The sequence below is a fragment of the Pteronotus mesoamericanus genome, unplaced genomic scaffold (genome assembly GCF_021234165.1).
Source record: "Pteronotus mesoamericanus isolate MK-2021 breed Mesoamerican mustached bat unplaced genomic scaffold, CSHL_Meso_final contig_90, whole genome shotgun sequence".
Lineage (NCBI taxonomy): Eukaryota > Metazoa > Chordata > Mammalia > Chiroptera > Mormoopidae > Pteronotus > Pteronotus mesoamericanus.
The window spans coordinates 1,844,869-1,989,047 of NW_026555277.1; the positions used below are offsets into that span (position 1 = coordinate 1,844,869).

At 39.6% G+C, this 144,179-nt stretch overlaps 1 protein-coding gene across 3 annotated transcripts; it reads left to right on the forward strand.

Moving 5' to 3' along the window:
- The first annotated feature begins 1,546 nt into the window (after nucleotides 1–1,546).
- Nucleotides 1,547–116,406, forward strand: SPHKAP (SPHK1 interactor, AKAP domain containing). 3 transcript variants are annotated; one of them, XM_054585579.1, is made up of 13 exons: nucleotides 1,547–1,685; nucleotides 17,358–17,436; nucleotides 29,910–30,012; nucleotides 44,315–44,428; nucleotides 81,215–81,274; nucleotides 82,826–82,960; nucleotides 86,467–86,722; nucleotides 88,540–92,308; nucleotides 101,414–101,599; nucleotides 103,393–103,479; nucleotides 105,537–105,589; nucleotides 105,680–105,864; nucleotides 114,534–116,406. In XM_054585579.1, the coding sequence occupies exons 1-13, from the start codon at nucleotides 1,658–1,660 to the stop codon at nucleotides 114,675–114,677; spliced, it is 5,199 nt and encodes a 1,732-aa protein (XP_054441554.1). In that variant the 5' UTR covers nucleotides 1,547–1,657; the 3' UTR covers nucleotides 114,678–116,406. The 3 variants fall into 3 exon arrangements, with proteins under 3 accessions (XP_054441554.1, XP_054441555.1, XP_054441556.1); XM_054585580.1 differs by lacking the exons at nucleotides 103,393–103,479; nucleotides 105,537–105,589 and having other exon boundaries at nucleotides 105,648–105,864; XM_054585581.1 differs by lacking the exons at nucleotides 103,393–103,479; nucleotides 105,537–105,589; nucleotides 105,680–105,864 and having other exon boundaries at nucleotides 114,534–114,616.
- Nucleotides 116,407–144,179: the final 27,773 nt, after the last annotated feature.

The following is a 144,179-nucleotide window of genomic DNA, read 5'->3' on the forward strand; positions in this document are numbered from 1 at the left end:
TGTATAGCAAAATATCACTGTGGTTTTAAGTTGCATTTTTCTAGTAGGTTGAACATCTTTTCATGTGCTTATTTGTCATCTGTAAATCTTCTTGAGTGACGTTTCAGTTTGCCCATGTTTTCAGTTAAATTGTTTCTTTGCCCATGTTTTAGTTAAATTTTTTTTTACAGTTGAATTTTGAGAGGCTTTAAAAGTATATCCTAGATGCTAGTCTTTTGTCAGATATCTGACTGGCAAATATTTTCTTCCAGTGTGTAGCTTGTCTTTGAACCCTCTTAACAGGGCCTTTCTCATAGCACAAGTTTTTATTCAATAAATTCAATGAAGTTTGATTTATCCAATTTTTATTTTCTTGAGTGTGCTTTTGCTGTTAAGTCCAAGAAGTTTTGCCTAGCCCTAAATCCCAAAGATTTGCTTCTAAGTTTTGCAGTAAAAGTGTTGCAGTTTTATATTTCACATTTCAGTGTAAGACTTCTGCAAGCTTCTTTTAAAAAAAGTTTCTTAATGAAAAAACTGTTTTCTGGGTTTTTAAAAAAGATTTTATTTATTTTTAAAGAGAGGGAAAGGGAAAGAAATATTAATGGGTGGTTGCCTCTTGTGCGCCCCCTACTGGGGACCTGGCCTGCAACCCAGGCATGTAACCTCACTGGGAATCAACTGGCGACCCTTTGCTTTGCAGTTCTGCGCTCTCTCCACTGAGCCACACCAGCCAGGGCTGAAAAAACTGTTCATAGGGTCAAAGTCAACAGCACAATCATCTTAACAGTCGTTGCTACTACCGATGTCTTTCTTCCTAAACTGTCTTTTTTTTTTTTTTTTTTTTTTTTTTTTTTTGCTTAGGGAGATGCTAAAGCAGGCACTGTGGAGATTTCTGCGACCGCCCTTCTTTCCAGGCCTGGGTGCTGGCCTCTAAAGAATGACCCCTGTCATTGGTTTTGAGGTCTCTGTGTGCACACAGGCTTCTGTAATAACAAGCGAAAGATGAGGGAGTCACAATTAAGCAAAGAGTTAGGTGAAGAATTGTGAGGATCAAAACCAGTAAAGTCTAAGTAAAGGGGAAGAAGTTGGGGGATCAAAGAGCATAGTTACCTGGTAGAAGACAAACAAAAATCAAATGCAGGAGAGGTGGCCAAAGGAAAGGTGAGAGCCCAGTGGAACATGGGCGTTGCCAGGAGAAGAGTGTGAATCTCGGAAAATGCCGGTGAACAACTTTAGGGCTCAGACTGCTGAACCCCAGAGATAAAGAGAGGAGAGGGGACAGGAAGGCAGGGCGGGGAGAGAGAAATTTTGTTGGAGTCACTTCTGCTGGGCACCTGGAGTGACAGGAAAAGCTCAGAAGGAATCAGTGATGACTGAGACTGGGGCTGCCCTGCAGGAAAGCGGGAGCTGGGCAGAAAGGTTGGCGCTTTGGCCAAGCCCTCTTGCCGGTTAATAAGGGGCGACGGGGAGGGACCTTCCAGCGGTAGCAGCGCGCAGTGCGCAGCGCTCGCGGCGGCCGGGGAGGAGCGTGTCTCAGCCCAGCGGCTGTCCCAGCCTCCACGCTTCTGTCCTCGAGCGGGTCTGTCCCTGACTCTGGGAGCCGGATCCTCGCACAGCAGATTTCCGGTCCTTTACCCGCACTTCGCGCTTTTCTTCGCTGCGCGCCCATCGACAATGGATGGCAACTCCCTGCTCTCGGTACCAAGGTAAGACCCGTTTTCCTCCTTGTCCAACCTAGTGCCCCGCAAACTCCTTTTTCTGCCCCTGGTGGCTCACGAACTTGCCCGGGGAGCGCCTGGGTTTGCGCGGGGCTCCCGCTGAGCAGACAGAGGACTCTGCACTTGCAGTTAAGACTCCCTGGCTGGGCGAGGAGTGCTTGGGAGATAGTGGTCCCTGTCGACTGCCCTGCGGAGCCTCGGGCTGGGTGCGGCCTGCGCGCGAGAGCGGCGCGGGTTGGGGACAGCCGACCGTCCTCTAAGGCCGGGGAACTGGACTCTGCTCTGCCTCGGAAGCAGGAGCCGGACTGTCCATAGATACAGCCTGGAGAGGCTTCGCGCTTTGTAAGGAGGCGGGTTCCCAGGTATGGATGAAAACAGGAGGGAACAGGACTAGGACAAACTACCCCCCTTCCAGTCCGTCTAGACCGGGGTGAGTGTCAGAGGTTGCTGGGTAGGGACAGGGTGAGGACCTCAGGAGTGGGGTGGGATGGAGAGATTGCCCCTAACCCCCGATTGAGGCTTGGGTCAGAAAAGACCTCGATCTGCCCCAGTTCCACCTGCCTCAGCGGCCCCCACACCCCCTGCCAGGCTGCGAGTCCTCCTGAACAGCTCCCGCCACGCGTATTCCCTGACTCCACCCAGTCCTGGGGTCCCCACACTCGGTGGGTCAAGGACGCCACCTTAGCCCCCGCCAGGTGGGAGCAAGATGATCCCCCTGGTTTGCGTCTGCCCCTTCTGTCTCCTCTCCCTTTGCCCGTGTCCTGCTCCTTCCGACACGTCCTTTGAGAATTTGAGAAACTGAGATTTTTCTTTTTTTTACCCTCATAAACCTCAGGGGTAAATTGAGGTTGCAGCCCCGCTGGTATTCCGCCAGCGGGGCAGGAGGTTTTTGCACTGTTTCTGCTCGGAGCGGAGCGGAGCGTCCGCACAGAGAGCAGGGGGCCACCGCTGGCAGGGCGGCAGCGGCCCCGTGTCCCCCGCAGCCCCACCTCTCGGAGGCCAGGGGCTTAGCGTTAATCGTCTCGGCATCCCTTACTCCCCGCTTTCCCCAAGCAAACATTTAGGCAGCTCCCGGCCAAGAACATCAGGCACGGGGATGAACGTTTTAAACTTGTGTTCTTGGAGAGCAGCACACCCCAGCATCCATGAGCGAGAGCGCACAGGTAGCTGATGCCCTGCTGCGGAGGAGCCGCGGTCGGGGTACAGGGGAAAAGGGCGGTAGAGGAGGACGGAGGCTGCTTTTCAATCTCGTCGAAGGCTGCCATCTAGAGACTCGTTCTGTTCATATTCTGTAATGAAATAGCGCTTTCCCAGATGAACAGGCATTTCTTCTTTAAGCATCCCCTGCTGTCTGGGTAGCAACGGGCTCCGAAAAGGCGCGCTGTGGTTTCTCTGCTAAGCCCAAAGCAGCTCTCCAGGGAAAAATCTCTAACAGGGGACCAAACAAGGTCACACTACCACTGAGTCTTTCCATTCTGCTCTAATGCATGAGAAGGACAGTAAAAGCCACAGCAAGACTCTTTTAAACTTAAAAAAAAAAAAAAAAGTGTGTATATATACTGCCGCCGATTTTTAGGTGATGATGTGAGTCACTTTCAAAGTCAAGGGAACTGGGGGCTCACTTTCTAAGCCGTGTATTCTACTGCCTGAGGTCATTAGATTTGAAGTGTTGAACGGCGTGGTTCCAACATTCTATAGAGACACTTTTGATAGGAGTTTGCTGATTTTAAACCTAGTTTTGCAGATCAATAGTACCGTGCCTGATTCAGGATTAAGTTCCTGTTCGAAAGCTTGGAGAGCTCCTAAAATATTAGAAACGCATCATGCCAATGACTCTTCAATATTGTTTCTGTCGTGGTCCTGCAAAATGACACTTTAAAGAGCAAACCAAAGGAAATCACTCTGCATTTTATAGTAGCCCATTAAAATGGTAAAGAGGTTTCCCAGCAGCTGAAGCCAATGAAACTTTTTGAGTATTACTATTTATTCACCGAGACACATTATATATTTCCACAAATCAATGTAGTGATTCAGCTATTTTATAAGCATCCTTATTCATGCAGAAAATTCAGTTAACTCCACTAGATGAGTTAATCTAAGCCTCTATTTCATTGAATAGAAGAAATAATTTCCTTTCTAGAATATGTAAATGGAAGTGAGAGGTATTGATATGTAAAAAATGATACAGAATTTTAAAATGTTGTGTAGAAATATTACATTAGTTATTCCACCTGTTCACACAACTTTGAAATTTAAAGAACTGATGACTGAGTATACAAGCTTTTTCAAGAAAATGGCAATGATCAGGAAAAATCAAGTTGTTATCAATTGGGATTTGTGTTGTCTAAATCTGACCTTTTATTTAAAGCAACTTCAGACATTCTATTTAACAATTGGACCAAAAATAAAACAAAATGAATTAGTAATATATCAGGTTAATTACTGAATATGGTTTTTGTTCTGCCTTTTAGATCTTATATTTTTCAATGAATCAAAGATATAAATAACTGAAAATTTATTTAAAATTTTTCTCACTTATCACAGTGCATTTTATTTTTTCAGTGACTGAAATTTTAATTGTGCAATATTCTGCAAAGATTAATCTCAAAATTTTACGTGATTTATAAACATCGAAACTTTGAAGCATGGATTTTTTTTTTAAAGAATTGTTTATGGTTCTTTGAGCTACTATACTATAATACCTTACCTCTGTGAGAGCTCCAATTAGTTTTTACTTTGAATATTTACATTTTTAAATGTACAATAAGTTATATGGATTACACTACAGATTCTTAAAGTAACTGCTTATCAAAGCTAGGTGGTGTTTGCAATGTGGAGGCTGAGCTGGGGAGAGATGAAATGTCCCATGTACATTGCACTGTAGACCTAGAGCCCAAGTGTTTTCTGAGCAGTTGTCCAGTTCAAAGGGGAAAAAAAAGAAGATTTCTTTTTTAGTCTCAAAGTTTAAAGAAGTTTATTTGATTTGCTAAGGTTACACAACTAGGAAGTATGAAATTAAACAGGAACCCAAGGACTCTTGTCTAGTTTGTGCTATTGTTCCAGCACTTTGTAGCGCTATACAGTTTACTTCTCACAGGAGAGTGGGTCTCACTCGTATTGGTGACCAGGGTGTATATAAGATTTACATTTTATCAAGTGTCATCCCATATATTGAAGTATTTGATCATCACACCTCTGTGAGTTAATTATGATGGCTATAATCATCTCCACTTCCTAGCTAAAAAAAAATTGAAGCCAAAGGAAATGAAATGAAAAAAATAATTAGATTTAAAAATCTATACAATAGTACATAGCAGAGCTAGATCAGCCACAAAGTTCTTCTGGCTTCATGATGAGTTTTCTTTCTCGTAGTGATTGAAATGCATATATTATTTCAAATTAGGGAATAAGAGATTCTGGTGCACAGTTTGAACCAATACTGCTATCATTAGAATGCATGGGGACAGCCTAAAAGCAAGATCCTTTTTTTAACACCAACAAGTGCTGAAAATACCATTTTTTGCAAACAAATAATTTGTCAGCTGGACCATATCTAAGCTTGATTTTGAAGTTTAAGAAAGATTATTTCTCTTATTTCCTAAATCTTTTGCATCTTTATACTGTATTATTTTACTATATTATATGTGTTGTTTTATTTGGCTTACTGGATTTTATTTCAGTAATAAGGGTTTTTTTATGGCATTTTGAATTAGAAAATTATCAAAGGTGAACTTTTGAAAAAATACGGTATTTTTTCATTTAGATTTCCTGATAGTTTATTTTAAGCAAACCTTAGTTTACCTAGCAACATTTCACCAAAGCCCACTAGAATCTCAAGGTTTTATCTTTATAAGTATTAATTCTTGGGAAAACCAACTTGGTTTTGTTTAATGGAGTAAACAACCTAATCCTGTAAACTAGACTATCGTCTTCCATTAACAGATTTTTATTGAAAAGTTATCTGTTTTCAAATTCAAAGAAAAGGAGCAACTCAAGAACACATTTACATTTCTGTGACCTATCTATCAAAACTCCCAGATTAATCTAAAACTTCTAATAAATTGAGGATCAGGGCCAGATATCAGATGCTGTCAGGAGTGTAAACTTAAACTCATTCTCTATCCTGGAAAGCTTGCTCTTCTCAAAACCAGGGCTGATGTGGGCACATCCCCTACTTGGTAATTCTCAGTGAAACACTGCCCAAGAGGTGCTATTTCCTATAGAAAAGGAAACTGGGAGTTAGTAAATTCCAGTGCCTAGGATGCTGAGATTCCACAGTGCTGCAGGGTGATGGGTACCTGGATAAGAGATGGAAACTCTGAAAGCAATTCCCATAGAAACAACATGACTGAAAGTCTTGAAGCCCATCCTTGATGCTGTGTTTAACATATTGATACTTTTAAGGACTCTTGATCTCCATCCACATGGTTCCTTTAGTAAAATATGTGTCTGATACCAAGCAGTCAATTTGTAAATGAACTATTAAAGCTTATCTCATTCATTCAGGAGGGGCTGCCTTTGTACTATTCATTTTAATGGAGCTAGAGCTACAAAGGTTTTATAAAGAGGGGAAGAGGAAAGAATGAAGTATTTGATATTGGGAGACATGGAGTTTAATTTTGTTCTGAAATTAATGTCTGTGATTGATTGGGCAAGTTGCTTGATTCATGCTCTTCTGTCCCCTCCTGGACATAATGACATACACCTTGCATATACTGATCTTCTAGGTCCTTTTACCTCCAACCTTCTATAGTGCCACAGCCTTTGTTGTAGCATTGACTCTCAGCTGGACACAAAGAGATGACCATCTCATTCTCTTGAAAGAGACAGGTGAAATCAAAGCACTTAATCAAGGCCCCCATCCCTCCAAATAAAAAAAAAAACCCAGTTTAGAAAATGAGTTCATCCATTTTTAACATCCCCCTATAGAGTACATAATGCCTTCAGAAGGTGTAATAAAAGCTCGTTCTTTTGTAAAGAACACAGCACAGTGTTTAAGGCCCCAGTTCTACCACTTAGTGATTAGATAATCATATCTTTACAAAGTGCACCCCCTGATATTTCAAGTACCTACCTGGCATCATACACAGTTATTCAAATATTATTGCCTATATTCCCTATGCTGTCCTTTAAATCCCCATGACTATTTTGCAATTACTAATCTGTACATTTTTTAAAAATTTTTCACTGATCTTACTGAGGTGACATTGGTTAGTACAATTATATAGGTTTCAGGTATACAACTCTCTAATACATCACCTGTATATTGTATTGTCTGCTTACCACCTCAAGTCAAGTCCCCTTCCATCATCATTTATCCCCTTGTTACCATTTTCTACCTACCCCCACCTCCCTTTCCCTCTGGTAATCACCATATTGTTGTCTATGAGGGGTTTTTTTTTCTTTGCTTAATCTCATCACCTATTTCACAGAGCCCGTAACCACACCTCACCTTCTTCTTTTTTAAATAAAGGGGAAGAATAATAAGGCTATTTGTTCCTCCGCTGCAATATGTGACTCATTCAGTATAGCTGAGCTGAAACATTCATCTAGTTCCTGAAGCTTATTTAAAAACATAAGGCTAGATCAGTGTAGACATGGAGACCCTACAGAATTTACTTCTTGGGACATCTGTCTGTTGCAATGGTCGTTTGTGCTAATTAGCATGTATTTGCTGTCGTGCTCCTAAACATAGGTGGCATTGTACTTGCTAGTCTCTGTGGTAGAAGGTATGGCCATGTGACTTGCTTTGAGCCAATGCAAAGCGTGCAGAAGAGACACATGTCCATTCCAAGTAGAAATTTAAAAGAGGCTCTCTATGTGATTTGCTTCATATCTACTGCTTTCTGCTATGGCAAATAACAGATTTCACACAGTGGCTGCTTCAACAACCTGAGTTTCAGCATGAACAGAACTTGAAGCAGAGCCTTCAGCCAATCTATGATGGACATGTGGTGTGAGCAAGAAATGGACCTTTGTGTTTTAATCCTCTGGGATTTCGGAGTTACGTGATGCTGCAGCATAACCTAGCTCCTTGCCACGAACAGATATTCCTGGGTGTTGTGATATGAGGGTGGAGCTGCAGAGAAGGAGGAATGGCATTCATTCTGATCAATGGTTCAAGCAGTCAGGAAGCAGGCCTTGCGGACTGGCTCCAGCAGGAACAATACAGAGTACAGCCTATGAGGCTCTCCTCCTAGGCACGTGGACTATTAACTCAGAATCACACTCTTCCTGACGTCAGTTCACACATTTCCCATTTCTTAGCCTCACGCAGCCGCTGCTATGTGGGGACATAATGGGGAACCATACACATATTTAGCTCATGCAAATTCAATACTGCGTGTTTGTTTTCCTTTTTTCTTTTTATTTTATCTGTCTCTTATTAGTAAAATATAGTACACTTATATTTAATGTATATATTCTTTTACGTATTATACATTTCTATATCGTACACACACACAAATAACTGTAGGACTTTTTTACAAACTCCAAAATGCAATAATTTATAAGCCTGTTAAGGGATTTTCACTTTGACTTCACACCATTTTCAAGATAGACAATGATATTAGACCCAAAACTCCTTGCTAGAAGTTTCTAATACTGCACAGAGATCGACAAAAACAGATTTTGGTAGGATGTCAACATGAGAAGAAAAGGATTGAATAATCAATCATCAGACAACAAATATTAAGCAGACACTCTCTCCTGACACTTTGAAGATTCTGGAATAGATGAAGACAGAGTTCCTGACTTCTTTGTTTAGCACCTTGGGGACAATGGAATTTTGGATGGAAAGAGATGGGCTAGGAAGTGGATACTCAGCACACACTAACTTTAGTTTCTTTTTTTCATTCCCCGAGTGACCACTTGAGAGAGGACTCTTGAGAGAGAGCCTGAGACCACACCAGATCAATCTTATTTGGTTCCCTGCAGCATTTGGCATAATTGACAGATGGTCCCTAATTCCCCAAAACAATTTCTCCCCGAGAAATTTACCTGTAAAATATGCCTTTTGAAATACCAAGTGCTTTTTTCTCTGTGCTGGAGAAATGGGAACCCACTGAACATGGGATATTAGAACTACAAAGGACAGTAAAAGTCACCTTGCCCAACCCTCCTCCTTCTTTATAGATAAAGAATCTGAAGTCAAGAAAAGTTAAATGAACTGCTCAGTCTTACAAAAATTTAGAGACAGATCCAAGAATAAAGTCCTGAGTTCCTGATTCCTATACTTACCACTGCACTAGATTTGTTTAAAATAATAATAATGAACTCTAAAACACAGATAGAAGCCCTTAGAATTTTCTGGTACAGCAGAGCTTGTCTGTCACCTATGTTTTCTTTATAGTGACCTTCTTTATTTTCCTTAAGAAATATACTATCTGTATAACTGTTCATGTCTCCACTTCACATCAGCGTCTAGAAGTCTCAAAAGCAAGTTTAAAGTTCAATGATAACAACCATGTAAGAGTTCATTATCTGAACACCTGTGCTGTTTTTAACCATGACGCTGACCTCTCGTTAAAATATCTGTGTTCCTTAGCACTGAGTTTTAACTTGTATTTTATTATTTCATTTCATAAACTTTTCCTCTTCACTGTCACAAATTCTTAGTAGAACAAGATGGAATATCCATCATTAAATCAATCGTGCAATCAGTCATTTTCTTTATTAACAATGCAAAAGAATAATTTTTGCACATTAGAGGAAATAATCTGTGGCAAATTGAAATTCATATAAAATAATGGTCTGTTCATATTTAGACTTTCTTTAATGATAGACTATATCTGAAAATTTATAAGTGGTTCCTTTGAAGTGATTATTATGATTAAATTAAAACCAAATGCTTTAGAATAGACATATAATAAAATAGAATGTTAAAATTTTGAGATGTGTTTTTCAATTATTTATTAAACATGATTACACATACATTTTAAATATAGGTGCATTTGTGATGATATCAGTTTGGATCAAGACTGTTAATGCCTAAAGGTGCCTTTTTTAGTTTGTACATTTTATATTTTAGTGTATTTTACTCAGGTATCAAAGTGCATTAAATAAAATGATAGAACTTTTAAAATATTTAATTTTGCTTCCAAAGAAACAAGGAAAATTTGTAATTTTCTCTTTTTAGTCTTCAGCATTAACAAAAGTTAAACAACATTGTTAATTGTTTTTGCCCTAAAAATTTATAATTTTGATCATAAGATTATAATAATGCAATAGTGGCTTTTGATAGATTTTGTCTATGAATAGGCTTATCCATTCACTCACAGTTTGAGTAGCCAGTTTAAATTAAAGAATTTATCTGGGTAATTCAAATCAAAAATAAAATTCAGATAAAAATAAATGAAGGACCAAGTGAAGTCATTTTTTACTGTATAAAATCTTGGCCCTACATAATGTGCTCATTGCTGACTCATGCAGTCAGTATAACCTGAAGATTTTTAATTTTCACTTTTTTTCTGAATAAATCAACTACTTCAAAATAGCAATTAAAAAGGTGCATACACTTCACTTGTGTAATTTTCAGCACGTCAGGGATGTGAGCTGGCGTTCTGTAGACTGTTGAACTGTTGGTCTTCCTCTCTCACAATGGTGGAAACAATGTGGTGACTACATTGACATCATGTCATTTAGAAAATGAGCTGCAGTTGTATTACCTGTATCACTCACTATAAAGGAAGTGTCTAAAGAAAAGATTCAATATCCAGAGGACATGTTATCCAGAGAAGCTGTCATCCTCACCTTAATCATACTCAGCCATTGTAGATCATAGACATTATTCATGAAGGAGAAAGGATATTGATAAAATATTAATAATAATGACATTTTCCTAAGTACTTCTACTGGGTCTCAGATCTTGTCCATAGGATGGAGAAGAGCATACATAAAGAAGGGAGCAGAAAAGGTGAAGATCTAGTCCAAGGTTTAACTTTGAAGTTTCTATGGGACCAATATGGATGTTTGGGAGTGGGGAAAAAATATGGAGTAGGGCTTCCTTCTTACGTGAAAGGGAAGTGTGAAACCTTGAATGCCATCTTCATCATGTGAGGATAGTTAGAACCTGGAAAAGGGTACAGAAATTCACTAAGACTAAATGTCATTAATAAAAAAAAATGAATAGGTTTGGGACTTTATCCTTAAAAATTATAAAGTATATAAGATTCATTTTATCAGTATTTTAAAAACAAATAGTGAAGATGAATTAGATAGTAAAGAAATAATGACAAGTATTGATTGGATTGGAAGATCATAATTATTGCTTCAAAATTGTATGTTAACATGACACTTTTAGATCATACACATTGTCAATATATATTCATTGTAAATATATTCAGTCGCTTCATTTACTCTGCCAGCTCTCCCATGACTCCTTTGATTTTTCAAATACTCTTGTGGAGAACCTGTCATGTTATCATCCTCATCCATCTTTTCTTCTGATACGAACTGATCACACTCTGCTGGACTTTAACAACAGTGAGACAGATGATAAGACTTCTCTACATCATTTTCTTGTTCTTTCTGAATACCTGCATCATCTGCTAGAATTGTCATTTTCATTAATTAGCATTTTATTTAAATAACAGTCACAAAGCAGGTGTTGAATAGTGGGCAGAAATAAACACTCAGTTTAGCTGGGGAGGGAATCTTCCCTGGAGACCAATTGTTCATGATCAGTCCATTTGCTTTCTCACCCAATCTTGAAACTACAGGGACTGGCTAACAAATAACAAAGACACCTGATTTTTATGGGGACAATTTTCAGTGATTTGAAGTTTATCAGATTTTCTCCAGGGAATGACACTGCTGAAAATCTCTTCCATTTTCACAACCATTATCTGTAGATGAGCGAATTATCTAATGAAGCAATGCAGGTGCAATTGAATATTACACAAACTCAAACAAGCTTCTGGGAAATTCTCTTCTATAGTTAAGATTACAGAGGTCTTTCTAGTTCCAAAATACCTCACAATTATCAGTCTATTTTTAATGCACAGGTATTAATTTGAACTGAATGTATGAAAAACACCAAATAGTGTTCCAGGAACAGCAGAGTCCCTCCATAAATGGCAGTCCCCTTCCCTTCCCTTTCCTTTTTATAAGACCACAGTTTTGCTCAAAATCTAAAAGGCAGCAAGCAGATCAGTTGGAATAAAACTGTGTGAGGGGTCTTCTGACAGTATCTATGGTGACCCGGACCTTGGTAAGATAGATCCAGTCTAATCCCTAGTCACTGAATCGCTGATCCCTGTAAGGGTCCCCATGTTTCTGAGGTGGGCAAAAACATAAAAGGCTGTGATGGAAAATAGCTCCTGTATGAAGCCCTGGGGTCAAATATAAGATATATATAAGCCTTTGAAAAATAAAATTCATTCGTTTGTTAATTCAGAACAGGAATTGACCCCTTACTATACACCAGCTAACATCAGCTGGGTATGCAATAATGAACAGAAATAAAGCCAGCTCCGTTGTCATGAAACTTCAATACCAGTGGGACAGAAAGATATTAATCAAATAACATCAACAGATATATTGCAATTTGACATGAGTGCTCCAACGGAAAAAGAACATCGTTTTCGAGAACATATACCAATAAATGAGAAGTAAGAGAGGACTCGTGAGGAAAAGGGCTTCTGGCAGTCAGAGGGCAACGGGAAAGGTGCTGGGCAAGAAAGCAGCAAGCGTTTGGGCTGCTCCGGGTGTGCACCTGGGGGGCAGGAAATGAGGAAGATCGGAGTGCCAGCGGACACCTGAAATTAGATAGGGGCCGGAATATGCTGAGCCTTGGGGCCAACTGGGTCTTCATCCTAAAAACAGTGGGATGTCACTGTTTTTCAAGCTAAAGGATGACTGGAAGTGCTAACTGAAATAATGCATATGAAGGAAATAGCCCAGTGCCTGGCGTATTTTAAATGTTCTATAAATAGGAGCTGCTATTGTTGCAAATTAATTATAATTTCAGTATCACAATGCTTGGAGACAGAGATAGGAAGAACGATAGGGAGCTAAGATCACAGGATCACCAGAAGAGGGCTATTCAACAGTGGTGACTGTCATTATAGGGACACTTTAAAAGTATTTCTTGAGCTTCAAACTACATAAGGGCATCATGAAACAGATATCCAACAGGTTGGCCGTATGTTGTGTAGGTAGGAAAGGGAACCCAGAGGATCCCCAAGGGCTCCTTTGTGGTATTTATGGAGATACCACTCTGCCCTCAACCCCACACACAAGGAAGGGGTCACACTGCCCATGCTTCACTCCTTATTCTAATCCTCCTGAATTTTTATACTTCTGATATTTTGTTACTTTTCTGGTAGGCACCATGATCACTCTGGATAATTGGCAATAGAATTCAGTCTCTTGGACTTTGACCTTTCATACTCCCTACGACATACCTCAAGCTTGCTTTCAGTTCTTTCCGCTCCTGACCATTTTACCCTCCCCCTCCCACCCCCAGCCCAGACTGGAGCTGGGGGTGATTGGCCTCTTGGTCCTAACATAAGGGGTAAAATAATACAAGCTATGCTGAAAAAGAAAGACCTAAAGTACAACCACAATCATCTTGCATATTTTATTTTCACAAAGCCCTCTCAGGTCTGAACAAGAGAAAAGTAGGTGAAGAATGCAGTTTACTGGACAATTTGGACAACAAGTAGGAAATTGTTTAAGTGGATGATCAATACTGAACATGGGCACTGATTAAACTCACTAGATAATTGCTGGACTCTCCCTGTCACCTTGCTTTTAGTGCACAGTCATGGAAGAAACGAATCAGTGAGTGTGGTATCCAATCTGATGCATAATTCCTGACCTTTTGCAAGACTATCAGTCATAATTAGCTTCACTAAACTGAGTGAGCTGTTGTGCCCCTGGCATTTCTACATCAGTCTTGTCCATTTTGAAACGGGCTAATAACTCTGGTTTAATAAGAAGCAACACTATTTAAAACTTGGTTTCTGTTTTTCTCGGTAACTTTCCTCTCCTTTTAAGAGTCATAGTTATGCAACGTAGACAAAACAACTGCTGTTTTTGTGTGGCCATCTAAATCATCTATGAAAATATTTCATCTTAAGTGTTTATTTCCAAGGCTCTCCAATGAAGGCTTCCCTAGCAATTGGGAAAGAGTCTGACTCACCAAAATTCCAGTGGTCTCGGTAGGTCCACCCTGCCCTTAGGTACATATACTGCTCCCTAGCTTTCCTCTACTGCCTTCTCCCCGAAATAATACCTCCTTTACCCCCATATTAATCAGCCAAAGTAATAGAAGCACCTGCAGTGAGACAAATAGACTCAGAATTCCTCTGAAAGCAATTTCTATTAAAAACAAATAGAAAAAGAGAAAGACAGGTGTTCCATTGTTGATTACCCAGCTGTTTCATTCTATTCTCATCGGCTTTGGTTCTTTTTGAGACTATGAGTAGAGGCCCCTGAAGTGTTCACATATATATTCAATCTTTCAGATCATTTGGAAATTTTCTCCCCGTGATATTCAAAACACGACTTATGAGAACATTTAATTTACTTCAGGTGTTCTGTTGACAGTCTTTTGTAGTGAAAAAAAACCCCAAGGTATGGCATTGGAAGACTCAGGTTTAAGATCACATTCTTTGATGTACTGTGTGACTTTGGCAAAATTATTTAACTTACTTGTATACCTGATCTTCGTTATTTGTGTGCAGAAAAAAATTCTAGGCAACCTATGTGAAAATTTTTACTTTACCAGAGTAACACTCATGTTATTTTCCTTAATCTCTCACATATTTTACTTTGTATATGTTGCTTCTTTAATTTCCTGTAAAACTCCATGAGCTCCATGAAGGCATAGGTTTTATTTGCTTTTTCCACTGCAGTATCTTGAGCACTTCACACACTACTTGGTGCTCAGCAGCTACTTTATAGAAAGAATGAAAAAAGAAATGTACACATAGATTCTTACCTAGTTCACGATTGCTTAGAAAAGATTATGTCCTTTCTGCTTTTTCTGCTTATAAAGGGGCCGATGAAATTGCTAACACATTGTTAGAAAGAAACCCCATTATGACTGAGCATTTCAGGAGAAATGAAACGCCTATGTGTTTGTAGAAGATCTTGCCTTAGAAACTGAGAAGCTCAGAGGTGAATCTGAATCAGAGACCAGAAGGTCTGGCCTATATAAATACGATGATTTATTGATGCCCTTGCACATGTAATTTTAATTGGAGGGATGAGTTTCATCCTCCCTGCAGTGGAGAAGAATTGGGGCATTCAAGCCATCATCCAGTTCCCATCAGGAATAATGACATGAATAAAGCTTCTTCAGGTTTCTCTCTGTGGTTCTCTCACAATCAGGAGATGCAATAGCCATATCCAAGATGCACATGTCAGCTTCTTTGGAAAATCATAACGTAGACACTCTGAAAGTTTGTATAAAATACAGTAATCATCTCAAAGTAGGTCTTGAGGTGGGTAAAGAATCTTGTTCTCTTAATTGGTGCATTTTAACTTCAGTCTGTCACAAGGGAAGACATTACTAACTGTGACGATCTTCCATATAGGACACACTCAGTTCCACGCTGCCCATAAACAGGCTGTTAAAGTGATTCCTGCTGAGTCCTTCCTCTGAGCTACAGCAAATGGCTCCTAAACTTCGAGGCTTTGCTTCCCTCTCTTCGCCTGTTCCACACAGAAGTTCTATCGCCTGTTTGCAACTTTAACTTGTAATAAATATTACATTTACAGGATTTCTCTCAGAAATGTTTACAGCCCTCTTGAACACTTTAGAAATAAGAGAATAACTGTTGGCAGCACTAAGCACCCTGGAGGTCCCTTTACATAATCTCTCTTGATGGATTTGCTCACTGTAGGCTGTCAGTTCGCTTTTCTTAGTGGCCTCTAAGAAGGCAACAGCATAAACCTGCTGTGCCAAAGGCTATGTTATCCTGATAATGACAAACCCGTTCATCGGCTCGGCCTCAATGAAGTTCCATGCTCCGCTCCCCCCAGAAAGGGTGAAATGTGATTTCCAAGAACCAGTCAAGGTCTCTTGAATCTTGGCTATTTGGGAATCAATGGAATTAACAAACCATATATAGAGAGATATAGGATTTGATATATAGATATATGATTTGTTTGTATATATAATATTTATTTATATTTCTCGTATGGGATTTTTAGTTAGCAATCTTTTGGTTGCTATAATTCATATGTGGCATAATAATTGCATCCTCAGTAATAGTAATTGCACAGAGATTATAGGTTTTTAATAATTTATCGTCTACCTTTAGAAAGCGAAGGATTCTTACTCTATCAAATTTTAATTCAGAAATAGCTCCTGCTGAATGAGTGAAAAGGGTGTCCATCCTTAACCTTCCTACAGAGATCCTGGGCCCTGTCCTAGGCCTTGGTTTCATCTTCTAATATCGAACAGATGGAAACCTCAATCATTGACATTAATTTGGATCATAAATACAGCTGAATATTTTGATAATGCCTAATAGTAACCCTGGAAAGGAACTTGTGGTTAAGAATGTAACATGCACAAAAAGAAGAAATGCTGCTATATCATTTTGAAAAAAAATTTTTTTCAGGTGGGCTAAAAATGACCTTTGTAAAGGGATAATTGACTTAAAAATAATTTATCTGTAAATTATGTAGAGATATAATTTAGCCAATAATATCAGTTATTCCAATTTCTGAAATGCTGCCCAAATTAAAACTATTACTTTCCTTAAAATTTCTGCCTCAATATAAAATCTTAGAGGAACACTACAAAATCTCCCTAATATGCTTTGCACAATGTTTTACATATTGATTTGGCTCACGTACATTTTTTTCTAAAAGTAGAAAAGTGCGGATATTTTTTTCTTTTGCAAATCAATGTCTTTAAGTATTGTAATTAGGATTTAATATGATGATCTGAATTTTGTCTTTAATTCATTTATTTACTTATTTTTTTTCAGTTGATGAGAAGTAGATGTTTGATTCTTTGCTCCATTTTTGCATCTTATTCTAAAACCTGACTCCTTACTTACTTTGTAGTAGAGATATTGTTTATAGATATTGTTTATTTTTCATAGTTATAGTGACTTTGAAGCCTTTGAAATTGATTTGAGGTAGTATACCATTGACTTGTATTGAAAAAAGGACTAGAGCAAGTCTAAGGTAAACATTGTATACAAACTGAACTATGCATCAGAGAAACTGAAAAAAAATGCCCATAAATATCTGTTGCCCTAATCTACTCCTGATATTACTTTTAATATTAACAATATTAAACTCGTGAAACACAAAGTGTGCTTTTTATCTGTCGATACACGTAAACCAGATTGGAAGTCTCTAAAATTCTTACCTACAAGATGTAAATTACCTTTTTATGCATCAAAGATGTGAAGTTTAACCTAAGAAAAAAATGCAGCATATTACCCACGAGAGATGCTCTCAGAAAACAGGCATGTAATCTCTGAACCCTTCTCTGACTGTTTTTGTTACGACCTCATCATCTAGCTTTTATTTATTGTTCTCTTTAAAGACAACCTGTTGTGAATGTGCCTTTCTCTTTGAATGATACTAAGACTTCTGTTTCTTTCCCCCACTCCCCTCCTCCTCTCCTGCACCTTCTCCACATCTACTGGTGTTGATAACTCCTCTGCTGTGGGTGTGGCCCTCCATCAGCCATGTGGGTCACTGAACCAGACTCACCTACCTGCCTCTCTGCTGCCTTGCCCACCAGGAACCACTCCCAGGAATCCAGGTTCGTTGTGGGGTATGGAGACCAGGGGCTTAGCACAGCCAAGCTGTGACCTGGGCCCTCTTTCTCATTCCAGCGTCCTATGAGCCCCCTGGGTAGCCCGCCCTCACATTTTGACCCTAATTTTGAAGGCCTCCTGGTTTACAGAATCACTTCCACCAAAATGCAAACTCTGCTGTGTACCTTATTTATTTCTATAGTCAAATTTTACCCCATCCCTTCAGGGTCCTGCTGGCCTCCTCTCGTTTAAATGATTCTAACCATTCATAGGGAATTTGGTATCAAGGATAGGCAGAAATTTTTGGTTAGGCAAGGAGGAGAGACACATAATAAATAACAAACATAGTAAGTAAATACATCCCGTAGAGCATTAGAAGATGCTAAGAAAAATAGAGCAGGGCAGGAGATATTGGAAAGCCAGAGAAAGGGAGGTCAGGGTGGCAACTCCACAGGGTGGTCAGGAGAAGTCATATTAGGAAGAGGCATTTGAGAAAGACCTAGCAGAGGTGGTGAATGAGGGATGCAGGTCTTCAGGCAAAAAGCATTCCAAGTACAGCGGGCAGCTAGAGAAAGTGCTAAGACAGTAGTGTGCCTGCCGTGTTTTAGGAATAGCCAGGAAGCCAGTGTGGATGAAGTGGAGGGAGGAAGTGCGGAGGACACAAGTTCCAGAGGTGACTTGGAGTCCAAACATATAGGGCCTTGTAGCCCATGACAACAAATTACACAGTTTTACTTCCGATGAAATCCAGAGCTACTGTGAGGTTTTAAGCACAGAAATGACCTGATCAATCTTACGTTTTAAAGGGATGTCACCTGTGTCAGTTGTTACAGCATTCTGTATTCGGCCATGTTCACTTACCATGAGAGCATCTTCCCATGGGGACACCATGGGAAGGGGACACCAGCGTAACGTCTGCATTCTAACTTCATCAAGTGTAACTATTGGTGAATATACCGGGGGTGTTTTCTCAGTTTTTTCTATTAATAATATTACGTTGAGTATCTCAGTACATAAGTCTTTGTTTGGGTGTCTGCCCTCTAGAGTAGATTCCTACAAAGAGCATTACTAGATAGCATACATGCATGAATAAGAGCCTTGAAAAGCATGTTCAGGTTGTTTTTCCTAAAAGTCATACAAATTTCTACCCACAGAAGCAACATGTAAAATGTCACACATTATTTTGATAACAGAACCATACATATGTTTTCCTAATTTAAGAGACCAACAAAATCCATTCACTCATTTATCAACAAAGAATTCTTAAAATCGACATTCCACATAACAAACTCTAGACACATCAGAAAGACACGTGTCCATATTCTTCACACACTTATATTTCTTATCTTTCCTTTTACTCCCCTTCGCTTTGTTATACCATTTTCATATAACTGACTTTCAGTGTAAATGACCACCATGCATGATCCAAGCCAGGGTCCCATTCTTTTTCTCCCTTCCCATAACATTCTTTTAATTCCGTTACATGATGTGATATTTGGGATAATTGAATCAGCCCCCGCAGAAACCAAACTCTCTGTATACCTGGAAAAAAAGGTTTACCAAGCCAATAAATTAAGGAGGCAAACAGAAAGACAGAGGAAAAAAATGCATAAAATACCTGAAAAAATCAATCTTATGTATATATTAAAGTTTTCCAATTAAGTACTATTTTAGCAGTACAACTCCTTTCCTTTTGAAACACTGTCAGTTCAGGTTTTCATACATGCCGGACTGGTCTTCCCTAAGTCTCAAGGCTTTGCCTCAATTGTCATGGTGGGAGATATGACGCTGTGTGACTGAACAGGCCACATCTTTACACAGTTTCAGACTGAATGAATTCTGCATTCTCCCGGATTTAAAAATGCCTCAGCTATTCTTTGTTTTATAAATGCATGAAAATAACCAAGTCAACATAAGTACAGAAATTTTTACTGTATTTAGTTTAGAAACCCACGTCTGAGAACAGATCACAGAAATGTTACTATAACAAGCATTTATTCAAAAGGTTTGCATTATAATGTTAAATTTAACACCAAAATGTGCTGAAAATCTAATAAGAAAACTCTTAAGAGTAAATAAATATATAAGACTTGACACGCTATCATTTCTTAACATTGAGCGCTTTTCCTAAGCCAGCACTATGCTACTGCCTTACAAGAATAACCCCACTTTACCACCAGAAGAATTCCATGAAGAAGCTACTATTACAATCTGCATTTTACAAATGAGGAAACTAAGGATTAGAGAAGTGTAAGTCATGTGTTCACTTTTATCCAGCTAGCAAGTCAGAGTGGGAACCTGAACCTATGTTTTTCAAATGCCAAAGTATTGGGGTTTGTCTGCATTAGGACTCACTTAGATGTTACAGTCTTAAAAGAAAAGGACAAGAAGAAATACTAGAGGCTACAATGGAAAATAACATGGTACAGCATTAAGAGAAGTAGATCTAATCTCAGGTCTGTTGTCTGATGGTGCTGTAACCCTGGATTCTGTACTAACATCTAATCCTTGACTTCTCACCTATAAAAAGGGTAGTTAAGTGACTGCAAAGAACACTTTATGGAGTGCTAGACACATGCTATGCATTAAATGGCGCTCATTTTTGTTAGAAGTAATAAAAAGATTATATAACAGAGCAAAATACTTGCCTAGGTGTTTTAGTGAAAGAACAAAAATAATCGGAAGCTGAGGTAGTTACTGTAACATATTCTGAACTAAAGTCTAGATGCAGCAGAATGCAGTGATGTAATGAGTTTTGACCATCCAAACAAATATACACTTAAAACTTATAAAAAAAATAAGTAAAGCACCTTAGGGACAAATTATTCAATAGTAAGCATCAAATGATCTTCATGTATAAATACACATTCATGAACACTAAATTAGCAACAGTAATGTGTACACTTTTCCATTACATTAAAATAATATCTTTGTACTTACACCATTTGTAGGACATAAGTCTTAAATATTTCCCCATAGTCCTCATTAAGAAAAGGGGGAGAAAAGGTAAGCTATCGTGTTCTCTTGCTTGGTCCTCTATTCTGAACAAGGAGTTCCAGTTTCAAAATTATTTGGGGGGATCCTGGTGAAGGCTGAGGTTGTGAAACACGTTTTAAAGGTCCAAAGATAATAAACCCTATAGTAGTGATCAAATACATGAGAGCATTATTTGCCATCATCTCGTTATTCAGAGATACATAGATTTGCAAAACATAACATCTGTCACACAGAAGGCTGTTCAATAAAATTTATATTGTATATTATATATTTATTTTATATATTATTTTGTATATTATATATATAATTACCACTAACACTGTTTTGTAGTGCAACCCTTTTCTTATATTAAAAAGTTGACTTCTTGACTGTTTTTTTCTATTATGATCTACTTATTTTGCATGCTATCTTCTTGTGAAGAGATTTATATTTCACTGGACATATCTGATAGATTTGGTAGTTGCCTGAATGAAAAAGTCCCCACTGAACAGTATTCAATATAATTTTTCTGCTTAAAAGATTTAAGTACATCTAGTGCTGAAAATAGGGAACTTACCCATCATTGGTATTTACTAATTATGTCCCAAATGAAGTAACAATGCTATAATCATGTCACTTTTTTTAACAATCAAGATTGAATTAAAGTACAGTTAATTTGAGGCCATTCTTTCTGCTAAGAATGAGCTAACCTATGATTAATAATGAGTGACCTCTTTATACTTTCTTTATTGTTATTTAATAATGCCTCACAAAAAATATACAAACTTAGATCTTCAACAACTTTTTCACTGACCTGGGGACAAAAATGATAGTGAAGTTTATCAACAATCTTTCCTTAAAAAGAAATGCCCTTCAGTTTTAGATAATACATCTTAGTTTTTGGTACATTGTTACAATGTCCTTTCTTTGAAGGATAATGGTGAGAACAGAGGTAGCAAGGGATTTTATTTTATATGTCCTTATTTGAGAAAATGAATGGCCACTTCATAATGTTATTGCTGTTGTTCTTGTTATTTTATTGGTACAGGAGATTAAAAAATCTGAAAATTGGCATTCTACAATTATTCAGCCACCTTTAAGTAGTGAAAGAATGCACATAACAATGGTTTATAAATATTTTCAGGGATTAAATAGTTGTTTCTTGTAAAAAGTTTACTAAAATCCTACAGAATTAATGAGGACAGATCTCTCAGCCACTGCTGAGCTGGTAACATATTTAATTTGCGTGGATGACGTGATGAGAAAATCATGATCTGATGTCTTCAGCCTAGAAAAGAAAAATATGAGGATAGAAGTAAAAAAGAGAGAGAGAGAGAAATCTTCTTCTTACCTAGTCGATAAAACTAGAAAAGGAACAGAAGAATACACAGTGTACTCTTCTTTTAAACTTTTAAAAAAAGTTCAAAAAAGAAAACTTTTGCACCAAGCACTTGTTAAAAATGCTAGACAGATTTTATTTGAGCTATTGCAGCAGGGGAGAGAGATGTCAGTGTATGAAGAGCTGAGCTCTGCTCCAAATACAACAGGGAGTGATGAGGATGCATAGCCAATGGGCAGAGTGAAGGAGAGAGGGGATGGAAATTTCTGAGAGGAAGTAGCGAGGGTAGAGGAGTCCTTGCTAAAATGGCCTCCCAGGATTCTGGCAAAGTCTGACCCAGGACTTAAGATAGCAAGGTTAAGGGATGAAGAAGTTGATTGGGTATCAAGGGTGGGTGGATTCTTGCTAAAATAACTTAGCAGGTCAAAATTCTAGTTAAAAGAAAGCTCAGGAAAGCCTAACTAAAATTTGGTCAAGGAGGGAGTCTTTGTCAATAGATTGGTCAGAATATGAACGTAAAAGAGGGTAACACCTCATGTGATTTTTTTTAAACAAATAATTTTTTGAAAGACTGACCCAAATCTGTGAGCTTCATGTAACAATTTCATCTTTTGGGAAGAGGGTAAAATGAGAACATTTGCCTTAACAAACTTTTATTTTGAACCATGAGGAGCTATATTTTAAAACCCTCTAAATTCATTAAATTAATTTTAGCAGAACAACTCAATTTCTTGCTCAAGATCTCTTCTGATAGATGTGAATCATTTTGTTTTTTCCAGTGTTAAGAATAAAGGATTTAAAAGAAAGTTCAAGAATAAAACCTTAACAAATTCCTTAATAGAACCAAAACAATAAAACCAATGGTAATTACTACATTTTCCTCAAAGCATTCTTTAAGTAGGGAAGAAGATAAGAGCAAATCTTATCTTTAAAAATCTGTTAAAATTGTTACACTTCCCACTATATTTACTTGACATTTTAGTAACAAACAATAACAGCAGGACCCCTTTTCATTAGAACTATCCAGGGAAATTCTTTAAATTATCTCTTTAGATGTGGCTTATCCCACCATCTGTCACCAGGGCAGAAAATTTAGCATTGAATTCAAACACCCTTTTGTGTGTGATCTTTTGAGGTCAACCAGGATGCTCAGAAAGATAAGGAGAACACCACTAATAAGTACTAATTGAGTGCCCATCACTACCTAGCGCTAGGTCCTGGAGGCCCCCCTTCTTTCAGCTCTTACAGCCTAAAGGGACAAATAAATATTACAAAATTATATGTCATTTTGACAAGTGCTGCAACAGGACATGGTGTAGGTGCTGTTGGAACATACCAGAAAAATGTCTATCTCACTTCTCCGGTTGGAATGCTAGTGGAAATGAAGGGGTGGAGGAGAGGTGAGGGTATGGGTGTATCTGTGTGTATGTAGGACATTGGAAAAAGGTTGGAGAAGAGTGGCCTCCTTGACAGAGGGAAAGAAAAAGGGAGATACAAGAGGTGATACAAGTGGGTAGAGCAGGGATTATCCAGGAGGGAAGAGGGGGATCAGGAAGGGTGTTCCTAAAAGAAGGAACAGCATGTGCTTTGGGCAAAAAGCCCAAAGGCAAAAGAGAATGTCAGATAAGTGCTTCTTAAGCTTTAATGGGTATATGTGTTACCTGAGTTTAATGTCAACATGCAGATTCTGATTCAGTAGTACTGGGGAGGGTGGCTAACATCTGGGTGGCTAACAAGCTCCCAGGCAATATCAATGCTCATAGTTCACAGACCAAACTCTGAGTAACACACATAGAGAACTCAATTTCCAGGCACTGGACATTTCTTTCTGGGGAAATAGCCAAATATTCCCTAAGCCATTGTCACTATTGGTGGTGGCCTACTTATTCACCATGCATGGATCATCAATAATTACAGCACAGTAACAACTCAGCACCTTACTCAGAAATGACATTGTCTGTAATGGAGCCTGCTTCTCTTCCCATCATATTTCTAAAGTCACTGCTTCAAATTCTGCTTCTGTGTCTTTTTTTCCACCTTGATCTCCTTCCTCATTGCAACCTCATTTAGCATTTTCAGCATGAAACCGATTTGAAAGGATGTGCTTAATAAATACTGTCAACACTCGTCAAAATCAAAGGAAAATATCCCAGGGAAGAACTTGCAGCCTTACCCATAAGGAGCAAGTTATGAGGCTGTATGGTGTCTTGACAGCAGTTGTTTTAATGTCAATTTGAACTCATTTTAAAGAATGTGCAAGTTTCATTTTGTTGCCATCTCTGCCTCATCCTGCAGCAGCCAATGTTCTGCTTCCCTAGAGACCAAGGACAGCATCTTTGCAAATACTCTGAAAATTCCATCTCCATCCCAAAGGCATGGAAACAGATTGGACTGTGTTGTAAAGTCACTTACTGGAAATTCACACCCATGTCACGTGGTCAAAAATGAGCCTCTCTACAGATTGTTTGGGGTATAGGCATCACTGAATTGATTTCTCATGTGTGTCTGGAGATTAGACAATGTTTTTGCTTTGAATATTGGTGCAGTGCAGTTAAACCGTACTTTTAATCAAATAATGCATTGACTTAGTCTCACTCTGTGACTCTCCTGCCTCATTTAATTCTCACAATAAACAAATAGATATTTTAAAAATTATTTTATGAATATTATACAGACTTAGCATTAGAAAAATTGGAGTAAGCCCTGAAAAGCAAGCAAGACTTTGAAATTCCCTTCCTCACCTTCATTTCTAACCAGGACCTTAAAATTATCTTAGAGGCAGATGGGCTTTCATACAAACATATATGTGGGTAGACTTGCCCTTTCTTCCTAGCACTGAACTAGCTCAGCAGTTCTTAAACTTTTTTGTATGTAACAATTCCTACAGTACCTTGTCTACTTTGAGTCATACAGATGTGCATTGTGGGAAAAGAAGAAATTCACATGGATGATCTTTTCCTTTTCTATATGTTCCCATTACACACTGATTTGAGTCAATCCAACTCCACCCTAGTTAAAAATGCAATTCCCCTCTAGAGTGATCAGGGATTGTTAAAGCTCCGTTTCTACTCCGTTTTATACAATATCAGGTCTGTCTTGACCTTACTTCTCATCCTACCTAATTTCCACTCCCAGGACACATGGGAGGTATTCTAACAATAGACCTAAGTCCTGGGATGGGAGTTCTTCATTAGATCATCAGAGCTGCCTAGGCAACAGAGCTGGCTAGTAACAAAAACTGATGAATAGGAACAAAACACATATGGTATGGACTCTTCAGCTTGTCTCCCTGACCTCCTGCACACAGGGGCTGAGCTGACACCTGGAAGAAATAATATATGATTTCCTTAACTCATAGGCTAAGTTATTACAGACCAATGTTAACTTGGTCTATGGTCTTATCTTTTTTGTGTATATGATTTGGAACATGTTTGGTGTTTGGGTAAAAGCCAAGCTGTCTTATGGCCAAAAAACATTCAGAAGGTCATCCACAGTTACACTTAAGTTACAGACACACTTAAATGGCAGCTTAAAATGCTATCAGTCCCATTTTGTGAGAAATCTGTAAAACCACAGCGGAAAACTCAGGCCCTCCATGATATTTTGCAAGTGATTTCTTGAGCTAGAAAGCACCACATACTTTACTCCAAGTATTTCATTTATAAATGAAGAGACAGACCCAGAAAAGCTAGCAGTCTTCCTTCCTCACTTGCTCCCTCTCTCTTTTCTCAGCTAAGCAAAGGTAACAACATAAGTAATACCCTTTAATTTAAATTAGGCTTATTTTAGTTCTCAATGTGGCAGTTCCTCAGAAAATAATATGTAAAAATTTAAAACACAACAGATTTTTCTTGAATTCTTCTGTCCAATTTTTACCTGAGTTGATGATCTGTTACATAGCACCATTAGCAGTCACTGTTAAAAAGTTATTCATAGTAATTAATAATGGAAATACTAAGAGATTACATTCATGCACTATTTGACTTATGGCTAATTAATTACAAAGTAATAAAAATTGACTAATTGAGATCTTAAATCATGACAATTATATATAATAAATACATTGCTTGTTTAACCAATGTTTTTGGTGCTTATTTTAAGAAAAAATTCTATATGTTGGGTTGATAATTATATAAGGATTCATTAGATCATATTTCAAAAATGATGGGAGAGAAGCAAGATGGCAGAGGAATGAGTGGAAGTCACACTGACCTCCTCCCAGAATCAATCTGGAATTACAACTAAATTGGGGAGAAATCACCTGGAACAACAGCTGAACAATAGTGAAAGAGGAGCCTTATAACCTCAGACAGACAGAAGAATCAGCTTTAGCACAACCTAACTGGTAAGGAGTGCAGTAGAGACTCGAGAAGGTGGGAGAGGCACCCACGGGCAGCAGTACCAGAAGGATATTGAAACGGCCAGTTGGATTCCCCTGAGAAGAGCGAGGCCTAAACCATAAGTGGGGATCCCCAGCCTATAGCACCAGAGCCCAAAAAGTACAGAAATACCAGCCAGCTGCGAAAAGTGACAGGGTTGCCCTCTGCCAGAGATGGGCTCCTGGAGATGCAAAGAGCCATTTAGAGGGCCAATGCATAAGTTTTTATTTGTAGCCACTTACCCTGGTATCTGGCAAAGGCGGGGGCAGAGTGGGCTGGAGACTCCTGAGGAGAGACTGCGAAAGGAGGCTTTGGGGAGAGAACTGAGAGAGTAGCCGGCAGGATCCAGTGCTGACTCATCCACTGGCGGCAGCAGCCATCTTGCTCAGGGAGACCACTCCCTTGAGCGTCTTCAGCATGAGAGGACCCAATAACCCTGCCTGCAGGAGGGACTCTGCCCTGCCCTGTGGTGCCTAAACCTAATTGCTGAGTGCAGAGTAACTAGATTAACCGCTGAAGGAGACAGCCACAGGCAGTAGATTCCTGGAAGTCTCCAACAGACTGCCTAAGGTCAGACAGGATCAACAGCTGACATCAGATCCAGAAAGAAAACAATAGCGGTCCCCTACCATAGAAGTTCACAAAGTCAGGAAGTCAAGGTAGATCAATTTAAGAAGCAGAAGCAAAAAAAAAAAAGAGTCTCACAAAAAATGGGAGGACAAACAAATACCCCCCAATCAAAGGGAAAGGAAGAATCCCCAGAGAGAGAACTAAATGAAATAGAAGCAAGTAAACCATCAGATATTGAGTTCAAAACAATAGTTTTAAGGAAGCTCAATGAACTCAGTGAGCTCAGAGAAAATTACAAAACACTACAGGGAAACTATGAGGAACTTACTGAAAACTATATCAGCATGAAAAAGGAATAGAAACTATCAATAAGAGAGAAGAGGAAATGAAGAATATAATTTCTGGATTGAAGAACACAGTAGAAGAAATCAAAAACAGGCTAGATGAAGCAGGGGATCGAATCAGTGAGCTGGAGGATAAGCTAGAAAAAAGCTCCCGGAAAGAGCAAGAAAATGATTAAAAAAAAGACTCAAAAAGAATGAAGAGGCATTTAGGGGAATGCAGGACAACATGAAATGTAATAATATCCATATAACAGGGATATCAGAAGGAGAAGAAGAGAAGGAAGGGATAGAGGACCTGTTTGAAAAAGTAATGATGGAAAATTTCCCTAATTGGAGGAGAGAAAAAGTCACACAAGTCCAGGAAGCACAAAGGGTCCAGTTCAAGAGGAACCCAATGAGACCCACTCCAAGACACACTGTAATTAAAATGGCAAATATCAAAGACAAACAGAATCCTAAAGGAAGCAAGGGAGAAAGAGGTAGTAACACATAAGGGAGCCCAAGTATGCCTAGCAGATGACTTCTCAACAGAAACACTGCAAGCCTGAAGGGAGTGGCAAGCAATAGTCCAAGTCATGAAAAGCAAAGGCCTGCAACTAAGACTGCTGTACCCAGCAAGGCTCTCAATTCAAATGGAAGGTGAAATAAGGAGTTTCCCAGACAAAGGAAGGCTAAAAGAATACACCTCCACCAAACCAGCATTGCAAGATATGCAAAAGGAACTGCTTTAAGAAGATGAAGAAAAAGAGTATGAATACCCAGTTCCTTTCACAGTCACCAATACTTGATATTACCAATATTTTTAGTACTTATTAATCAGATTGTGACAATGATGTGTTGTTACTTTACTATTTGTTGAAACTAAACCTGTTTTTGTATATTTCTTGCCTATTTCTATTATTTTTAAAAAGCTTTAAATGACTTTTTGGTATTCTTTATCCATTTTTTGATTAAATGTTTGTAGAACTTTTTCCCTAAAAAAAAAAAATCTATTAACCCTGTTTTAGATGTGTTGCAAATACTTTCCTACACTATTACTTGTCCTTTAACTTTTTTATATGTATATTACTGTATAGTCTTAAATGTTTAATATAGTCATATTGTCAATATTTTACTTTATAGCTTCTGGGTTTGAATATTTTACTTCAGGGTAAGAAAAACAGTAGTTTGTATTTCCTCCTAAAACTCCTTAGATTTTACATATTGATTTTTAACTCACCTGATTGTTTTTTGTATAATATGTGAAATAGGGCTCTGTATTTGTTTTTTTGTTTTTCAAGTGATAGTGGTCCATGCACCTTATTTGTTGAATAAGCCTTATGTTCCCCATTGATTTGAAATATCAATTTAATCATATATTACATTTGTTAGACAGCTATATACATTTGTTTCTAGAAAGCTCATTTTATTTTGTTGATCTGCTTGATTATTTCTGTGCTGGTATCATATTGTTTCAATTGCTGAGGCTTTATAATGGATTTACATTTTTTAATATTTTATAATGGATTTTGAGACTTAAAAAGATAAATAGAATCATCTACATTTAAAAAGAAAAGAAGGAAATCCTAAAAAAAATGTATGTTAATGAATTGTACATGTTCCATGTGGTGAATGTCAAAAAAATAAAATATGTAGACTTGATATATCAGTACTTTTTTTATTCCAAATTTTATTTTTAGGAGAGAAATATTTAGAATTCCTGAAGATTCAGAGGGATTTTTGTATTTAAATTGTACTCACTTAAAATCTCCAGTCAAATCATGAGAAGCAGGATTGGTAACAATTTGAATTTTTATCACATCTTGAGTGTGCAGAAATAATTTTAAACCTTTCAAAGTACTGATACAGACCTGTATGTAGTCAAACCCACCCAGATTGGACAGAGATAAGGAAAAGAGATATAAAGTCTAAAATTTTGGAGGCAGAGAACCTAAGATACTGCCCTGCCTCCAGCCACAAGTCGATAGAGAGGGGACCTGATTACATAATGATCATCTCTTTTTAGTGGTTGGTATAATTAACATGCCATACACCTTAAATTTACACAATGTTACACGTCAAATATATTTCAATTTAAAAAAAGAGAGATTATCTCTTTTTTTATGTGTTTTTGAAAGTTCATGCTATTTTCATGGCACCACCCTGCCTTCTCATGAAAATTACATTTTTCCCTCATTTAAAATATAAATAAAATGAATAAAGATGGAAAGACATTATTTGAGTTTTAAAACCTCTTGCTTAAAAAAAGGTGTTAACAAAACTAGAAACAGACTCATAGATACAGCAAACAGACCGGCGGTTGCCAGAAGCGCGGGGAGTTGGGATGGGTGAAAAGGGCAAAGGCATTAAGAAGTACAAATTGGTTATTACAAAACAGTCTTGGGATGTAAAGTACAGCATAGGAAATGTAGTCAATAACATTGCAATAACTTTATGTAGAGTCAGATGGGTACTGGAAATATCAGGGGGAATACTTTATAAAATATTATAGATGATTGTCTAACGGCTATTCTGCATACCTGAAACTAACACAAAATAACACAATTCAATGTCGACTGTAATTGGAAGATAAAATTTAAAATAATAAAAATTTGAAAAAAGAAAAGATGTTACCAGAACCAGAAGTCAGACCGATGCATTGCATCCACCTAAGCCCTGGGTTGCAGTGCAAAGTTCACAGTGGAATAGTTCACAGTGATCCCCCAATTACAAACATGTCGCCAACACAGAAAAGTCAGCAGGAGGATTTGCAGTGGTCAGCCAATCTGAAAAGATGATTCTGGATAAGCCCCATCGTGTTTCTCCCTGTCTGACTACAGAGGTGGCTCACTGGAATAATGTGTTCTCTTTTGTATTTTGGGCACAAACAGCAACTTGGAGTCACCACTGATGTGTGAGGCTCCGGCAGCCCAGCAGGGCGGCGCCAGCAGCTCGGGGAGCAGCCTGGGGAGCTCCGTCACGGCCTGTAAGAAGGTAACCTTGCCCAACGCCACCTTCCTCTCCCCGCTTGAACTTGAACACTAGTTTAGCTTGACTTTGCAAGCATTTCTCCCAAAGCAGAAATGACAAACAACAGAATAGCCCATAATTTATTTGCAAAAGCCCCTAATGACATTTAAAAATCAATTCATCGAAATGATCAGAAAACTCAAGAAACTCAGGAAGATGTGACTTGGAAATGGTAAGCCTCCAAGGCCACAACATCTCAATTCCAACCTCCTCTCAGTTCCCCTTCCCACACTCAGCCACGGGGAACAGCTTCTTGGATCTCCATTCAGAAAAGTCTCCACAGGCTCTGAATGGCTCACCTTATAATATTTGACTTCTAAGTCTGTATCTAAGAAAAATCCATGGCTATTCTCCTTTTGATGTTTCCTTAAAGAGAAGGGTGTACTGGGCTTATTTATTAGGAGAAACAAATTTACACCTCCTAGCCCTGCTTGGTATGGCTCAGTTGGTTGGAGCATCATCCAAAAGGTAGCAGGTTCGATTCCCAATCAGGGTGCACACCTAGGCTGTGGATTTGATCCCCAGACAGTTGACAGTTGAGTTGCATGTGAGAGGCAACCAACTGAAGTTTCCCTCACTTTATCCCATCCTCCCTCACTCCCTCCCTCCCCCTCTCTCTGAAATCAATGAGCATGTCCTCAGGTGATTGAAAAAAATTGCACCTCTTAGGCTATAAATTTTTGCAACAGTGGGTAGACCTGGAGAGTATTATGCTAAGTGATGTCAGTCAGTCAGAGGAAGACAATTATCATGAGATTTTACCTATGTGCAATCTAATGAATAAATGGAACTAACAAGAAAAATAGAAACAGACTTATAGATACAGAGAACACAGAGAACAGACTGACAGCTGTCAGAGGGGAGGGAAAGTGGGGGGATGGAAGAAAAGGTGACAGGAGTAAGAAAAAAACAAGCAAACAACAGTGTGGTGATTACCAGAGGGAAAGCAGGTAGGAGAGGCAGAAGACGGTAAAGGGAGATAAACAGTGATAGAAGGGATCTCGGCTTTGGGTGGTGAGCACACAATACAAAATACAGATGATGTATTATAGAATTGTACACTTAAAACCTATATAATTTCATTAAGCAATTCCACCCTAGTAAGTTTAATAATTTTTTTAAAAAACTGATAAACAAATCCTGCTGTGAACATTTGCAGAAAGTTGTCATTTGAACAACATAAAATTATATAATTTAATGACTTCATTTTTTTAGCCAATCAACTTAAGGCCCAGAAACTTAAAACAAAATGACCAATTCTCCAGCCAATGATGTACGCACTAACTTGATGCTGAAATCCAGAGGAAAACATGTTTCTTCTCATCTATAGTTAGAGGAAACCACACAAAAATTAAATTATAAAAAATACTTTGTGTGAATGAAGACAAATTTGGTTACTAAACATATTGTCTATATGTACATGATGTATATTATGTATATATATTTTAATTTGGACTTTGGAGTATGATTAACATTTCAATGAGTAACAAGAATATCCAATCAAATTTAGAAAGGTCTACCACAAAATCAACACCTTTGTGTACTGGTAATGTCTTGTTTTAATTTCATAGTGCATTCCTTTCATTTTAAATAGTCTCTTAGGCTTACATAATAATTGCATTTAAAGACAGTTTAGTAGGCATATGTGCAATTCATCATGTACCATCTGGGTTTTAATAGTTTTTCTTCCCTTCAGAACAGTAGCTCAACAATGTTTTCTTCTCTGTATCTAGAACATAGACCCTCAATAAAAAGGCACTGACTATTGAATGATTTAATGCCCTTATTTTATTAGTGTAAGCTGATTTAAATGATCATGGATCAATTGTTTTTAAAATCTTGTTAATCGCAGATAATGGGACTGGGGAAATGAGGATCTATGTGTTCATAAATGCACATACAATGTATGTTCTGTACAAAGAGGCCAAAGGAACAGGACAGCTATGTTTTAGAAATAGCAAGCTTGCCCAGCGGAATCACCACTCTTCACAGTCGATCACTTTCAGTAAGAGTAACATGAATAATTGAAATCCATTGGTAATTCCCCAAACTCATTTCATGTAATAGCTTCATTTTCTTCCCCATCAAATCTTCTTATCAATACTGACATTTTATTCAATTAATGGTGGAAGAAATAAAACAGGGTCCAGAAGATAATGCATTAGTTGGATAATCAGCCGCTGAAGAAATTGCAAACTGACTTTATTTCTTTCATGTGTCTCATAGTGAATCTCTAAGGCTTTCAGGGATCCTACCCAGGTGCAATTGCTTTAGTTTCTCTTCGCTGTTGGAGAAATATGATCACTGGAACTCATAGCTATGCAAAAGCCATAGCCTCAGGAAGGAGTCGATGATGGACTTATTTGAAAGAGGAACTCCTTAATAGATATATTTGTCAGTGAGGGACCATCTTTCCCCAGAGCCAAGATGACCACACCACCCTGTCACAATTATATATTGTCATGGAATTTTGTTAATAGACCCCTTTTTGCTCTCAAAAGTGCTTTGGTATATACAATAACATATAGTTAGCCAAGCACTAGCTCCAGAATTATCTCTCTCTCCCGTCTCTCCTTTTCTAATATTAAGAAAGTTATCAGACAAATTCACACTGAGGTGTTAGTGAGTGCATAGCTTAGTATAGCTATGATAAGTAAAATCTGTTTTTACTTAACTGCTACTACTGTTGAACTAGCACTACTGCCCCCTCCCTTAACTGATATTGATCACTGAGCCTATGGAACCTAGAAGTGACTCCAGAATTCCACCCATCACGAAGCTCCAAGCAGACACAGTCAATCCATCCAAGTGGGAACATAAGCTGACCTCTATGTCACTGTAATTGAGTGAGCACCAAACCTGGGGAAAGTGTTAACGTTAGCAACATGATTCTCCGAAGCAATACATTTAAAATGATGGGATTTCAAAATATTATAGGGAAACGACTTGGGAGAGAAAGAGTTGCTGGCGGAGAGGAGACATTAGAGCCTCCTGTGGAATCCCTTGAACTGTCTCTCACACAGACATTGCCCGATGTTCCTTCTTCTCATAGGACCAGTCTCTCTTCTGAGACAATACAGCTGCCATTGTCAAAGTGAATCACAGGGATTTTGCATTAAACAAGCTAAGTCATTATAAATGTTATCCTTTTATATGTGTTCAACACTAAGTGAAAGGTCTTTGTAGCTCTTTAAAATAAATCAAAATCTGTTATCTCTAGAGTAGCAGTTGAATGTTGTGTAACAAACCTGAACTTGGAATTTAAAGACCTCAGTGAGATGTCAGGTTTCTCTTCCTACTGCATGATATTAGCCCAATGATGTGACTTCTCTGATTTGAATGCCTTAGGGTTGGTGTGATGTTGAAGGTTTGGGTATAAGCCACTGGCACACATAACTGATGCTGAAATATTCCAGTAGCTTCCAAATAAATGATCTTTGCCTGGGGTGAACTTTATTTAAATAGAATTTTAAAACTAATCTGAACACAACACCCAATGTCCCCTCACTGTTGAATATCTGTTAGATTTTCCTCTACTTTGGAAGCATTTTAGTAAATGTCATATCCTCAGAGTAGCTGGACATTTTCAACCCATGCTTTACTTCATGGTCTGAAGATTTGCTATTTCTCTGAATAGGATTTGTGCAAGGAAAGAATCGTTGAAGAAAAATCAGCACCCCCAAATACCTTCTTTTTATGTCGTGTTAATGACATCCACCTTAAACCTGGACTTATCAAAGGCAGCAGACTGAAAACACTTCAGGTTCCCAGAAGCAGAGTTTGATCTTAATATGTTTTCTAAACAGCTCTTTGAAGTTTCGAGAGCATTCTTTGCTATGATGGGCCTCCTTTAAACTGACTTCAATTTGCTTTCGACAGTGGCACAGATACATCTAAAGAATGACAGAACGGATGTCCCTCAATGCTTCATCTTATTCTGCGAAATACACTTTCCTCTAAGCCCATATCTTTTTGATGACATGTAACTAACTAAAGCAATTCAATTAGTTTGTGCCGGCACAAGCTTACAAATTGGGAGGCTCTTGCACAGCTGATCCATATCTGTCAAGACATTTTTATTAGTCAGCATTGTATGGCTCTTGGCCGAAAGCCTCAAATTTCAGGAAGCACGGGATGAAAAATAGCTATAATATCCTGTATTTGTAGGAGCTATTTCCTTAAAGGAAGGAAGAACTTTTAAAAATAAAATAAAATGGAACAAATAAAATTAAAGACAAACTCAGCACAACTGAGCATATTTACCTTTTTATAGCAGGAAGGCTTCAGGCTTCTCCCCCTGGGGTATAAAACACTGGGGGCTTTGTAAACACTCTCTTCCTATCCAGCAACCTGCCAACGGCCTTCACGCCCGGCTTATAAAACCGGAGGACGCCCTGTCCAAATGTTGTCTGTCACATGGCTGGGTGTCCCACGCGATCGCTCTCCTGTGGGAATAATCAGAGGCACGGAAGACACAGCGAGATTTTTAAGAAAAAGAGAATTGTTTTAGTAAAAGTGGTATCTCAAGAAAGCAAACCCCGGAGCTCAAAAGATGATTCCTTCGTGCAAAGAAAAACTGGAATCCAGGACGTCAGAAAGGGCGACCCTGGCGTGGATGAGGCAGTGGGGAAAGGAGAGGCGAGGCCTGTACGCAAAGGCAGAGAGAGAAAAACCGATGAGAGCCTGCGGAAGTCGATCGGTAGGACCCTGCGGCAGGGAGAGTCAAAGAGCAGAAGGAATTCTGAGCACTCAGGCCAAGATACCCATGAGTGATGGTACCATTGAGGCCACTGGGAGGAGGGCCTGGGAGGGAAGCTACAGAAAGAAGTCCGTGGTTCTGGTTCAGCCCAGTTGCATCTAAATAAAGAGCCAGCCACAAAATTTCCCTGACTGCTTACGCCCCTCCCGCAGGCCCTGAGATGCGCAGGCATCTAGGAGTCACACGCAGGTAGCGAGGGCTCCGGAGGGGGCTAACCTCCTGGCCTTCAGCGAAAACAGGCTGACAGGCGGCGCATCCTCGCCTGCCTCCAGGTCAGCTTGGGCCACGCTGGAACAGCGAGGTGGCGCTGCACCCGCGAGCTCATTCTTTGGCAAATGTCAATGCAGTAGTCCGATGTGGGAACCTCTGTTTAAAACTATCAATCATGGCTTGTTGGGTAGTTTGACCATGATTCCGTTTCTTGTTCCAAGAGTTAGTACATTCAAGGGCTTCTATTCAGGGACGCCGCTCCACCTCCCTTCGCCGCCAACGTTTGCTATACAGAGTTTGAGATTCCAACATGCTGTCGTATTCTGTTCTCTATGGCTCAGCTCCTTGAGCGTCCTTTTCGCTGTGTATAAAGAACTCCTGGAAGGATCTTGCCATGTCTGTTCTTTTCTTTCTTTTCTTTCTAATCAAAAAGTAGGACTCTGAGAGCCCAAAATAGCTTAGAACATTCTGTGGAATTGAGGGTGGTGGTGCACTGTTGGAATTGGGCAAGTAATCTTTTTTTCCTGAATTCTTATCGTTACTCCAGGTCTTTATGTTTGGTACTGAATAGCTACCACACTGAATAGGTACCGGAAATGGACAGAGTCTAACATTTTTTAAAATGTCGATGTTAGCATTCAAAATTCTCCTTTCTAGCTCTGGATATTTAAAGAAAGACTTGCCATCCTTGATTCCTAACAATAGCCTGAAGGCGCTCTCTCTTCCCTCTCAGACCCCATCTAAGAAACTCTCTCTGCTTTGCCGTCTGCAGTAGAAACGACGTTCCCCCGGTGCTAATAGCAACCTGTGTCCCACCGAGCTTGCCCTTCTCGTTCAAGTGCCCAGTGTCCTGTTCTGCCAGTTTCAGAGTGAGGAGAAAGGGCATGGCCCAGATAAATCTGAACGGTCCCCTGAAGGGGCTCTCTAGCTCATGAGTCCCTGAGAACGAGCCCCTCATTTGTGAGCCCACATTTACCAGGTTCACCTCTGGGTTTTGAGACTGGCAGCCCTGAAAGACCTCTACAGGGCTCATACTCTCCAGGGCAGAGAGCATCTAAGAAGCTAAGGTGTGTCCCTTTCATAGCAAATTCTGTGTCTATTTGCACACAGCTTAAAAGGTAGTTGTTTCTAGTGGCTTCTTCCAAAGAAGAGAAAAGAGTCCGAGACATGAGAATTGCCGCTTTCTTATCATTGCCCAAGGCCAGAGGCATCCATGGACACTCAGGTGACATGCAACCATTGAATCTGCTGTCCTTTTGTCCAGTGGTAAAGTCTGCACTTCCTACACTTTGCATACCTACACTAAAGCATCCCAAATCAATGGCAGGCCTGGATGCACACCATGTATCTTCCTACATGCATAATTTTTCTTACAGTTTGCTTTTCATAGCAGTAAAAATCTCATTCTCCTCATGTATCAACATTTCATCATTATGCTAATTCTAAAACAGCAATTAATCAACTGTTTTGCTTATATGTCTAATTCGATTCTGTTTAAATGCTTGCTGACCACTCATAAATTATACTGTATTTGCATTCCCTGGGTATATCTCTTTTTCTAACTCTTGCATTTTGTGCTCAAGACTCAAACTCCGTTATCGCTTTTAGGTGGAAGAAGCTCTGATCCACTTTCAAAGCATTCTTAGCCAGCCAGCACCTGTGGGATAGGGCAAAAATAAACAAGTGTGGTTGGAAACTTCTAAGTTGTCCTGGGTGCTCTTATACCATTCTTGAAAGTTCATGGAAATAAAAGGTTGTTTTCAGGTTACAAATAATTGTGTTGCACAAGAAAGCAGGCAGCTGTCTGAAACTGTCAGGAAAGTTGCCTGGCTTATTTCTTGCCATATTAGAGTGCACTCTGGCCCAGGTAAACATTCAAAGTCTCTAAACTACATCCATGGGGACATTAATTTAAAAGAAGAGAGGTGAGCTCTTTAGTGAACTGGCAGATTGCAGCAGAGGGTATGAGTAGGGAAATCATTGGAGATAAAGCCTGGAAAATACATAAACTGGGCATAGCACAATATCCTAAACATTGGCTCTTAAGGAATATTTATGAAATGGTTAACGGGAGGGAGCTGGATTAGAATCTGTCTCGAATGCTAGGCCGTACTTCAGCAATCACCCCATAAACTTGTGGGCTTGCCGACAGCAAATACTGTCTTTCTTCCTCGTTTCCCAAGGCTGAGCCTAGTGTCTAATAGGACGAGAAGGTAAAATCCTCATGCTTATTGGGTCAATTAATCAATTAAGTTTAAATTCCTGGGAAAAAATTACATAACATCAGTAGCCATAGTCATAATAATAATAACCACTATTTGTTAACTCCTGAAATAATCAGATCCTTTGTGCACTTACTATTTCTAATGTCTACTAAAAATCTGTCATTGTAAGGAGTAATACCACCCTCATTTTGTCAGTGGGGAAACTGAGTCTCAGAGAGGTTGTCTTGCCTGAGGCTGCACAGTTACTTAAGGAAAAAAAAATTAGAACTTGAAACTAAGTTTGTCTTCAAAATGTAGGTACCTGGCCCTTATCATGGTCTCAGCGAGCTAGGTGCATCTGAGGGACAAGGGGTGAGAGAAAAGAGAAGAGAGACGGTTACAATGTGCTTTGTTTGGTCCCTGTGGGTGTCCAGCTTTCCCCAGCCACCCTTTCCGAATATCATCCTCATCCATTTTATTCTGTCTCTGAACCATGTTGAATTTCCTCACATTACCAACCACAATCTGTAGTCAAATGTGGGTTTCAACGTTCCTTTATTTTCTGTTTGGCTCCCCTCAGATTTTAAGTTTTGTAAACATGGTGATCAGTTCTATTGTGGTAACACAATCTGTTGTGTTACGCAGAGACTGCTCCACAATATGCACTCAAATATTAAGTGAATTAAAGAAAATATTAAACCATGGAGGGCAGAAGACTGGAAACAGGCAAAGATGGCATGAGAAAATATTAAACTATTGAGGGCAGAATATAAGAACAGAAATAGATCCAGATGGCATGAGAGTAACTAGGAGAATTCTGCAGTTCTCCGGGAATAGGGAAGCTGGGGAGTCAGGTTTCATTTAGGGACTGGAACGGGGGAATGAAGGGTTGAGTTTTGAGTTTAGACACAAAGAGTCCAAGGTGACAGCGAGAGATCCAAGGAGTCACAACCAACAGTGAGAAAAGTGAAAAGCTGAGCTCTAGAGGAAGCTCAAGGCTGAAACTAGTGAGTCATCCCTCCAGATGGTAATTCGTGTCCTGAGAACTAGTGTGCTCTCCGAGGGAACTGACTGAGGGGCGCGGACAAAGTGACACACTGAGACTCTTGTGGCATCAGAGGAGGAACAGCTAGTTGGAAAGAGGGACAGGTCCTCCCCACCTTCCCCAGCCCCCCAGACATTAAGATGTATCTTTCAACACTCCAGTCAAGTGCACGGTCTGTTGTTACCCCTCCACAGGTGCACCTGACTGTCCACCCTGGGTGATATCTGATCTGGGCTGCCGTCATCAAAGCGCCTGCTTTAGGTGTCACAGTCCTGCGAGTTCTTGTTCTCCCTGCCACAGATTAATTTCTAAAAGGACAGCCATGGTTTTGGTTCATATTAATATTCTCAGTGTCAAACATCAAAGAGCTCAGCAAACCTTTGTTAACAGGATATTGACTTGAGGAGATTAGAAAAGCAAGTGGAGAAACACAAGGAAAAAAAATCACAAATAATAAATAAGGAGAATTTGTCAACGGTTGTGCAAAGCTCAAGAAAAGGCTAAGATGGAAAACGTATTGTCTAAATTTTACTGCGTTCTCATAATAATCGCTAGCATGTATCGATTGCCCACACTTTTGGAGGTTAGCCCTTTGCAAACATTTTCTTATCTGAGCCTTGAAACAACTTCATGGAGTGACTTTAATTGTCCTCCTGTGATACAGAAACTAAGTCTTCCTGAAGTTAAAAGACTTGCCCAAGGCTGCTCAGAAAGTGGTAAGATGGGATAGAATTTCAGTTCTGCCTCTTAACCTCTGTGACTAACCATAAGTTACTGTCTTCTCCAATCTAAAATACTTTTTTTTTTATTTTTAAGGCATTGCTCAGCAATGTTTAGGGTGGTGTCCAGGTTAGTAAGAGTCTATTTCGCCTACCCTTTTCCATATTAATACTAAATTCTTGTGGCTTGGTTCTCTCAATAAAAAAGGAAAGTGTAAAATAGAACAGAAGGGTTTTTTTTTTTCATTATCATTTAGGACACTCATGAGATTTTAAGAGAAAATGTGCCATTACTATTTCAAACTTGTGAATGCACAGCACGTTCATTATTAGCTCTTCAATAAGTGAACCTGCAACTAAAAATAGCAGATAAATAAATGAGCCATTAAGAGCCTAGTGAGTTTTATTCTTCCCCCCTCAGAAAGTGACTCTGTCAGTGGGGAGATGATATTCATATGGCTTCAAAATCATTAAATGCTCAAGCACATCTTCTTCCTTCAAGCATTCTTCATTTTCAAATGGTTTGTCTCAACCATTAAACAAAAGCTTTTCACAGTTTATAGTTGCTTTACACATGATGCTATGTGCTTTATTTAAGCCTGCATTTTTATTCTCTTGGCTTATGTGGCCTTTTTTGAGAAACGGGGGGACAGGGGAATAAACGGAGAGGACAGGGGTGAATCACTGGATGTTTGGTATACCAGGGACCTTCAGGTGACTTGATTTCATTGTTCACAGAGTCTGAGCGTTAGAGGGCCACTTGACCACACAGACAGTTGGATCAGGACTAGACCTTAGCCCCCCCAACCACCCAGACCAGGGCCCTGAGGGAGAGATGGATAGATGCATAGGCTGGGATTTGGTCAAGGCCAAGAATGAGAAATTACATGATTTTACCAACTTGCTGTGGAGCACTGCCTAATGGCGGCTTCAGGGTCACAGCGCCTGGCTTAAATCCTAGTTATCCACTAACTAGACAAAGTATTGACCCCTCTAAGCCTGGGCACAGGGAATAATCATTTCTGTGTTAGCCAAGGTATAGTGAGCCCTTGCTGTGTGCCAAGCACTGTTGTTAAGCACATTAGATATATTAGCCCTTAAATTGTACTTTATAAGTCCAGGGGTTAAATCCGCATTATGTGAATTAACCCAGAGAGTTCTCAATAAATGTAGTATTATTTGCTCAATAATTAAAGAATATAATATTTAAATAATTAATCATCTCTAAGTCTTTGTAAAATATATGGGAAAAACTTATTTTAAATATTAATGTAATATGATGCACTGTTTTTCAAGTTATGATGAATAACATTTAAATTTTAAGGTCACATAGTGAATGAATACTCTCATGAAAAAACGTAGCTCTCTTTAAGACATCTCTTAAGCATTGGAAGATTTAGGTTCCAATTCCACTTCTTTACTTTGCCATTCAGTACTGGGGACATGGAACCTCAAGAGCAAAGTCTTTCTAGCATTTTCCACTGAGTAATCAGGTTTATAGGCGGTTGACTTTTACTCCTAGCATAGGATGGGACAAGCCTTTTTGTAGTTTTAGTTATTATTAATTTTAAAGATAGGAACCAAAAAGCCTCCTTAAAGGAGAAGACTCAACAGATTACTCTTTCTGTGCTCATTCCCCAGAAGGAATCCAACAGATAGCTGTCAATTCCCTCGGCCACATCATGAGATAGTCTCTTTCCCAGCTTCAGGAACTGGTAGTGTGGAGTGTCAGGCCATGCTTTCTGGCACCTTCATCTCTGCCTCTCTGTGTTTAAAAAAACAAAAACAAAAACAAACAAACAAACAAACAAAAGCATGTCAAACCAGCCCACCATTTTCTGAAAGACCCGAGTGCATTGTGTCTGAACTCTGTTCTCCACCTAAGGATGATCCAGGGCAGGAATAATTCATTTGTTCTGGTAAGTGACAGTTGCTTTCTTCTGTTGACATATTTGGTTGCAACCATGATACTATGGTGCCTTGAATATATTTGAACATAGAAGAAATTGAGCTTCTGGCCAGGTAGCTCTGTGGGTTAGAGCATCATCCCAATACACCAAGGCTGAAGGATCAGTCCCCAGTCAGGACACATACAAAAAGCAACCCATGAATGGGTAGATAAGTGGGACAATAAATTGATGTTTCCCTCTCTCTCTCTCTCTCTCTCTCTCTGTCTCTCTCTCTCTCCCGCTCCTTCCTCTCTCTCTCGAAAATCAACAATTTTTTTAAAAATAGAAATCCAGTGCTTAATTTTGAGAAGTGAGCTAGAAGTGATTCCAGTTAGAGGCCTTACTAAAGCATTGTAAAACACTATTATTAACTGTTAGGTTCATTTGATTTTTAATCAGTAATCCATCCATTTTAAATCACCAATGTTCTCATGATTCTGTGAGCAGGGGCTCTGTTTTATTGTTGGGTGTTAAATTCTAAAGCTCAAGAAAAAAAAGGCTAAGAGTGGAAGCAAAATGACATAGGTCTGGTTTAAGGTAACTCAGGCAGGTGTAAAGGCGTGCTTTCCTTTGGGAAATTAAAATACTGATAATACTTGCCAGGTGGAGTAATACAATTATAATTTATATCACAGAATGCTTCTTCTTCTTAAGGAAAAATATTACCTCAGCATTACATTAATGAAAACTTTCAAATGGAAGTCCATAAGTACATGTAGTTATATTTACAAATATTAGCTGCACGTAACTCTTCAGAAACATATCCAAATTAGACCCATTTGTATGGGTTATAGAAGGCAACATGGTTAAATGGCTTCACTCATAAGCCTTGGTGTCGGGCTCTGAGCAGGTTGGGCAGAAACTCCAATGTCTCTGAGCCTCGAGGTCATTTTCAAAATGACAATTTCTGTGAAGAATCTAACCTTTACAATAATTCCTACCTTGTAGCATTACAATGAGGATTAAATAAATATGTGAACACTTTAGTTCATTTCCCAGCACATTCTAAGCATCCAAAAAAGTGTCTGTAAACTATTAACACTACAAAATGCAGAACTCAAGTTACACCTTAGATGAGAATAGTGCTAAAAAAAAAATTTATCTTCAAACATCTGAAATGCATTCAATCCACTAATTTCAGGTGAAGGCATCTAACTTTCTGTTTTCCTTTGTCGTTTGTCCCAAATCGTAACAATGAAAACCATGCATTAAGAGGATAGCCTGCTGTCTGCATGACTTATCAACTGACGGAATACCCCAATGATCCCACCGCGGGGGATTATTATCACTGTTCCCAGATATGGAAACTGAATCAGAATTTACATCAGTTGCCCAAGTTCGCCCTGCTACCAATGACCGTGTCAAGTTTTCAGCCTCGTTAGGCCACCAATGACTGTGCTCTTAAACTCTACTCTACGCCGGAAATAAAAGTGAATGGTGGCAGGGAGGTGGACTGAGGAGCTGTTTCTTACTTTAAATAAAATTAATCTAGGTCAGTGGTTCTCAATTTTTTTGAAATCAAAATGTCTTTGCCCTCTAAAAAAATATTGGTGAACCTCACAAACCTTTTATTTATAGAGGGGGTCTATCAAGTGATATTTCCATATTATATATGATAGATTAAAGGTTGAAAACACATCTGTTGATGTGTAATTATTTATTTAATTTTAAATACCAATTAAAATGCCAATTTATTGATTTACAAATAATGTAAAAGGAACAATAAATAAGCACATTACCTCTGAACACACATATTTTTATGTAAAATATCCATTTTCGGAAACAAAACATGTCTGTGAGAAGAGGGAAGGAGAGGTTCGTCCGCACCCCGCTCCGCGGTGCTGTGCCCGCTGGCGCCTGGAGAACCCCAGGCGCTCGCCGGGGAGGAGAGGGAAAAGGGCAGCAACGTCTTACTGTTACTATAAAAATCGCCTGCCCATTGGACCCCCTGAAAGACCCCCGGGACCCTCTGGAGCGCCAGCTCACACTTTAAGAACCACACACAGCTGAGGGAAAATCTGTAAATGGGCTGAGGGGTTCTATGGCCAGCGCTAATCTGCAGAAATAACCCAAGTTCATCCCTCAACTACCGGCTCACCCACAAAGCGTCTCTTTATACTAATCTGGAAAAGAATGATGAAAATCTGTCATCTCTAGGTAATAATAAACATTGAGTTGGAAAAGACGTAAAAGTAATAATATCACTTGGCTTAAACAACAGAAAAAAAATGTTGTAGAAAAAGGTGTTAGAAGTATATTTGGTTAACTCACTCTTCAGAGACAAAAATTAATGTATTTTTTATCTTTACAGAATGGCAGGCCTTTGCTGCACAAATGAAATGTAATTGAAATGTCATTCTATTTTTCTGGCATTAACCAAACTGATTAAATCTGTTATATTGCCTCAGTGAAGGTACTAATCAAATATTAGCCGACATGTACCCTATAAAAGTAAAGGGTACCGGGAGAACATTAGAAATCTTATGTAAGGTGAGAAACATTTTAAATATTTAAGTAGTGTTTAGACGTGGAAGAAATTGAATCATTTGGTTATGTGTGAGATTGCATCTTCAAATGCTTTGGCTAAGAAATATGATTTTTCTTCCTTGCTTTAATCCAAGCCCAGAAGCAAGGTATTTGGAAATCATATTTGGTTTTGTTAAATCATGTATTCAAGTGTGGGTTGCATTACCATACTTTTTCTAAATGAAAATATGATCGTTGTAATGCACTCAACTCATTGCTAATCATTTTTAAACTTAGAAGAACTGTGACCTTTTTCACAGGTATGTTAGCAAAGCTGAAGAACTGAAGAATGATCATTTCAGTAGCAACATTGCACCGAAAGGAAAACCACTTCATTTTTAAAGATTATTTATTTATTTACTTTCTGACAGAGGGGAAGAGAGAGAGAAAGAGATAAAGAGGAACAGCACTGTGTGGTTGCCTCTTGCACACCCCCTGCTGGGGGCCTGGCTAGCAACCCAGGCATGTGCCCTGGCTGGGAATCAAACCAGTGTCCTTTTTAAAAACTGAAAATATTTAGTCAAAGAGAACTTACACTAAAATGAAGTTTGATCTCCATTGCCAATTAAACCATTCCCCAAAACAAACATTGGACTGCAAATTATGCAAAAGTCACGCAGGCATTAACATGTCCAGATGCTGAATTCAATGAGACAGGGGACATCAGTATTAACATCAGTGTGTCCCTCGAACACCGATTCCTGGTTAAACATTTTACACAGTCTAGATGTTCTCTTATCCTGCAAGCGTTTTCTCACATCCAGAGTCTCCAAGGAAAAGAAAGCATCTAGTTTCCTCAGAAAAGAAAACCTTGCTGAATAGCTCTGAGGAGGTTTTTTTCTGGGTTTCCTCAGGTGCTTCGCAGCAATAGCCTGCTCGAGTCTACAGACTACTGGTTGCAGAACCAGAGGACACCCTGCCAGATTGGTTTTGTGGAAGACAAGTCTGAAAACTCCGCTTGCGCCTCCGTAAGTAAACACAGCCCGGGATGTGGTCTGAGAAAACAAGGAATTGAGTGCATGTCCTCAGGCTTAGGACAGAAGTTCCCTAATTCGGTAAATGCGAGGTCACAGAAGCCTCCTTTGGAAAATAAATAACTGGTTAATATGGACTGTGAACCAGAAAACAAGCAAACAAACAAACAAAACCCACGGACCTCATGTTCCTACTCCCATTTTGTTCATTTCAACAGGTTAGTTAATCTGATCAATTATCTGAAAAAGAAAACCATGATATTTTCAAAACGGACTGACAAAAAGATTCAGAATCAGAATTGTAGAATAAGAAATGAAAGACCACGAAGGAGCTCTCTGGGATTCTTTTCAATATATCGTACAGCTTCTGCTAGTAGGTATTCCCCACCATGAAGTTTTAGAACATTTCTCCACCATTTTTTAAAGTTATAGTCATTGTTTGAAAACCTTTTCAACCTAAGAAATACACAGGCATGCATTTTCACATGCTGGAGTCAAGCTTTACACACAAAACCTTCCTTGTCAAAAGAAGGGATGTTGTTATAGATAAATCTAGTTCTTACCGTTTAGAATGTGAGTACCTATGGTTGATGTGAAATATGCTCCTTCCTATATGTTCTACAAGGTTGTTTGTTTCATTTGGATTGAAATCACCCAGCTCTTACAGGGTCATGGTTAGAGACTGGGGGAGATCATTTTCAGAAAGGAGAGAAATGTAATTCTCATGACTAAATTGAGAGCACTAGCTCTGAGCTATTCCTGGAGGGAAGTTGCATGCCAGCACTTCTGGGGTTTTTTTTTTTCTTAAAAAAAAAAGAAGCTGAAAATGGGATGGAGAAGCTTTTTCTATATAATGAACAGAGCCTGAAGAGCTGGCAGACAGAGGATGAAAAACATTTCACACTGCAGAGCCTCGCAGCACAGAGAAAGCTGAGTCTGTTCAACAGACTTATTTCAATCTCTTGGTTTAAACAAATGCTTTTGAATCTGCTACTTTTTGATCCCTTGTCCAGAATACTAGTTAATGGCTAAAAATCTTTGGGGGAAAACAAAAAGAATTAGGCAGAAAGTAATTTAATAGTGATACCTTCTCTGCAAATTGAGTTCTGAGATGAGTTGGAAAATTCAGGCATTAGCTGATACCCATCTCTAATTACACAGCTTTAAATGGTAAAAGGAGGGAAATGGAGAGTGAATGCTGTCAGCAGCTGCCCTGTGGTCAAAGTTGTCTTCTAAACAGCTCCTATATTAAGGAGACTTCCATTTGAAGGAGGCACATATTTGGGGCACTAAAAACTGTCTAGTGAAGGACAAAGAGGTCTCTAAACTTTTTATTTTTGGAATCTGGCTTGCTGATCTACAATTAGAAATACTAAATTTATAGCCAAACTTAAGATTACCATTGAATCTTCCGAGGTGTAAGAAAGCTCTCCGCCCATTCCCCACCAATCTCAATGGACTCAAATTTGGACTTAAAACTGACTTCTTTTCTTAATTCTTTATACCTTTATAATGTCAAATGATATCAGTGAGGTTGAGCTGATTCATCCTGTCTTTGTGGCTCTTCCTATATTTTTCAAAAGGGGAAAAATCAAAACAAATAAAAGGCATACTGGAAGATTTGTTTTCCCACAGTTGTTCACAAAAACTGAAACTGACACCAACATTGAAAAATTGTTCAGGATTCGAAACCTAATTTTCAGGATGCCTTTGAAAAACTAGCTCTAATCTCTCAAAATGTATTCTGTAGTCACTTTCTTAAGTTGCAAGTCCTTTCTCTTTTCTGATTTGGCACAGATTTCTAGGATGGGGAAAAGAAAGAGTCCACAGTTGGACATTGCTGATGGAAAGTTATTATCTAGGGGAGAAATGGAGGTGAACCAACAAGATCTCTGAGCAGGACAGGGAACTCTTGATCCAAATAGCCACTCAGGAACAGCCGAAATAGTCAAGGGAAAAGTACTTAATTCCTTTTCAAAAAAATTGTCCAAAAAACTGTATTTTTACAATAGCATCATCATTATTAAAATTTAATTTTTTAAAATTTAGTTTCATAAAATCATCCCAAATCTAAACCTATTTAAAATGATTTCAACAGAATCGAAGGAGCCTGTAGCAATATTTCTGTTCACGACTCTGGGGTACTCTATTCTATGTGAACTATTTTTTTTAACTCATTTCTTCCTCATCAAACTTAGTAACTTTTTCATATTTATTTTTGGTTGGCTTGGTTCCCATTCTATTGAACTATAAGTATAGTTTATAAAATTGCTGTGTCTTAGAAATACCTCAGTGGACCAAGTTTTCTGAAGTCAAAGTGTCCACTTAAAAATTTTATCAAAGAACAATCTCAGGCTTAGAAACCCTTTGGGTGGTGCGTGCGGGGGTCAATACAGCTGTTTGTTCTCAAGCATCCAACAGTGAATTGTAGGCACTATGTCAGTAGCTCACTGCATTCATTTCACAGCTAGAAGGAGAAGGCATAGGAAGGGCAATCTGAAGCAGTCAGAAATATGACAGGCACCCCAAACAGGAACTACTGGCCAGGAGGGCAGAGCCCCCTGAAAGTCACATTTAAAAGTTTTTCAAAAGGTATCAAATACGAAAACTATGCTTATATTTTTCTCTTGTCAAGCTGTATAATTTTAGTTTTCTTTCTGGTTTTCCATTCAAAAAAAAATTGTATACTAGGCTTCAGGGTGTTTTTTTTAGACCTGATTATTTACTTTGAAGGGTGGGAGCACATGTGGGGGAGAATCATGGACTAGGAAACAAAACTTCCAACCAAGATCTGAGACATTCTGTTGACAGAGGTCCCCAACATGAGTGGTAGCGATTGGACTTTTCAGGACTCTTGACTTTTTTTAAAATTAGAAATGAATTTAGTTCCTTCTTACTCCACTGTTGCTTTTTGCTCTTTACTAGAATTTGATTTTTTATTTTCCAGGAACCATTTTGTTTTAATGCTTTATTAAAATGATCTCAACAATTCACATTATTTTTATCCATAGTTTCTGTCAGACATTTTTTTTTTTTACTGATCAGTTCAAAACTCTTGGCTATCACCCTGCAATAAATTATACCTTCTAGCATGCATTTTAATTGATGAATCACAGTATTTGAAATGTGTTACATTGACCCTGTTTTTATAAACACATAGGTCAAGTTCTCAAGCAGCTTTCAACATTCCACACATGATATTTCAAAACTAAGAAGACATTTGACAGCTGTTCAGTGGGTTTCTGATGCAAATGTGACCCAGTGTAACAGCGACAATATGATATCTCAAGGACTGCTTTTTTTAATATTATTTCTCTAAATGTGTGTGTGTGTGTGTGTGTGTGTATGTGTTTGGAAAATTTTTTAAAAAGTAAGAAAGAGAAGAACACCCAACTTGATAAGTTGGTCTAAGCAAGAATCTAGACTCACCTGACCAGGGAACTATGTCTGTCAGTTATAGACATATATTATAAAACTGTACAGAAACATTTTATATTATCTAGTCCAGCTATTTATCAAGTTTTCAAGCAATTTTTAATGGATTTTTTCTTCAAAAATCAAGTTAGTAAATAATTTTTTTAATTCCTCAAATTTAGACTTAACAGAAAAATTGCAAGAAGAATGCAAAGAATTCTGATTTCCCAAATGCTTATTTTTATATTTGCTTTATCCTTTTGTCTACATATGAATAGGCATCTGTGTGTAAATACACAGTTACAATTTCTTTAAAAAAAGCTTTCGAGAATGAGTTACAGACATGAGGCTTCCCCACATACGTCTGTGTGGAATATAAATATTTAGAACAAGGACTGAACTCAGAGCTGCAGGTACCCTTGTTTCAGGCTACTAATTTGGTACCTATTGCATAATGACATTTAATATGGATTCAGCAATTTTCAAGCAGAAACTGAAACTGCATAAAAGTATAAAACTCCAATGCTCATGGCAAAAGTCAGCCAGACTGAGCAGCCCAAAAGCCCAGTATTTTAGGGGCCTTAGTCACTCTTCAGGAGGCAGTTGATGCAGGGCCAGGTGCACCTTGAGCACATAGCCTCCTGGGCAGGTTAGGGTGAGAAGGCGCTCTCAGCTGCCACCCCTGGTAGATTATTCCTGCCAACTTTACCCACTTTTGCTCTTCAAGAGAGGCGTTCTGGTAAGTTCCATGTCTTCTATCTCAATATATTTCTAGGAGCTTCAGCACCTCCTACCTTAGATCCATCCAGATGGGAACGATTTTGGTAGCTTTGCTTCTTAACCCAGTTTTAGATAAATCAGGTGAAGCAGGAGGGTCTGAGTGCACCAGAGCAGCTCGCCCACTCCCTGCTCCATGCGGCCTCACCTCGCCTGGGCAGGAGCTCCCGAAGCACTTTGGGAAATCCAAGAGTCCTGGAGCATTAGTCAACACTCTTGGACTATTAGTCAACCTTACTAAACTAGACACCAATAAATTAGAATGCTTTACTGGGAAGCACCACGCAGAGGTGAGCGGGGGGGAAGAGTTGCTCATCAGAGGAAGTAGGTGACCCACATCCATGAAGGTCATACGTACGACTTAAAAACAAAGAAAAACAATAAATAAAACTGAGAAGGAGCTTTTTGATAAATAATTTGAGGGACAAAGAATACAATGGTAATTTGGGTATAGCCATAGACTTGGTCCATACACTTGTCAATGTTTTGGACCCTGGAACTATTAAAAAGAAACTTTTTACCAGTGTATGTGGATTGAAAACTGAGTTCAAATTCTGTCTTGTATGTTGTAGGTAAAATGCTACGTAATAAAAATTAAGATCACTGACTTTTTTTTACTGGCTTAAGGAATTACAGTGTATATCTAAGCATTAGGTAAGTGAAATGAGACTTCCAATATTCAGAATATGGAAAGGAATTAAAAGGGAAGTATAGAGGATTGGTTATATGACCATTTAAGCTTGATGCAGCTGCAGAAACCAATTTAAAAATTTTTGCACTTCAGTAAATGGCAGAAAAAAAATGAAAAGCCACAAACAAACTTGGGGTAGTAATCTCAATATGTAAAGAGTTACTATGATTCAGTATGAAAAAATTCTAATAGCAAAGTTGGCAAAAGCCAAATATAAGACAGTCCTTAAAAAAAGACATTCAATTGTTAATATATACATTTAAAAAATCAACCTCTGATAATCAAAAAGAAGCAACTATAATTATTACACAATGTGTTTCTAATAAACTGCTCAAGACTTGCAAAAATTATTACACCCAATGTTGACATAAGCACAATTAAGAGGACACTCTCAGCCCTGGCTGGTAGCTCAGTTGGTACATCTGGGCTGGTACATCGACCCAGTACACCAAGGTTGCAGGTTCCATCCCCAGTCAGGGCAGGATTCAACCAATTAATGTATAAATAAGTGGAACAAGAAATCAATGTACTTACCTATCTTTCTTTGTTTCTATCTATCTATCTCTCTATCTATCCTCTTCCTATTCCTCTCTCTCTCTCTCTCTAAAATAATAAATACAAAGTAAACAAAAAATGTAAAAATAAAAGATTTAAAGAGGACACTCTCAATGGGTGACAGTGGGGGTATAAATTTATAAAATTAGTGCAGTCTCGCTGGAGGAAAACTCTGTGATAGGTACTATGTAAAACGTTTTCAGTGTTCGTGCTCGTAGATCCACGTTTGGAAAGATACTCTAACGAGGTGACAGTCGCATGCAGACTGGTGTGAAATGTGGTTGATGTGCAGAGATGTACCCAAGGCAACTCAGCAGATTCAGAACACGGGTTCTGGCATCAAGCTGCCTTGGTTTGACTCCAAGCTCCTCTTTCTAGCTGTGAAATACTGAGCAAGCTCTTTCATCTCTAAGTACCTCAGCTTCCTCATTTGCAAAAGTAGAGGTAATAATAGTATTTATATCATGGATTGCATTTATATCATAGAAATGCATTAACATTTCTAAAGGGCTAGCACAGCGCCTGCACATGGTAAGCACTATATAAGTATTCAATAAAAGTAAGAGCATGTGATGGCAAAAATTAAGAAGACCTTGCATGTCTCACAGTACAGGAACGGTTAAATAAATGCTGGATATCCACACCGTGAAGACTTACCTGTTCTTTACAAACCAGGTTTGAAAACAACTTTTGCTCATAAGATCTTACAATATAATCATCTATAAAAATAGGTTATACAATTGTACATAATATATATTAAAACAGGACATATTAATGAATTGGATGAAGGAAAGAGAGAAATCGAAAATAACTCCTACGATTTTGGCTGAAGCTCCTAGGTGGGCGGAAGTTTCATTCACTGCGCTGGGGAAGACTGAGGGAGGGGGCGACTGGTTGGAGGTGGGGGAGGGGGACGAGGCTGGACAGTCTTCAAGTGGAAATGTCAGGTTGGTAGTTGGATGCAAAAAATGGAGTTGTTGGTCCGATCAGGGTGCGGGACAAGAGATTTGAGGGTCTTTAGGGCCACCCTAAAACTCAGTCAAATCATGGAGAGTTGCAGATAGAGAAGGGGTTTGACACGGGGTGCTGGGGTATTCTGATACGTGTCCATTCAGTGATCTCCATGTCCCAGGCCCCCGCCCCCAAAGCAAGAGATCATAGTTTAAGCATGTAAACCCGAGTTTCAAATGCATAATGAAGTATTTATGGATCCCGAGGCTTTTGCCACTCAAAATGCAGCCAGCTGAATAGATCTGAGTGTACTTTTAAACCCAGGTGTTCAAACCATTTCTCAACTGTTTTAAAATATATTTTGACAGAAGAATCCATTATTCAAATAGCTCAGAATAGCTTTGGGTTTCAAATTTCATACACTTTCTCCTATTACTACAATTTCCCTCTGAGTAAAAAGCCTTCAAGAGAAGCGAACAGAAGTCAATGTTTCTCATTAAAATAACTTGAAGCTATAAGGATTTGGTTTTCATAATTTTGATTTCTTTCTAGTAGAATTATTTGTTTGCATTAATGTGCCTTTCTTAATCAGTTCTTCCAAAATTCCAAGAAAACTAGTTATAAGTAATAGCATTATTATTATTATTATTATTATTACTTGAAACATAGAGTGTCAGGTTTTGAAACAAATAAGTAAACAAACAAACAAACAAACAAACAAACTTTTTAAGTGGGCCTGGCAAATAACCACCATGGAAAGTTTGTTTTTTAACTACAAGTATTCTTTCTTTCTTTTCTAACAATGAGACAAACTCACCCCAGAGCTTTCTCAGGAAACAAGAGTGCTAAAGGCAGAATTTCTGCCCTTCCATGCTTGGACATTACACTCTTTTTAAGACCAGAGACAACACTCACTTACTATTCCAGGCAGTACTCAGCACATCAGCTGGTCCATAGCATCTGTAATGGTGGAATTAACTTAATTACAGTATCTGGAGACATTTAATACATGTGCCAGAAGCTCCTGAGTGGCTGAAAGGGGCTCAGGAAGTTTGCCTCTTGCTAAGTTATGCCTTAGGTTTGTTTTAATATAATCATTAAGCAGGCAGCCTAAGGCAGCAATGACTTGTGGTTTTACTAGATGCCGGGGATGAATATTTCTATGCAGGGTCTCTCGACTTTGGGCATTATGTTGTATTAGGCCAGGTGATTCTTTGTGGCAAGGGCTGTCCTGTGCATTGTAGGATATTTGGCAGCATCCCTGGCCTCCACCTATTAGATGCCAGCAGCACCCACGCTCCATTTGTCACGCCTAAAAATGTCTCCAGACACTGCCGATGTCCCCGGGCCAGGGTTGGTGGGCAGGGAGCAGAATCACAGTCGGTGGCAACAGCTGCTCTAATGTTTCTCAAACTTTAACTTCAATCCTCACTGAGGCATTTCCTACCGGTATGTGCCACCCTGAGCTGCCCCTCACCCCAGTATAGACATGGAAGGAAAACACAGCCTCCACCTCTCCCAAATGGTCTCGGTCCACCTGCAGCTCTCACCCAAGGTCATATGCACTAGGAGGAAGGTCAGAACACGAAAGGTTCATGAGACAGTCAAACCAGCTCAGGACACCTGCCTGCAGGTCATGATCAATTAATGGATAGCTGCTGCTTCTCCCATCAATTAAAACCCAGTACCACCGGCACATCCCAGCCAACCAATTTCTAGATTAAGATATATTACATGTATTTGTAACTTATTTTCTTTCTTCTATCAAATATAATGTAATTCCATTACAGATATGTTAAGAGTGATTAAAAAGAAAAACACCTTGTTCCCACTGCCTAATGGATGGATTCTTTGTACCCACAGTATTTCCTTCCACATTTTTTCCACAAGCTAGAAAGAGCAGGCATGTCAACACACTTAGGTTTTATTTTCTTTTTAATTTAATTTTATTTTGTTATTGTTCCAATACATTTGTCTCCATTTTCCCGCCACCACTTTCCCCTGCCCCTCTCCTCTGCTCCCTCCCTCACACTTCAGTTTTAAACGGGAACATGGGCCCTGGGTTGAAGATCTTCTGATTGTTCAAAAGTAGTCAGAAATCTAATTTTCTCCCTGAAACCTGATTTATAAATGTTGGCCAGGAATAAAATTTCTTTTCAGCATTGTGTAAGCAAAGCAGAGCTCACCTGCGGCGGGGCGGGCACCAGCAGGGTGGGGGGCGGGGGGGGGCGGGGGGGGGGACGCCAGCCTCTGACCTCTGTCATTGCAGCTGGTGCTCACCTGGCCTCATTCCAGGTTGTCTGCGAGCTTCTATTTGCATTTGAATTCAAGACAATCTCTCAAATGCTTTCCAGCTTGAAAACAGGAGGAGCCCAAGAGCGAGTATGTTCCCACGCTGCCCTGTCTCGTTACCTGAATTAGCTGGTCCACATTTTCACCCCCCTCCACAAACAGCCGATGCCGCCCTCTGTGTCCTTCCTCTCTGGGCATGATTTGGAAAATAAAGGGCAGTGGACAGGAATTACACTAATTTATTTTCTTGATTCATATGTGTGTATATATGCATACATGTACATATAATACATAATATATATTTTATAACACGTATTTGAGATATATATCAAATACAAATATATATTCACTTCATGAAGACAAACAATAAAGTATGGTCCAAAAGATAAAAATTAACACCACCAGGTATATTTGCGCTCAAGGAGCCTATTCAGTATCCTCCGTCTCTGCCCTGCCTGAATTGGCCTCGCGATCAGCCCTCCCTCCCCTCTGCCGTTCCCCAGGTTCGTTAGAGCACTTGCCATTCTTCAGACGCCTGTGTTCCTGGCCCACGCTGCCCGCTTACTCTCGGCTACCCGGGAACCAGCCGGCTGCCTCAAAATTCTCACAGACTCTTTCAGTCCACCTACATTCACACGCAACAGCCTTAGGAACTCTTAAGTATTACATATTCAGGACCATTTGGGGAAATTTTTCAGATTAATTCCTGGAAAACTTACTGTGATGTCCTGTATTCCTTCCCTGATTTGGTACTGGCAGCTACTTTTTCAGTTACTTCAATATTGCCTCAAAACTGCAGTATCTTAAAAGAGATCAAATGATCATTGTTCTTAATGAAAGTACTATTCCCCACTGCATTCTAATGTATTTGTACATACTTCTCCTCCAGCCTTATAAATGCGTATGTTTCTCCAAATGTTCTCAAGAAAACAAACCACAAAACACACAGGAAATACCTCCCTGACTCCACCTCCTTGAGAAACCATTCATCGCGCGGGCCTTCTTCTCTTGACCGCCACACTTAAAAGCCACCAAAAAGACCAGCTCTGCTCTCTGGCCACCACCTGGCTATCTCATCGCTCTGCTGAAATTGCTCCAAGGGTTGCAAAATCCGCTGATGTGCTTTCACTGCTCCTATTGCTTAGTTTTTAACATCATGAACTGAACTCACACCCCCAGCCTCCTTCCAAAAATGAGCTATTTTCTCCATGGCCTCAAGAAAGTTATTCTCTCTTCGAATTATCATCTGGCCTCTGGGATCATGACTTCCTTGTTTCAGTGCCACTCTCCTACCTGGCATTTAAATGTGACATTTCCCAAAGGTCTGTGCAAAAGCCTTGCCCTTTCTGTCACTGGGTCAATTCAAATACACTGCATGGCTTCAGCCACATCGACAGACCAGAGACCATCATCTCTGGACTACAGACTTATTTCTAAGTCCCTCTTAGATACACCCACTTTGAGCATTTCAAAAACAACCCCAATTCAGCGTAACCTAATATAAATATCCCTAAGTATTTCGGCTTCTTAAAGTTTCAATTTATTCGGACGGTTTTGTAATCTACACCCATGTCCCCAGCTGCCACCCTCAGAATCCCATTCATTTTTCTCTCCCACTCTTCATCTTTAATTGGTTAGCAGAAGCTGTTTTGATTTTTTCAGTCTGGCTATGCCTTTTCAGACCTCTGTCACTATTTTATTGCATTAGCCCCACATATTTCTTCTAAATGTTGAATGCACAAAAATCAAAAGCAACCACAGAAAGAAAGAAAAAGTCAAAGAAGAGCTTAGCAATCTTGAAAGTCCACTGGTATCTTTTCCTCCTAGAACCCTTTGCACAACCCAATTCCTAGATTTATTTTAAGACTCCAATGGCATAAATAATTACATTTCCAGTGCCTCCACCTCCGCCCTCAGCATCACATAATTCTTCCAGGGGCTGCTGAGTCAGTTTAGCATCTAAATCAGGACCATGACTCTAGTTTTAATTCAACTAAATATAAATTCCAAAGGGACTGATTCACCACTGTAATTTTAGGTTTTAAATGTTACGCTAAATGACAAGACAATGAGGAAACACTTTGACATTGGTACACATTGACATCAAAAACACTCTCCCAGGAATCACTTGCCAGAACCTAGCAGTAGCACCGAGATACAGTGTCACTTGGGGAGTGTATTTATGCCATGTGCTAAATAAACAGAATGCACTAGGGCTTCCTTTCCTGCCAAACCAAGTGACTAGCCTACCATTCGTGAAACTGCAGAAGCCAAGGGTTGGAATGAACCTGAGAAGATATATTGCCCATTCCACTCACTTTTCAGGTGAGGAAACAAAATAGCAATGAAGGAAAGGATTGCTCCAGGCTACAGGAGAAATTAGTAGCAAGGCCAGGTCTAGAGCCCAAATTCATCAGCTTCTAGTGCAATGAGCACAGCACTTTTTCTATATCCCAGTAGACTTTCTCCCCAATATACCCAATATAATAACTTTATTTAAATATAATGCAAGATACAATGTCTATAGTGTAGGATTATCTTTATTTGAGGCATAAAAGATTTGTATTAATCCATCCTGAAGACCCTGAATTAGTATTACTGAAAAGTTCCAATAGCTTTTTGGTTGTTTTGAGTAAATTTAAGATGGTCACGTGTGTGTATTTAAATTACTGTCAGGTTGTTTTTTATAAATATCTAGTCATAATGTCAGTAGGTACAAATGTTTTTAAGATATGACATGCCTGTACCATCAAGCCAAATAACACAGCCCTGATCACCTCCAGCGGCAGCTCCTACATTACTCATCCTGCTGGCATTCACTGGGTCTCACCACGTGCAGACTACTCTTCCAAAACCTCTGAGGGGTATTAAAAAATATTCCGTGTATCTTAGAAGCTCAGAGAGCTAGACATTTTAGATAATATAGCAACTCTGGAGACTTATTCCCCCACCCCCTTCTCCTAGGCTTATTTTGTAGTTTGACTTTTTAATTTTTTTTTATTTGGCTAACTTATTTTTATAAATATGCTTACTGATTTTAGAGAGAGAAAGAGAATAAAGAGAGAAACATCAGTGTGAGGGAGAAACACCAATTGGTTGCCTCCCGTAGGCACCCTGGATGGAGATTGAACCCACAACCTAGATACATGCCCTGACTGGGAATTGAACACCCACATTTTTGGTGTACGGCATGATGCTCCAACCACCTAAGGCACATGGGCCAGGGCTGGCTAGCTTGTAAAGTCTATCTTCCCCTCACAGCGTTAAGCCTCTCTTGTCACTCCTCAGAGATGTACAGCTTTGGGCCTGGGCGCAGTCACCTAGGAAGACACTGGTCCTAGCGAGGCTCTCTTTGTGCCCTCCCCTGATCTTTCTTTTAAGCCGCCTGCTTCATTTAGTATGAAGCCCCTGCCTACTTGACTCCTCCTGTTCCCAGCTGATTGTTCTGTTGCATTTAACAAAGCTCTGGAATATAGGTTACTCACCAGGCTGCTCCAGTTACATTTAGGCAAGCATAGTTTTTGAGACCAGGTTTGAATTTTGTTCTGATTCATTGAGGGTTCTTCTTAGCTATGTCTTCTTGTTCTCTCTGGTAAACTAGCTGCTCTGCGTTTTAGTTTATTGCTCTTAATGAAGAGGAGCTATTGTTTCTTCAAGTGCCCTTAGACTTGAACTTCCCCAGACTCTGTTTCAAATAACCTGAGTCTGTCGGGGAAAGCTTCAGAGCTCTCTTTTCTGAGGGCACCCCTCCTGCTGGGCAAACTCTCTGAGCCCTTCGCACTGAGTAAGGAAGCAGCCTTTGGTTTTCTCAGCTCTCCCTCCTAGTGTGGAATGCCTGTCCCATAAGCTAACTGTAATGAGTGGGCGTGGCCCTAGGATTCTCAGTCTGTCACACCTGGGGTAGCATCTGAGTAGGGCTTCCATGGGGGAAAGAGGCCCTGGACTTCTTGGCTTCCCTCTCCAGGAATTCAGCTTCTTCAGTTTGGGGTTTGGGGAATGAGAAATGCTGGCTGTCTCTGACTCTCAGTGAGATAGAGTAACCCTCTATCAGACTGAAATGGGAGCTTGGGCGGGGAGGGGGCGCGTCCCAAGGGAGTTTCTCCCAAGTTGAACTGCGGGGGAGGAGAGTCAGGGGAAACTAGGAAGCAAAATATGGTTTAAATGCCACACATTCTCTGTTGAGTTATAGCAGATTTTCTTGAAAAGTGTTTCTTCATATTCCGTAGGCTTTAGGGCAACTTCTAAAGAATTTAAATATCTGCATTCATGATTTTTGCTTGTTTCACTGGAGAGTCGGTGCACGGGGCTCCTCACTGTCACCCGAGCCTGGAACTCCGTACAGTTTCTTATCTTAGTCCATTTCACTCGGTGACCTCCTTGACCCTTGGAAGCACTTGAGTTTGTGGCACAAGCTGCGTTTGAACAAGAGTCTGGGGGTTATGTCCCCCATTAAAGGCAGCTTAATATCCTTTAGCGCTCAGCCTTGTAGAGGGTCAGCTTAACAGCCTGTCATGAAAACTGAAGCATCGAATGCCCCTAAGGAAGAGCATCTCAGTTTTGTATGAAGTTGACAAGTGAATATTTGTGGAGAGAGCCAATAATTTCCTCAGGGGAAAACCATGGAGTTCCTTGTAATGCATGGAGTCCAGCTTCCCAAGGTGCCTTGTTAATTTTATTCTAAAACATTTAACAGGTGTCACTTAATGTCCGGGGTGGATATGAAAAACTTGTTAAGAGCACTGATGTTTTTTAACTTTAGGGAATATAACTTGAAAATAATCCCTCAAAATAATTTATTTGTAAAATATTTCCTTTCATTAAGTGAGTTGAACTACGATATAGTTGTTAATGGGAAGCTACTGCAGCATTATAGGAGGTCCCAGAAAGATGGTAAGTGTGAAAGAGCTAAAAGTGAGTCATTCCCTGAGGCACTGATTGCATAGCAGACCCAGTGGTCTATTTATGTCACTCATTTGTTCCCACATAATCGTGTTATCAACCTACAAGAGAATTTAGTCATGTATCCTGGAAACCACTATAATTTTCATGTATTTTCAACTATAAATTCATGGATAGATTTGTCTACACAAAAGAATATTCTTGGGTCACTGCAACTTTTGTCTAAAGGTACAGGCAAAAACGACAGATATTATTAAAATGCAGGGTCATCATTTATCATGACATATTCCCAAGTGACTTGGTCTCTGTGACCTCAAAACTTCCTTCCAATTTTAAAACTCTTTTCAAATGTTTATATATTCTTCTTGACAGTGCAGTATTGGAAGAAAGTGATTTTTTTTTTTTTTTTTTGCCTAATTAGTGAGAGCAGCAGAAGTTTCCTGCCTTTATTATTTTTTATACTGACATTCAAGATGGTGTTCTCTTAACTCAGCAGATTGCAATTGTTCTGATGTTTGGTCTGTGAAAACACGTTCTGTCTGAATTACTAAAAAAGTAAAAGAACTAGGGGTATATTTTTGGTTTACCTTAGTAACTGCAAAGGCAATTCATCAATCAATGCCACAAGCTTTGAGCTATTCTTATGACAACTCAATTTTATTGACTATTTTTCTTCCCTCAGTAATTTTTTCTGCAAAGATGCCTTTTTTCCTCTGTCATAATCCTTTTTTTCACTCTGCATCTAGGTAGAGAAATTCCTCAGAGAAGTTCTTTGAAAGAGTAAAGCAAAAAAAAAAATTGGACTCGAGCCCTGTTCACGTGCCTAGATACTGAGAGGAGAATTAATGTGCTTAGAAAAAGTGCACTTAGGTTTTTAGTGAATGAAAGCACTTTCCGTTAATGGTGAACATTTTAGAGATTGCCTAAAACAAATCTCCGCGAGACGTTTAAGGTGTTACAGAAATAATGGATTCCTATGGTGCATGAAAATTTTCATCACATCATTTGTTTGAAAGCAAAACCCCCAAAACTTGATCAATTTATAATAACCCCTATTCATGTATGAATGCATGAGAATGTGACATGAACAGAGTTATGTTTTCTTCATGTGTTCACAATCACGGGAAACATTCTTGCAGGCTTTCAGCTCTCTTGAAAGCAGTTCTTCAGACATTTGTTGATTTCCCATTTGTAGGCCTACTCTGTTATTACTATCAACTCTTATTTAGAATTTTTAAAATTGTGATATGAATGATCAATGCTAGGAAACGATGAATAAACATGCTGCCCTTGCAGGGGAAGTGGGCTTGGATTTACCAGTCAGCCCTTGGAGAGGCAGGTGAAGTCAAATCTCTTAGCCCATGGTGCATTCTAGAAGCTGCCGCCAGTGGGCGCCATTTATAAAAGTGACAAGACACTGTCAGTTCCTTTACTTGGGCTTAGAAATGTCTAAGATGAATGAAAGGGAACTCTACAGCCCAAATACAGCTTTACATTTTTCTGCAAAGAAATAGCTTTTCTGTGTTAATGATAGAACTATTGAACTCATTACCTATGCAAAGTTCGATGCAAAGCAATGATCTTTTTAATAAAGAGAAGCGCTCCTGTGGTGATGCGGTAAACCCAGAGCCACAGCGTGGCACAGCGGAGTCACACATCGGGTCAAAGTCCTCTGCAGGCTCTTCCATTCCAAAATTACAGGGCTCCGTGAAATAGTAAATAAAATGAACATATGTTTATGGAACACTTCTGGGCCGCTAAGAATCTCTGCTGAGAACATTAAGTGAATTCATTAGTTTAGACAACGTCTCTACACAGTTGAGAGTATTATTTCCTCCAGATGAGACTGACTCGGATGGTGTACCAAAGTCACACCGCTAGTAAACAGTGGAGCCAGGAATAAGATCCAGGCAATTTCACTAAAGGTCCAGTCTCCCGCCCGCACTGTCTCCATATTGTTTGTGGCCATTTGCAGACCTCTGACTTCAGGGCAACTGAAAGGTCTGCTTGTTCCTCTTTACCCAGAGATTGAGGGCTCCTTAATTACAAAGGCGTTTAGTGATTCTGTCGATTTTACTGCTACCATTTTAGATGCCTATCTGATCATTGCTCAGCTCAATTATAACCTGTTCATAAAGAGATCTTCATAATGCTTTAATTTATAAACTATTTCCACTAACAATATTATTTCACTGAGGTTTTACAGAAAAACCCTATGAAGTCACCAGAATAAGTATTAAAAGTGAAGAGATTTACATAAGCATTGAAAGGTTTAATGCTTGTCCAGGATCACAAAGTGATGGAGTTGGTGCCTAAAACCGGCTCTTCCCATTGCATTTGCCAAGCAACCTCTTCATGGTCGTGTCACTTGGCAATTAAAAGATTAATTGAGAGAGGAAAGTCTTAGGATTTCATATCTTTGATTTTCTAAAGCAGCAGTTGCCAAAATAGAGTCCTTGGGCAAATCTGGCTCGCTGCTTGCTTTTATAAATACTTTTTTGGAGACACAGCCATGCCCATTTATGTACACACTGTCTGTGGCTGCTTCCAGCCACCATAGAGGAATTGAGTGAATACAATGAAGACTTGATGGTCTACACACTGACAATATTTACTGTGTGGCCATTTACAGAATATGTTTGCCAACTTCCAGTCTGAAGCAAGTAGCTAACACTTTGAAAGATAAATATTGCTTCTCTGCATTATTGGTTTGATATGGGTAAAAACAAGACTATTTGTGTTCTATCTGAGGAATCTCTCAGATTGTTTTTACATCAAGTGTTTGAAGGACTTTACTCTCCACCATGAAGACTTTAATCTCTGCTTCCCATTACAGAAAGTCGTGATATGTTTTGAAATTTTTATCAAAATTCCCTTCCCACAATTTCCCACAAACTCTCTTATTCTTGTTTCAGCCATTTTCTGCTTTACTTCTTAGTGTCTTCCAAATGTTCTAAGAAATTGCATGTTTCATAGCATTTTCCCCTGCCTTACATCTGAGAATTAGACAGATACATTGTCTTTTCTTTTTCTCCTAAAGATCTGGCATCTTTTACAACAATATTGCTTCCTGCATAAATCTAGCTTTTGTTTTTTCTCAAAGCTGTAATTACTAACAGTATTTTTAGATCTGTAAACCCTAATTTTCCATCCCATATTCTGTAGCCTGTTAATCACAACCTACCAGAAATTACAAAAGCCATGGTCATAGTGATTGAGAAATATTTGATGTGTGGTTTGCAATTCAGAAAGAGAATCAAACGCCTGTCAGCTCTTTAAAAAGAAAAACAAGTCCTTGATAATTCAAAGAGGATATGATTAGAGGATACATCCCCCTATTTCCAGGCCTCTGATTTCAGGAAGTACATTAACCTGGGCATGTATGCTGGTACCTGAGTCTCAAGTTATGAATACTTTGAAAAAAAAATGCATAAACCAAAAGGCCATGCGCTGAATGTCACTACATTTGTGGCACAAAAGCAAAAAAAATATAGGTATTATAAAAGCCCTTTCATCATTGAGATCTGATTTTGTGGTGATATTCTGTAATTTGAATTTACTTCCATAATTATGTTCTTTTTTACCTTAATAATCATTGTGCTACAGTGGTGACTGAGATAGACACATTCTCTGCCCTCTTACAGCCAAATTTTTCTTGGCTTTGGAATGGAATGACCTAATTTTTCTTTAATAATATTTGTTATTTCATGCTGAACAGAAACTTGATTGGCAGGAATATATGTTGAGAGAGAAGAGGAGAGGGAGAAAGGGAGGGGAAGAAGAAAGAAAAGGAGAGAAGAAAGAAAGGACGAAAAGAAAGAAGATGGGCAGGCTCAAAATAAAGAGGAAGTCATGTACTCTCGGGGGGTATTTCTGAAAGACTTCAAATAATTCAAGATTAATTTTCTCAGGGGCATTAATGTAAAACACAGATAATGTAGCTGAGATTATATCAGATAACCCACATTATAGAATATTTTTGCCTTTAAGAAAACTGAACATGTATTATGATCCCATTTATTGAAAACTACAGTGTGTACATCTGAAATTAGGAAAAATATATTTAGTAAGATAGATGCAGGGTCTGGCACAAATAACGCCCCTTCTTATCACAAAATCTTTTATTACAAAACCATAGCATGTAATTCTGTAACATAACAACATTACACTTAAGCACACCATATGATATTTTAGGTAAAATGTTCAAATTAAAATTATAAATTATTACACTCATACTCTTATACTACCAACCACACTCAAACAGGCCTTACTTCTGCAGGACCCTTCTGCATAGATGTCTATGTAGAAAAGCATGTTGTAATATACATACTAATGATCTGTTACTGCCAAACAAAATCCTTATATTTTTCTGTACATACATACACATATTGATAGATGATAGGTATAGGTGATGGAGATATAAAGATCCAAATCTATATAGCTATAGATCTATATTTATTTAGAGAAAGATGTGGAAGCATATACATTACACTGTTAAAGGTTATTATTTCACTTGTGTGGGTATTGGATGGAGGGAGAGTTTATCAGTTTTGTCTTTCCATATCTTTTAATATTTTTTGTTTCACTTATCTTAATGACCACATGATCTGCAAAAAATAAATTAAAACATTTTTTAAGAATAAATTTTAAAAAGCTAGGTAGGTCGTGTCCACAGGGTGCTCCACAGAGCTGGGGAAAAAGGCGCACTCAGCTCCACTTCAGAATGATATGTTATCCCCAAAGATCCCAATAAAAGATGGTGGGATTGTAGGAGAGAGAAGAGCTACGGTCAGAGGAGGAGATGGAGAAAACTAAACATGCAAAGTAAATTCCTGGAAGACATGATGCCTCTCTGAAGGAGTCACATGATTTTAACGCCAGAATTCAACTGCTTCTTAGTTATCTGGTGATTGATTTCCATCAAAAACAAAACTCATAATTATATTAAAATCCAGAGGAATATAACTTAAAGTGCTAGAAGTGAGAGAACATGTTTGAAGCTCTAAATGATAACAAAGACCTCCTGAAGATAACTAAAGAATATCTGAACATAAAATTTTAAGGTGCTCAAAATATTAGTGCCAACCTACTCTAGCCTGCTGTAGGTAATACTTTTAAAGTTTGTTTGGTCCTAGAGACAAATGCAAATTTTCTTCTCCTTGTATATTTCATAACTCATGCTGACATTTCAGTGGCTATGCATGTGTATTTGTAAATATTTAATACACAACTTCTGAGTATGCCCTGCATCGGAGTCTGGTTTTTAACAATAGAAATCTTCTTCCAAATGAAATCTTACTTGGCCCCCAGTACATCAACAGAGAAAAGCATAAATGCCCATTTGAAGGCCCGTGGCCCCATTTGGATTCAAATTCCCTCAACAGCCCTGAACCAGAAGCCCTTAAAGAGGAAACTGAACAGCACTGTCTCGCTCTGACCGTCTGTCTGTCTGCCTGGTTGGCTGACAGATGGCCTGTCTGATGTCTGGCTGGCTCAGCCCCCAGCAGGGCCTCTCAGTCACTAAGCCAAGATGATTTCTAGTGGAGCATAGGAAATGGAGTACCTCTGCTTTCCCAGGTTTCTAGCTCCCCGTGTTACCCTTTGTACAAATTTGATGCTTGGTAAACTGTGTCAGCTTGCTATTGAGCTTGTATCCATTTTCTCTCATTGAACCACTTTAAGAACTGATTTGTTTTTACTGTGATGGAGAGCACCCATCAACATTTCCAGCAGATACCCGTGGGCCGATGGGATGCAAACCACTGAGCCTCAGCAGCCTGGAAGATAAAACCCAAATGCCCACACCATCTCTTAGCTCTTTTGACTCCTCTGCTGAAAGAAAGAAGCAGAGTAAATAGCCTGTCCTAATGTCATCACTCAACAAAAACAACAAAAAAAAGCCAAGGTGGTTGAGTCTTTCGACAAGTATTTTGTGGTCTGGGCACTTAAAGTCACGTCTGTGGAGTTGAATTGTCAAGTGAGAGGAAGAGACACCCTTGGGTATGTTTTGCAATAAGGAATAAACATAATGAAGCAGGAAAGATGGGTCCAGAAATGAAAGGAAGCTCCATCGACAGGACAGTTCATCAAAAACACAGGCACAGTGGGTGAATTTTAAGAGACTGTCTGCACTGGTCACTTTGTGAATTTATTATGGAGAATAGATGCTCCTGTTGTGAAGCTCTTGGTTCAGGTAGCTCTGCCAGCGGGGGGACCCATGTGTTCCCTTGCACGTGGACCCTGACAGGAGTGCGATCAGTCACTGTCTGGACCATGTGCAGCCTGAGAAGACGCGCTCCTGACATTCCTGGGCTCTGGCTCCCCGACCAGCCCACAGCGGGGGCCTCAGGGCAGCGCCAGCTGCCTTCAGTTCTTTCTGGAAGGCGGAAGGGAACTTTGCACCTGCAGATTCATACAGTTTGATGGTGTCTTGAAAGGGGACAGAGGGTAATTGGATAACCTTTTAAAAGAGAGGATAAACTCCCAAAAGGCCCAAATTATCATTTTATAGAAAATGAGTTACCTTGTGTCAAGGTGAGAGCCATGGGACAAAGACAAGAATGGACGGTGCTAACAGGATGTGACCCGCGACTGGTGATGAGGTCAGGTGCGGGCGCTGGGACCAGAGGTCTTTGAAGTTTCTGAACATAGACATATTTCTACTGTAGAATAAGCCGCATTTGGGGACACAATACAACGAAAGATATGAGACAAATGAAAAAAAAGAAAAACCACTTGCAGGTTCTCTGGCTTTGATTCGACTGTCTAATTATTAGAAAAACTTAAGCGTTCTCCTTTCCTTCTTTCGGAGACTACTGCAGGTTTGGTTTCGTTCTCGTATCTGAAGGCACATAAAAGTTCTGTGAATTTATTCGCCACCCCGAACCACGGCGGCTGGCGCCCCCTGGAGGTCTACAGGGCTCACTGCACAGCCTTAAGCAGCAGCCTCAGGTTTCACAAACAAAAGCTTAGAGGGTCCAACACAACAAAATAACAGAAAAATCACTGCCAGAGATAGAGTTATCCTTGGACCCCATTTCCTTTTTATCTATTACCCTCTGCATTTCTAGATATTGCCAAACTTTTTGAAATAGCTTAGACTTGTCTCTTCAGCCTTCAGCACTCCATGGAAACCATTCCTGCCAACTTGAACAAGGAGCAAGAGAACCTTCTCAGTCCTTGCCTTTGTTAACTTCTTGTCAGCGTCGCAATCCTTCCTTGAGTGTTTCTCAAGGGCTGTGAGATTTTATCCTACTTTCAAGTGAATAAGCTCGCCTCTCACTGATTTATGAATGCTGGGAAAAGACACGAGACCCGAGACCACTGGGTCAGAGAAAAAAGGATTTTCTTGCATCGCAACGCAACAGGAGCCAGAGAAGCAGTGTGAGTGTGTTAGTTTTCTTGCCTCCCAAGAACCTCAGGGGTGACGCACGTGGGGGTCAGGAGTACACCATGCACATAGTCTGCATCACAGCCAAAGAACGCTGAGCTTGCAGAATGCGCTGCTTTTTATAGATAGCCGGAAGTGAGCCCAGGCGGAGTCGGCAAGGAGGGGAGACCGTATTTCATCCGTGAGGACTGCTTTCTGCAAACCAAAGGCTGAGACATGGCCATGGTCAAGAGCAGCCAGGGCCTTGTGATTTTGGCTTACCCGGCAAGAGCAGGCAGGGATGCTCCTGCTCCTGGCAGGGTGTGTCTTCAAGGATGTCTTCCCTCAAGTTCTTCAGCATCAGGCTTTTCTGGTTTTCTGGTTCTTTCTCTGGCCACTCACGTGTTTTGTCAGTTCTCTGACTCTGCCCCATGTCGGTGTTTTAAAGGGCTCTGCCCTGGTGTCTCATGTCTCTTCTTCTCTATACTCTTTCCCTTCCTTATCTCCTGCTTTAATGAACAGCTGTATCAGGAAACACACACACAGGTGCCCTCAGGGATGAGACAGGGAATAGATTCATATCATCATCAATCATTCATTGTTATTGAATGGAGATGAAAATATTTAATATATTACAAACATGACTGAGTCTGAAAAAAAAATTTAGAATCACAAAATGTTAACCATATACTCGAAAAAATAGAAACATCCCACTTTTCTATTTTTGGTTAAAAGTGGTTAAATTCCACTTTTAAAATTTTATGTTTATTAGAGTTTGCTCTGAAACCTTTTCTTCTACACAAGATATCAATGGCAAGTTTTATTTTTCAACGTACAAGGGAGGGACAAAAACCAGAATTACCTTCTGGGGGGGGCGGGCCCCTTGTAGCACAGGTTTCCCCCCCTGGGTGAATGTTCTAGGAGCCCATCTGTATCAATGCACCAGCTGGCGTTGTTGTGAGAGGCTGCGTTCAGCTTCAGTGAATTGCTTTTGAAGACTCTTTCAATGTGTTTGCCGATTTCACCGCAAGTCATTTACGGCCGCACCTGCCCACACCACGCTGAGGGTTCAGCAGTTTTTGTCCAAAAATGGCATGACCCCTATGTTCCGCCCTCCCTATTCACACACCCCAAATTATTTGTTTTGTTTCCCCAGATGAAAAAAAACGCCCTCAAAGGGACACATTTCGCCAACATGGAAGAGGTGAAACAAAAAATGGCAGGGACACTAAAAGACATCAAAATCGACAAGTTCAAAGACAGTTCTGAGCAGTGGAAAAAAGTCTCAGTAGGTGTATTGCATCAACTGGAGAGTCCTTTCAAGGGGACTGAAGTTTAAATATGTAAGAATAAGTACACAATTTTCAATAAATAAATTCTAGGATTCTTGGGTCCCCCTCTCACACAATGTGCAAACCCAAGTTCAGACGTGATTCCTCTGGCTGGGTGTGATATTTACTTTTATTATTTTACATAGTGCCAACGGCTCTTCCCAAACACAGGCGGGGCCAACCCTGGGTGGACCCATGCTTCTTATATGAAGGGAGCCTGGGGGGGTCACTGGACCCTGTGTCCCAAAGCTATCCCTTGTCTAGGATTCAATACTTATGGCTCTGTATTTCAGTCATCTCCACTGGTGGCACTTCTTTCGCAATTTAAGTATTAAGAGAGAAAAATTGAGAAATGGAAATTAATTTTACTTGCAGTTTAACATCAACCAGAGAAATCTTTTTAAACATCAGTCTTCAAAAGCTGTGGGGACTTTGGTTCATTTTTATATAGAGAAGTGCGTTGAGCCTATACACATACGCCAGGTTGTTTTTTCCCAAGTGACATCCCCAAATAAATAAGTTCAGGATGACTGGACCAATAAAATCATGCAACCTGATAACTATTCAGTGGTTAGATGAGTTGTTCTGGCAACTAAAGTGGCCCAATTTTTCATGATTTGGCCACTTTACAATGTCGTCCAAGAGTTAAAACTACCTTTAGCACCTTGCTGTACCAAAGCTACCAAAATTGTGCCATATTTTGAACCCAGTTCATTCAGTCTTCTCACCTTGACTCAAGATATTGAAGTGTGTTGAGTTTATGGGGTCGTTCGTACATTCATAACATTGTTTAGTTTTAATTTTGGAAACAAAACAGAAACAAGGTTATAATGTATTACATAAACTAAAATTCTACATCATTGAAAAAGGTTGCCACTGTGCCTATTAGTTTCCTAGGTCTTACTTTAACACCAACCTCTGCAGCGACGCCATCTCTTACTAATTTTAACCAGTCTGCAACAAGTTATTTAACTTCTCTCAATAAACAAGGTATGCCATCACCTGATATTATGCCATCAGGAGCGCTATCCAAAATGTTTGGGTTTTGTCAAAATTGTCATCAACACTAAAGAACAAGTACAACTAACTGATGGTACTGCATAGACGGATGGTAGGCAGGTAGGTAGGTGATCAGACAGAGATCAAGCTGTGCTTTCAGCAGATGCCACAAATAATGGTTTATGTAAATTAGATAGTAAAATCTTACCAGTAGCTTTAACATGCCAAGCAACATTTTTTTCCAGCTAGAATTTTTGTTTGCAAAAGATTCTTTCTGTTTAGGACACATGATTTCTGCTGCACTCAGACTTTATTTAATAAATCTGCCATCTGGAAAGAGCAATCGCCCAGACAAGTTATTCTCCCTAATGCATAACTAATTCCACAGAATCCCCCGTTATTTTACATCCAAAACAAATGCTTTTTTTTTTTTTACAGATCACCAATTATTTCATCATGCATCTTTCCTTTAAACCTGTATAGTTTTTTTAAATGATGGATTGTTTCATAATATTATTTAATGATTGGGGGGGTTTGTTTTCTTATTTTAATATATTTTATTGATTATGCTATTACAGTTGTCCCAATTTTTCCCCTTTGCTCCACTCTGCCCAGTACCCCCCATTCCCTCAGGCAATCCCCCCCTTAGTTCATGTCCATGGGTCATGCATATAAGTTCTTGGGCTTCTCCTTTTCCTATACTGTTCTTTACATCCCCTCATCTATTCCGTAACTACCAATTTGTACTTCTTAATCCTGGCACCTTCTTCCCCATTTCCCACCTCACCCCTCTGTACTGATAACCTTTCAAATGATCTCCATGTCTATGATTCTGTTCCTGCTCTGCCTGTTTGCTTAGTTTGTTATTTGTATTCAGTTATTGATAGTTGTGAATATATTGCCATTTTAATGTTATCATTTTGATCTTCTTTTTCTTATATAATTTCCTTTAGCATTTCATATAATAACGGCTTGGTGATGATGAACTCCTTTAGTTTTACCTTGTCTGGGAAGCACTTTATCTGTCCTCCCATCTAAATGACAGCTTTGCTGGATGGAATAATCCACATTGTAGGTCCTTACTTCTCATCACTTTGAATACTTCTTGCCAGTCCCTTCTTGCCTGCAAAGTTTCTTTTGGGAAATCAGCTGATAGTCTTATGGGAACTCCTTTGTCGTTAACTTTCTGTTTTTCTCTTGCTACTTTTAAGATTCTCTCTTTATTTTTAACCTTTGGCATTTTAATTATGATGTGTGTTGGTGTTGTCTTGTTTGGGGTCCATCTTGTTTGGGACTCCCTGTGCTTCTTGGACTTGCACATCTATTTCCTTCACCAAATTAGGGAAGTTTGCTTTCATTATTTTTTCAAATAAGTTTTCAATTTCTTGCTCTTTCTCTTCTCCTTAGGGCACCCCATGAGGCAAATGTTGGTACATTTGAAGTTTTTCCAGAGGTTCCTAAGCCTATTCTCATTTTTGTTATTATTTTTTCTTCCTGCTGTTCTGATTGAACGCTTTTTCCTTCCTTGTGTTCCAAATCATTGATTCTTTGGTTTATCCTCTTCACTGTTGGTTCCCTGTAGATTTTTCTTTATTTCATTTAATGCAAACTTCATTTCTTTTTTATAGTACTGAAGTACTCAATGAGTTCTTGGAGCATCACTATTACCAGTGTTTTCAACTGTGCATCTAATAGTTTGCTTATCTCCATTTCATTTAGTTATTTTTCTGGAATTTTGTTCTGTTCTTTCATTTGGGCCATATTTCTTTGTCTCCTCATTTTCTCAACCTCCCTGTGTTTGTTTCTGTGTATTAGGTAAGAGCTGCTTTGACTGCAAGTCTGAGAGTACCTGTTAAGTTGTATGGGGTGGAGTCTTAGGTAATTGCCAGGGCAGGGCAACCAACATCACCACTCTGCTGCTCTGTGCAGGCGAGGGCTCACAGAGGGGCAATGCCTCTGCCTGGTCTCTAGAGTTTTGCCTGGGAGTAAACGATCTCCCTACTTCACTTCACTTCCTCCCCGTTTGCCACTGGTGCCCTTCCAGCTGCTGCCCTGGAATCCCAAGGGGGTGGGTCCCTGTGAGTCCGAAGTCCATTGCAGGCCCTTTAATAAGATGCAGCTTCTTCTGTCACCTCAACCCTCATTAGTTTTTACAGCCAGAAGTTATAGGGACTTATCTTCCCGGCACGGGGACCCTGGGCTGGGTGATCTGAATCGGGGCTGGGATCCCTCACTCCCGAGGTATACCTCCCATGTTTTATCCACCACATGTGGATGTGGAACTGCTGGTTCTTGTCTCAGTGCCACTCTGCACCACTGTGTCCCTGCCCCTCCTACCGGCCTGGAGAAATGTGGCTTCTTTAAATCCTTGGTTGTGAGACTTCCACACAGCTCAATTTTCTGACAGTTCTGGGTGATATTTGTTTCATAGTGTAGCTGTACTTTTTGCTATAGTTGTGCACAGAAAGGAGGTATATTTACCTACATCTCCATCTTGACCAGAAGTCCTGTTTCTTTGGAAGACAAACACAATTTGCCTGATAAATATGTAGATCCAGTACATACCTTCACAAAGAAATGGGCTCTCTGCCATTTTTCTCAAAACTCAGTCTTGGCATTTTTATTTTTCCACTTTTGGTACAGATCTTGGAACAGAGACAAAGTTCTCTACTTTAAAAAGAATGCCATCCAATCAACAGTGACAAAGGACATTTGCCATTAGACCTCAGTGACCAGGATACAATAGGAAGTGATGGACGCTCTGGGGAAGAGGGGGGCACACGTCACACTTAACAGGGTCTGAGGAATTACACCACATAGAAATGTAGTCTTATTGTCCCAGGGTTTTCCTTTGTTTAAAAAAAAAAGTAAAAAACAAAGACTAAAAATTCAGATTATTTAATATGAAATCATTTGATTGATTAATGCTACATTGATTTCACTAAAAATACAACTTATTCCACACTAAACATATTTTCAAGCTGGATATTTGCTAATTTTGGACTGAAAGTGCCAGTTGGCAAGCTCTGCTGATATCCATTATATCAGGGTTAATGAGGCTGGAGTCTAGATTCAGTCTCTATAAGGTCCATTAATTTTTCAAGGAAAAGTGGTTTTTTTGGTGGGGGGGTTGGTTTTGGTGTTTTGTTGTTTTTTTTTTTGGAGTGGCCACAGCTAATGCTATTTTTCAAGAAAGTTCATTTGCTGGATATTCAGCCCAACTTGGGCAGATGTTGCCAAGCAAAAATCTTTGTTGGAATCACATATTATACCTTCTTATCTACCAGGTCATAGGTAAAACCGAGAGTCCAAGCAGTAATAATAAGAGTATTTATAATAATAATAAAATAATGGTAAAGCTAATTGACTTAAGTCCTTATTCCTGATCATGCTATCCATATGTACACATCCATTAGAAATAGTAGAGTCCATCATGCTTGCTATTGATATCCTCTATCATTATGTTCTATAGAGAAAGTTTAACACTAAGAAAAGAATATCCACATATGTAATATTTGAAGCACATATATCAAAATGGAGAATTTGATGGTGCTGGGAAGATTTCACTGGCTGGTCCCAAATCCAGTGTGGCCGTGGAACATTTGTCACCAGCTTCAACCTGTGCTCTGCTCTTGGAGAAAAGGCTGCTGCTTGCCCCTCTCACGGCTGCTCTTGGTAATGAAGTTGCGTCTCCCCCTGGTCCTTCCACAGCCACCCGTCAAACTCAGAGCCCTTCCTGAGAAGGTTGCTGCTTCCCCAGGTGAAGTGCCCCCTCCCCTCGCTGGGGAACACCTCCCAAGCTCTGCCATCCACCCTGGCTCTTCCTTCTGGTTTTTTGCAGCTTTGTCCAAACCATTAATTGAGCCCAACATTAGATTCCTTATGGAGAGAATCCTCAAAGAAACATGATGGATGTAACTGCAAATATAGTAAAGTCCTAGAAGCAACTATCATATTCTTATCACTAATCCAAGGTTTTAAAAAAACCCCAACTCATTAACTACTAAAACAAAATGCTGAAAATGTATCTAATTCTTAATCAGAATAAAATCTCTGAGAATCTAACCAATCCACTATTCTTTAAAAACAGCATAGCATTATATCTTTTATATTCCTTTATTATTAAAATGATAGGAATTCTTCTTGAAATATTTAATCTATGTAACCATTAAAGTCCTTTTAACAGCATGAAAATATTCTTAGAAGACAAAAGTAGATATACAACTTTTTAAAAAAGTAACATAGGTTTTGGGTTGCTCTTGTGATTAGCTAAGAATTTTATTATAGAATTTGTAGCCAGGCTTGTGAAATCTATAAACAGCTTATAGGAGTTTTTTTGTTTGTTTTTTTGTTTTTGATAGAGAAAATCATGCTCACTGAAAAGCTTTTGAGGTTTTTAATTCTTAGTGAAAAAGTTTTGGGGGCCTCTGTTTATTTTTATTTTCTATTGTTTATTCTCTTATCATTGTCTTAATTTTTTAAAGGGAAAAACAGCATAACATTAAATATACCATATATAATATAGACTTAGATATAACATGGCATGTTATATAAAGTATAGCATGTAATAAACACGGTTCTAACAAAACAGTAGAGCATAGCATGGCACAGACCTCTAAGACAGACTGCCTGGGAATGAACCCTGACTACCACTCAGCGGCTCTGTGGCTGCACAGCTTAACCTTTCTGTGCCTCAGGCTCCTCGCGTGTATTTTGGAGATCATAAGAGAATCTTCTGTGTAGCAATGTTATGGGGAGCAAGTGTCTGGCCCAGCGAACACATTTATGAAAAGTGTCTGCTACCATCTTCGTTCTGGGGGTCTCAACTGAGTGCCTGTAAATTGTCTAACTCTTTCTAATGGATCTGTGTATGAATATCAAATTGTTCAAGCTCTGTAGGTATTTAATTACCTTTTCCCTGAAGACTCATTTTCTTCCTTATAAAAGGAGATGGAAACCTTAGGCACGAGCAGTTCATTTCATTGTGGCGTAGTTCACGCACAGCTAGATCCAGTATTGTAGGCACTTCATGCATGAACATCAGGAGCAAAAAACACAGTCTCTTTTTGGAATATAATAAGATGAAAACTCTTCAGCTGTGACATTACTAAAAATCAATTTCATAACCAGGCATCAGTGAAAAGTGGACCAGTAGCCAGCGTGATCGTATGAGAAGGTAATTAGAACTAGATGAAGTCTTTAGAATAAAGCCCTCATGAATGAGACTAATGCCCTTGTAAGAGTCCAGGGAAAATTTGTTGCCTCTGCTCTGCTCTCCACCACGTGCGGACACAGGAGAAGTCAGCCTTCTGCAACCTGAAGAGGGGTTCTTCCCAGAACCTGACCGTCCTTGCCCCCTGCTATTGGACTTGCAGACTCCAGAACTAAGAAATACATTTCTGTTGTTTATAAGTCACCCAGTTTATGGTTTTTGTGATAGCTGCCCACATTAAAACACATGATTATGTCAACTTCCCCTCATCCGTGGGTCTTTCTCTCTCTTCACTGGCTTTCCATTGTGTTCAGGGTTCTTTAAAATCCCCTCCAAATTCCAGCATAATATGAAGCCTCATCCCTCTGGCTTCACATCCCATCCCCCATCCATCTGCTAACTCCCTACATTCCAACAACTCTTTCTTTTAATTTCTTAACTGTGCTATTCTCTCTCTTGTTACAAAACCCCCAAATGTTACCAGTTCCTTACCTGGGATGCTCCCCTGCCTTCCTGCCTTCCCCCCGGTCATTCCTCCATCACCCCCATCACCTCTAACACGTTCACGTCTTGATTCCAAGTTCATTTCCGCAGGAAGTCTTCCTTCTCCTTTATCAGTTCGATGTCCTTTGTCACACAATCTCTGAAGACCATGGACTCTCCCTTGCAGTTGTGACTTTTCTCACAGTTATTACTCTCACAGGCAGTCAAGTATTTCCCCAAGGAATGAATGAAACCACTCATGAGATTTGGAGTTTAAATACGTATGTAGTAACCGAGAACAGTAGGGAGGGACATAGTTTGAAAAAGACAGCCTTGCTTAAGTTTTGCTTCGCATTAGAAAGTTGTATTACTATCATTTCAATAAAATAGCATAAGTTCAATGATATCATGTCAAGATATTTTAAGTTTATAATAGAATGTGTATGAATAAAAAGGTTTATTTAATATTCATTAATCAAAGCATGGCTCCTACGATACTCTTTCAGTAGCATACTTTTAAGAAATTTTAGAATATCTGTAGAGAACATGAGAGTATTTTCTCCATCTATAGTATATAAGATACTTTTAAAGAAAGAAGTGGAACAAAATTAAGTCAACTCCTCTTTTCAGTTATGTCTCTTCTTCATTGTTACAGTGGCAGTTGAGAACATTGCTTAGGTTGTCAAATGTGGCTATTTGATGAGACTTCTTTACTCCATTAAACATGTCAAATGTGCCTCGTTGAGCCCTGGTGATTTCTTATTTTATTTTATTTTCTAACCAAGGGGACCATCTAAGCTACTCCCGGCAATACTGCTAGAACGTCCCACCTTAAGATATGCCTGAACCCATACATGCAGACATTCCAAGGAAAAGAAGCATTTCCAAGGCAGGCCACAGGGAATGTGAAGGAGATCCTGCCTGCTCATACTTCAAAGCTACCTGATAATTGGCTTAAAAGCATATTTGTCAATACTTCATAAACAAGCTTTTACTCATGCTTTTGCTTGCTGGGGAAGTATGATTTCCTCTGGCTCATGCTGTCATGTAATACTTCCTAAAGAGCAGAGATTTTTTTTTTTTTTGCCTATTTATCATCTTGTTCATACTCAAAGTGAAAAAGACATTTTAAGACACTATCAAGTAAAAAAGAATGAGAATCGCTAGCTCAATGCCTGGGGAAAGCTGGTCCCGCCAGATCGTGCCAAGATTTATTATGACAGAGTTCCCGATCAAATCAGGCTGAAAGTGATAGTCCAAAATAACACAGGCTTAAGCCAAAATGGGGCATTTAATATGGACAATTCAAGATCTCTCTGTCTTCATCTGTGACCTGGTCATTCTTCACTTATTCAGCAGCTACTGGGGGAACATGTGCTGTGCGATGCACTCTGATAGATGCTGGGTGAGCACTGAGAGACAGCGGTCCCACTCTGTATCTGTCTGCCTTCTAGTTGGGAAAAAAGACAGCAAATAATTAAACAAAGTTTATGCAAGCTGTGATAACTGCGGTGAAGGATAAGAGCATAGTGCTGTCAGAGACAACAGCAGGGTGTAGGGCAGACCAGCTACCACCCCTGGGGACCCAGTGCCATCAGCTGTCATCAGTATGAATATAGCACTTGCTGAGGAAAGGCACCTGAGCTCCTTGTGGCATCTGAACTGAGCTCTCAAGTCAGATTCCATTCATTCCACTGTCACCACTATGAATCCTCTGTACACTCACAGCGAAAGCAAGTGGGGCAACAGAACCTCCAAGTTGCCGTCAGAAGCAATAGTAAGTTCTTGAAATCCATCCCCCACCCCCACCACTGCTTTGTTCCTTGGAGCTTCCTCTCTAGGTGGAAGAAAATCAATGCCGTAGAAATGAACCTTCCCCCAGGGGGGAAAAAAAATCCCAGGAGCCGATATATGGCACCCTCGGTAATCTGATATTTCACGGTCATACTATCATTTTGCTTTGTTTTCCATTTAGCTTTAATATGCTAATTTTCAGTTACTCTGCTATTTATCACCTCCCTCCCATCTTCTCCATCTCTCCCTCCCCATTGACTTGGTGACTCTAAGAGATATATGTGCTTACATTTCCTTTGCCTTTAATCATCTTCTAGCCTTCCTTTTATTCCACAATCTCGTTAAATCACCTTTTATACCTTAGATTTTCATTCCACCTAGGACAGGGTAATAAGACTTAATATACTAACTGCCACATATAACTCTGATTTACTGTTGTATGTTAGTAACTTAGCTCAATAGGAACAGAAGAGCTGCCCTATAAATATTCTTTAAATGAATAAATAAATAAGTGAGTAGGTGAATGAATGAGTGAACAAATGAACGAATGAACGAATGAACTAACTAGGGGATTTGGCATCATTTGCTTATCTAGGTTTCCATTTCCTTACAGAAAAGAGAGTTGAATCGGGTAATTTTTAAGTGCACTTTCTACTATAAAATTCTATTATTCTATACTGCAATAAAAAGACTGAAAAACATTTTCTACATAAATTTACATTTTATTTCAGAAAGTCATTTTTTATTGTTTTCTTATTTATTTCTAGTGAAATTTAAATTTATTCAACGGGAGCTATTTGAAGCCCAAGAATATTTTTTGTGCCGTCTTCTGCTTTCCTTTAGCGTGAGGAAACATTAGCTTGCAACAAATGTGGTATGATGATGCAGTTTGGACATTACAAAAGAATGAACTTCACAGCCCAATTAGCGTTTCCCAGAAAGTGCTGTCGGTTCTTGCTCAGAGAGGGGTGTCTTTTTGAGGCTTTCCAAAAGCTACAAATAGGCATTTCACAGTATCCTTCAACTGGAAGCTGGAATTTTAAGTCTCAACCAGGAAACTATGGTGATATTTTTTAAATTTTTTCTGTAAATGATGAGGCCAGATTAATGGGTGTCTCAATGATGAAAGTCAGAACCATCAAAGTATGAAGCTTTAAACAAAACAAAACAAAAGACTGAGCTCACTGCCCTATTGCTGCCCATGTCTTTTGAAGTGGTTAGGGAATATCAAGTGTCTGAAGAGCTGAGTCATCCATCCTGAACACTCGATTGCACAATCAGAGCTTAAGTGCAGAGGTTTAATGGTGATATATCTAAAAAGCAGCTCAGTTCTAAGCACTTGTCAGTCTGTTAGAACATTTTAAATTCACAAGTCTCTGAAGGGCCCCAGGAAACCAAGCTATAGGGATAGTAATTGTAATGCCTGCCTTGGAGTTAATGGCTTCATAGGTAGACCTAGAGCAAACCAAGTAGAGTGGTTCTTAGAGAACCAATGCAATGGAACTGACAACAACTTCCTGGTGCCTTCATCAGTGTGCATAGTCCATCTGGATAATTTTGTTCAAAAAAAGGAAAGTACCTTTTCCCCATTAATATAACTGAATGCAAATCCAGCTACCTGCCCCAACAAAAGCCAAACTCATGAGACAGGTGCTGGTGAGAAGGAAAGTGGTTCACTCACATGCCAGCAATCTGAGAACATGGGAGACTCTTGTCTCAAAGCCCATCTTAACATCTTAGTGCCAGTAGAAGTTTTTATAAGGAGGAAGAGGAAAAGCAGATCAAAGAGATCAAGGGAAAGGGGTTGAAAAGTTCTCTACATGCAGGCTGGCACAGTCCATTGTAATAAAGACCTGAAAACTGGGCGAGCAATGGTCTGGTGTACATCATCCTGGTTTGCATCATCTTCATTTTATGTCACCCTAGTTTTATGTTTGGAGATCAGCAAAACTCCCAGAGCTGGAATACCTGAAGGTGGGAGTCTTTATCTTTTTAAGTTATTTCCTAGGATTCTTGGGCAAACATGCTGTTTATCTACAAGCTTCATATTAGTCAGAGTCAACGTTTACAGAAAGAGTATCAAAAGAATGACAGAGTGGGTTACAATTCCCCCATTACAATCCCCCACTGTTACATTATAAGTTTTATGTAGGATGGAATTTTCTAAATAATCAGTTTACTTCCCTGTGTAGCATCACCCAGGATGTGTATTTAGTAATTGCTACTGTTTTTGTTTTTCACATATTAACCTATACTAATGGGATTGCATCATTGCTTAACTATTAAAGAGGCACGAAGTGTTTACTCAGGGATACCTGAAGCATCCTGGAGAGGTAAAGTTTGGAGTTATTTCCAATTTTGGCTGTCAACATATGAGAAATGCTAGTTAGATGTCTAGTTTAGATTAATTTACATTTTAAAAATTTTTAAATAAATAAAATTAGACTCACTATCATTTATTCTTAGTACTTTTGTGTTTAAATTGCTTTTCCTCTACTCCAAAATAATCGAGCTACCCAAACTACAGACATGAGTCTCTACAGTTTTTTATATTTTCCTTGTGTGATTACTGCAATCATTCCAAAGCAAGAGTAACTGGATATAAATGCAGTATCAGTGTGTTCCAGAATGTCTGACAGCAACATGGCATGGCAACATTGATGTATAAATTGCCATTTTAGTTGTCATCCGCCTAAAGTACCAATCAGAGAAAAATGTCATATTCTTTAAGAGATAATTTTGGTCCTGGGTCCTGAGTCTAGCAGAAGTTTTTTGGTTGGGAGAAGAAAGGAGACAAATTTTTCTTTAGAAGATTCGTGGTTCAGCATTTTAATACCATCACAGAAGAGATCTTATCATCACCACATGGCCAGATGTTTGCCCTGTTAGAAGCTGCAGAAAGAAGGAATTGGGTTTCTTTGAAGATAAAGCATAAATATATATTTGGTCATAGTAAACATTCAAATGCCTAGATTTTAAAGGCAATTTGACCTCATGCTTTTTGTTCATCTTTACAAGCAAAATCTCCATAAGAATGATTTTCTTAATAGATTTTAGCTGACTTCAGGAGATACGAAAAAATGCCCAAGGGAGGAAGTCAAAAGTCCCACATTCTGGGCTAAGGATCCCACTGTCATATAACTTCTTGCACAATAACTTGCCCTTGGTGGAAGCATAAAGTGATGGTATTTCTCAAAGGTCACATTTGACCATCTGAAGAATCTAAAGTGCTGACTAAAATGAATACATGAAAAAATAAAACTGTCCGCATGCAATACGGTTTAACCCTGACAATAACCATCACTTCTTTTCCTGTGGTTTCAATTAAAAAAGTCAAAACTGAAATTTTTATATAACATAATAATTATTGTTTTTGTCTGACTTAATTTGTATTGAAATCAAGCCATTTATTAAATACAGTGAACTCACAAAAGTTGCTATGAATTATAATCTACTTCAAACTATTCTTTCTTGTTTTCTTGTTATTCTCTCTCTCATAGAAGCCTTTAATCAAATATATATTATATCACTATCTAATAAAATTTTATTATGAAATTTTAAATGTAGTTACATGGTTTTCCATTTATGAAAGAGACTTACAAGTAAAACAAATACTCGATACTGTTTGAGTGAATAACCCATAATACTAAGCAGAGAAGACAACAAATTAACTATGGACATTAAGAGTTATATTATGTATAAGTAACTTTACATAATAAAACTTTACATCGAAGACTTAGATTATGTAAAAGCCAAAATCACAAACTGGCATCATTTTCCCAGTGATACTTATTCCTATGACATTTCATTTTAAAACCATAATAGTGACAGAAGAGAGGCATTGGAATGTGAAAGTTATGGGCAACCACAAAATTAGCTCTGCTAAGGGGGCAGGGAAGGAGGTGCTTGTGTTCTCTCGGTGAAGATGTTTTCATCTGCTTCTGGCGGAGTGTGTCTGCAGATGGTTGAAACAAGGCCATGTGCAGACACAACAGGAAATGTTCTTTATGTGAAGAGAAAGGAGGTCCCGTTCCAAGGAAAACACTAAAAGCTTTTATGTGTATTTATTACTAATGATTGGTCTTAACTTTTTGCCTCTTTCTCCTTTTTAACAAATCCTTATTCATGGAACAAAAAAGCCAATCTAAGTACTATTCTTTTCTTTTCTTTTTTCTTTTTTAATTACAGTTAATATTCAATATTAGTTTCAGGTGTACAACATAGACATTTACATAATTTACAAATTTATACTCCAAGTAATTTTATTACCCACCTAGCCCCACACATAGTTGTAACAGTATTATTAACAACATTCCCTATGCTATCCTTTACATCCCCAGGACTATTTTCTAACTTCCAATCAATCTTAGTACTTTAAACAGTATCAATAAGTGGATTGATATTAGTCCAGTTAATTCTCCTGTAACTTCTCTACCTGGGCCCTTATAGCCTTACTAGAAGAAAGCTTTGTTTATTGACTACATTGGAATTCACTACATAAATAAGGGAAATAATTATTACAGGGTAGTAATTATTACACCTATCACCTGAGACAGCACCTCCCCTTCATTTATATATATACATTTAGCACAAGTATTCCTTGAGCTCCAGCATAATGCTGGGCCATGCTAAACACTAAAAATACAATGGTGAGCAAGGCCTGCCCTCATGAATTCACAACCCAGTGAAGGCTGAAGGAAAGTAGACTATTTTCAAGGGAAAAGATATCTAAATGAGCACACATACTTTTTAAAAGCTCTTTCCATGGGTCATTTGGCACATATGGATGTGCACACATGGGCTTCTTACAGATAACTCCCCGGCATCACTTCAGATTGACGTGAAGAGTTAACAAAGAGTGCTTGCGTCTTATTCCCGTGGCTAGTGCCTCAGAGGCCAGACCCTAAGCATTCCTTTCACTACTCAGCTCATAGAACCTAAAGTTTTGTCCCAAGTTTTAATATTTTTGTCACATAAAACACTCACACTCACCCTCCAGAAACTCATTTCAAATTCTCATTACCAAAAGTTTCCTTGTAACCTCCTGTAATAACACAGGGAGTAGCCTCACTTTTAGAGATGGAAATATTGCATCTAACGCTTTGGTCTTGCACTCTTATTGCACAAGGGATCTATGAGAGAATTATGAGTTCTTGTTTCATCCAGTTCTTTGAGAAGTTTACTGAATCATACCCAGAATCTTCACTGTGGAAAAAGAAAGGCATTTTGCTCACAACTTTAATCTCACTTTTGGAGTTCTTCTAGGAGGTACCTCTTGCCTTGGACTTCACAGCCTCTGTCTTCTTCTCCTCACCTTGAACCAAGAACCAAGAGCCTCTTATCACGACTGAGCAGGCGCTGACTAGGGAACAATCATCCCTTTGTTGTTTGTGCCATTTTCTCTCCTCTGCCTTTGTGTGTGTCCTGCCGCCCTTCCAAGCTCACCTCACATCCAGCCTCCTCTGCAGTTTCATTTGTGATGAGCCCATTCTCCCCACTTCCTCCACTGGCACACACAACCCCCGTCACTCCTGGGAAGAACGCGTTCATGGTTTCAGCACTGTGTTCTGGCCACAGACACATTAGAACTCGCTGAGAGCAAGAGCGGTATCTCGTACTGTCTGTCTTCTCAGGGAAATGGGGAGCCATGTTTATTTCAAATACAAACAGAAGTTCAGAGTATGACGAGTCTTTTTTCCTATTCCATGACGTTTGAGAACCCTTTGTGAACCTGGAGATTTTGTTGTGACTGTTACATTGACTCTAATGCAAAGAGAAAGCTTTGTTTGTTGGGCCACGAAAGGAAGGGGGCATTTGGTGGGATCAGTGGGAATTATGACTGGTGTATAGAGGCCTGCACAGAAACCCAAAGGGAAGACGGCTGCCTCTGTTCAATCAGCTTTTTTTAAATGTGCAGGACTCTCAAATCATTGGTCCCCAACTGATTCCTGCTTTCTTCAAAAAGAACCACCAGGTTTTTCACTTAACTGCCTCTTTTTGCCCCTTTTCCCAGGTCTGCTTTGTGAACCTGGATGTGAACAAGGATGAGAGCAGCGCGGAGCACCTGCAGCAGGTAACGGGCTCCCCACATGCTCCTTACAAGGGCAGCGACACTGACCTGAGAGCCAACAAGACTTCATCTCTAAATGATGCTCACTTTGTAGGGGACTCTTTCATCAGATGGTTTCCTCACAGCCCGCTGCCCGGACCCCTCCCCTACACCTGACCACACAGCTGGTCTGCCTTATATTATCAAACTTGCTTTCCCAGGAGACAGGGCTACTCTCCAAGCAGGCACTTTGTCCTGCCCACCCATCCCTTAAAGTGGCTTTTTCTGCTCCCCCCTTCTCCACTCTCAAGCACTCTGTCTGAGATGACTTCGCCAAGGTTTTTCCAAAACCTGCTGGATACCAGCAGCCCTTTCCTCCAGCTCTCAGGGCTGCTGCTTCCTGCGCTTTTTCATCATTAAATGTTTTTTTGCTAACCTTGCTTCTGTAGCTGTACTCTTATCTGGGACTCAAACGTTCTGCTCTCTGCAGTAGCTGAATATTGTAAGATCACCCGAGTTGGAAAGGTCCTAATGTAAATCCTTGATAGCACGCAGGACCTTGAAGGCTCACTCGGTCCTTTGAACTGGACCCTGTGGACACAACAGGAAGAATAATTGGTGTGATATGATTATCATTTTATGCCCAGAGCTGAAGATGGTTCGATCTCACTATTTGGTACAATGCTTTTAAGGTATAATAGTGCACCAATTGCAGCTTGATTATCACAGGACAGTAGACCTGTAATTGCTCACTTACTCTTGTAATGCTTTCCTTGAAAATGTTTGATCAGAAACCTTCCACAGAACTCCAGATATCATTTATCTGTGTAGCACTGGAAGGCTTTTCAAAATGAATTGTACATATGATTTTATTTGATAGACTTATGGTGCAGAGTCCTTCTATAAGATAGATGCTAGAGCAAGTTGACAACTTAAGAACTGTGTGTTTGGAGATTTATGAGTGATTCGAGACTAAGAGCAGATACTGTGGCACTGATTTAGCTACATACACTTACATGAGGTACTAATCTTATTCTCTGGGCCTCAGGTTACTTGAGAGTAAAAAAAAAAAAAACCTGGTACCTAATCAATATAAGAGTATTGTGGGGATTAAATGTGGTAAATTATAACATACACATGTGTACAGACTTTACCTTAGTGCCTACTACATAGAGCAAGAGCAATGCTAGTAATTATTTTGTTATTAATATTGTTTTTGACTTTATTAGAACAGATGAATATTAGTCAACAGGTCTCTTACTCCAAGACTTAAGAGAAAAAAATTTCTAAACTATTAAATATACCTTGGTGTGACAGTAATTATTAAATGTTTACTTTTGGAAATTGAGTACTAAAATTATCTTAATCTTTGTGTTTAAAGACTTTTATAGTCCAATCTAAACCTTTATGCTTCAATTTCACACAATCTCTTCTAAGTAATAATTTTAGTAGATTAAGTATCTATAATATTAATAGTTATATAAGTATATTATTTTTGCGAGTAAAATATTTTTCTGATAGAGTTTTGAAAGTGAAAAGAAGTCATCTAAACTAATAAAGATTCTTGCTCTATAGAAATTGGTCAGCGTGTCACCAGATCTCCCAAAACTTATCAGCTCCATGAATGTCCAAAAACCAAAAGAAAATGAAATTGTCCTCCTCAGTGGGTTAACATCTGGAAATCTCCAGGCAGATTTTAAAGTTTCACAGGTAAGATGTATAAGCTCTTGATAAACTGTTTATTCACATCTATTCACTAGTAATAAGTTATCTATGGTTGGCTCTTGGCAAATATCAGTATGAACCCCAAATACATACCTCACATAAACCCTTATAACATAAAAATAAAAAGCCTTTGAACAGTTCATTTGCATTTCTCCTAACTGTTGCCATGTAAAGCTCAACAGACCTTCCTTTACATCAACTCCCGACATTTACTATTTTCTCAAGTTCATGGTGCTAAGTGGCACTAAAACCAGAGCAGACACACTAGGCATTGATTGGTTACCTTGGATTTCTACTGCCTACTGAGTAATAAAAACAAACTCATCTTCTGTTTCAAGAACAATACCAAAATTCTAATTCATATTATGTGGTCCCTGAATCCCAGTTTCTTCTTTCTGGATGGTACTTATTTCTTAGGATGCACCAAACTGCCAAATAATAAATACAAGAGAGCAGCTTCCAGGATACAAATGGAGTTTCCTGGTCCCAAGGAATGTAATTTCCAGAAGAAAAGAATGTTACTAAAGATAAAGTAGGAATTAAATGCTATTATTCTCATTCAACACATTGATGTCCATTGTTATTAGATAAATCATTTTATACTCTTTATTTGAAGAAAAATTAAATAATTAACTTTTATCAATTTACAGAAAAAGTATAAAAGATTTCTAATAAATATAAATTTTTTACTATATAAGAAACTGCTAATTTTCTCAAATAAGATACATGGATAGTGGTAGCTACCAATTAAGATAATGAGTATTTATTTTCCTTCAAACTTTTTTCCTTGGGTTTAGTTTTGCTGAAAATTTTTAAATACTTTATTCTTCAGTCTTTCAAAATATCAAAAAATTTAGGGACCCATCCACTGTTTCTTGCTCTACTCCTGTACAAACAGCCCATCTTACTTTGTTAATCAAGATTAGAAAAAATTCCTCAAGGTTAATCTAATAATACACTTCCTTAGTGAGAAAATTAATCATCTGAAAAGAGAACAAGAAATGGCTCTAAATACCCTCTCCTTATATTAGACAAAATCGTGATGACCAAAAGTAATTTACAAACCTGAGTTTTAAGAATGTTTCTGGACCAGGCCTATCCATTAGGATTTCTAATTAAGCATGATAGAAAACTGACTTAAACAGAAAGAGAATGCATTTTCCCATGTAAGAAAAGAAACCCATAAGTAGGTTATACACAGGGATTTGAACACTGTCATCAGCCTTGGATTTTCTCTGTGGTCCCTCTCCTGCATTCTCTGTTTACCCCATTATCAGGCAAGCTCTTCGCACTAGGAGGCAATATCCCTCTGGGTTCAAGTTGGGCAAAAGAAAGTGAATGTCTCATCCAGGGGGTTCTCAGCAAAAGTCTCATTATGTCCTATTGGCTCTCATTTGTCGTGTGCCTGTTTCTGAACCAAGCACTGTGGCCTGGGGAATGCCATATCAGATTGGCCAGCCCTGGGTCACATGATCACCTCTGGACTTGCAGGTAAGTTAACTTCATGTGAATCGCTTGAACTGTGAGTAGGCTGGAAAACGGCATCCCACAGGGTCTGAAAACCAAAAGAAGGTTGAATGCTGTTTGGTCACAAAAGCAGCATAGATGTCCATTAAGGAAGAGAAGAGTAGATCATTGAACATTGTCTATCTAACTGTCTATCGAAAGCACATTTAAAATTCCGCATATTTTTTCCAAGCGCTATCAAAATAGCCTGTGAGCTACCACAGAAACACTTCACACTGCTTTTTTCCAAGGATCCCCCTCCCTTCCTATGTGTATCACTTCACCCTCTGAAAAGCTAACTGGTCCTTTCAAGGTCACACACGTCTCAAGTGCAAGAGCCGGCATTGCAGGCCAGGTGTGTTGGATTCCAATTCCCATATCCTTTCCAGTTCTCCCCTCCGCCTCCTGGTCCAGCCAACAAAGATCCAGCTTCCACAGAAGACATGGGCAGTTTGGAAAGGATGGGGGCGTTGCACATGGACCCCCTCAAACTCAGGCTTGCTTAGTGGAATGATGTCTTCATCTCATAGAAGGGACAGCCACAGGAGTAGGTTTATCGTACAGAATATGCATCTCGGAAAAATGTTTTTCTGTAGGAAAATAATTGATGTTACTTGTATTTCCCCCTTAGTATTTTACTTGACCATTGGCTGTTGTAATGATTATTTTTCTTAAGATTTTTTAGAGTCTTTTCTTAAGACTCTACTGAGGGCAGTTTGACGAAGAAAAGGTATCTGTTGTGCCTTCTCCCTGCTTGGGGCGCACTGGCTTGTATTCAGCAGTTTTTTGAGACATGTATGCATGGGTAGCTGTGTATGCATTTGTATCCACTGCATTTGTATGCATTGTAATGTATTTAATAGTATCCACTATTAAATATATTAAACTAATATATTTAAACTATTAAGCTAATTAAACTTGAAATAAATTTATTTCATATTTAATAAATATTGTTTCATTAAGTATTACTACTTCATTGAATAAATATTATTTCATTAAATCACTATGACTAGTCTCTGAGAATGGAAAAAGGTAGTTTTTTATCTTTATTTTATAGAATAGAAAACTAAAGTTAAGAGAAGCGAGGTAACTCGTTATGTGGACTACTAAAAATTTTAAGTGGACCACCAAAATCCATCATTGGTGCCACAGCTTCCTGGGTCCAAGGGGCCGAGTGGCTTGTTTGCTGCCTTCCTCACAGGGCCCTTGGGAGCATTAAATATGCCCTTGGGACTGATTCAAATGTCCCCAGTTAATCCATCTCGCGTGGCCTCTGCCAATATCTCCATCCTCACTTTTGGATTAACAGGTAAGCAACTTTTATGGACAAGGCAGCTAAGCTGTGAATATCCATAAATAAGCAGGTATTGACAATAGTTGACTAAGATGAGATACAGCATTGCTGTACTACCTCAACATTGCTGATGTATAAAAACATATGGATTGTGGTACTTACAAAATAATTTAGGCCTTTGGGGGGTTTTCTCCAGTTTGCAAAAGTACCTCCTATCATGAAGACACAAAAATAAGTTTACCTTTTTTTAAAGCCATTTATTGAGCACAGATGGACCACAATTCTTCTATACCAGCTCTTAAAAACCCAATTGCCTTCTGTTTCAGTGGAATTGTGGTCCAACTCAGTTTTGGCCTCTCTCCCCTATTTTAATAGCTTTGAAAAAAGTCTTTCTTGCTTTTTTAACTTTGCCCAGGGCAGTTTTTGCTTTGACAGAAGAAAAAAAAATATGTGATACAACTGGTCTATTTTCCCCTCTGTCAAATTTTCCCCTAGGTACCCTGTGTTCCCAAACATCACTTGAATTTTTTTCAAGTACTTCATCAAGATAAGCTCAGAAGATCTTCCAAATATTGATATTTTAAAGGTCCCCAGTCCTAAGAGGAGAAATTGGTAGAAGAAAGGTCAGAGTCAATAGTTTTCTATTTTCTCTTTTAATAAAATGGCTTTTTTCCTCTCTCTCCACGTTTAGTACCCTTGGCTGCCAGATATCTGCTTGGTCCAGTGTGCGAGAGGGAACAGACCAAACAGTACCAATTGCATCATCTTTGAAATCAACAAATTTTTGATTGGTCTGGAGCTGGTTCAGGAGCGGCAGCTCCACCTGGAAACAAACATCTTGAAAGTGGAGGATGACACAAACTGCTCCCTGTCTTCCATCGAGGAAGACTTTCTCACAGCCTCTGAGCACCTGGAAGAGGAGAGCGAGGTGGAAGAATATAGGAACGGTGAGAAATCTCCGATAAAACAAATGTGCATTCTGAAATTAGTTACCCTATAAAAATGTCTGCGTGCAATTTTAGAAAAGTTTCAGGCCATGTCAGTTCAGCTGACACATCACAATCTTCACTAACTGAGTTTAGGAAGGAAAGAGGGGACGAGGACGCTGGGGGAGACGCTGACTGATGCACTTACACTTAATGGTTAGGTGGCTCCATCCTCCCTAAAGGTGCCCGAGGGCTGCTGAAGGACATCTGTGTTTTAAAGGGAAACCCTTTCATATCTCCATTGTGTGTGTTTGGCTCCTTTGTTAAAAATTATTTGCTCAGGTAAGATACAGACAGACAACAGTATGGGGATTATCAAAGGGAAGGAGGTAGAGGAGTGGGAGAGAGTAAAGGGGGCCGAATATATGGTCACAGGAGATGACCTGACTGGGGGGTGGGCTCACAATGCGATATACAGACCATGTACCCTAGTGCTGTACACGGGAAACCTACAGGACCCTATTAACCAATGTCACCTCAATGAATTTAATTTTTTTTTTTTAAAAAAAGGGAAATCCTCCTGCCTGCCAAGATATGGAGACTATCACAGGGAGGAAAGTTAATGTCCCTAAAATGTCCATCAGAGCCACCTATTTGTTGAAGCAAGTGGAACTGGCCTGAATCCTAACATATATCATCCTTGAAGCTGTGGAATCTTGGGCCAGTTACCTAGTCTTTCTGAGCCCTTATCTATAATTTGGGCGTATAATAGTTCCTATAGCACTATTATACTTACAATTGATATGATGTGATATGAGGTCATCATGTGTCTGGGAAATGCATTGTTAGGCAAGTTCATTGTTATGCAAATATCATAGTTCACTTACACAAACCTAGACATTATAGCCGACTACGCACCTAAGCTATATGGTATAGCCTACTGCTCCTACGCTATAGCCTGTATAGCATTTTATTGTACAGAACAACATGAGACTAAATCCGGAACAAAAGCAAATGGTGCAATCAAAAGACTTGGTAAACACAAAATATGTTCATATGAATGAGGCTGCTGTAGGTATGACACAGCATAGTCTTACAGCAAACTTTTTTTTTAATATAAGTAGAAGGAGTTGTGCTATGACATTGCAATGGCTACAATGTCATTAGATGATAAAAAAAAATTTATCTCCATTATAATCCTAGGGGACCATTGCCATGGAAATGGTCTGGCACTGGCTGAAATGTCATTATGTAATATATGAATATATTATACTATTACTAATGTGAAGAAAGGAGAAAATGACCCAGGAAAGTGCTTAGCATTCATTTATTCACTCTTTCTATTGACTTATAAATGGAGTTCAGTAAACAATGGACTTCCTACCCACACTTAGCCTTGGGAGTGGACGCCGTAGAGGTTGCTGTTACTGTCCCTGGGGCAAGTCTTATGTAAACTTCTGAGCAAATTTTTTTAACAAGACCCTCTGTTGAGGTTGCTGTAAACATCCCCCCTCCTCCCTCTTTACTCACTGGGAAGCTTTGGGTTACTTTCCCCTGAAAAATGGAGAGTTTCCCCAACTCTCAGCTCCCAAAAGCCTTCTTCTCCCACTAGAACACTCGTATTTCTTTGCTGCATTGAAACCAATTTTTCTGGGCAGAATTCCATAATGAAACACAGAAGACTTTCAGGTTCATTTTTCTTAAGGAAGTATTCAAATGCTATTTGGGGGGTAAAACGATGCTGGATGCTTTCAAGCATTTTTAGAAAATAATTATGTTGGACTCATGAGAACCTGCTATTCAAAAAGTAATACTGGTCTTCATTTTCTCTTCACTAGGTTGTGAGAATATAAATGTTTCAGCCAATGTTATGGAAAGTAAGAAGCCAAAGGAAATCACTCAGGATGAATGGAATTACAATAAGGAAAAGTCCCTTTATACTTTGGAAAACAAATGCATTAGCAAATACCATACAACATTGTTTAAAACAGAAGGATCTCTGGAAAAAGTAGCAGAAGACACAACTTCACAGGGTGTAGATCCATCAGCTAAACTATCAGAGCGGAAAGGTGAGGCTGTGGAGACCAGGAGGACAGCCACAGATTACCGTTACTCAGAAAATGTCCTAGGTCGGGCAGAAACACCGCAGGCACGGTGTATTCCAGGCAACGCTTATTTCCCCAGGGTGCTCACACAAGATGGACCTTGTGCCCGTGGGGCTGTCGTGGAGCGTGGCCACAGCTCAGGGCCAGAAGATCATGAAGACAGACCAAGCTCTCTTCTTCCCACACAAGATGGAGAAGCCACAACCGGCGAGTATGCCACAAATTTAGCAGAATCTGTGCTGCAAGATGCATTTATTAGATTATCCCAGTCTCAGCCTACACCACCCCAAGAATCCGCAGTCAGTGTCTCTGTAGGAAGTGCTCTGCTCCCCAGTGGCTGTTCCACAGAAGATATCATGGTCTCTCGGTCATGGAATGAGCTCCCCAAAATTGTCATTGTTCAGAGTCCAGATGGCAGCAATGCTGCCCCGGAGCCAGGCATCTCTTCATGTTCTGAGATGGAAGTCTCTTTTGAAACCTCAGGCGACCCCTCTGGAGAGAGCGCCGGCAGACACCCACAGAGTGCTCTAGAAGTGGCATTAGCATGTGCGGCCACCATGATTGGTACTATTTCCAGTCCTCAGGCCACAGAAAGACTGAAAATGGAGCAAGAATCCCTTATTTCAAACCATCCACTGGGATGCAATGAACCGCTGCAGATTCAGGCATCCCAAGTACTCAAGGAACCTGCCATCAGTGAATACTCATTTCCATCTGCCTTGTGTGGCATGACTCAGGTGGCCAGTGCCGTTGCCGTCTGTGGCCTGGGTGAAACAGCAGAGGTGAAGTGCCCTGAGGCTTGGAGTGGAGTCTTGTCTGCAGCTGAGTCTTCTGCAGCAATCCCCTCACTTTTTAATTTAGCAACAGGGAGGGACGTGGAGCTGGGAAAGGAAGCCATTGCAGAGGCATTGTTCAAGGAGGCCGCTCTGGTTTTAACAAGGCCGGACATCTACAGCAGCATTGGAGACCTCACGGCATCGATGAACCGAAGAATCGTGGAAGCTGCTTCAAAGCCTCAGAGCTCATGCCCAGAAAATGACCTCGGAAATGAACTGGCACAGGCCCTATCCAACATTATCCTGAAGCACTCCATTGATGAAGTTCACCAGCAAAATAAAATATCAGACCCCAACAGCGGCAGGCGTTCTTCTGAAACTATGGACACGTTAATGGAAAGTACAAACCAACTGCTCTTCAATGTGATGTGCTTCACGTTCAAGAAGATGAGCCATATTGTACAGCACGGTGAATTTCCCACCGGTCTCTCCAAGGAGACCATTGGTTGGAGGGAAACCGAACTAGGCAACTGGGCACCTGAGCAGGCTGCTAGTCAGGCATGGACAGAAGCCACTGAATACTACAGCAGCCATCCACTTATTCGTCCACGTAGCACTAGTCTTGTTATCGATGACCTCGTGGGTGCCATGTCTCCTCAGCAGGACAGCATGGGCTCCGCAAAGCCAGGCCTCTTCCACAGCCCCGTGCAGCAGTCTGAACTCTCTTGTGCTGCCAGAGCGTCCGGTTCTTCCACTGCTAAAATATCCCCCAAGAGAATATACCTGAAAGGAACCATGGGAAAGGCTATAAAAAACCCTCATCAGACGCCAAGTCACAGTGAGAATGAATGCAACGCCTCTTCAGAGGGAGAGGGGACCCTGACAGCCACCAAGTACGGCAGCGGTTCCCAGGATTGCGAGGACAGCTTCAGTCCAAACATCCAAGCAACGTACAACTGTGCCTCGCCTCTAAACAATGAAGGTCAAGTTAATCCGTCCTTGTTAGGGAATGACTTGCCGCTTCCTGCTCAGTCCGCGCTACGGACAAAACATACAGAGGAATACTGCATTACAGACTTCGCCGAAGAATTAGCAGAGACCATTGTCTCCATGGCAACTGAAATCGCAGCAATTTGCCTTGACAACTCAAACGGAAAACAACCCTGGTTCTGTGCATGGAAGAGAGGGAATGAGTTCCTGGTTACCCCGAGCGTGTCCTGCCGATCCTTGAAGAGGAAGAAGGAGAGCCAGGCCAGCGGGGCCTCGGTGAGGAAACACAAGCCGCCACGGCTCAGCGAGATCAAGAGGAAAACGGATGAGCACCCGGAGCTTAAAGAGAAGCTGATGAACAGGGTTGTGGACGAGTCGATGAACCTCGACGACATCCCAGATTCTGTCAATATCTTTGCAAACGAAGTGGCAGCCAAGATCGTGAACCTAACCGAGTGTTCCCTGGTGGACGGTACCTGGCAAGCCCAGAGCTTTCCTCGGAATCGCCTGCACAGCGGAGACAGGTGGGCCCGGCGGAAGGCCTCCAGCTGCGAGAGCATCGCGGAGGAGGACGCCGGCGCCAGGGCCTATGTCAGCAGCCTGGGTTTAATGAGCACCCTAAGCCAGCCGGGGAGCAGGGCCAGCTCTGTCTCCAAGCAGTCCAGCTGTGAGAGCATCACCGACGAGTTTTCCAGGTTCATGGTGAACCAGATGGAGAATGAAGGACGAGGATTTGAGTTACTGCTGGATTACTACGCAGGCAAGAATGCCAGCAGCATTGTGAACTCAGCGGTGCAGCAGGCGTGCCGGAGAGGCGACCACCTCAGTGTGAGGCCGAGCTGCCCCTCCAAGCAGTCCAGCACCGAGAGCATAACGGAGGAGTTCTACAGGTACATGCTGAGGGACATCGAGAGAGAGAGCAGAGACAGCACCTCCTCCAGGCGGAGCAGCCAGGATTGGGCAGCTGGTTTACTGTCACCGTCTCCGAGGTCCCCGCTGTGTTACAGGCAGTCGTCTATGCCGGACAGCAGAGCCCTGGGCGCCCGGCTGACAGTGAACGCGCCATTGAAAGCCAACTCCTTAGATGGCTTTGCTCAAAACAGCCAGCGAGACTTCCTGAGCGTACAGCCGGTCACCGGTGCTTCCTCGGCCGGGCTCTGCAAGTCCGATTCCTGCTTGTATCGCAGGGGTGGAACTGACCAGATCACAACCATGTTAATTCATGAGACGTGGGCAAACTCCATCGAGGCCCTCATGCGGAAGAACAAAATTATAGCGGATGACGGCCAAGCCCACGCTGAGCCGGTTTCCGGTGGCTCTCCCTGGCAAATGGACAAGGGTGCAAAAAGATTAACCTCAAGCAGAGTGCAAAGTGGGCCAATTCTTCTTGTCCAGGAATCTATTGATTACCAGAGGAAAGACTGTGGTACCGAAAACCAGCATGCCCCCGGGTCCTCTCCAAGCAAAGCTACTCCTCTTAGCTTAGATTCTGAAAAGGAAACTTCCTTGTGCCGCGGTGGTGTCCCTATAAACCACACCAGGCAATCGCTTCGCTCAAGGGAAGTGCCTTTAATTCAGATCGAAATCGATCAGAGAGAAGAGTGCGTTGGCGAACCTGAATACATCCTTCCCAAAAGCAGCCCCCTAGAAGAAGCAGAGGAGCATTTGAAGGAAGAAAGAGTCCCAGATGAGGCGAGGGGTGGAGACGCTAAGAAGAGGGCCTGCCAGAACCGCAGGTGAGTGAGTGGTCTGTGAGGCTGCAGTTACATAAAATTCATTACACAATTTTGACTAAAATGGCACTGATGCGGTGCTTAACATAGGTACAACCTGGGGACTTTCAAAAATCTTGTAAATACATGAATAAAGCCTCCAACTGACTTGGGTTTTTGTTCCATGTAATGACCCAAACACATATTCTCTCAGCTCATGGTGTGGATTTCTCATTTGCTTTCCAATAATAACAGGGGAAAAAAACGTGGAATCATCAGCCTTAGAAATTCAAGAGACAGCTTTGCCTCCAAAACATAAGGTCTCCTAAATATTAAATATATTTTTCTTTGTGGAGCAATATAAAGAATTGTTATAGAACATGAACTCCACTAACTAACCTTGTAACCATGCCACCTTTGGCAAGTTCCCTAATCTCTCTCCCTCAGTTTACCCACCTGTAGATGGGGATAATAATAGTAACAACAACAACAACAACAATAACAACAACATCATAAGAGGATCCTTAAGTGCTTACCACTCAATAAATATTTGCCTCATGGTTATCATTGTTGGTTGGGGTTAGGGTACAGGGTTGCCTTAATTCCAGGAGATGAGTTTCCCAAGAGAAACTTCTTATGAATAGTGCAAGGATCTTATTGACACACAAGATTCCCAGGATTTGAAAGAGGAAAATCTAGTCATATTTAGATCACATTTTCTAATCTCAGAGTTGTTATCATGAAATTTGATGTGTCACAATAACTAAATATCGAATATAATTCCCTGTGAAAGAGTCCCTACCGACTCACTCACAGGGAGAGGTAGGTGACACAGGCACTCCTAATTTGGCTTGGAGGTAGGGACATGTCACATCCTGAAGATATTTTTAGGCTACTCTCTGAGGGACATTTTCATAATTCTTACTAAAACTTCATGAAATCTCAACACACTGAAATAAATATTACTTTCTTACTTTTTGATTTGATAATAGAGTAACAACATCAGAATATATTATGAAAGGCATGTCCAAAGCTTGTATTTGAGGCCACCATATTTGTCCAGATACCTGAGTTGTCCTTCAGTTATAAAGAGTTTAAATGCTGTAGTATATCCCAGTTCTTGGTTTCTGGAAAAACATTATCCTGTTGGTGAGCAGCAATGTGTTCTTAATTCAGCCACACTCACTGAGATAATTGAAGAACAATTATCTAACATTTTGATAATTGGGGACCACAAGTATAAACGCTGAACTGAGATTCTGAACATCAACATGTTGCACGCACTGACATAATCTGATTTTTTAGAAACATTCATTTATGTTTATTTCAAGAAAAAGTAGTATTCATCCAACAAATATTTGATACCCAATAATGCACACTATCTTTGTGGCCACACACATGGAAGAACATAGAGATTTGGGGCCTGTTCCCAAGGCCCTTACACAGCACTGGGAGAGATAAACAATATGCACGAAAAACTTATAGAAAAAAATTCTTGTAGAGTGTGGCATAATAAAAATAAAAAGAGTAATGTGATAAAGAATAACTAATTGGTCAAAAAAGCTGCTGAAGATAGGATGTTGGTATCTGAGATGGGACCTAAAAGGTAGATAAAGGGTAAGCCATGTGAAGGAATGAGGTGAGGCTTGTATTTCAAGCATTATGGTTTTCTATGTAGCCCCAAAAATTCTCCCACTGTGAATCAACTAGAAATTCTGAGTTAATATAATAAACATACTTTTCAATATAGGGCTGAGCTTAATTTTATTATTAATCATTATCATCATCATCATCATCATCATCATCTCAGAGGTAGAGAATGAAAGGGACTGGAAATAAAGTGGTGAGTTAAAGCTGATTCTGCATCTGCTCTCAAAGCATTTGTCAGTTTCAATACTATGCAAGTTTATTTTCTAAAGGATAAAAGACTGTGGGCCCCTGAATAGTTAAGACTTAGAACTGACAAGAGTTAACGTCCTTGGTGTAATGATGAATTTAGGAAAAAGGATCATCACTAGAAATGAGAGCTGATTTTAAAAATTTATCTTTCAAGCCCTGGCTGGGTGGCTCAGTTGGTGGGAGTGCTGTCCCACACACCGAAAGGCTGCAGGTTCTTTCCCAGGGCACATTGCCAGGTTGCAAATTTGCTCCCCAGTCGGGACACACATAAGAGGTGACTGATCCATGTTTCACTCTCACATCAGTGGCTCTATCTCTCTCCCCCATCCCCCCCTTCTCTTTCTCTCTCCCTTCCTCTCTCTCTAAAATCCATAAACATATCCTCAGGTGAGGAATTTTAAAAAAACTAGCTTTCAGGGTTAGGGCTCTGGATAGAGGAAAAAAATCCCCTAAGAATATATTACCACAGCTTGCTCTAATGCATGTTTAGAGGTTTAATTTGTACCATCCAAGGGGTCCATGGAACCCCCAAGCTGATAAATTACCTTAAAACAATCTCAGGTTAATATCACTGTGAGAACGCAGAAGAGGCAAAAATAAAGCTCTGGATATTGAAGCCCAAGTCTCAAAGGATTCCAGCAGAGAAAGCCTCATCAAATATTAGCTCAGAGCCTCAAATTACAAGATACACAAGGAATCAACATATCATAAACAAGACTCAGCACAAACCTCAGATGGCAGGATTAGCCCTAACAAGAATTTCAGATGTTGGAATTATTAAGTACAGAATAATAAGAAGAAGACTTAATTTATACATTTGAAAAAATAAGGTATACAAAGCAGGATTAAGGAACAAACTGCAATAAAGTAGGATGAGGTAGATTGAAAAATCAGTTCAATATTGACTTGGGGTGGTAAACACCCAATACACTATGCAGATGATGTATTATAAAATTGTACACCTGAAACCTATATAATTTTATTAATCACTGTCACCTCAATAAATTAAATAAATAAAATTTTAATATGTTAAATACTATAAGAGATGACAAATATAATCATTGAAAATAAAAGCTCTAGCTATAAAATATATTATTTTTAGTTAAATTATTGTAATCAAAATTTCAATGGCATACCTGTGGAGAGAAATATAGTAAAATATAAAATAACCCTGTGTCCACCCGCAGAGGAGTAAGTGAAGCTGAGCTTGCCCTGCCTCCGTAAACAACGAGAAAAATGGACAAATTATATGAGATGATTGTTATCAGACTCGTGCAACAAACACTACATTGAGAGAAGGAAAACAAATAAGGAGAGCCCGACAATCACCCCAGCTTTCTGCCTGGGTTCCTTTTCCAGACAACGGTGAAAGAAGGTAGACCTGAGCAGAACTCAGAGGGCACGCCCAGTTGAGCGGTCGGAGATTGGAGGGCACTATGTGGAGAACGAACTCCATTGGTCTACAGTGAGGGCCCCTCAAGTGTGTGGCTGGACACCGAGCCATGCGTGCGTGCAGAGATAAAACCCCATGGAGCTGGAGAGCTGTAAACTGAACAATTCTACAACATCACCCTGGAGAAGTTTAGTTCCAACAAAACTCAACAGTAAGAAAACAAGCCGATTTTTAAAAATGGATAAAAGGCTTGAACGGACATGTCATCAAAAAAGAAAAAGATATACAGATGTCAAATAAACATATAGAAAGATGTTCAACTTCATATGTCATTAAGCAATTACATATTTAAACAACAATGAGATACCACTACACACCCATGAGAAGGCCAAAATTCAAAACATTGACAGCAGAAAATGCTAGCAAGAATGTGGAGCAACTAGAACTTAGATTTGTTGCTGGTAGAAATGCAAAAATAGTACAGCCACTTTGGAAGACAGTTTGGAAGTTTCTTTAAAAAATAAACACACTCTTATGAAGTGATCCAGCAATAATGCTTCGTGGCATTTGCCCAAATGATTTGAAAACGTAAGCCAACACAAAACACCTGCATGCACTATTTTAGAGTAGCTTTATTTATAATTGCCAAAAGCTGGAAACAACTATGATTTTCTTCAGTAGACCAGTGGATAAATAAACTCTTGTGCATCCAAACAATGGATGTCATACAGCACTAAAAAGAAATGAGCTATTAAGCTGTGAACAGACATGGAGGAAGCTTAAATGTGCATTATTAAGTGAAAGCAGCCAATCTGAAAAGACTACATGCTGTGTAATTCCAACTATATGAAATTCTGGAACACACATTGTGTCCATATGGACACAGTAAAAAGTCCAGTGGTTTTTAGAGGTTAGCAGGGAAGAAGGGAGGGATAAACAGGTGGAGCACAGTGAATTTTTAGGGCAACAATACTATTCTGTATGATACTAAAATGATGGCTATGTGTCACCGTACATTTGTCCACACCCACAATATGTACAACACCTAGGTGAGCTCTAAAGTAAACTACATACTCTGAGTGACATGACGCATCAGTGCAGGTCTCTTGGCTGTAATACCTGCTCCGCTCCGGTGCAGGGTGTTGGTCGGCGGGGGGGCGGGGGGCGGGGCGGGGGGGCGGGGAGGGCTGTGCCTGTGTGAAGGCAGGAGCCGTATGGGAACGCTGTTCTTTCTGCTCAATTTCACTGTGAACCTAAAACTGCTCTAAAAAATAAAAACTATTTAAATAACTGAAGAAACCTAAACAGTAACCTTTTATGAAAATAAAATATCAGAGACTAGGCCACAAGAGGAGCGTCAGAAGTGTTCATGGAAGTTTGAGGCTGCAGGAATATAATGCTGGTGGAAACTTGGATCTAGACAAAGAAACAAAGAATTCCACAAATAGTAAACACGTAGGTAAATATAAAACACTTTTTCTTACTTTTAAAATTTCTTTAAAATATAAATATGTAAAACAAAAGAAATGTTTATGACATATGTAGAACTAAAATATATCAATCACAGCACAAAGGATGGGAGGAGGAAATGGGAATACACTGTTATAAGAGTCTCCCAGTCTATGTGAATTCATATAATTTAATCAGAAGGCTGACTGATAAATTAAAGATGTGCAATCCCTGGAATAACTACTAAAAAAATGAAATGAAGAGCTTTGCTAGTAAGCTAATGGTGGTATTAAAATGGAAACTCTAAAAATTTTTCAATTAACACAGAAAAATGCGGAAAACAAAGGAAAAAAGAAGAAAGAACAGATAGTGCTAATGAAAAATTATAAACTGATATATTTAAATTCAATCATATAATAATTACATTAATAGTAATGGTTTGAACATCCTTAATAAAAGGCAGAGATTGTCAGACTGATTAGAAAAGCAAAACTCTACCATAACTATAAGAAATGCATGTCAAATGTAAAGAGACAGATAAGTTATATGTAAAATGGTGGGAAAAGAAGTATAACAGAGGTGGAATAACTATATTAATATCAGACTGAGCAGAATTTAGGACAACAGATTTTATCAGGAACAAAGATATTTTATAATAACAAAGGGGCCAATTCATAAAAAAGATATAATGATTACAAATATATAGTTCCCTAAATAAAACAACTTCAAACTACATGAAACAAAATCTGGTAGAGTTGGAAGGAGAAATAGACAAATTCAAAATTATAGCTGGAAATTTCACGCTTTTATCTCATTAACTGATAAAATAATAGGCAGAAAGCCAATAGGATACAAAAGACTTGAACACTGTTCTCAATCAACTTGACCTAATAAATGTTTATTAAACACTCCATCAACAATAACAGAATACACATTTGTTTAATGTACTTGAAACATTCACCAAGACAAGTATTATTATTTTTCAAAATAATTGAAATCATATAGAGTATGTTCTTCAATCACAATGGAATTAAACTAAAAGTCAATCACAAAGAGATGTCTGGGAGATCCTCCAAAATTTTTGAAAATCAGCAACACACTTCTCAGTTATTCATTAGTAAAAGAATAAGTCACAAGGGAAATGAGAATAAATTTTGAACTTAATGAAAATGAAAACACAACACATTAAACTATGTGGGATGCAGTTAAAGCATTACTTAGGAAATAAATTAATGCCTTTATTTCTCTTTAAAGAAGAATTATTTTACATAAATGATCTAAATTTCCATCTTAGGGTAAAAATGGATGATTAAATTAAACCCAAAGAAACATAAGGAAGAAAATTTAAAAAATAAGAGCAGAAATTAATGATTATAAAAATAGAGAAAACTGATGAAACCAAAAGCTCTTATAGTCCAGAAGTTGGCAAATAAGTACATGTTTATTTTATGCATTTACAGCTAAAATAAAGTATTTAAGAGTAAAATAAAGTATAATTATCATAATCTTCCCCTTTCAATTAATTTTTACCATAATAAACAACTGCATGGCTTATTGGAAAGAGCACTCTTACTGTAGTTACGTATTTAGTTTTATTGTTACCTTCTACCTATGGCAAGTGATTCTTCTTTTCCATTTATAGTAGTGGCTCAAATTTCTCTCTAAAATAAGCATATATAGGTACTATGAAGTTAACTAATTATAACAACTTTGTTATTCTTATAATACAGAGGGAATACAGCTAATGGCAAAAGCATGACAGTGGTCGGCTATAAATGAAGCTGGGGGGACGCTGAGCTGTATGACCGCTGAGATCTCTGAGAACTCAGAAGATCTACGACTTAATTTGATAGCATATCAAATGCCATCTCCTAAAGCTCTGTGCATGATCTGCGCGATCAGAAGTGGAAAAAAGCCAAATACACATATCTGCATAACACACCTATGCATTATGCAGAAACAAACAAGCAGAGCTATAAATTGTCTCAAAAGAAAATGAAAGCCAGTGTTTCTGATTACCATTATTCATTCTGAATTCCCCAGTTATGTAACATGGAATATGAGATTTACTGTAAAATAGGGCATGAAATTTAGATAAAGAAAGTTCACTGACAGACTCATTTTTAACCTGGATGTTCAGTGTCAATCACTGAGATGTAACTTCTGCTTTAGTAAGAAATATCCTGGAATAAATTTTTCTAATAACATAAGGTTCTAATTCAGTAAAAAATATTAGTCTAGGAAATTACTTTTTAAATAACAAACAAATGGTTTTGGAGCTCTCTCCTCTATGCTCAGTACTTGGTTCATTTCCACTTTTTGTGGAATGTATTTATTGTTTCTCTTTGTTACCAATGAACTCCTTTCATTTGAATTTAACTAAATTCACTAAATGTCTCTCTGGCTGCATCAATTCTTTTCCTTTCTCCCAGCTTAATTTGGGAGAATAGCAACATTTTTTAAAACAAAATCTTATTAAGGAGCTTTTTTTCCCAAGTGTTAGCAGCACACCATGCTAGAAACAGCCACACCACAATACCATACTTTTCCAAAATGATGTGAGAAAGAATCTTAGGGGTGAGGATCCAGGCACTAAGATAAATGCATTGATAATCTTTATTTTCTAATTTAGATGTTTCAAAAACCCTGGGGAGATGAGAATTATTATTTCTCTTAGGCTGAATAAGTGACAGATGGTGGAAGGGTTTGGGTTTGGGTTAGGGTTAGGGTTGGGGTTGGGGTTGGGGTTAGGCCTAGGGCAACCTACAGCAGCTGGACTGCAGGAACAATGCTCAAAGCACCCTTGTCTCCAGCATCTGGTCAGAGTAAGCCATGGGGTAAAGATGAAAAGGAAAGGGAATCCCTGGTATGTTTGAGAAACAACAGATCGTTTTGTTTGCTTAGGAATGACTAGGATGGAGGCAGATGAAACTGAGTAGACAGAGAAGACCTTAAAGGACAGAGTTTAGCTTCAGAGAGTTTTTGTAGGTTTTTGACGAGAATGGTCAAAAATAGGTCTTGAGAAGATTTATTCAGCAGCAGTGTGTAGAAGGTTTTTCAGAAGAGAAACAGTTGGAACTTCTCGCGTTTGGAGCCTGATACAGTATAGTCCAGCCAAAGAGTAACAGTGGGTGCAGTGCCCCCACTCAAAACTTGAGATCCAACGTCTGATACCAACTCGTTGGACCTCACTGGGCCTCACATCCTAATCTACTGGAAATCTATGATGTTTCTTTCAAATCTAAAATTCTAGCAATTTACAAGGACCTAAATTAAGATTATTTTATGAATATAGAGACAGAGATAAGTATGTGAAAGATACTTTAGAGATGAAACTGAAAGAATACAGCAACCGATCGAATGTAGAGGACTGAATGCAGAAGACTGCAAGATTTTAAGCCCAAATCCTCTGAAAAAAAATCAGTGGAAATAAAAAACACAGAAAGAGGAGGCAAAGATATTATAATTTGTTTTAAAAGTGTTGATTTTGGGATGTTAATGAGACAGGTTGGATATGGCCAGAGGACCAGCTGAATAGAGCCCCAAAATCAGGAAGAAGGGTCCCAGCTGGAGTTCAGCCTTGAAAGCTATTTTCACAGGCAGGAGAGTAGATGAGGTTGCTTAGGAAGAAGCTGGAAAGGAGGCAGTGAGCCATCAGACCTGGCTGTAGTGACATCTAAAGGCAAAACGGTGAACCAAGTCCCAAGGGAAAAGTGTCCAGACAAGGAGAACTTCCAGAGAGGCCAGAGAGGAGAAGCTTCAAGGAATGAAGCCTGTCAGATCAAGGGTTAAAAACTCTGGAGAGCTTACTTCGTCTTTTCCAGAAAAGTGGTGCTGATATAAATCACAGGTTTTAAGGAAGAGGATGGTGTAAAAACGTGCCTGAAAGTGCAAAATAGGTTTAGAGGCATTTCTAGGCAAAATGACTTTGGAAAGCACCAGCACTGGGCTGGGCATTTTTTCCCAGCAAGGTCCACCTACCACTTGCATGAGAATCACCAGGGGTGGGCCTCTCTGCAGAAACCCTGAATCATGATCTCTGAGGAGGGCACTCTGAGTGTCTTCATTTCAAACACAACTGCTCTTCAATAAGCCTTACGTATGGAGACTGGGGTTCTACTTACAGGTGTATTTTAAATGAATGGAGGGGGTTAAAAGAAAGACATCAAATGAAGAGGTGGGAGAACTGATGGAGAGTTATCCTGAAAAAGCAAAATGGGACCTAGGGCACCAGGAAAAAGCATTAGCCTAAAAGAAAGACTGCACCTGTGTCCAAGAACATCCTGTTCAGTGGTAGAGATGCGTGCTCAACAGAGCAGCCAGCAAGGGCCCATGGAAAGTTCAGTCTTCTGCTCCCACTCATGATAATAATATCTTACCACCTACAGGGACAGCCGTGATGCCAGAGATGGACCAGAGGCTGAAGTCTCCACAGAAGGCAGAGCCCCCAGTGAGGTCCCCAACCCTCCCAGCAGCAGCGGGGAGAGCACAGACAGCTGGTCCCAGCTCGCCAATGAAGAGGACAACCCAGACGACACAAGTAGCTTTCTGCAGTTCAGTGAGCGATCCATGAGGTACCTGCCCTTCATTTGACTTCCCAGGGAAAGAGGTCTCAGCACATATTTCAGATATGCATTTAAAAACAGTCTCTGCAAAGAGTTCCTAATAGAGAGTGCAAAAGAGAAAGCTCTCACTAGGTCAAGGTGTCTGACTCTCATGATATGTGCTGAAAGGTAGCTTAACATCCAATAATGGTTTCAATCACCTTGGCCAAGGTTGAGAAATCAGCTGCATTCCTTTGTCTGCAAGCCCCAGCTCATGCATTCAATGATGACAATTGTGAATTTCTTAATGAGAGCTGCTATTACATCTGGTGTGGTTGATACTTTCTTTCTGGTTCATTTGTATTTCAGATGCAACCCAGGCTGGGTTTACATGAGGCAAGTGTTTCCACACCTTGTTGTGTTGTTTGGCCTGGCTGTTCCTCTGCTTGTTCTGCCCTTCTCTCTCTTGTTGCTCTGGGAAAACTAGGGAGGAGCTAATCAGAGGTCAGATCTGACTGGGCCCCAGCCAGTCAGCAAATATAACTAAAAATTATCCCTCCATAAAGTAAAAATGAAAACAGCATCCGCGGCTCAGCCCGAAGTCGTCTTTGACGCTGGAGACTTTGCACAGAGGCCAGCTGAAAATGGGATTCAGATACATTTGAGTGTCTGACCCCTTGAAAGTTTTACTTCATGTAGTTCAGTCTGTTTGGACTTAGGATAATTTCACAATGTTGAACAACTTGTCTAAAATTCCGAAAACAATGTAGAGCACAAAAGCAATGAGAATTTCAATCTTTGGACTTAGCAGAAGTTGATAGCGTTAATTACTTTCAACACAAGGTCTGAGTCATCAGGTTTCAATCAATGAATACATTCAGCACCCCACACAAAACCCAAGACAGGAATTTGAAATGAAAGGAGTCTAGTTAGTTACTCATGGTGTTCCCAAGGGAAGACCGCCCCCTTACCATACACCATTATTACAAAGGTCTCACCCTTTGGAAACCTTACTTGGAAGAGATGTTACTGGAAAATAGAGAAGGTGTGGGGAAACTCAGTGTGTTTGGTGAAATTGAATGCATTCCATTTGGCAAGTACAGACAGAACCTAAAAATTAGCTCAACTCTTCTGTTTCAGTAAATAAGTTTCAGGCTAGTAACTTGACCATATGTTGGTTGTGCAACCTTTGACAAAGGCACAATTATGTGATCTCCATGATACATGAGGAAGCAGATGTTGCTGCTTCTCAAAGATTTTAAGATAAAGAACTATAAAACTTGGCATTCCCCAACTTTGTACTTGTGAATTCTGTAGTTCAAAAAAACAAACAAACAAACAAACAATGAGCCAGGTGCACATCCTGTGGAATACCCTCCAGAAAAATCCCCTGAATGGCAAGGAGACAATGTGCACCCACTGGTTTCTGTCAAAAGCAGGCAGATGAGTATTCCAGTATCTTTCCCAGGCAGAATTCTCAGATGTATCTTACCTCCTGTGGGTCTTTTGCTAACAGATAAACATCTTTATTGTAACTAGAATGAGGAAGACAAAATGTATTCTAATGTCACCTACGAGGTGTGATCTACCTGGTGTAACACAACACCACTGCAGAAATCAGACAACATTGATGGTGGTTGGCTTGAGCCAAAAATGTCTTTTGTTGTGCGTTCTCCTAATCGGGTCAGAAATAAATGTCAATTTAGGAGTCCTAGACACCTAAATTATTCTGGGGACTAAAGCAAGGAACCCTGAGGACAGTAGATTATTAGTATGGCCAGGGGGTGGAGACTGGCATTAACATGTAATTTTTGCTTTGTCAGCAATGGCAACAGTAGTGCCACTAGCAGTCTTGGCATTATGGACCTGGACATTTATCAGGAAGGCATGCCATCTTCTCCCATGATTAAGTAAGTAGCCACAGAGGCGCAGTGATTGTGAGCCGCCACTCCAGTTCCATCTGGCAATCCATTGTGATCACTCAGGTGGTGCCCAGCCACTGATTTCATGATGTCTGTACTGCTGTGGTCCCCAGGCGTGTGTGGTTCCATGTCACTGGAGCAAGAACTCAAGCCTAGAATAAGCCTAGCCGGCCATCACCTCCCTTCTGGTTTACAAAGCTGCCCCCTATGATGTAATCATTTCCGATAAAGCTCATCCATATAATTAGAAATATGTCATTTTACCACATTGGACACTGAGAAGCTAAAATCTATTTAAATTGTACCATGCCAACCCACAAAGACTATTGTTCAATATATTACAGTGTGATGGCTTTTCCTTTGCTTGTTGACACGTGGGAGTATTACTACTAAATGTGCCTAACACCAAACGGTGCCGTGTTGGAGATGGGTCATTCTCACACAGAAACTCTGCCCCTACACCACGAGAACCTGCAAAAGGAACAAGGGGGAAATGCACTGAGAGAAACCCAATATGTGTGACACAAAATATGGGAAGAGCAACATGAGGTCAGGACTACATCTAGAATCTGTGATGCTTCCAGAAAATTAAATGAATTGCAATTTATTTTTTGACCGTGATGACTTAGCTTACTATTGGAGATTTCTGAAATTTCAGGAAAAAAAAGCGATAATAAAGTATAGGACAAAATTAGCTCTCTGACCTATTTCCTCAATTACTCTCTATAGCTAAAGCATTTTGCTTTATTATGTAATCAAGTATCTTGCCTGTGGGAGTACCAAACAAATAAAAAACTACTTTGGGACGAATTCACTTTCCTCCCTCAGGAACCATTTGTTTAGCTGCTTTTTTCATCTTTCTCCATGGCATGAGCCTACAACCCCACAGACGATATGGACGCAGGAAAAACCAAGGCCACCACCACACCGAGCAGCCTTGTACAGCATTATAAGAGCAGAAACTGTACCAACCACGTGTCTTTTCGCCTAATGTCACTCACTTAGAGATCTAACAGAAAATCTAGACCCTTAGGAAATTGGTCATCCTTCTATGTAATTATTAGGTGTGCACGTAAGAACTAAGTCCTCTCAATGTTAGGAATATAATGTAATTTATCATCCAGATCTTAGCAGTAACATAAAATATAAGAGAGAAACTTCTCTCATAAAAAGATATTTTTAAGAGCCCTTGTACTTTAATTTTTAAACAGAAACACAGGACAGCCATGGGTTTCCCAAAGTAATCACTTCCTTTTAACTGTTGGGCCATATGTTCTCATCTTTGCAAACATTTGCTGAGTCTTCCCGCTATACTCAGGGCTCCCCAATAAGTACTCAGTATTTTGAAAACACCTCAAATATTGAATTTTTTGTATTTAAGGAAGTATTCACTTTAGTCATGCATCTTTAGTTCTAAACCACATCCAGCTTACTACATTGTTTGGATAAAAAGAAAAAGAAAAATGTCAACTAATTGAGATATTTTGTTGTACAATTTAAATTCTGCAGTTCATTGATTATCTTTCCTTTATTTCATATCAAGGAACCATATCCATGTAAAAACTATTTTTCTAGGCTAAAATGCAAATTTATGTTAGTGTCATGGTATAAGAAAAAAATCATTTGTGTCAAGAAGGAAACACATGATCTTTTAAATGACAGGTGAAACAGGGAGAAGGATAAATCCTCCAATCAAAACTAGTTAACATAATCTCTCCTGGGCTGTTCCAACCTCTGAAGATTAATAGAAAGAAGTTTGAGAAAGATGCCTCTCTCAGAGTCTTCCACACTAATTATCCCTACTAAAACCATGTAGTTTCTCTGGCCTTTTTGTTTTTTAGGGGTAGAATATTTATCAAAGATCCATAGTCCTATATAACAGCCACACTGGTATTTTTCCTAGTATCACTTCCGTCTCTGAAAGCAATAAATATAGAATGAAACATTAGAAGCTTTTAGATCAATAAAACCCATCACCTCATCTTCCATTTACAGCTTACTCTCCCTACACATTACCAACCATATACTGTTGTTTTCTCCCAAAGTGAATTAGTAGAAGAAAAGGAGATTCTTAAAGAACAGTCAGAAAAAGGAGAGGGTAAGCCACGTTCCCATAATTTTGACACACAATTGGCCCGCGCTCTCCCTGTGGAAAGCGTGGTGAGGCTGTGTCATTGTCTGTGTTCAGAATGTGCCCCTGGAGCGCCTGTGGGAGCAGCCAGCCATCAGGGCGGCCTGCTGGTGATCAACTTTGACCTGGAGCCGGAGTGTCCTGACGCTGAGCTTCGAGCCACTCTGCAGTGGATAGCTGCCTCTGAACTTGGGATTCCTACCATCTACTTTCAGAAATCTCAGGAAAACAGAATTGAGAAGGTATGGTGTTTCATGTTGGATAGCAATGAAGTTTGTGTTTTTGTCCCCGCTGAAAACTCAGTAAATGCCCAGTTAACCCATTTGAACTTGAATTATTTGTTCGTGACTGTTCACCTTAAAACAGTGCCTGGAACTTGGAAGACTTCCACTGCATAAATATAATCACGATTACTTTTCCTTCGACCCTCAGTCTGTCTCAGCTAGTTGATGAAGATGAGAAAGTAAATTGAGATAGGAACTTTTTCAATAGTCTGGGTTTTTTACGTGTCCTTTTTCTGAAACAAATCTCTTTGGAACACTCATTTAAACAGAAGGTAGAAGGAAAGGCTTGGTATATACTGGAAACCAAAGTGAAGCCACATTGATATTTAAAACAGACTGCGTCATGGTGTTAAAGTGAAGGCGTTTTTAATTCCTTACCAAACAGCTTTGCATGAGGGAGACTTTCTCATTATCATTCCCCACTTACCAGAATATAAAACTAGGGAATACACCTTTGATCAACATCATAATCAATAGCCACTGTCATTCGAATTCCATACTTCTAAGACCTACTAATAACTGTGGTAGAATCTCAATTATTAAGATTAAGGGAAGGATTCGTCCCTCTTCAAGTTCAATTGTCCATCATTTGAAAGTGTGCTGCTTTTTAAATTTTTCGAGTGAATGGTAATGTTACCATATCTATTTTCTATTGCTACGTAAAAAACTGCCACAAGTTTATTGGCTTAAAGCAGCAACACTGATCTCTGCTGTCAGAAGTCTGGTACATCATCCTATGCTCCCTGCTCAGGGCCTTGCGTGGCAGCAGTCAAGATGCCAGCCCATCGGGGCCCGCATCTGGAAACTGTAGGTAGGAACAAGCTCAGGTTCGTTCAGGTTGTCCTGACTCAGCTCCTTGTGGTTGTAGGGCTTCGGTCCTCATATCCTTGCTGGCTATCAGCCAATGGCTACCCACGGCTTCTAAGAGCTACCTGCATTGCTTATCACAAGGCCCTTCCACATTCTCATGCTATCAGTCTCTCTTACTTCTGCCACCAATCAGAGAAAGCTCTGCTTTTAAAGGGTTCATGCAACTAGCTTAGGCTCAACAGAGAGTCTCCCATTTGATTAAGTCAGAAACTGAAGAATCTCTTTTGCCATGTAGGGTAACATAATGGGAGCATAATTCTCTCATTCTATTCTTGGTATCAAGCATTAGGGTAGGAAATCTTGGGAGCTGTTTTAGGATCCTGCCTATCAGTGCCCACATGCATTTTTTAAATGACTTATTGTCACAAAGCATCTCCACCTACTTATTGTACCTGTTTCTCAACATTCCTGTGAGAAGAGGAAAATGGGTATTATTGTCCCTTTGTTGCGAATGAACAAGTCGGGACTCTGAGAGGCTGACCCATGGGAGAGTCCTCAGGTAGAGGTGGGAGAGCCTCATCCTGGAACCCTGCTGTCTCCACAAATACCTCTCGACAGTGTCTGTCTCAAATAAAATTGCCTTGCAGTTATAGTCTTGATTTTTTAAATATGTAGTTATAGTCTCGTTCTCACTGCCAAAATCTAGCGGCCTGAAGCGAAAGACCCTTTACCACCTTGCCCGTGTGCACGGCAGTTAAAACAGCTTCCCCGTGGCTGCAACACCAGCCAGTGAAACCGACGACTGGGGAGCTAAGAAGGGCACCTGATTTATTTCGCATGCCCTCTCCCACGTAAACCTGTCTCCAACCAGTAGTTTATATTCCTCCTGGTGCCTAGGACTGCCTACAGTTCTACACTACCTGAATCTAGATACCAGCTTATACTTTGTGTGCAAGGTGATGAGTGATTTGCTATTTGGTAAATTCTCCTTCGACTTTACCACGCAGCCTGCCCAGTGCAAAGAGTGAAGGGAAAGAACATTCTGCATCTGACCCCTCCATCCTGCCATGTACAGTCCCAGAGACCCCTTGCCATGGGGAGGAGGACAAGGACATTCTAGGGAAAATATATTCTCAGACTCCTGGAAAAATGAAAAAGGCTGGGTGTTGGCCAACTTCATCTCCAGAACGTTGCATGGTGCCTTTTCAGATGGTCTCTTAATGGAAGAGATTTTTTATACAGCCACCATTTTGAAGAATCAACATAATGGTTTATGTGAAAATATGCCTCATAATTTCCCATTAGGCAAAAGCCCAAGGGCTGCGTCACTAACACTTTGATTATGTAAATCATGCCCTGACAATATTAATTTATCCCCATTGATTGTCAGTTGTCAAAGAGAATACCTATCTTTCCTTGTGACAATTTTCCTGAGACAGTAAGTGTTCCACCAGTTTTATGAATAAAAACATTAAATGGTGATCCAATTCATTCCATTTAGCATCAGGACCTTATTACCAAGTAATGTAATGTTAAAAACAAATTCTCGTATTTTTTTTTTCTTTTGGAACTGGTTCAGATTCTCCATATAAATGGCTTCTCCAATTAAATGGGTACTGTTTGCTGTCTTTAACAGAACTGGTTAAATAAAGCAAACCCATAAGCAGAATTTTGACTTTTTCAAATCAGTTGTGCCCTTGGAGACCTCATTCTGATTATCTTCCAACAAGCCAGGTGGCTGGGTGGCCCTAGCGGAGGAGAGACCGTGGCCCCCTGCTGAGGAGCTGGGTCACGAAAGAGCAGCAGCACCTCCTTAGCTCCTCACCAGCTGGGAGAAGGTGGAGTTTCCAAGTGTTATTTTCCCACTGTCACTTGAGGATTAAACGCCATTCAGAAATGTATACCCTTAGTCCTTACCTGTGTGAATTCTGATTTTTTAGGAAATAAATTAATTTAGCCAACATTCCTCCCGTATGATATCTCCCACATATTAACCCTCTCACTTTGTGAAAATACAGACTAAGCTAACAGGGCAAAGGATATCATGAATGAACACTGAAACAACCTTATGTTTCCCACCATTGACCTTGGAGTTGGGGAGCATGTAAAGTCAGCTTAAAATTAATTCCAGTCCTATTTCAACTCAAATGGCAAATTTTAAACATTTGGGGTGCCCAATATACTGTGACTCCTCCCTGATAAAGGAGACATTCATTTTCAAACTCTCTTTCATTGTATTTTGTCCATGTATTAAAATGCTGTCTACTTAAAAGTCATACATTCAGAATATTCATTAAACATTCATTGAGCATGTACAACACACCAAGCACTGTTCTAGGTTCTGGGGACAGATAGAACAAAAGAGACGACATTTCCTACTCTCTTTACTAGAGTTCGCATTCTAGTTCTAGAAGAACCCAAGATAGAGAGAACCTAAACCGATTCAGGCTCAGGTTGTAAATAGCAACCTTGAAATATGAAAATAACTTATTCTGGACAAAGGAAATGAGAAGTACACTGAAATAGCAAATTTTACACTGAAACCATGAGCCAGATGTACTGAATCATCTGGGGCATTTATTTACAATTCACATTTTTAGGCCCTTCTAGGAGTGGAGCCCAAGAATATGCATTTTTAACAATTTCCCTCAAGTGCGGTGATTCTGTTGAGCTCTAAAGTTTGAGGCCATCTGCCACAGGAAATATCCTGAAAAACAGGCAAAATTTCAGGTGGCTCATAAGTATGCTAAATTCCTGGGCAAAGATTGCTGAGAATCCTAACACCTAATAATCTAAAACAGCTTGTAAATTTAATTCACAATGACCTTGACATCAGTTCAATTTAATCCATTTTATAGGAGACAGATGAAAGAATCACGAAAGCAAATGCTTATAAAAAATTACACCAACTGGCTAATTGTCCTGCTTTTGGGGTCTGAGGCATTGTTGACCTCTGGCTCTTTTTCTTCTATTTAAATTTAGTGAGCCTCTGTGAACTGGAGTGGGCTGGCGACTAGCCTCACAATAAACCCAGTGCCTTTCTCATTTTTGAGCCTGCTTTCAGAATTATTTCTTTTTCTTGGAAGCAGTGCATAAAAGAGGAAAGAGAGGAAACAGTTGTATGCTTACCTTCCTAAGAAAGTGGGGGTCAAAGAAGAAGTTAGCCTCACCTTTAATTTTCATTCCATTCCACATGCAAAGCGGTGGAAAGAGAATAATAGGGAAAATGTTGATGATATTGACTGTTAGCATAACTATTTAAAAAAACACTACCTTTAAAGTCTCAGGGTTTTTTTAAATTTTTTTAATTTATTGATTTAAGTGTGAGAGGAAGCAAGAAGGAGAGAGGAAAAAAGAGAGAAAGAGAGAGAGATTTGTTCAATGTGTTGTTTCACTTATTTATGCATTCATTGGTTGATTCTTGTATGTGCCCTGACCAGAACTGAACCTTGACATATTAGGATGATGCTGGAATGAACTGAGCTACCAGACTGGGGCAAAGTCTCAGTTTTGAAGAAGTACACAGCTAAAGAAGGAAAAAGAAGGAATAATTAGATTCTTAGTCAGCTTGGGCTACTATAATAAAGTACCATGGACTGAGTGGGTTAGACAATAGGCTTTTATTGCTCATCATTTTGAAGCTGGGAAGTCCAAGAGCAAGGGAAGAGCAGATTTAGTTGCAGGTGAAAATGCTCTTCCTAGCTGTATCTTCACACAACACACAGAGAAGGCTCTGGTGTCCCTTCCTCATCTCATAAGGACATGAATCCTACCATAAGAGTCCCGTCCTCAAGACCTTATCTAAAACTATAATGTCCCAAAGGTCCCACCTCCCAATACTATCCCGCTGGTGATTAAGGGTTCAACATATGAATTTGGGAGCGGGATCCATTCAATTCACAATACGTACTAAGCCTCTTCATTTATATATGTAAGAAATGTTCTAGAGCTCAATCCCTTAGTCATGATTGTCAAAATCAGTGTGTACTAAAATCACCTGGAGGATTTTAGAGTCCTCGATGTTCTGGCTATTAAATCAGAATCTCCTCTAGAGATGAAATCCAGACACCGGGGTTTTCCAGGGGTTTTCCAGGGGTCCCTGGCAGCTCCAGGGTGCAGGCAAGGCTGAGTACCACAGCTGTACAGGCTGCCATTGCAGCGGCAATGTAAAGACCGGCTCACGCATGTTTAATGACATGGAATTCTGCCTCGAGCAAAAGGAGGTACTTGCTTTCAGAAGTCTATGCTGAATATTTAAAAAAAAAAAAAATACCCACACAATTGGAAGCAGCTCCCAGACTCCATCATGTGATTTGTTAAGCAACCTAATTGGGCAAATGCACCTGAGAATCTAAAAGCCGCCTGCTATGCGGTACTGTTTTCCAAATGCATCTTCTAATGATATACCATCACGGGATATAAAGTCTTCTAGTTTCCTAAGAAAAAACATTTGCTTAGGGAAATGCCAATGGTGACATATATGAAGGGACTCAATTATTATTGACCCTTCAATTATAAGTGAAGTGGCAAGAAGAGGACAATTTTGACTTTTATTTTTTCAATTAATTGGAAAGAAACACCCAGCTCCCTGACATAGGAAAGCTGATTATGAAATTGTAAAGGCACAATGAAAAATCTAGGATCAGCTGCTATTTAGAATGTGGTTTTCAAAGTCTATGGTAATGAGCTAGAAATGTCCTTTTCTGGCTTCTTCACACAGAAGTTTTATTTTTCTCTAGAAATTTCTGTCAATGAAGGGAAAAAAGGTGTATGACCTTCCTGCCCATCAGCCGAGCAGATGGTTCAAGGTCTCAATGTCTGAGATTAAGTCACTGCCTCAGAGCAAGGTATATTTAGTGGGACCAGATCACTTTTAAAAGCTATATTATCAGGATATGGGTTTGGTTTTAGAAATCATGAGACAGATTCCAGCCTGTGACCGTTGCACAAGTTACTGGCACAGTGGCCTTGCTGGTGGCGCATTTTGACAACATTTTGACAACATTTTGACAGGTCAGTCAACCACGTTGGGAGACCCTCCTTCAGCAATTCCCATATAGATTGGAAAAAAAATGATAGTGGGCTTCTAGAAAGGTCTGCTGCAGAGAGCCTTCTGAGAAAGGTTTAACAATTATTGGTATCTTCCCCAGAACTTCGATTGTCTTTCAGAGTAGTGACTCAGAGGTGAAAGTTAGGAGCAAAATGGTGATCCAGTGAACCAGGATTCACAGAAAGAAAAAAGAAAAGAGCTAAGGCTTATTTTATACTTCCATGTACTTTATGTTGACTGCATTTTCATAAGACATACTAAGGGGGAGGAGATACTCTCAAGAGATCTGTCTGGGCTAAGGCCACTGGTGACTCTTGAGGGAAATCTTGAGGAGAAGTCAACAAGCTATGATCCTTTCACAGTGAGATCTCAGAAACTTAAGGTTCACACCTTCTGCATAGAGAACACTTAATACTTTCTGGACTTCCAGTAAGAACTGAAAAATCTAATTAATGAAATCATGCAAAGGCATCTTAGCTTTTCTCCCCTTTTCCCTGATGCCTCATGTTTTTACCAATTTGTCCAGTAGAAAACATGCCTCAGATGATTTACACACACCAGGATATAAGTAACTGCTCAAGAAATTATTTGTATGCATCTCTATAACTTACTAATAGCTGCTAGTAATGTTCCCCTATGTAAGGGGATCTGCATTTTAAGGAAGGTTTTAACCTAAAGGATTAAGCTTTTTCAAATTTCAGGAATAGGATAGACAAGAAGGGAGGAAGACTTGTGAGGGGTCGCAGACAATTAAGAGTCTCCGAAATTCTATGACTGAGGCCGACGGAGCTGATGGAGCTAACCCTCCACTGCTGTTGCAATGAGCAGTGAAGAAAAGTCCTGGCTGTCCACCCGCAAAACACTCACTCTTAGTTGCTGGACCATTGCCAGTGCCCCATGACCAGCTTTTCTCTTGCTCCTTGCTCACTACCATTGCCCCAGTCTAAGCTCTCTTCAGCCTTTGCCTACATCCATGGCCTCTAATCATCTTTGACAAGCATCCTATCAATAGAAAATTATTGAGTAAGCAGCCTTAAAATATGCAAGTTTATTTTTAATTATATCATTGCAAATACATTACATAAAACTCAAGAATATATACGTAGACAAGGTTCATTAGTAATGATTCTGGATGTCACTCCATATTCCAAATGGTCTTCCTGCTCATCTTGAATTCATTTGACTTACATTTGAATATGCGTTCTTTCTGTCACTCAGCAAATATTTATTGAGTACCTATTAAGTACAGACACAAGATATTACAAGATGGCTAAGATGCTGCTCTTCCCTGGGAGATTACTATCTATAACAGAGTCACTATCAGCCTCCCATCCGTCTCCTTTTTTATATCATCCTAAAACTCTTTGAGATAATGTTTATGTTTCTATGCATTAAAAGTTAAGTATTTCATTTTCAAGGCTAAAAACTTGCTTTAGTCTGATTAAGCCAACACAAGGCAAGTACAATAAAGCATTGATTTCTATCACTGCACAAAGAATCGGTGCTGCCACAGCTGCGAGAAGAAACATAATTCAATGGTGGTTCTTTGGAAGATGACTTCACAGTCATGGAAATGAATTAACAAATTCAAGCTGGAGAGAAGGAAAAATACAGATAGAAATTAGAATTTCAGTTTCTGGCTGATCTTAGAAATCTGAGCAAACACAAAAGGAGCAGAGCAAAAAATCCTGGGAGGAAATGTTGAAGAAACAGTCACTAAACCACAACCCTCATCTTCCGAATAGGTCGTTCTTCTTCACAAAAGTTGTATTATATCCCCAGCCAATCCCTTGTCCCAATGTTCCAAATAGATATCAATACGTTGTTCTTCTACCACCAAAAAGCAGCCTGGTGCTGGATTAGCCATAGCACTGGACTGGAATGTTAGAAAACCATTCATCATACTACCAACTTTTTAATCTCTCAAGCCGTCAATTTTTTCATCTGTTAATGCCCACTTCATAGGGTGTTGACAGAATTGAATGAGATTACATGCACAAAGTACTTCTTACAAGTTCTTAATAATGGTTACTTTTTAAAAATTATCTTACTAAAGAGTTTGAGAGGTCTTCAGGCTGGGCTCCATCCCAAAGCATTCAATATCATGAAGGGAATGATCTATAATGATTTCCCCATCTTCCAACACTTCAGTTCACAATTTACCTGCAGTCTCAAAAACTTTCTGTATTGTGGTCAGTTGAAGCTAGTACGGGCGATAAATTTAGGGTGCTTCCTCAGTCTTTCCTTTTCCTGTTGCAATGGAAAAACAACCTATCTTAGTGCTTGATGATGGTGGAGGGGACTTTCCCAGGTGGAATGAGGAACCAACAGGGGACCCAATGCAAAATTTAGCACTTGGTTTATTTGGTCTAAATATATATCTCCAATTGAGAGGTTATTTGTGACACATACAGAAGGTATTGGGAGCCATACTATACCACCTGGTCAGAGAAAGTCTATTCCACAGAAATTCAGACCAGAGGAAACTGTTTAAATATTGAAGAGACAGACTCTTGAAAGAACAATTTCATCTAGTCTTTCTCATCAATGAACGGCAACGACTGTGAGAAAGATCCTGGTTCAATTGGAAGAACTCTCTGATGAGCTGAACTGTCTAGAAAGAAAGTAGACTGTCTTGGAAGAGTATAATGTCACCAGAGATATTCAGAAATAGCCTAGAGAGCTGTTGGCTTTGGAAGAGTGGTTTAGTAAGATGACTTTGAGGATCATCTGTGGCACGTGGTTCTAACTCGGTGCTTTACTTTAGTTTCTAGATGTTGTGCGGCTGGTTCATCAGAAGTCCTGGAAAGTGGGGGACATCTTCCACGCTGTTGTTCAGTACTGCAAAATGCATGAGGAGCAGAAAGATGGGACCCCAAGTCTCTTTGACTGGCTGCTGGAATTGGGATAAAGCAGCCACGCCTTGTACAGTATTCCTCTCCTGCATTCCAGCTTAGATTACGTTGATTTGCTCTAAATGCTCTAACCTTCTGCAAACATTGCATCACATTAGCAGAGCTATAAAAAAAAAATGTTCAAGGTTACTACCCATGGAATACATCTGACGAAAAATAAAATACAGATCTGTAAAAATCCATACAACACATGGGTGAATTCAAAAGGGTTTATATTAGAGTGGCTGGGAAAACAGGAGCTTTTCTGGGCCTCAGATTAAAAGCTTATAATTAAGCCCAAATTCTAAGAAAGCTACTCTTGCATATTTTTAATATACAATGTGTAAAATCACCAATTATGTGAATCAGCTGGAAACAAAGTCATTGGTCAAAATAATTTTGTAAACTATGCTATCACCTTTATGTGACTTTTTGGCACAGATTACAGGGCTGTGAGCCCAGGTGAACACTTAAAATATGGGTGAGAAATTTCCAGAACTTTGACATAAAAAAATTTTCGTTTTCAGACTAATGTCACTGGATATTAACAAAAATGTAAACGTATCATCAATGTCTTCTAATGAGGATTTTCATTTGTTTACTGCACCTCACTAATATTCCATACCTCCCCAACAATGTCTGGATTTCTAACCAATCAGAAAACTATTGGTGTTCAACTGAGAAAGAGAAGGATCAAAGATTGTCTTGTTTCCATCTCTGTATTAGTTGGCTAACATGGTTACAGAATTCTTACCCTAAGGGCAAGCTTTATACAAAAATAATAATAATAATAAAAGAAAGAAAGGCTTTTGAGGTAAAAATGTGCTTTTGTATTACATTATATAAATATAAACATTCATTTTATTAGTATTATTATTATAAATTATGAAGAGATTATCTTAAATAATACATTGAGTTATTTCAGAGAGTCATAAAATCTGAAGAGATTGTCATCTTAAGTCACAAACTGATACTCGAGCTCAGTGGTTTCACTATAAATGCATTGGTACGGACCCAGACGGCAGACCTGCTACTCAGGCGATAATCAGCCTGACAGATGGAGGATGTGACCTAACCAGTTAGGATCATAGACTCCTTCTGATTCAAAGATACTGGTGTTTAATTTGGGAAAAAGAAAACCTTATTGTATTTAAATATTTTAATAACAGAGATTTAGTCTTTTGGAAAATGAAAGTGTCTAACTTCTCCCTAATGAGCTTCCTTTCCTTTCAACTAAATAAGCTACACTGGCTTTTATTTTCTTGATCAAAGGAGATGGTTATTGAAGATTTCCTGAAATAGTATGCCTTTACACTATTCTTAAAGGTTGTGAAGTAACTTTAAATGGGAGCAAGGCCCCAGGCCAGCCAGGCTGGCCTTAAGTATCATCTGCATCTTGAAACATCAACAACTTCCTCTTAAGCCACGCTTTCCTTCCCTCCGCCCACCCCAGGCCCCCTCCCCGCGCTCAGTAGGCATTTATGATATAAATAGTCCAAATTTAGGTTATTCATGTAATTTGACACATTAATCAAATGCCAAATTTTAAAATTTATCCATCATCTCAAGCTGAAAATTCTCTGTGCTCTTAAATGACAAAGGACCTATTTATTTTTTACACAATCTCAGAATATCGCGTGTACTTCTGTTGTGCTTTAATGAATGTTTACTTATCCTGCAAAGCACAAATATTGGATTGTAACCATGTGGTGAAGTTGTACTTAATGTTGCAAACTAACAAATAAATTTTTGTGGCCAAGTCGTTGATCCTTTTTCCTCCAGGAGCTTGTGCGCCTGAAAGCAAAGAGTCATGGTGTAACTGGATGAAGACGGGTCTTCACCCCGTAGACAATTCTTGCTGCCCCACTGTCAGGTTTCAAGTAAGCAAATGTCCTTCGACTAAATTTGTTAGGATCAGTGATGCTCATGTCAATCAGCGTTTCTCAGCCAAGGCACTATTGACCTTTGGGGCTGGATCATTCTTTGCACAGACGGTGGTCCTGCACATTGTAGGATATTTAGCAGCACCCCTGGCTCCTGCCCACAAGATGCCAGTAATCAGCTACTCCTGGTTATGACAGCCATGCCTCCCAGCATCGCCAAAGCCCCTGGGGAGCAGCACTGTCACTGGCTGAGGACCACTGGTAGGAATAATGCATTGAAGGGGAGGAGCCTGAGGCTCTAGGAGACATTAGGGTAGAGGAGGAGCCTGTAGCCCCTTGTCTGGAGAATCCCAGCAGGAACCAGAAAACCAAATACTGTCCTCCTCAGCCACTCAAGACTCAGGGACGGGAACCTTTACACTAAACCAGAGGGACAGGAGAAAAAGGCACAAGACAAACAAGGAGTCTTCAGGCCTGGGAATAAACCAACTTAGACTCAAGGAAACTAGAGGTAAACTCACCAGGCTTAGAAGTAAATGCTCTTTGAAATCAGGAAATAAGTTATTAGAATTTATGCAAGGAAGGCATTGGGGTTCTTCAGTACTTTATTCAGTAATTAGAAGGTATGACTCTGCTTTTATAAAGAAGAAGTCTCAAGTCAGCCAGAGTATAATGTCAAATAAAAACAAACTCTCGACATTGGCAAGGAGAGACTTTATTCGCAAGGACTGTGACGAAGGGGAAAGGAGACTGTTGCAATGGGCAGAGGGAGTGTTGCAATAGGGAGAATGCGCCAGCTGTGAGAGCTGCAAGTGTCCCAAAGGTCAGGCACAAGGAGGTTTATTTGATAGGGAGGAGTAAACGAGACTAGGAAGAACCAGTGCAGGGAGCGGGGTGGATAAGGTGAGCCAGCGGGAAGCAGCGCTCGTGGAGCAGCTCAGCCTATTCTCAGGAGGGGCTCCTTCTGGAGGGACCGATAAGGCTGAGGACGGGTCAAAGTTCAGGGGCCTGGAAAACAAAGTGGGAGGAATCGCACCCCCGGATATTAAGCTATACTATAAGGCTACAGTAAGTAATCAAAGCAGCATGATACAGGCATAAAAACAGACGCCAATGGAACAGAAACAGAATAAAGAGCCCAGAAATAAACCCATGCCTGTATACAGTCAATTAATCTATGACAAAGGAGGCAAGAATATACAATGGGGTAATAAATGATAGTCTAATAAATGATGTTGAGAAAACTGGATAAATACATGCAAAAAAAATGAAAGTAGACCACCCTTTTATACTATATACAAGAATAAACCCAAAATGGATTAAAGACTTCAATGTAAGACCCAAAACCATAAAACTCCTAGAAAAAAATACAAGTGATAAATTGTCTAAAATTCCACTTAGTAGTATCTTTCTGATATGTCTTCTTGAACGAGGGAAACAGAAGAAAAATAAACAAATGGAACTATGCCCACAGGAAGGAAAACCACCAAGAAAATATGCTACTCAAAGCAAATGAAATATTTTACTTTTAATTAAAAATCACAATGGTTTAGATAGTAAATTTAATGTTATTTCTTTTTACCATAATAAAAAAAGTCATTCAAAAGTACTCCAGCTACAACGGATCTCCCACATGTACCTCTAAAGAACCAGGAAGCCATAATCTTTATAACAGCGTGTTAGCATCTGGCTAACATACCAGATACTAGAAGGCCTGGTCTCCAACTCACAGAAAAGAGACCTCCGAAAAGGAATCGAGTGTCTGTCATTCTGATAAGCATTCATATTTAGCCGTTCATCCCACAAACATGTATTCGGCACCAGACATGCCAAGTACCTTTCTAGATGACAGGGGAAAAAATGCAAAAGAGAACAGACAAGGTCCTTGGCATTTGAGAATTTCCATTCTCAGGAGGATTACAGATGCTGAGCCATAATAAAAAGACATTATGTAAAATAAATTTTTTCAAGATTTTATTTCTTCATTTTCAGGCAGAAGGAAAAGGAGGGAGAAAGAGAAGGAAACATCAGTGTGCGGTTGCCTCTCCCATGCCCCTCACCAGGGACCTGGCCCACAACCCAAGCTCGTGCCCTGACTGGGAATCAAACCGGTTTGCAGGCTGGCGCTCAATCCCGTGAGCCACACCAGCCAGGGCCTTATATAAAATAACTTTAATTGGGTCTGTAGCAGGGAGAGGAGTAAAGAGTGATGAAAAACATTACTTCAGCTCATGCCTAACCCCAGCAGTTTCAAGTTGCTCTTGAGGTAAATTTGAAAGTTTTTGAAGTCGAAATTATCACTTGAAATGGCCCCTGACCATTACATAAACGTTGTGATTTTGGTACTAAGTAAAGAGAGAGTGACAAAGTCAGCTATTGTTCACACTTTAGCAACAGAGAGAGCCAAGGTGGCTTGTTGCCATGGCAACATTGACAAGCACCTTGTTGGCCACAACGAGAGCAGGGGTTGAAGAATTAACTCCAGTCCAAAGAACTGTGCAAGGAGCCAACACAAACTCATTCTCTGGGCAATGTTTTTTCAAACCGTGCCCCTCCCCCCCCCAACCCCCGCCTCCCATCTCTTGGGCTATGTATTTTTCAGATTCTAATACATTTCCTGGTGACCATTTCTGAACTTTCTGAGCCTCGCTGTCCCCGCAGGCTGTGTTTACTTGTCCTGTGTGAGCAAACAGGTTGATGGCACAGGAGCTTGCTCTTGCCCGGGGCATGGAGCCTTGTGTTTTACAACGTCAAGGTCAATACTGTCCTCAGAACTCCTCTGACTAATGAATAAATAACATTTAAAAAAATAAATGAATTTGTTCCCGAAAGAAAATAAATTCTCCTGACCTAGCAAGGGGGCTTTGGCAAGCGCTTGCATTGGAAGATACGACACCGCTCAATGAGCATGTGATGGAAGTCCAAGCATGTGAGAATTCTAAAGATTCTGGAGATAGAGGGCAGCCTTGACACAATGCTGCCCCGTGTTAATTAGCCAGCGTTTTCCTAGTGATGTCTCCCTCCATGTTCCTTGTTCAGGCCCATGTAGCTCATCTGAGTGTGGAACAAATTATGGTCTCAGTTTGGCAGGTAAGGAAATTGAGATTCAGAGGTATGGAAGGACCTAAAGAAGGCATCAAAGAATAATAATAATAACTAACATATACCCAGCTCTAAATGCCAGAAGATATTTTAAATGCTCTGCATATATTAACTTATTTAATCACCACAACAGCCCTATGAAGTAGGTGTTATTATTACCACTTTATTATTGAAGAGTCTAGAGCCCAGTGAAAGTAAGTAACTTGCTTAAGGTGACAGAACTAGAAATAGAGCAGGATTCATCCCCATCAGATGAACTCCAGAGCCGGCATTCTTAATTTCTGCAGCAAGCTTTTAAATTGACATAAATTGGAGGCATGGCAGATGAGGGCAAAGGGTAGACAATTTAGAAGGCAAAAGAAACAGAGTCACAAAGCACAAATCGTCCTTTGTCAGTTCAATCATATGTTTCCTCAGCTACCAAAAGAAGGAGAGAGAACAATGAACAAAACTCCATGTTATTTACTTGACATTGACAACAATTAAGGCTGGGAAAATTGGAGTTGATGAGTAGTTAAAGGCTAGATTCACTATTTGACAGCACCTCCATGCAAGGAGATCATATGCCCAGGTTAATCACATAAACTGCCTTCAGGCAAATGCTTCCTTCTCCTGCAAAATGGCAAGATGTCCTCAATCTTATAACATGAATCAACATAGGTAATGTTTCCCTACACATTAAAACTGCAATAAAACTTTCTTCTTAAATTACAAAGAAAAATTTGTTTGGCTTCTCTCCTAACGCTTTTGAAATCCCTGTTAAGATGTTATAGTTAACTTTGTCAAATGTCATATATTAAACATTCTCAACAATGATGCTGTGCCATTTATCTCTTCAAAGGAAAAGTTACACAGCAAACTAAAGAGCAGTTTTAGCGTAGAAAAAATGAGTATCACAAACACAATGGAGATGACTTTTAAATTCTGTTTTTAGAGCTTGACTCCAGAAGGCAGCATGGAAAAAAAAAAAAAAAAGATTAAAAAGAGGGTATTTTCAAAATCACTAATGCCAAGGCTGACTCATGGTGGGAGTTAGAGGTCTCTTCCCCTGAGGCAGAACAAAGAGGAGAAGGGGAGGGAAGATGGCATGACCACAGCTCACAGGCCTGTTGGTCAAAGACACGTGATGGAAGCAATACCCGTCCTTTTCCAATATGGGCCTGGGTGACTTCCCCTGACTATGAGTAATAAAGAAGGAAATTGATCAGCATGGCCAAGGGCCACATGGGTCACTGCCAAGATGCAACGAGATGATTATCGCATATGGTGGCCCCCCAGGTGGTGGAGAGCTTTGGTGCCCTGGTCAGCGGTACCCTGCTCCCTCTCCTCCTTACCTGATTTTATGTGAGAATCCATCCTCCCCACCACCCACGTGATGCCAGAGAAGCTGAGTCCATCCCAGGGCCCAGGATGGATGCAGGCTGGATGAACTTCATCAGGGCCCAGCCTTCCCTTATTAGAACACTTGTTGGTTCAGAGACGGACAGGGGACTTAAATTGGCCCAAACTGAAGGGAAGGAATTGCTTGGAGAGCTTGAGAACCAACACTCTCTCTCCCCCTCCCCCCAGCTCCGCATCTGGCAGCCAGCATGCAAATGTAAATGGTTTATTAAACAGTCTGAATTACATGAGGCAAACCAAAACATGATGCATTTTTAACTTCCATTAACTACTTTCCCAACTGGGCTTTGTCAAATTTTGTGACCCTATTATGTATCTAGGGCAGATCTCATGGTTTCTGGTTACTTTCATTACTGAGGTTTCCAGAGAATCTAATCCAATTTATAGCCTGGGTCTTGTTTTGTTTTCTTTTTGTTGTTGTTTTTTTCCCCATAAGCCCCAGCCAGGCTTTGGCTTGAGAGCTTGAACTGGGAAGAGGCAATGTGCCTGCTCTTCTTTTTCCTCCTCCCCTAGCTTCTCTGCTTCTGTCTCCGTCGGTGTTGGGCACTGGAGGGAGGAAAGGGAAGCAGGGTAAATGTTTGTCTTTACCTGAAAGTGCAATAGCAATTCTCTGTTGAACACAATTGCATTTTAGTTAATATCACCCTTGGAGCAGGAACCTAAACATCTGCTCTCCCATGGAGAGCCCAAGGGATCAGTCTTAACATTTCTCTGAGGTGGGACATGCAACTCAACCTCCACCTCCACCTGTACCTCTTTTACTTGCAGCCAATGAGCCACTCCCATTTCCTGTCCAATCTCTCTTCCCACTCATCCCATCTAAGCCTCCTGTTCCTGATTCCCAATACCCACTAGGCAACACTCTTGGATACATACCAACGATCAACTCAAGCCCAGTCACCTATCACAATGTCCATGGTAAACTTAGATACTCATGATGCTGAGAATCTTATCTGCCCTGAAGCTGTCCCTTTCCCCATCATCTCAGCTGGATCTTCCTTCTGGAATTTTCTTCTCTGCTCAGATGTGCTTAAGGTAAAATCATCAAGTCTGCTGTCTAAACAGGAAACCAATCAAAAGAGGAAGTAGACTAGAATCCCATTCTTATGGGGTGATCATCATGTCCCCTCCCTTGATTTCAAGGAGAGGGAAGGAAAGACACCTTCTTCCACAAGGACGAGAAGAAAAAAGTCACAGGTTCATTACCCAGTCGTCATGCAGCTGAGAGCAAAGGGTGATGGCTGACATGCTAAGGAGTACATATTTGCAGTTGTGTTCTTCCCATTTTTAGAGGTCAGTTTTGTTTAGAGAAACAGGGACAACCAAGAGAGCAGATTTCAAAGCTGGCCAGATAAATAGGAGGTGACCCTTCCTTTCCTTCTCCCTCCCATCCTCACCAACATGTTGGAACCGTTGAAACCAAGAAAGCAAGACCAGCTACACAATGTACAGGCCTCAGTACAAAATCAAAGTGCAGAGACACTTGTTAAAAAATTATCAACAGTTCCAAGATGGAGAAAACAGATCATTAAACCAAGTACAAGGCCCGAGCTTGAGGACCTGACTGTGTGATTGCACAGGCTGCGCTACCCAGTGGGTCCAGGAGACAGAGTCGAGGATCGCTGTTGAGCCTTAGGATCTCAAGCTTGTCTTGTCAGATTTTGAACTTCCCCATCACCCCTTCCTTCTTTTTCATTTCTCCCTTTTGGAATGAGAATGTTCTCCCTATGCCTGTCCCACTACGGTATTTTGGAAGCATGTAGTCTACTGGTTTCACAGGTTTACAGCTGGACAGGAATTTTGCCTCCAGATGTTTCTTACCTCTTGTCTCAACCATTTCTTATTTAGATGAGATTTAGATAAGACTTTGCACTTGAGAATTTAGGGTTGATACTGGAATGAGAGATTTTGTAGCTGTTGGGATGAAATAAATGTATTTGTTATATGAGAACATAAACTGGTGGAAAGCAGAATGTTATGGGCTGAATATGTCCTCCATGAATTCATATATTGAAGTCTAAATCCCCAATGGGATGGTACTTGGAGGTGAGACCTTTGGGACATAATTAGGTCATAAGGATAGATCACTCATGAATGGAATTAGTGTTCTTATAAAGAGAGATATGAGAGATAACCATAATTTCTCTCTGATCTCTGCCATGTGAAGATATAAAAAGATGGCCATCTACAAACCAGGAAGCATAACCCGCCAGACACTAGATCTGCTGGCACCTCCATCCTGGACTCTCCCAGCCTCCAGAACGGTGAGACCAGATGCATGTTGTTTAATCCACCCAGTCTATGGCAGTGTAGACTGCTAAAGGCAACTCCAGAAAACTTTGACGCCTTTCATCTGCATTTCTATTATGACACACACTCTGAGACAGAGAGATAGTACTGGACAGGAATATAGTTACAGTGAGATAGCTTCAAGGCTCAGCTGGAGAATGGTAACTGTAAGGTTCCATGTGGACAGCACCTTAAAGCCCAAGTCAGATTTGGAAAAGCAGAAATGGAAGAAGTGTAGGGAAGATAATTCTAAGCAAAAGGAGTGTAGATGATGGGATGGGGTCTCAAAGCCAAAACAAAGTAAGACAAAGCATGGGAAAATGGGAGAGCTTATTTTCCAAAATGTGGAAGACTTGGAATGTGTAACTAAGATGCGGGATCCAGCCAAGCAATGTTATGTTTTATGCGCATTTGTTTTGAACGTAGGTTACTTGTATTTTCTATTATTCTAGTATTCTGAGTAGAGGCAAACTATTCCTGTATTTCCAGTGACACAGAGTAGCTCAAAATATAACGTAGGTTCTGTGCTTCAAGACATACTTTAAACAAGTAAAAGGCATCTGGTAATGTCTGCTTTATTCATGATAGAAAAAAGGCAACAGCTGAAGCAGTGCTGAGTTTAGGATAAAGAAGTCTAGTCCTGAGTCTCATTTGACACTGACCATCTGTGTATCTTTGGAAAAATCATTAACCTCTCTGACCCTCAGTTTATTGCCTATAAAATGAGCATTAATATACCTTCATTACAGGGTTATAAGTATTAAATCTGACAACATTCATAAACATGTTCTGTAAGTAGCAAGACACCATCCAAGGTACAGCGACAATGTGATTCCTGAATCCTTGACTCCATTTTGGAAAGGTCATTCCAATTGATGCCTGCTTGATAAATGACATGTGAGTCTGCAGAGGCAGAGTTAAAACAGGTGAAGTATTTCTATAAATTTAGTTTTCAGCTGGGCAAACTATACTGTCGACAGGTGATTCTCATGGGAAGCTTTCAAGTGTCAAGTTCATGGACCCATGAACAGAACATATAATTGAGGATAGTCAACTTTAGCTTGAAGTAGAGTTGCTAAAATCCCAGAGAACATAAAAAAGTTTTTTAATAAAACTTTTATATAATATTTCTATATTCTCTATATTTTTCTCAGCCTCATATCTCAGCTCCCTAAGAATATAGGCATCTGCTTTATTTTAAAAGAGCATCAATAATAAAGCAATTATATAATCACCTTTCAGTGCAACATAATTACAGCCTGCTTCCCAGGTTTTTAGAGGTTGCAAATTATGGGTATTATTTACCCTAGCCATAACAGTTCCTGCCAATTTCCCCCCAAATAATCCATGACCTTGAAAAACCTTACACAAGCTGTTTTCTCTGCCTGAAATGTTGATTTCTGTTATAGCACTCAGTGGAGGCTCTTCCTGCATTGATTGGTCCCATCCTAATGACTCCCAGCTTCCATCCTTGTATCTATTCACTTATAGGGAAACTAATACCTGCCTAGCCTTCAGGGGTTAGCACACAAACTAAGTTTAACCAATCAACATGTCTATTTCATTCGCCACAGTGGTTGATCTGGGGGTGGATATATGACTGACCCTAGGAAGTTAAGAAAGGGTTGATTGACCATGTGTTCTAACTAAATATATCTGTCAGGATGAAAGGGCTCATTTGTTTATTTATTTTTATTTCCATTGTCTGTCTTGTTCATTGAGTGTTTGTGGTATTACACATGGTCCTATGGAGTTGAGGTTTCCTGAAACTAAAAGGTATTTCTTCCTAAATATTGGAAAGACCATTCTGACAATCTTTTTAAAAAGTTTAATTGATTTTGGAGCTAAGCAGTCAAGAAATTGATTAAATGTCTCTCAAAAAAATTATCTTGTTATCTTTCCGTAGAAAGAAATGCACTTAAGCCTGGCATCTCTCCTCTAAAAACTGATTAGCCCTAAGCATAATATTCTCCAGTTCCATCCATGATAAGTGAAGCAAGCCAGTCAGTGAAAGACAAATACCGTATGATCTGACCTATAATAGGAATCTAATGAACAAAATAAACTACAAAATAGAACCATAAGTATGGAAACATGGAACAGACTGAAAGTGACCAGAGGGAAGGGGGGTTGGGGACAATGGTGGAAAGAAAGGGAAGGGATAGACAAAGAACATGTATGAATGACCCACAAACATGGATAACAGTGTGGGAATTAACTGTGGGAAGGGGGGAGGGCAAAGGGGGGAAAATTGGGACAACTGTAGTAGAATAACAATAAAAAACAATTTTAAAAACTGATTAGCCCTGTATCTATTGTAATAGATGTCCTAACAAAGCATCATGAAAATCATATCAAACCAACTTAAATCATTGCAATAATTCATGCCTCTAAGAGTCAGCCTTAGTTTATATACAGCTGTTACAGCTTTGACAAGGTAATTGTTAAAGAATGGCCATAGGTTATTTAACACTCATTCAGTTGAACGATATGTATGTCACCTGCAGTTGAATCTGTGTGGGGTGCAGACATCTTCACATAAAAGGGTTTGGTGGAAGTGCTGCTAAGTGATTTCTGAAGCTAGATAATTAAATTCCATGCATCTTCGCCTGGTGCTCTTGGGTACTCATTATGAGGGAATGCAGCTACTATATAAAAATTCAGATGAGACTGGAATTATTATGCTGGAGAGACCAAGGGTAAGCATCCCACACATCATGGAGCAAAGACAAGCCATCCCTGGTGTGTCTTATCTAAATGCTTAATCCACAGAATTTTGTAGCATAATAAAATTGCAGTGTACCACTCAGCTGTTTGTGCTGTAACCTAGTAACAGGAAGATTTGCCTTTGTTCCTCTTCAAAGTACATTTTAAGATTTTCTTCATTGTGTTTCAGCTACTATATGTCTAAATAGTCCTTTTGGGGGCTTATGTGTAGGGTTCAATAAATTCAAGCTTCTTGAATTTCTGATTGGTGTCTTAAACAGTTCTAGAAAACTCTCAGCCGTGACAGTTTTTGTACCAATCTCTCTCCCCTTTCTTTCCATGTCTCCAATTAAATATGTTACACATTTACACAGTGTCTTCTCTTTCTTACCCACTTTTCTGCTAAGATAATTTCTTCTGACATATTTTCAAGTTTATTAATTCTTCCTTCAGCTAAGTCTACTATTAAACCCATCCATTGTGCTTACATTTCTGTTACTGTTTTTCAGTTGTGGAAGTTCTATTGGTTTTTTAAAATCTGTATGCTATTTTTTATAGTTTCCTAGTCCTTACAGATATTTTAAAGTTTAATTTTTTAAAAAATATTTATTTACACATAATAAGTCCAGTGGTTTTATAGTTTTTGCTTGCTAATTCCTAGGTCTGAAGTCACAGTAGGTCTATTTCTATTGTCTATTGTCTATTGTCTTGCTGGTTCTCACTCAGTGCCCATTTGTGTATCTGGTGTCTTTGACAGCATGCTAGACCTTCTGTTTTAGAACTATGACAACAAAAACTTTTCCTAGAGATTTTTTTGCTTCCTTATGCCAGATCAGCCTCTGAGAAGTTTTTCAGACTAGACTGCTTCATTCTGTGTTTTATCCAGTTCTTTTGGTTTCATTGAAGATTTGGTTCAAACTACCTAGCTCACCGTTACCTAAAGCAGAAATTCAGGAGATGGTACATTAATAAGACCAAAGCTTCTCAAATTTAAGATGCATACAAATCACCTGACATCTTTTTAAATGGTGAAATTGTCCACAGGAATACAGATTCTGATTCAATAGGTCTAGGGTCAGGGGCAAATTCTGCATTTTGACAAGCTCCAGTAGTAATGCTAAACTATGAATAACATGTATAAAGTTGGAGAGGAATATTGAGTAGAAGTTAGGAAAATTAAAGCTAATGACAGGACACATTCTAAGTGTGTATTTTAAAACAATATGCCACCCCAAATCAAACCTGTTTGAACTTTTTCCTTTATATTGTATTACAGTCATGTCTGAGAGTACCTGCTGCAGTGGTGAGGTCTCAGTAGAGATGATTTGCAAGGACTAAGCGGTTTATAAATTAAACTGAGAAAGATAACATAGAGAATAATATGATACCTGCCCCCCACATCCCTTCCCACAGATGGGTCTCTAAGCTCCGTGGAGGGTGGGTCTTCACAGAAAAGCTGAAGGAAGTATTGTCATAGAAAACAATGTGAAACATAAGGGTGTAAGTAGAAGACCCCTTATCATCATCAAGCATTGCAACTCTGAAATTCTGGGAAGCCAAACTTTGGCCCTCCCCGAGTAATTAGTACCAAGCAGGCATTCAAAAATACTAAATGAATGCTTTGCAGAGTGGGTGGTTCCCCACCCTGACTCTGCAAAACAAAATACCATGAGTAAGTTTTGAGCTCACAAGAAATACTTCAAGGAATTCTCAAAAATAATTAAATGAAGGTCCTTCAGTACACAAATGAAGATAAAAATGTAGTGGAATTTGAGCAATTATTATTAATACATATAAATATAAATATACACATCTAAAAAAATATGATATATATACTTTTTTCACATATGTGTTTATATATGTAAATGTATATATACATATATATTATATATCACACTTTTTAGCATCTAGAGGATATGATTTGAGAAATAGAGGGGAATTCATAACTAGTAGAAGTAGTAAATTATATTGTAAAAGGCATAAGATGTTTAAGCAGTTCAAATCCCTGCTCTGTTATGACTAACTGAGTCACTTTGGGTCAGTTACTTAGCTTCTTAAATTTCATGGATTTTGTAAAGTTTAAATGCTATAGACTTTACAAAATCACTTGCCATGGCGATTTGGGTGATTTGCCGTGTCTAGATATTTTATGATAAATGAAACATTTGTAATTTTCCCTTCCCTCAATATCAACAACTTAAAAAATACATCTAAATCCAAAGTCACTCTTTTATCCAATTAGGATTGTGAGGACAGACGATCTTGAATATTTGGACAAGGGACACTCTGAAAATCAGTATCCCATAACAACTCAAAGCAAAGGAAAAGCAAGTCCTCTTCTCTTCACTCCTTTTTAAAAAAAATGGATACACCAGGCTGGGAGCAGTGATTTATCTGGTCACACTGTTTCAAAGTTGAGGCAAACAGACTTGTGATAATTAACTAATACATTTTGTTTTTATTTAATAATTGAGGAAAGAGATAGTCCTTTCATATCTTCAAAGTAGATCATTCTCAGATTCTTTTTAGTATCAGTGTGGTAATCATAATTGATCAAAAAGTTTTATTATTTAGAGAAGAAATCAATGAATATAATTTTTCCCTATAGTCTCACTCTGACCGGTTCAGACAAATTCATTAATAATCACTTGTGAAAACATAATTCACAAAGCAGATCTTCCTAGAACAACTACACATTAATTTTTCTCAGCCAAACCACATGCTACTTCTTGACCATCATCCCTGGACATTACTATTTAGCATCAACACGGTAAACTTAAAAATCAGAATCCACTTTAAATACTAAAAACATACTTTCACATTATCCTCTCAAAATGCCCTCACGTGATAGAACTCTCAAAGAAGAATGCTTTTTTATATATTGGAAATTGTTCACATGGGCTTGAGAAAAATATATTTTATAACACACACTCACTTGAGCATGCAGACATTGATAGGCCTAGAATTTCCAGAACAAAGGGGAATCTTAGTTCCCCAAGCCCCCGGGCATTCTAGTCTGCTAATGTATTTTCTTTCATGGAAAACAATGGTTCTTATAAGGCTACTTGGCCTGTAGTAGTCCCAATTCTTAATATTTTAATAAAGGGGAAAAATATGTTGGAGTTGAAATGTGCCATTTGAAGATTCTTTTCTAGTAATAAAAAAGAAATAGTGATTGGTTGCTATATGCCTCTCTGTCCAGATCTCAGTATGAACACAGAGAGAAAATCTAAAATTATTAGGCCCGGGGAAAAGGAGTATAGCAGTGTTGATTTTTAGAACCCCTTATAAAATGGCCTTTAAGGACACAGTAAGGAGAGCTTATTCCTTTGGTGATGGACATAGCTGCCTGACAGATTTAACCGAATACCACTTCAACTGTTAAACACTTAACCATCACTGTTCCGAAGCATCTTGTGAACCCCAGAACTAAGTTCGCACTTTTCAGAAAAGCATTCTTGAATGTCCATAACTATAATACACAAAGACTAGTAAGTGACTCCTAGGTTAAGAGCTGTAGAAGTTCTATTTACCTTCTTTTCTCCTCACTTATCATGGTCAATGATATCTTTCCTTCCCTTTTACCCTGTTTAACTTTATAATTACATGAAGAGTTTGTCTGCATGTGTGTGTTTATGTGTGCATATGATTTTGATGTTTCCTATGAAGAAATGCTAGCTTTTGATGCAAAATGGCCCCCGTAGAGTTATGGCAGAAGCATAAACAATAGTGCATGAATCCACTGCTTAAATGGAGATGTTCATCGAAAACTCCAAGCACATGAGAACAATTTTCTAGAAGGCCTCTCTCACAGCCCATTAGTCACAGGAGGCTGGATCCACAAATCTTGTTACTTCTCTGTCTTCCTTATTTTAAAACTAAAGACATCAGCCCAGATAAAATTATCTTTCCTGCTGGTTGATCTCTCAGTAATATACACAAGTGGCTGAAGATTTATCAAAAGATTGCGAGAGTAATTTAGGGCCACTTCCTTCCAGAAATGCATTTCTACATGGTAATATATTTGTCATTGTGTTTTGAATAGAGTTTAAAATTATATTTAAAATCAAAACTTTATATTTGTCAATCTAGATACTGAAAAGAAAACAAGGCACCTCGAACTGTAAATTCTTTTGAAATTGCACTAAGCTCTTTTTTAGCATACTTTCAAAGCAATTAAATCATAGAATTTTGGAGTTGTAAAAAAATAAGCTGGACCAAAAACAAAACAAAACAGAACAAAACAAAACGAAAAACAAAACCAAGGTCAGGAGACCCAAATTCAAATATTGCCTAGAATGCTTCATTGGTCTTGAGTTAATTTTGTTTGAGCTGGTACCATTTCAAAAATGGCAAAGCTAAATTTTTGTAAAAGACAGTGTATCAAGTTCATGTAGCAAACTGTAATAGTTAATAAGTACTCCCATCTTTCTTAGAACAAATGTTAGAAAAATCCACTCAGGGTAAAATAAGTTAAGAATCAAATAAGTAATAGGTGAAATTAGCAACTGTTGAACAAATATTTGACTGTCTGTTGCAAGAAAGACATTGAGTGACATGTGTAAGGCTCTAAACTGCAGGAGGTTGGAAGTTCTGCAGCTCCAGCCAAATGAGTCAATATGTCCATAACATGTAAGACTTCTAAGCCAAGCAGAGGAAAAGTACATGCTGTTAACTTCCTGACCTTTGCCACTGCCTAGATTTGGCTACAGAGTAACTGCTAGAAATCCATGTGATTGCATTATTCTGAGATGACATCTTCTATACCTATACTATACAATATGGTAGCCTCTAGTCATATATGGCCATTGAGTACTTGAAATGTGGCTAGTGTGACTAAGAAAGTAACAATTTAATTTTATTTATGAATTTTATTTAATTTTATTTATTGATGTTAATAATACATAGTTGACACAAGAATTAATAATTTACTTAACTTGGACAAATGTAATTTTGACACAGATGCCTTTGCCTCAAAGTCAAATCAATTCTTACAATTAAGATGAACAAGATCTATCAATATGGATGTGACTATGAAAGACAGTGATTGTTTGGTACTCAATTTAGTTATTGGACAACTTTCAAATATGATTGGAACAATTTAAAAATGTGACTCTAATTTTTCAGCTGGAAACTGTGCAAAGTCTAAATACAGATCAAGTACTTACAATGCAAATTTAGCAACTGAATTAAAATGTATCTACTCTCAATGCCACTGCTATAAAAGTGTTCTTATTCTCGCTTGTCCTGGAGAGAGGATTCATGGAATGTTTACTCTATGGAAGTCTGTTAGTGAACCTTCTTTACAAGGTGGTAACATCTCACACACCTTCACACACCTAGGATTGGGAAACAAAAATCTCGACAGATCCCTGGTACAATTCTCAAGAGGTTCTGACCTCAGGGCAGCCTGTCTTCCTTTTCCAGTGAAGCCTTCATTCTTGGGTGCTGTGCAGATCTGGCTGTGCTGGGGACAAAGCTGGCCAGCGGTACTTATCTGACCAGGGGAGTATCCTAGGGACTGCGCTATTAATTGTTGACAGAACTTAGCCAGGTTCACTACAAATAGACTTCTGAGCAGGGTAATTTCTGGAAGGTATCTGTGCCTTTTTATTGAGTCTAAAAAAGGAAAGTCTGAAGAGGTGGAGGTCACTGGGTAGTGGGGGTGTATGTAGTATCAAGGGGGCTTCTCTCTAGTGACACTTCATTGTGTTTGGGAACATGTGGGTCCCATGGCTGTAGATGTGGGTGTCCCTGTGCGCTCTTCCACTCCCAGGAGACACAAATCTGGGGCACCGTAGACCTGCAGAGCTAATGAGCTGGGAAGCACCTGCCTGGAGAGGAGAATTGGATCTACTACACACCCACACAACCACACATAATGTGTAGAAGTGAAGAAAAGGTGGTGTGTGAATTCGCTGAATGTCTAGTAAGCCCTCACTATGTGCCAATATTAGGGTTAATAAAGAAATAAAAACCAAATTAACTTGATATTACTAATGAGCCATCCACAGGGAATAACTACCCTACAGAGCCATCAATACACATAGGAGACTTTGCATAATAAATTTCTGTTTTATTAACCTCCTGAGAATTGAGTTATTTTTTAATTGCAGCATAACCTCACCTAATGTAATTGATAACTAAGTAATAGGTGGTGCCTCCCCTTGATAGGCTTACAGCGACCTGAAGTATCTCAGCGGCTTTCATAAGCACCTCTTTTTTAAATCTAGAATAATTATTTATTCTAATTTATATAGGTATTTACTTCCAAGCTGATGAAAAGATCATTTCAATACCAAAACACCTTCTAAACAGGACACCTATAAAATTAAAATGCATGTGGAGCAATTGTTCTCAAATCTGGCTGCATATTAGAATCACTGGGGAAACATTGTCAAAACACCAGTGTCAGAGCCCGAAGCCACAGAGTTGGTTTCATTGTTCCGGGGCAGGGCCTGGGCACTGGCATTTTCAAAGACACCTAGTTTGACACTCAATGAATTTGACACTCAGTGAATTTGACACTCAATGAATTTGAAAGTTGCATTAATTTCCTGGGATGACTTAAGTCTTTTCAGTTAAGTCTTAAAATTAAACATATTTAAGTCTAGGCTTCCAGTTAAACAAGGAAAATAGAAATATTTTTCTCCTTCCTGAAACTTATCAATATATTTTTAGCGATTGGTTTAACATTCTTCTCTGTGATGGTCAGTTTCATGCATCTGCTTGGTTAAGCCACAGTCCTGGGTTATTCAATAAACAGTATCTAGCAGTTGCTATGAAGGTATTTTGTAGAGATGATTAAAGTGCATAATCAGTTTAAGTAAGAAATATTACCCTAAATAATATGAATGGGTCTGATTCAGTGAGTTAAAAGACCCTAAGAGCAGCCTAAGGCTTCTCAGAAGGAGAAATTCTTCTACCTGTGGAAAGCAGCTTCAGTTCATCCTGGTCACCTGCCCTGGTGATTTCAGACTCGTCTAGATGCCTCTCTCCACACCCAAACATGTGAGCCAATTCCTTGCAACAAATCTCTTGTATATCATCTACTACTGGTTTAACCTTGACTAACATACTCCCATACCCCATTAAATTGTACGCTCTGAGGTTAGAGGTTCCTATGTTATTCATTGTGAATCACAGTACCTACAACATGCTGGCCCACAATGGCACCAATAAACACTTGTCGAATGAACGGATGGATGAATAAATGAATGAACACCTGGTTAGGGAAGTAAATTGTGCAACAGCGTGCCACGAGGCACAACAAATGCTATGGAATTCAGCATACAAAGCAATCACACCCAGCCATGGAGTTCCGAGAAGTTTTATAATGAGCAGAGGTTGAAGGGTGGAGACTGGGGAAGGAAAAATATAAAGACTGCAAATGGCATACTCAGACATATTATTTAAGGCAGACTGGACAAAGGATCATGTAAGCTTATGGAGGAAAGTGAGTTTGGAAGAATCTATCATGACCAGATTCTGCATGATTAAACGAGAATTATTATTTCAGCCAATGGTGTGCTCTCTCTCTCTCACTCACTCCCTCTCTCTCCCTCTCCCTCTCTCTTTTAAATATTAAAAACACTTTCTATACATGCATTTTTGTTGTAGGCTAAGATCAGGAAGGAAAAAATGTTTTTATAAGGCTCCTCTTGTTAAAGTCAGAGGTGGAGAACAGAGTTACACGTGCTTAGCCCCTCACTGCTATGGGTACCTTTAAGGAACCTAGAAAAAACAACTAATTGTTTGAAAATCAGTACTAAAGTAATGGGCATTTTTTTCACTGATTTAATCAATCAGTCAGTCAATCACTGGCTATATAGAGCACTCCAGCATGCAACATTCTGGAGGAGCTCAGACTGAAAAGAGAAGACCTGCCTCCTGCTACTGGAACCAGCTTGAGAGACAGTGATTACTCTTTAATCGAGGTCCTAAGAGGCAGCTTTCTAAGGGCTGTATGGTTTATTCAAAAGAAAACCAGCCCTTGATTGTGGAGCTGGTCTTGCAGAAAACTGTGAATATGGGTGCACCAGGTTTTTCTCTGACCTCATCTCTCCTCCACGAACTTGTGCCAGAGCCCTGGGAAGGGGAGGCAAAAATAAACTACTCCATTGTCCAAATGTCTAAAGCACTGGGACAGCAGCAAACCTGCTTCATGGCCCACCCTGCAACACAGAGGCCATTGAAAAAGTATCTTCACTCGAGTGGAGCAGATTCTAAAAATGGAATGTGAGAGAAGGTCAGCTATCAGAAGAGGAAAACATGAGGTTCATGGAGGACAGAGACAGGTGTACTCACCACCTCGCCTGCATTGTGTCTTGGACGAGGCAGAAAGTCTGACAAATCCAAAAGGGCCCAGGAGACTTCAGAGTTCACTGGTTTTGTCCATGTTTCAATGAAGAGTTTTCATTTTTTTCTCCATCCCCTCCTTTCCAATGCCCTAGACTCTTTCCAGCCAAAGATTGTCTCCTTGCCCAAAGGGGCTTCTACTCTGAAAGTCTCTGAGAGACTTCCAGTCTCCTCTCAGCGGTCGGTCCCCTCATATTCTCTCCTTAGTCATCATAGTGTCCACACCTCCCAGCAAACCAACAGAATTATTCTCAACAGCAGGCTCAACTTTGAATTCCTACCCTTTTGTCCTGGTCTCTCTGTAAACCCCAGGCCAGGACCAATGTTCGACTATGTCTTCTTTTTACCTGTGCCCTGTGCCCATTACCATGGGAGAGAATCACACAATGACAGTGCATGTGGGCACAGCACATCTGTGGTCTCCAACCTTGGCTGCACCTTTGGGTCTGCCTTCCACTCTTTAGTGACTACCCCCAAAAAATTGTCAACAGCCCTCTCAGTCCCTAAAACACTTTATCCTCAGCAGATGGCTTCACAGGATCCAAGATCATTGGGCATTGATCAGCCAGGCCCTGGTGTTGCTGCTGCCCTGACACTCAAGGCCAGGCCTTGATGTTCTCATAAACAACCTCACAGAACGTCAACATCAGACAAGACCAGCCTGTGCCTGGGATGGATCAAGGTAAAAGCAAGACCCATCCGATGTCATGTCTGAACACAAATTATGAGCATTATGCAAAGCACAAAAATGGCCAAATGCCTTCCTCTCCTGGCTAATATGAGTGGCAATCACTCTTTTATGATTTACAGCTGCAGCCTCGCCCTAGTCTACATTCCCTGTACATACAATTTATGAAGACACCCAATCAAAGAACTACTCCCACTTCCCAACATCACCCAACCTGGAGAAAGGCACAAAGCCTCTAAACTCTCCCCCATGGAATCTAACACAAGCTCAAATCCTATAGTAAATTATTTCTAATATTCTCTTTCTGAGATGCCCTATGATTCTCCATGGGAATGCATTTTCCCCCAAAGAGCAATTAACTCAATTTTTTGATTGTCAGTTTGCTGATGAGTGGCCTCTTTGTGTGCTCTATCAGTCTGTTTGGGCTATCATACCAAAACAACACAGAGTGGCTTCAGCTACAGAAATTTCTTTCTCACCATTCTGGAGGCTAGAAGTCCAAGATCAAACTATTGACTCAGTTGGTTTCTTCTGAGGCTTCTCCTTGGCTAGCAGATGGCTACCTTCTCGTGGTGTCCTCATGTGGTTTTTTCCTCTGTGTGCACACACCTCCCTGGAGTCTCTTTCCCCTTTGGACGTCAGTCAGTTTGAATTAGGAACCAGCCTAAAGATATTAACTTAACTCTTCTTTAAAGACTTGATCTCCAAATGCAATTACATTCTATTCACATCCTGAAGTGGATTAAGACTTCACCACATAAATTTTGGGAGAGCACAATTCAGCCCGTAACACATGGGCTGTAGGGGAGGAGGAAAGATTAGACCAGAAATGTAGATTAGGGTCACCTCACAGATGCCTTGGAACATGAGAATGGGAAATGTGAACTTCTTTAGACAGTGGATTATATGAATGTCTGATATGATATGACATCCTTACCTCAGTGAACTGTTCAAAATTGAAGGTGAAACCTGCTAATCTGATTCATTTACTATTAATTTATCTATAATATATATTTTTTTCAGCAACTGACTTCTCTCTAAAGAAACATGCTTTAGATATATTTATTTATATTCTTCTATTTTTATCCTCCTCCTTCAAACCAAATCTAAAAATACTTTATACATATTTAAAAGATGGTCTGAAACAAAGTGCTTACATGTAGCCGATGCTTAAGAAAATTTTATTAAGACTAAAGTAGAATTGCGCAGTAACCCAAATACTTGAGAAAGCAGCTAATGCTATGCTAAACAAAGGCCACTTGCTTTTCCCCAGGGAAAACCTGAGTGCATGGCTAAAGAGCGCATCTGAGAAGGGAAGGCTCAGGGCTGCAGTGTGGGCACACCGCCACCAAAAAGACAGAGCAGCTGCCCTTGCTCATGCCAAAAAGAGCAGTTCATGCGAGATCGTCTCTTCATCCCACAAGACAGCCCTGATTCCAGCCTTGAAATGGAGCATTCTCAATGGAGCAATGGAAGGTCAAGAACGCTTGTTAGGTGCTGCCAACTATAGCACAGACCTTGTGAGCTAGATTTTCTTTTGTGTATTACCTCATTTCATCCTATTATTATATTTCCATTTTATAGATAAGGAAACAAACTCAGAAAAGTGAAATGACTTGCTCATAACAATAGGACAACGAGTTGAGCACTGTCTATTTCCAAAGTCCAAGCTCTTTGTCACACACCGTGATAAGTGGGTTTTCTCTCCCAGGATCATGAAGTGACTCCAAGGTCATCAGCCCTTGTTTGAATCCTGCCATCTGTCCACTGTGGGAGGGAAACATCAGTCTGTGGTGGTTGTGAGTAGGCCACCATCAAGGTCTGTTTGAGGACAAGCCTAGACCAAAAAAATCTCTCACCCTTCACATGTACAGCAGTATATTAGGTTGAGCCAGATAAAATTAGTTTTTGTAGACCAAAATTTGTCAAATTTAGCAATTTCATAGGAGTCAACCTAATTATTTGCTCATGGTAATAACCCAAGAGTTAGTAAGTGTAACTGCCATTCTAGTACCTGTTGGAGATTTTTTTTGCCTAGAAAAAAAAAGTACATGTTCTTTTGCCGCAGGCACACCTAGAAAGCAAGTTTCTTCTTGCCTGGGGAAAAATGCCCAGCATCATCCTTCCACTTCAGGAATATGCACTCTTCTGGGAAAATAGGGAAAAAACACATCTAAATGGAGCAACATTTCAGATATTCCTCCTTGAATTGCTATCTCCATGATTGAAGACAAGAGGATGTGTCTGAGATACACTTAGAAATAGTGTAAGTGAAGAAAGATACTAAACCAGAAACTGTATCTCAGAAGATTTCAAGGAGATCATCATGCATTTGACATAAGCCCACTCGAAAAACAATACAGGGCAACACTGGAAGTGCCGAGGGGAGGCGTATCTGTGGTTGTTTTTACAAAGAGGCACTGGTTTCTTTGATTGACGCTGTGAGTAATTAAAGTTCAAATTTGAGGACATTTGTTCAATATGTATGAATCACTGAAATTTTAGTAGACCCATCAGAACACCCTGAGAGTTATTTCCACCTTTAAGATATTTTTTGAAGTATTTAACAAATTTCCTCTAATTTTTCAGATATACATATATTCCCAAGTACTGAAAAAGGGGTTTCAGGAAGAATTTTGAAATTCCACTTAGTGATATCTGCATCTTCCTTCTCATCAACAGTGGTTTTGATGGCTGTGTAGGCGGGACAGGCTTTACTGAGAAGTTCAGAGATTGTAAAGGGGGAAAAATACTAAAAATCTGGGCAGGTTCAGAGCATAGACCACATGTTTATTAAGATAAACCAAGACTTTATTCACATGCCTGAATCCATAAGCATTTATGAAATAAGCATGGGAAACATTGACTGAGTTTATTTTACTCCCTTTCAGTTTCCTAGGAAAAGGTGCATTGGAAGGTTTTCCTTTTTAAAATCATGTTTATCCTGTGATAGTTGTCTATTTTTCCCCCTTTGCCCTGCTCCACCCGTCCCACCCTGCCCCCCTCTCCCACAGTCAATTCCCACATTGTTGTCCACGTCCATGCGTCATTCATGCATGTTCTTTGTCTAGTCCCTTCCCCTTCTTTCCACCATTGTCCTCTTTCCCCCTCCCCTCTGGTCACTTTCAGTCTGCTCCATGTTTCCGTGCCCACAGTGTATTTTATTCGTTAGTTTATTTTGTTGAATAGAATCCACTTAGAGGTAAGATCATATGGTATGTTTCTTTTATCGTCTGGCTTATTTCACTTAGCATAATATTCTGCAGTTCCATCCATGTTGTCGCAAAAGGTAGGAGTTCCATCTTTCTTTTTCTTTTAAAAATACATATTGATTTTATTTATTTATTTTTTAAATGTCAAGGTCCATTAAAAAATATTCAAAATTTTAAATCCATTAAAAACTCCAAGCAATTAAAACAACATGATGCCAGCACAGAAATAACCAAATAAAATAAAGTGAGCGTTCTAGAAACAAACATATATATATATATATATATATATATATATATATATATCTGTCTAACAATTTAATATATGATTAAACTGATATTTCAGATCAATGGGGAAAATAAGGCTTATTCAACAAATAAGGTACATGGATGACTATTACTTGAAATAAAACAAATATAGAGCCCTATTTCATACATTATACAAAAAATATTCAGGTGAGTTAAAAATCAATATGTAAAATCTAAGGAGTTTTAGGAGGAAATGCAAACTAATATTTTTCTTACCCTGAAGTAACATATTCTCAAACCCAGAAGCTATAAAGTAAAATATTGACAACATGACTATATTAAATATTTAAGACTATACAGTAATATACAGATTTTAAAAAGTTAAAGGACAAGTAATAGAATAGGGAAGTGTTTGCAACACATTTAAAAAAAGGTTAATAGACCTTTAGGGAAAAAGTTCTACATTTAATCAAAAACTGGATAAAGAATACCAAAACGTCATTTAAAGCTTCTTAAAAATAATAGAAATAGGCAAGAATATACAAAAACAGGTTTAGTTTCAACAAATAATAAAGTAACAATTAAAATAGCACATCATTGTCATAATCAGATTACCAATAATCAAAACATTGGTAATATCAAGTATTCATGACTGTGAAAGGAACTGGGTATTCATAGACTTTTTTTCTTCATCTTCTCAAAGCAGTCCCATTAGCATATCTTGGCAATGCTGGTTTGGTGGAGATGTATTCTTTTAGCCTTCTTTTGTCTGGGAAACTCCTTATTTCATCTTCCATTTTAATTGAGAGCTTTGCTGGGTAGAACACTCTCGGTTGCAGGGCTTCTGCTTTTCATTCCTTGGAATACTTCTTGCCATTCCCTTCTGGCTTGCAGTGTTTCTGTTGAGAAGTCACCTACTAGCAGTCCTGGAGCTGCCTTATATGTTACTACCTCTTTCTCCCTTGCTGCCTTTAGGATTCTCTGTTTGTCTTTGGTATTTGCCATTTTAATGATGATGTGTCTTGGAGTGGGCCTCATTGGGTTCCTCTTGAATGGGACCCTCTGTGCTTCCTGGACTTGTGTGACTTTTTCTTTCCTCTAATTAGGGAAGTTTTCCATCATTACTTTTTCAAACAGGTTCGCTATCCCTTCCTCCTCTTCTTCTCCTTCTGGTATCCCTATTATATGGATATTATTATGTTTCAGGTTGTCCTGCATTTCCCTAAATGCCTCTTCATTCTTTTTGAGTCTTCTTTCATTTTCCTGCTCTTTCCGGGAGTTTTCTAGCTTATCCTCCAGCTCGCTGATTCAATTTTCTGCTTCATCTAGCCTGCTTTTGATTCCTTCTACTGTGTTTTTCAATTCAGAAATTGTATTCTTCATTTCCTCTTGTCTCATATTAATAGTTTCTATTCCTTTTTCATGCTGATATAGTTTGCAGTAAGTTCCTCATAGTTTCCCTGTAGTTTTTGGTAATCCTCTCTGAGCTCACTGAGTTCATTGAGCTTCCTTAAAAGTATTGTTTTGAACTCAATATCTGATACTTTACTTGTCTCTATTTCATTTAGTTCTCTTTCTGGGGATTCCTCCTTTCCCTTCGACTGAGGGGTATTTCTTTGTCTTCTCCTTATTTGTGAGACTCTTTTTTTTTTTTTTTTTTTTTTTTGCTTCTGCTTCTTAAATTGATCTACCTTGACTTCCTGACTTTGTGAACTTCTATGGTAGGGGATAACTGTTGGGTTTTTTTTTCTTTCTGGATCTGCCTCTGATGATGTCAGTTGTTGATCCTGTCTGACCTTAGGCAGTCTGTTGGAGACTTCCAGGAATCTACTGCCTGTGGCTGTCTCCTTCAGCTGTTAATCTAGTCGCTCTGCACTTAGCAATCAGGCTTAGGCACCACAGGGCAGGGCAGAGTCCCTCCTGTAGGCAGGGTTTTTGGGTCCTCTCATGTTGCTGACACTCAGGGGAGTGGTCTCCCTGAGCAAGGTGGCTGCTGTCTATGGGGGATGAGTCAGCACCAGGATCCTGCCAGCTGCTCTCTCCATTGTCTCCCCAAAGCCTCCATCTCCAGTCTCTCCTCAAGTGTCTTTAGACCACTCTGTGCCCCCTTTAGCCAGGGATCTACTAGCTTTAGTTGCCACTCTGTACTCATCCATTGGGCTTTAGCACCACCGGGCCAGAGCCAAGTCTCTCCTGGGAGTGGGGTTATTGTGTCCTCTCATGCTGCTGCCGCTCAGGGGAGTGGTCTGCCTGAGCAAGATGGTTGCTGCTGATGGAGGATGAGTCAGCACAAGGATCCTGTTCGCCACTCTCTCAGTTCTCTCCTCAAAACCTCCCTCCTCAGTCTCTCCTCCAGCATCTCTAGCCTACTCTGCCTCCACCTTTGCCAGAGCTCAGGGTAAGTGGCTACAAATAATTTATGTGTTGGCCCTTTAAATGGTTCTTTGAGTCTCCAGCCTCCTGCCTCTGGCAGAGAAGAACCCTGCTGCTTTTCGCAGGTGGCTGTTATCTGTATACTTTTTGGACTCTGGTGCTGTAGGCTGGAGATCCCCACTTATGGTTTAGACCCCACTCTTCTCAGGGGGATCTAACTGGCCATTTCAATATCCTTCTTGTGCTGCAGCCCGTAGGCATATCACCTGCCTTCTCACGTCTCTCCCACACTCCTTGCCAGTTAGGTTGTGCTAAAGCTCAGTCTTCTGTTTGTCTGAGGTTAAAAGGCTCCTCTCTCGCTATTATTCATTTGTTCTTTCCAGGAGATCTCTCCACAATTTAGTTGTAATTCTATATCAGTCCTGGGAGGAGTTCAGTGTGACTTCCACTCACTCCTCTGCCATCTTGATTTGGAACGTTTTTATGTCTACTGCAGGGATACCCCAAACCATAGTAATCAGTGAGATAATTTACAGTGAATGTACAAATTTTTTCTCTTAAATTCTTAAACTCCAAATCATTGGAGCAGTGTCCACAGATAATATTAGCTACCCATTATTTATGATATATTAGGCTCTTTATGCATTTCCCAAACCTCACTATATTGTTATTAGTCCTATTCTATAGATGAGAAAGCTGAGTCAAGCAGTGTTTGAATTCCCAAAGTCCCACAAACAAGAAGTGGTTGAGCAGGGTATTAACACCCATACTCTGGGACCTGAGGCTGCGTTTTAAGAGCCAAACTTCTGTCATTCATGCATGGCTGCCATGGCAGGCACTCTTCCCCAAATAAAGATCATTTTAACAGCTTAATGGCAACAAAGCACCTGCTGAACCCCCAAACAATTGTCCCAGAAAATGGCTACAACAAAAAACCCTCCACCTACAACACTGAACAATCTTTTCTTTTTGAAATGTCTCAAACTGCTCTTTGTTCCCTTGCCACCGACCAAGGGCTGCCAAATGTGCATGAAGACCAATTAGAAAGCTGCCCCAGTTCCCCTTCATAGAACACTGGGCGATTAGAGACCTTCTCGATATAACATCTTCTCACTCTGTGACACTGATTCGCCTTAACACCTTGAACACCTGCTGCAATGAAAGTGATAGTTGATGGTTTCCCTCAACACATTTATAAATAAGTAGTCTTTAGGAATTTGGTTTCAGACTTACTTTTCTCTTTAGTATCCTAACACAAATCAGTTTGACTCTTTTGATTTTCGGTTATGTTAAAGTAATACAATTCAAAGTCCTCACAATTCTATTCAACTCACTGAAGTTATAATAAACTTGATTAAAACATGAAAAGAAATCCATGTCACACTCTGATCAAGTGTTAATTAATATTAAAAGACATAATCGAATGTTGGATTCCAGATAGATTGAATCATTATAAAATAAATAATTATAATTTGGTTCTCAAAGAGGGATCTATATGCAAAAATAGAGTTATTTCTTCCTTACTGGTCTGTGTTCTCACAAATAGATGGAAAAAATGTCTCTACAGTGCATCGGGGTTAATGAGATGTGTCATTGGTCCTAAATACGTCAAGAGGGTCCTTAGCTTTAAGGAATACCACTGATCATTGTTACATACCCTCACAAAGCCCTGATCTGTGAAGGATATAAAATAACATTTACTCTTTGTACACTTCATTTGTAGTTGTAAGAAGAAGCAAGACTGTTTCTGCCAAAAGATAAACACTGCCACCTGCTGAGATAAGAGAACCAACAAAAGCATAAAGATGTGAAGTTTATTCACGTTTTGTTTTTTCACCTCTGGCAGACAGGAAGACCCTCTGGGCCTTGGGATACACAGGGCTATGCCCATTTGGCAGCAAGAAACAGCTACAGACGATGAGCCCTTCATCCATTAATTCTTGTAAGATTACAAGGCATTAGGTCTTCTGGGTAGAAGGGGCAACGTCACTGTAGGTAGTTAGCTAATTATTAATAAGAAAGAGAAGAAAAGGAATTAGACAGTGAGCTTAATAAACTGGGGGGCATAAGCCTGCTTGCTTAGCCAAGAAGCTATAGCTTCACACCCCAGGGGAGCACAGCATTGCTCCACCCGGGGAATTAACACTCTTCCCTTTCCCCCTCCCCTACCAGATTGCTGGGGGTGCACAGGGAGGTGTTTAACCAAAGAGGCCTGTCAGTCTAGTCTCAGGAAAGGAAGGATTAGTTGGGAGGTGGATCTATCAAAAGTCCACAAAAGCTTAAGAAGTTAATTGGTCATTTTGAAAGAGCTCCTGGTTATAATCCCAGGGGAAGCCCCCACTCTCTTTTGGACCAGCACTTGCCCCAGGCATTCTCTGCTCTCTAACCTGGGCATACAGCATATTCTATGTTTTATTACTAGGAGCAATAAAAAGTGTGCTCTTCATTATTCCAAAAAAAACCAACACAGATATCTGATCTGTTGTGGTAGTTACCTGATTAAAACCCCACAGTAGAAAGTAGTAGCAAAGGCAACTTCGTTCAAAGAGATGCATCCAGCATTTCTCAAAAAGTAAAATAAGCATCAGTCCTTGCCTTCTTTGCACTTACAATTTCTGTGTAACTGTTCTAGGGTTCCCATCTCTTGCATGCCCACAAATTGTCATAAACTCATTAAGTTCTAGGTAACAAACCTAAAACTCCAAACTCAAAAGGAAATTTAGAGAGAAAATGATGGTTTTGCCTTGATGTGCATAATTCAAAAAGGACCCCTTCCATATACTTATACAAACACACTCTCAACTTTATCAACTCTCCTCCATATTTTAAGTCAATATCCATTCTGAGGTTTCTTATAAAAACCAGGGCATTTCAGAGGAAAGAAGATAGAAGAGAGTAGTAAAAAGGTTTAAAAAACTCCAGGTTATACCAACTCAGAGATGAAACCTTCCATACATTAGCATTGACCTCAGAGGCTTGTGAATCTCCACTGGGTTTTCCCATAAAGAGCAGGTAGTCCTCATAGTGGCATTCCTAAATACAGGCTGCTCTCGTATAACCAAAGCCATGTCAGAAAGCATCAAGCCATGAGTTTTTAAGAAAAAAAACTTTCTGAAAACTTCTGTGTATTGTGATTTTAAAAGCATCAAATACCAACTGGATCCTCCCTTTCTGGGCCAAATGTGATGCCATTACAAGGAAGTGTTTCCTATTAGGATTCAATTATTTCATCATTCAGGTTTTATTTCTTATTTCCAAGAT

Bases quoted from the DNA above. Each gene is read 5' to 3' on its own strand.
- SPHKAP (XM_054585579.1), top strand. From the start codon at position 1,658: ATGGCAACTCCCTGCTCTCGGTACCAAG. The intron at 92,309-101,413 runs GTGAGTGAGTGG...TACCACCTACAG, and splicing joins AGGGCCTGCCAGAACCGCAG to GGACAGCCGTGATGCCAGAG. The intron at 101,600-103,392 runs GTACCTGCCCTT...TTGCTTTGTCAG, and splicing joins TTCAGTGAGCGATCCATGAG to CAATGGCAACAGTAGTGCCA.